This window comes from Gouania willdenowi, chromosome 8 (genome assembly GCF_900634775.1).
Source record: "Gouania willdenowi chromosome 8, fGouWil2.1, whole genome shotgun sequence".
Classification (NCBI taxonomy): domain Eukaryota; kingdom Metazoa; phylum Chordata; class Actinopteri; order Blenniiformes; family Gobiesocidae; genus Gouania; species Gouania willdenowi.
In genome coordinates this window covers 5,472,452-5,616,630 of record NC_041051.1, presented here as the reverse complement: position 1 = coordinate 5,616,630, position 144,179 = coordinate 5,472,452, and the positions used below count along the sequence as shown (strand labels likewise).

The 144,179-nt window shown below is 38.2% G+C and overlaps 8 protein-coding genes across 13 annotated transcripts in view; 5 read left to right on the top strand and 3 right to left on the bottom strand.

The window, feature by feature from the left end:
• LOC114467963 (septin-9-like) overlaps positions 1–1,537 on the top strand; it is a 156,527-nt gene extending 154,990 nt beyond the window's left edge. For all 6 annotated transcript variants that reach the window (XM_028454522.1, XM_028454518.1, XM_028454521.1 and 3 more), the window contains one exon: positions 376–1,537. In XM_028454522.1, the coding sequence (XP_028310323.1) occupies positions 376–517 (142 nt within the window). In that variant the 3' untranslated portion in view covers positions 518–1,537. The remainder of the gene's footprint in view (positions 1–375) is intronic.
• Positions 1,538–7,625: 6,088 nt separating this feature from the next.
• LOC114468510 (putative neutrophil cytosol factor 1C) lies at positions 7,626–25,829 on the top strand. Its single transcript, XM_028455463.1, has 10 exons — positions 7,626–8,039; positions 8,733–8,792; positions 19,313–19,486; positions 19,584–19,664; positions 21,082–21,154; positions 21,234–21,417; positions 22,317–22,507; positions 22,584–22,694; positions 22,776–22,893; positions 24,844–25,829. Exons 1-10 carry the CDS (start codon positions 7,815–7,817, stop codon positions 25,601–25,603), a joined length of 1,977 nt encoding a protein of 658 aa, XP_028311264.1. The 5' UTR covers positions 7,626–7,814; the 3' UTR covers positions 25,604–25,829.
• Positions 25,830–30,937: 5,108 nt separating this feature from the next.
• tbl3 (transducin beta like 3) lies at positions 30,938–68,539 on the bottom strand. Its single transcript, XM_028454307.1, has 23 exons — positions 68,381–68,539; positions 68,206–68,257; positions 65,712–65,807; positions 65,535–65,582; positions 64,102–64,243; positions 62,167–62,251; positions 61,585–61,755; positions 60,859–60,934; positions 60,673–60,769; positions 52,709–52,932; positions 51,637–51,778; positions 50,394–50,452; positions 49,592–49,698; positions 49,384–49,519; positions 47,396–47,635; positions 45,488–45,558; positions 44,743–44,899; positions 43,383–43,441; positions 42,318–42,421; positions 40,984–41,055; positions 37,920–38,078; positions 37,706–37,799; positions 30,938–31,613 (listed from the first exon to the last, which is right to left on the bottom strand). Exons 1-23 carry the CDS (start codon positions 68,410–68,412, stop codon positions 31,244–31,246), a joined length of 2,793 nt encoding a protein of 930 aa, XP_028310108.1. The 5' UTR covers positions 68,413–68,539; the 3' UTR covers positions 30,938–31,243.
• Positions 68,540–71,198: 2,659 nt separating this feature from the next.
• LOC114467850 (RING finger protein 151) lies at positions 71,199–77,503 on the top strand. The gene is made up of 4 exons (XM_028454325.1): positions 71,199–71,252; positions 73,537–73,706; positions 73,800–73,896; positions 76,790–77,503. The coding sequence occupies exons 1-4, from the start codon at positions 71,250–71,252 to the stop codon at positions 77,255–77,257; spliced, it is 738 nt and encodes a 245-aa protein (XP_028310126.1). The 5' UTR covers positions 71,199–71,249; the 3' UTR covers positions 77,258–77,503.
• Positions 77,504–80,151: 2,648 nt separating this feature from the next.
• rps2 (ribosomal protein S2) lies at positions 80,152–84,041 on the top strand. The gene is made up of 7 exons (XM_028454324.1): positions 80,152–80,197; positions 80,465–80,602; positions 80,691–80,780; positions 81,711–81,818; positions 82,358–82,691; positions 82,937–83,028; positions 83,917–84,041. Exons 2-7 carry the CDS (start codon positions 80,468–80,470, stop codon positions 83,995–83,997), a joined length of 840 nt encoding a protein of 279 aa, XP_028310125.1. The 5' UTR covers positions 80,152–80,197; positions 80,465–80,467; the 3' UTR covers positions 83,998–84,041.
• Positions 84,042–86,002: 1,961 nt separating this feature from the next.
• ndufb10 (NADH:ubiquinone oxidoreductase subunit B10) lies at positions 86,003–90,316 on the bottom strand. Its single transcript, XM_028454327.1, has 4 exons — positions 90,068–90,316; positions 88,863–89,001; positions 86,847–86,986; positions 86,003–86,146 (listed from the first exon to the last, which is right to left on the bottom strand). Exons 1-4 carry the CDS (start codon positions 90,219–90,221, stop codon positions 86,058–86,060), a joined length of 522 nt encoding a protein of 173 aa, XP_028310128.1. The 5' UTR covers positions 90,222–90,316; the 3' UTR covers positions 86,003–86,057.
• Positions 90,317–93,423: 3,107 nt separating this feature from the next.
• LOC114467845 (60S ribosomal protein L3-like) lies at positions 93,424–105,281 on the top strand. The gene is made up of 10 exons (XM_028454316.1): positions 93,424–93,565; positions 96,151–96,343; positions 96,491–96,659; positions 96,732–96,867; positions 98,171–98,357; positions 102,074–102,234; positions 102,947–103,048; positions 104,767–104,862; positions 104,934–105,053; positions 105,135–105,281. Exons 1-10 carry the CDS (start codon positions 93,563–93,565, stop codon positions 105,192–105,194), a joined length of 1,227 nt encoding a protein of 408 aa, XP_028310117.1. The 5' UTR covers positions 93,424–93,562; the 3' UTR covers positions 105,195–105,281.
• A 1,611-nt stretch (positions 105,282–106,892) lies between these two features.
• Positions 106,893–141,782, bottom strand: LOC114467837 (testis-expressed protein 2-like). Its single transcript, XM_028454305.1, has 12 exons — positions 141,748–141,782; positions 134,328–135,570; positions 131,221–131,424; positions 124,193–124,457; positions 123,913–124,097; positions 122,768–122,944; positions 116,322–116,421; positions 113,272–113,404; positions 111,856–111,993; positions 109,623–109,832; positions 107,950–108,070; positions 106,893–107,867 (listed from the first exon to the last, which is right to left on the bottom strand). Exons 2-12 carry the CDS (start codon positions 135,459–135,461, stop codon positions 107,721–107,723), a joined length of 2,814 nt encoding a protein of 937 aa, XP_028310106.1. The 5' UTR covers positions 135,462–135,570; positions 141,748–141,782; the 3' UTR covers positions 106,893–107,720.
• Between the last annotated feature and the right edge of the window lie 2,397 nt (positions 141,783–144,179).

Below are 144,179 nucleotides of genomic sequence, written 5' to 3'. Positions count from 1 at the left end.
TCGCTGAAGTCGCGTTTCAGTGTGAACACGCCTTTGCACTTTAAAAACGAATGTTTTTTACTACTAGAGTAAAATGAAAATTCTTATTTTGCACAGATATTTATTAGTTGAAAACATTCAGTGAGGTTATTACATGGAGATATGGCATGTGACCTAAAATTAAGTTGTGAGGATGGGGTCTATGTATAGATAAGTTCATATCAGAAATTGGAAATTTAGTATCGGACCATATCGTATATCTTCAAAAAGCAAATTTTGAACATCCCTAATGTAAATACAACAGAATCTTTGCGTAATAATTTCAGCAAGATTATTTTTGTCTTCTTTTCTTGAAACCATAACATATTAAAGGATCTTTGTGTGTGTGTGTTTTAGGACCCACATGCAGAACATTAAGGACATCACCAGCAGCATCCACTATGAAATGTATCGCGTCCGACGCCTCAACGAGAACAACACCATGGTAGCTCATACCAACGGTCTCCCAGAGCATCACCTCACTGTGCACGAGATGTAGACGCACCACCACAGGCTCTCAGACTGTATTCTCCCCCCAGTCCTCCCACTGCTCCCACTGCTCCAGCTCTCAGAGGTCTGAGAACCACCTGGGGGTCCTCCTGAGGGACCACCAGAACACAATCTAACCTTTAACTAAAGTAACGAGAAGCTGGTGACTTCAATAAGCGCTGCAGCTTTAATTTCCACTTAGCGTTTAGTCGTTTGGTGCCAAACATTCAGTAATGATCCCTCTGTGTGTTCATTTAATGACATTGTTACTGTCCTCCACCTTTACTTCCTTCAATCTCATTTCCATTTGTGAATGACTAAGGCACATGCACATTTTAAAGCCCCACACGTGTGAGGGAGGTGTGTGTGTTAGGGTAGAGGGAGGGTCAACACTAACACGGGACACACTCAAACGCATTCAGCTTTAAAACCAAAATAAAATAGCACAACTTTTTTTTTTTTTTTTTAATGTGGTCTCTGTTCTGTCTTTGTTTGGCTTTAACTCTTCAGTGTCGGTGCCTTTTTTCACACTTTATTACTACAAGTGTCCTTGTGTATTAATAGAAATATCTTAAGCGTGATTTAAGATGAATTTGTATTTATGCACGATATAATATGCAGATGTTTGTCACTGGTTGTGGTGCAGTTATATGCAGACAGACCCACCCACACACACTCACATTGTTGGGCCCTCCATTGTGCCTTATTTATTGGAGAATGCTTTGCTGTTGTTTATTGGCTGAAACTGGAAAGGAAGCAGGTGTGTTAGTACCAGGTTGACATTAATAAAATATTTTTAAAGTCGCTTTTTAAAAAAATCTTTTATCCCAAATAAATCTTTCCCCCTGACCAGACCTGTTTATTGCTGTGTTTTCCATAATGTGCTGAGGAACCATATATAATTGCCTAAAACTGTCACCGTCTTACTCTGTTTTGTATATCCGTCTGTGATCTGGTCCATTTTTGTACTTATTGATAACAAATGTGCATTTTATCATATTTTAAAAGAAATAAAATTTGAAGTTTTAAATGTGTCTTTTGTTTTTGTCACAAAGGCCAATGTTTCCTTCCTCTCGTCTCTACCTATGAGCTGAACCCTTATCACATTTAATCACAGGTGGAAATTCACTTACTGGAGCTTTTTAATTGGCGTGTAATGAAATACTTCCTTAATTAGCAGTGCTTGGTTGATTTGAGCTAATTGCTAATGCATGAGTGAATCCTTTGTCTCTGAGACAGAAACACATCCTCAGCTCCACAGTTACAGGTAATCCCCAGTTATCAGTGTTATGTTTGAAAACTGTTGATTTTGAGGAGAAAAGTTGTTTAAACTTTTTTTTAATTATATAATATATAATTATATAAACATAATTATAGTCAAAGTAGAAATTTGTCCCTGTAAAGAATTTGTGGTGTGTAATGTTTTGGTTATTTATGCTTCAACATTGTGGGTGTGTTAAGCTCAAACCTGTCTGTTTGTTCTTTAAAAAATAGTTTTAAAAAAAGTCTGTTCCTGATATCATTTTTACGTTGACAATCAAAAAACAAACATAAAACAAAAACCAAAATAAAACAGAATTCACTCAAAACATACATTTCCAATAAATTGGGAAATCTTGGATTAGATTACATAGACTTTATTTATCTGTTGGAAGGGCCACATCAGGGAAATTACAATTCCATCATCATTACAGAAAAAAAGAAAAAAGCAGGAAACGAGGATGAAATATTAAATAAATATATAAATATACAAGAATAAATCAGAATGTACAGAAATAGATAATAAACAAGGTTGGTGCTACAGCTACCGCTTCTCCCCCTGACCCAGGAGTTGTACAGATTGATGGGCTGAAGGACAAATGAGTGTTTCAGTCTGTTAGTCCTACACTTTGGAAGGAGCGTCTGTGGCTGAACAGACTCCTCTGGTTCATGATGACAGTGTGCAGAGGGTGGATGGTATCGTACACAATGTCCAGCACTTTGTCCAGTGTTGTTCTCTCTACCACCATCACAGGAGTTTACTGCAGATGTCAAAAGATCTTGGCAGCAGGTTTGGAATGCATAAACCAGGGCCGGCCTTCCTGATAGGCAACACAGGCGGCAGCCAAATTGCACCCCCCATTTTTTTAATATTTTTTAATATTAATTAAAAAAGGTATAATAAACGTGAAACACAACCTATACAATCACTCTACATGTTTTCTCTTAATTGAATAGTAATATTAAAAATCATCTGTAACTATACCTGCTAATCTTCTGCCCATATTTATATTTCATGTATTTGAATTCTTGTTCTATATAATTCTAATGTGTTGTTTGCATATTATCTATTTCCACGACTCTGCTAGGAATCTTGGGATTGTTTTGGACAGTTCATTTAAGTTTGACAGACAAATAAGTTCAGTCGTCAAAAATAGCTTTTGTCAGCTGCGTTTGCTCAGCAAAATCAAATCCTATTTGCCTCACACCGACCTGGAGCGTGTCATTGATGCTTTTATTACGTGTCGCTTAGATTATTGTAACTCTCTGTACTGTGGGCTCGATCAAACTTCCATCCGGCGTCTGCAGTTGGTTCAAAACGCAGCGGCGCGTTTGCTCACGGGAAGGAGGAAACGTTGGCCTCTCTGCACTGGCTTCCAGTCACTTTTAGGATTCAGTTCAAGATACTGTTGATGGTTTTTAAATGTCTGAATGGGTTGGCTCCATCCTACCTTTCGGAGCTTTTGTTGATCCGTGATCCAGGTCGAACACTGAGATCCTCCGATCAAATGACTCTGGTGGTGCCAATAGCTAAGCGCAAAACCAGAGGAGCCCGGGCTTTTGCCGTAGCGGCTCCGAGTCTCTGGAACAGCCTTCCGCTGAATGTCAAAATGGCCCAGTCCATTCATGTGTTTAAGGGTGTACTCACACTGGCAACTGGGGCCGTTCCAAGCTCACAGCAGGAATCCCCCCCTCCATGTCCCTTTTCTGACACGGTAGAACGGACGTGATCACCAGCTCAACTCGGTTCCCACAGAGAAACACATCATCACGTTAATTTATGACACACGTATGGCGTTACGTCACCATTAAGCGACTCTGGGTTTGTTGTTGACAGTACATTCTGTTAATTTCATATTTTCTGTTGCGTAGGGTAACTATAAACCAAGATTTACCCAGACACGTGCTCTTTTCACGGACTGGGTTTCCCAGGGCCCCTGAACGCATCACGTTAATTTAAATGACCGTAACTCTGCTCATATTTGCTCTATCGGAGAAATTCCACCAGTTTATGAAAGATAATAAGTTGCTCTTTACAGCCAATGTTGGTACATTGCGGTAATTTTACTCACACGTAACGGAAACATTAAAGATGCTGCTTTGTTTTGAAGAAATCGACACAAGTAACAGAAAGAACCAAGTGAGTGAGAAAGAAAGAGATTAAAACAGACCAAATAACAGTGGATTTATTAAAAATGAAAGACTCTCTCTGACGATAAAAACCACCATGAATGGAGGTTCAAATGGATTTGAAAACAAAGGAGGAAACTGAGCCTATAAAGGTAAGATCAGTTTAATTTCTGGATCAATAAATGTTCTGATTTTGTGGAGCTAGTCTTTGTGTACATTAATATAAGTGTAAATAGATGCTTTTAATGTGTGAGACAATTTAGGACAGAGTATTTGTGTGTTTGTTTAAACTTTGTGTGTCTGTGTCCATCTGAGCATATTTATCTCCATCACTTTCAGTTTTCCTTTTGATGAACATGACATTATCTAACTCTTCTTTTATTTCTTCTTCTTTAAGTCCATACAGAGTGGACACGCCCCTCCCTGGACATTAAAACCATGAGCTGATCCTAGTTTCCATCATCTGGTTTAGACCCATCACTTCTACAGACAACAGACAGAATAAAGCTCAGAGTCAACATGGGATGCACTTATTTATTGAAATGTATATTAAATGATTATTTAATTTTCTGTAATTTTATTTTTTAGGAGATGTTTTTAATTGTTTCAATAATTTAGAGACTTAAGGAACAGATTGTTATAATGCATAATAAAGGTGATTTACTTGAGTCAGCACTAATTTCAGATTGTTTTTAAGTCTTTGTATAAAAATACTTTAACAGGACAACAATGATGTGCAGAGCTGCAGTAATGTTGACTTCATACAATAATAATAATAATAACAACCACTGCACACGCCACCAGAGAAGCTTGATGGTGACATTGAGATCTCAATGTCACCATCAGTGAATTTTTTTTTTTTTTGTAAATTATTCACTGGAAGCTTAGATATTGTGTGACAAAGATATCAAAGTTTGTTGTTTTGAGAAGAATCATATTTATGATTAAAAGTTACGATTGTATTATATTCTAAAGTTTAGAATTATCTGGCTTGTCTTCCTTTCTTTCTGTTCACAGCATAACCTTATATTTAGTTCTACAAAATGTGTTTACAGCTAATTTTACTGATTATTGTTACACATCATCCTGCATGTGCATTATATACAGTATAGATGTGTAGATTTAACCAACTGTTGGAGAAACCATTTTATTAAATACAAAGCAAACGATATGCAAACAGAAAAACAAAGGTAGAAATAGTGTATTTTAATTATGAAATTAGTGAGTTGTTAAAGTGCTGAGGTGCAGTGGAGGGTCTTCTTCTGCAGAGACGTGATGATGAGGGGTCCGAGTAAAACCCAAAATTCCATGGTAATTTTGAGGATATAAACATGCATATAAACACATTACTGGTATATTAACCCATATAAACCAAAAAATATAGAAATGGGACATTTTACGGCTGCAAATGTGTAACATATCACTGGTATTTTGAGAACAGGACACATATAGATTTCTGAGCAATTCATTATAGTTGTGCAGGACTAACAGGAACTCCACATACTGATAATTGGTATTGCCACATGTGCACTAACACGACATGACCTAAGAAGAGAACTAAAATAAGATTAAAAATAAATAAATAGTTGCAACAATTTGCAGTCTTGTTCCAGGTTCTGCTGTCATAATATTCCTATCCTTGCACTTCCAATGTTTAAATGTTTTGTTTTTAACGTTCATGTTACATTTTGCAAAAGGTTGAACTTTATTTCTGGCTTATTGATTTTTGTTTGGAAAATTATTACCCTTTCTTTCAGACATTTCATTTATTTGGGCTTGTATTTGCGATGTTCTGTTTTTGGTTTCATTTAGATGAATAAATTAACACACTACACTTTGCTCCTTAAGACACTGTGTTTGTTTTCATTCTACAGAGTTTGTGAGTATGTGTTCCAGAACACTGAAACACCATATATATATATATATTTATATTATTTATACATTAGCAGCAGTACAATGTCCAATTTCCATTTTTTTCTGGGTTATATAATAGCCAACCACATGTGTCCTGTCCACAAAATACCAGTAATATGTTACACATTTGCAGCAGTAAAATGTCCCATTTCCATATTTTCTGGTTTATATGGGTTAATATACCAGTAATATGTGTTTATATGTATATTTATACCCTCGGAAATACCCGGACCTGATGATGAGCTGCTACACTCAGTTACTGTCCCGCTGTCGGCTGATCAAAGAGAAGTCCTGACGGTCATGTTGTCCTCTTCCTCCATGAGTTCTCTGTGGTGTTGTTCATATATATCAGGTAACGCCAACTATGAACTTTTCATCAGCTAACGAGCACTTCTGACACCGCTATTATTGCGGAATGCGGATGTTTATGTGCCGTAAAGCGTCGCGCGGTACCAACGTCATCACATTTTGCGCGCGGGTCGAGTCGAGTTGTGCGTGCGCATGCGCGGCCAACCGTGCCAGTCTGGCACGGTGTTTGGACCACCTCTTCTAGCAGGACCATCGGGCCGTGGTGCAGTTCACACCTACGCAGGCCAGACAATGGCCCCCCCATGGTTTCACACATGCACAGAGCTGGTTAGGAACGGCCCTGGTTGCCAGTGTGAGTACACCCTTAGTGTCACTGTTGAAAACCCATCTTTTTGCTTTGGCTTTCAACACAAGTTGAGCAGATCCCATGTATTTTATTATTATTGTTTTATGTTGTATATTTTGTTTTTACATTGTATTTTATAATGTTTGCTGTACAGCACTTTGGGCAGTTGTAGCTGTTTTGAAATGTGCTATATAAATAAACCTGACATTGACATTGACATGTTCTTTGGTTTTAAGATTTGTGTTGCTGACTAGTAAAATGAAACAGGAAAGTAGAAATGTCTTTGTACTAAAACCTTTATATCTTATTTGGGATGTCCCGATACATTTTTTTCACTTCCGATGAGATACCAATTTTGCAGCCTTGAGTATTGGCCGATACCGATATCAATCCGATACGATATCAGCACAAATCATACATACTTGTATTACTTATTCTGTAGTGTGAAATGTTAGAAAAGGCTTGATCAAGTGATTTTACTCAAACAGAGAACAATAATCAACAAATCAAGTTCACTTCAGTTATTTTTTACTGTCAGTATAAGGTGGGAATAACTGAGGGCGGGGTAAAAACAACAAAAACATATCGGAGATTTTAGATGCAGTCCGATAAAATCCGATATTCATTTTCTGGCTGATATCGGACCGATATCCGACATCAATATCGGATCGGGACACCCCTATATCTTTTTTTAAACTTTTGATTGCACTGTTTTGCATTGCTTTGGGATTTTGCACCATTGTTGTTATCGTTCCCTCGAGACATTGCATTGACATTGTTGTATTGTATTATAGTGTACTATTCAAAATTTTTAAATATGTTTTATTTTTTTCAATGGTTTGTTGTGTCGCAGAATTGCAGTTTTGTCTTGATATTTAAAATAAATAATGCGTCCACACTGTGTATAGACTTAAAATTAAATAAATAATAAATAATTTAGCCTTGGGCACCAAAAAGCCTGGCACAAACTCATTCGTTTTAAATAGCAGGGTTTCAACCTTTTAAACAGGACGCAAACTGCCTTAAAATAGGCCTGGAAGGATCGGAAAGGATCAGGTACAAGGAAGGATCGGGCACTGACACCCAACTCAACTGACAGCTGTAGTTCAATGCAAACTACAACTCCCACAATGCATTTCGGGACTCTAGCCAATAAAACGCCGTTCCGATTTTTTCCTCCAATCACATTCAGGGAAGCTGGAGCCACTGATGAGGCCAAGCAGTTGTTACAGTCCCTTAGCCATGCACAGCTAACAGATCTTAGCAAAGTTTACGGACTCCCTGTTGACAGACGTTATTCCTGTCAGTTCTTCGTCTCTACCTGCGGTGTCTTCGGTCTTTAAATTTGATGACGGTCGCTGACGGGGACACTTTAGCGCTCATCATGCCTGTTAGAGCGGAGAGTCTCGGAACATCCTTTATGGCCTGCTCGACACCGGTGTCTCTTGTCCCCCCTGCCCCAATCAACACCCACCAGCCCGGGGTTGCCTCGTCGCTGCTGTACAGCGGAGCTCAATTTCGTGGGTACCAGAAAAGTAAGGGCAGCGCCTACGACGTGGAGGTGGTCTTACAGGTAAATAAATACTTTCTCTGGTTTTATCACAACTTTACCTGTTACAGTGTGTAGACCAAACTATCTCATCTGCTTTAGCTTTAGCCGCCTGTCTAACTGCTGCTAACGCACTGACCTAATTCTAATTTTGAATTGGTCTAAGTGACTGACAGAAGCTGGTATTATAAATTTAGAAAAAAATATTAGAATAACCTATAAAATGTGATATTTTAGTGTATATTTTGTGTTTACAAAACAATACCTAATCAAACAGAACTTATATCTTGAATACAATTTTAAGATTGTATTGTTTTCCCTCTGAACCTGTAAATTGTTGCTACAGATCATTTAAAATGTACTGTATGTTTAGGCCAAAAATACAGTATCAAAATGTGTTACACAGAAGGAAACATGCCTCAACAATTATACTTTTGACTCATTCTAAAAGATGATAAAACTTTGTTTTCAAGTTTATTTTTTATTTTTTAATTATTGTTTTTTTTTATTTTCATGGGTTGCACAATGGTTTTTTCAATGTACTTTCAATAATCGATAACTTGAGCTGCATTGGTAGATGTGTCAGTCCAATAAAATGGAACGTCTACTTTCACATTCGAAGAAATGTTCTTCAAAGCAGCTTGTTCTTTGCACTTTGGGCTAACAACAACAACAACAATAATAATAATAACCAAATGTCCTCTTTGTTTTGGACAGCATGTAACTATGGAAGACTCGTACGTGTGTGGATACCTAAAAATCAAAGGCCTGACTGAGGTAAGTTCCAATCTAGGTCAAGTGTAGTAATGGTGACCTTTAATCCGACTGGTTCCAGTTTGATTAATAAGTGACAGACAAAGTGTAGTTAAGGACAAGTATGTGACCTGACTGCCATCACACATGTGTAAGTGTGTCAACTGTATAGCCATTACATTATGTAACCAGAGGAGGGAAATGTCAGCAGAATCCTGATGTACATTTGTGGCTGTTGCAGCACAGAGTGAAAGATGAGAAGTAAGACTGTGTCAGTGTGCACCAGGGTCAGTGTGCACCAGAGTCGGTCTGAGTTTGCACCAGGGTCGGTGTGAATGGTAGTTGCATTCAAAACAGGAGTACAGCATAATTATACAGGCTAATGATGAATGGTAGCCAAACAAAGTGCATCCAAAACTGATTTAAATAGTTCTGATGTTAAAATTAAGTGTGGTAAAATTACCACCAAAAAAAAAAAATATATATATATATATATATATATATATATATATATATATATATATATATATACCCGTATATAACTAGGGTTGGGCGTCGTTTGAATTAAAACGATTCCGGTCCCGATTTCGATTCCTCGTTAACCTAAGAAAAGCTTATTTAAGGTGAAATCATTTTACAGTCTGGATGTGGAGTGATGGTTGTCACTCTGCTCTGAGCAACAGGCAGCCAAGATCACAGCCCCCTCTGTGTGTGCTTGTGGCAGGGACGAGCTGACGACAGCAGCTGCCGCTGCTCAGAGCAGTAAGTACAGTGATACGTGCAGTCATGTCAGAGTCTCTAAAACACCAGAAAAATCACCACTAACACAAGATAAAGTCCATACATTTGTCACTATGAAGAAAAAAGTTGTTAAGAGCTTCACAAAATATGCCGGTAAGGAAGGATAGGTTTCAGTTTCAAAATGGAGCGAAGAGAGGATTCTACATACTGCAGCTTTAAAGGGCCACGCTTCCCCACACACACACACACACACACTCTCTCTGACACACGACATTACTAAGTGTGACTTAGTAAAAAAAGACAAAAACACTGTTTAATATTTTGTTCATTACATTTTTGAAAATTATCTTAATTATATAAAGTAAAGTAATTAAAATACTTTTGAAAATAGGTAATCAGTACGTAGGAGTAATCACTAACTTTGTCACTGTCTTCGTTGGTGTTCGGCGGACTGGTTATCGAAAGTAAGAATTGAAATTAAAAAATGTGAATGATTCCAGGAGAATTGGAAAGTTGGTCCCGGGACCAATCGATGCTCGATGCCCTCCCCTATATATAACATTTACAGATGCAGTTACCACACGTTTGGACTCCTTTTAAATGTGTGTTTTTTTACGTCAGGAGTACCCCACACTCACAACTTTCTTCGCTGGGGAAATTATAAGCCAAAAGAGGCCTTTTTTAACCCGTAAGTGGGATGCAGATGAGAACGTGGACCGGAAGCATTGGGTAAGTTTAACTAAAAATTTTAAAAAGTGGTTTTGGTTTTCTTTTTTAAAAAGTTTTAAGGACAAGTATGTATGACATTATAACTAGTGGAGGGACCAATTTATCGCTTAACAATATTTGACAAGAGAAGCAACATTTTTCCAATGTAAATTAATTTAGGTATATGGCTGAATCAATGAAAGCAATAAATTATCTTAAATAACAAATTGGTGTTTAGTGTTTTCATCGAGTGCTAACATAGTGTGTAATATGAATAAATAATATTATGATTGTGTTGTTTACAAAGCACAATCTTGAGTTTAACTAAGCTACTGTATATTTATGCTTTTCTGGATTTTTTGTAAACATTCTAAAACAAATGTGTTTTTGTATTAAAATAAAAAAACAGGACTTTGTAAAATTAAAATCATGTTCTGTTTGGATATTTGGATATTTATGGGTAAATTAGAGCGAGAGCTTAAGCACATCACATTCTGTCTCTCCAAATAGTATCCAAATAACCTGGTGGCTGAGGCTGGTGTGAGGAACAATAGATGATAGAACTTCTACCATTTGACACTTTTGCAAAAACAATTAGTAAGTAAGTAAGCTGATCACAAGAAACGAGGAGCACCACCTTATTTAATCACATATCCTCTGCATGCTTTTTGTAACATCTGTTTTTTGTTTTAATTTAGTTATGTAATAATGACATTTCAATTCACCAGTTCATCACTAATGTGACTTATACCTTGCTCCTTTTTTATGTCCAGGAGTAAAAGTCCGCCCCCCTGTGTGTCCCCTCTGTGCGGTGAGCTTAAAACATGAAGCTCCCATAGTTTCCCTTAAATATCCAAATATCACATAAACTGTTTTTTTTTTTTTTTTTTTCCAGTTTGTTTGTTTCACTCTAACACAAAATTTTCAAACATTAATCACAATTTAAAAATATATATCAAGACTGAAACAGACAGAAGCAAAAATGCTTATATGCCCAACATAAATAACATTAAGTTACTTTTTCCAATAATACATACAAAAGCAATGCAAGCATTCAACAATTATATTTGAGTTGCCTTTTTCAAGTAATGCAAAACTACATATATACTGTATATATACACACACACGTACTTTCTTTTATATGCAACATTTAACAAAAAACCCAAACATATTTCTATTGCTTCAAATACATAACTTTAGAACAAATTGTGACATTTTCTTTTTGAAATTAAATGTCAAGTCATTCCTCATATAAACCCCTAGAACAGACAGACCTCTTTTGTTTTCTTTCTAATCTTTCTTGTGGTAAAATGAACATAAATTGATCTCTTGGACTGTATTGGCTGGTCTTGCAAGATTTAAAAACAGAAAGGTTTTTTATTTTTCTGTTTAGGTTTTAAGTCAGTAAAACAAAATATCCACGCTGTTTATTTGTTATTTTGATTTGGTTTGTAAACGGAATAACCAAAGAACGAAGGGTACACGGATTTCTTAGCTTCATGAACACTTTATTTCAGTGTTTACAAACGTGTGTGTGTATTTTTGAAAACTATCTCTTAAACAACAAATGAACCCTTGGCTGTTATTTTACAACATATTTTCCTCTCATTCTGGTTGCAGGGGAAGTTCCCGGCCTTTTACAAATATGCCAAAGCCTTTAACTCTGACGACTTTGACTATGACGCGTTACAAAGCAGCGATTATATCTTCATGCGGTGGAAGGTTCGTACGTCACTGAAGAGAGGAAGTGTCTTTGATTGTTCAGCTCTAACTTTGGCTCTTTGTTGATTCCCAGGAACAGTTTCTAGTTCCTGACCACACGATAAAAGACATCAGCGGAGCCTCCTTTGCAGGTTTCTACTACATATGCTTCCAGAAGTCTACGGCGTCTATTGAGGGCTACTATTACCATCGCAGCTCTGAGTGGTAACCAACACACAATAGAGCAGGGTTTGGCTCAGTTACAAGTACGGATGTCCCGATACAACTTTTTCATTTCCTGTACGATACCAATATTGCAGCCTTGCATATTGATCGTTACGATATCAGCACAAATCATACATACTTTTATTACTTATTTTGTAGTGTGGAATGTTGATCAAGTGATGTTAGTCAAACAGAGAACAATAGTCAGCAACAATAGGGATGAGAAAAACTGACCCATTAATTATTAACAAATTGATTACATAAATTTTAAACTTCAACATAATATTTACAGTATTTTACAATTGAATAAATATATCATATATATCTGAGATTTTAGATGCAGTCCGATGAAATCCGATATTAGTTTTCTGGCTGATATCGGACCACCCCTAGTTTCAATTACATTTTCAATTACACATTTCATTTTCAATTCAATTACGATTACAGTAACCAGCATTTTTACCAGGTACAATTAAATTACAATTATTTTTTATTCTCAGAAAGTCAATTACAATTACGTTCTCAATTATTGAATTACAGTTAATCGCAATTACTGAACCTAAAATAAATAACCTAATAAAAGTTAACCTTCCTCGGTAACACTTTATAAAATCCTTTATGAGGAATGAATAGATCATTAATGAACTGTTAGTTAATGATTTAAAATATTTGCTAACAGTTTGTTAAGGGTTTATAACTGTGCCTTATGGATACAAGCTGTCAACTAATAATTTATAAATTACATAAATTAACTGTATGTTGGTGATTTGTAAGTATCAAATCAAACTTTATTCATATAGCACATTTCATGCACGAGGCAACACAATGTGCTTCATTCAAAAACAATTAATCTCAACAATGATTTAAAAATTAAAAATACAATATACAAATTCAGAATAAAAGCTCATGTACATAAAAATGATTCACATAAAGGAGATCACACAACACATGCACACAATGAAAGCAGGCATCAACATCTAGCCATAAAATGTTCCAAAAAGTAGAGTTTTCTATTTGCTTTTAAAAGTGTTTAATGTGGGAACTCTCAGATCTGCAGTCAGGGCGTTCCATTAGATAGGGGCGTGAAAACAGAAAGCAGCCTCTCCTGACTTATCAGTTTTATATATATATATATAGATATGTTATTCTAAAGTAGCATCTATTCCTCATTTATTAACGTACATAAAGTTAAATAATTTGGTCTAGATCTACAGGAATCGTCTGACATGTAATTGTTAACAAAGGTTTCTGTACTAAATATAAAGTACCATATTTTCTATTGTATACCTGTCATAATTACTTTATGCAATAAGATGAAAATTAATTATTTGAAAATCATACAATGTGTTTGTGTAGAATTCTTTTAAATGTTTTGTCTCTCACAGTTGAAGTGTACCTACCTCTCCAGTCTTTGGAAGTGGGAAAACTGTAGTTATAAATCATTAACATACAGTTTACATATAGTTTATAAATTAAGTGACAGCTTGTAATTTATCTATTGGCTAAGACACTTGTAAAAACTGTTCACAATCAATGTATAACTCATTAACTAAGAGTTTATTAATAATCTATTAACTACTTATAATGGATAGTTATTATAAAGTGTTAACCCTTCCCCTTGTGTTAGCTTTTTGTTAGCATCTCTTATGCTAACGGGTCCTAAATCATCTGTAAAATACATTAAAAACATATATCTATCATCCCATATATTTCCTATCTATTGGTTACCTTGTTAGGCTTCCTAATCAATGAAAATATAGGTTTTAATATTTTTGGTGTCTGAGCCTTCATTTTGTTAAAATGGTAAAAGCGTGTGTGTGAAAGCTTGATAATGAAACATATCTTAATAATAATTAACTACATATGTGTACAACTGTACATAGATCTGTAACATGGTTCCCCAGTTTTGTATTTAATTGTAATTGACAATTTGTGTCAAATTTTTATTGCATTCTCTTAAGGAAATGAAAATATTCTAGTTAACTTTGTAATTGCAAGTGAGGATGCAGGTGGTGGCCCACGTTGCACTGCATTAGCTTAGCATTAGCCTCCATTAGCATACATTTGCTAATGGATGCTAATGTGAAGAACTAATGTGACCATTAGTTCATGCTAATGGTCACATTACCATTAGCATGAAGTTGCATTAGCATATCATTAGCTTTGATATGCGCATTGCATTAACATTGTATTAGTCTAGCGTAAGCATTAGCCTAGCAATAGCTGAACATTAGCAATAAGGATGAAAATGGTTGAAAAAGTTCAAAATAATACAAATGTATTTTAGGTAGTAGCTGAACATGTTAAAGTTTGAGTAGTTTGAATCAGTTGAAGAATGGTTGGGGATGAAGGGGTTAAAAGTTAAGAAATCTGAAATTTCTATTAGAAAAGAATGTATGAATGTGTAGGGAACCAAACCACATCAAGCCCAAAGACCCTCTTCCTAACAGGAATTAACCAAGGAGCCTGTTTCTTTATCACAAACTGTTTACAAAATAACTGCCCCAGCAACTTTGAGGTGCATAGCTAACCCCACTATGCTTCCTTTGAACCAATAACGGAGCCGAAAAGACTGGCCCAACACTTTGAAGTGTTCAGTACGAACTCTTTTTACGACTTCACACGGGGGAAGAACATCCGTCTTCTCCCTCCTTTACAAACAGATACCTTTGGGATTATGTAAGATCACAGAACTGTCCCCCTGACCCCTGTGGTGAGCTGTCACACAATGACACTTCCCAGGCTTTCTCTGAGATGTGTCCAAGTGAAGAAGTGAGAACAAAGAAACTGTGTTATGTTTGAAAAGTTACAAATGAAAACATTATTGGAATGGTTTCTGCAGAAATTGAAATTACAAATATTGTTTGTCCTATTCCACTCTTTTCAGATAATTTTATACCCGCAGAATGCTATTTTAAATGTTTCATTATTTAAAAAGTGCTTAAAATACCAGAAAACATCACAAAAGTTAGTTTAAGGTATCTACTGCAACCATATAGTAAAGAAGAGGCATAACATGATTTTTGACATTTATGTTTGAGTAATTACATGTAAAATTCATTAACCGGTTCCTAAAGTAATACTTTGCTATTTTCCAGTCGTGTTTGGTATCAAACTCTTTCATAATACATGATGTTTCAAGGTATGACGTAGAAGAGAATATGCTGAACTCATTATTATGGTTTATGTGTAAATCTAGGAATCATCCCTCCTGTTTGTCATTGTCTCACATAAACACATACCCCAGACACACCTCCAGGCAGCCAGCTGAGATGCTGGCAACTTTAAACCAATCAACGAAGCTTCCTTCTTGGGAGGCGAGTCTCAAAGATAATCTTTTAAAAGGAAGAAAACCGCCCAAAATTTCAGTTTTGGGACGCTGGCGTTTCATGCTCAACGCATTTCCCTTCCCCACCTTTTCATTTACTTAATTTTATTTGTAGTCGAAACAGTTACATTTTTGGAAACAACAGCTTGCTTGGTTCGGACCAGCATCTAGTGACGTGCGTAACAGCCGAAAGAGGCCAGGCTCGCAACCCACTGTGGTAAGCCACGAGCCATTCTCTAAACCAGCTGTGAAGGCCAGAACTGCCTGTATTGGCTGTAGGGGCTATACTCTGTTGAAATGCCTCAGAACTCAACGGTGGCACGTCTCTCTGCATTTCTACAAACAGCACCTCCAGGTCCAACCCTGACATCATCTTCAAGGTACCTGACAAACTTTGATCAGCAAACTTGATCCACAATAGGTCACACACATACTTCCATAACTGCACACTTACATACACTTACACCATGTTCCACACACTTCATCTCATTCATGTTTGTTCGTCTCCCCTGTCTGTCTTCCTCTCTTTGTTATGAGCTCTCTTTATGATTTTATTCCTTGATTTTATTATCTTATTATTCGAATATGTATCCTGCATTTTTATTCAATATTTAGTAGACTAGCATTCTCCTAGAATAGTGATTTCACCTTATTACATATAATCCTCACTTTTATTAGCCTAGAAATGCATTTTATCATGATTTAATTATCCCATTTCAATTGATATTTTGACTGTGTTAATTGTTGAATTTTGAATAAAAGGTTAAACGTAATCTTTGATTCCTCTGATTCATTAAAGCTGTGATGATGGTGTAGATGTTGCTCTTCGCATTCACTTTTCCCTGGTTTCAAATTCTTGGGTTTAATCTACAAACTTAGACATATTTCTCCTGTTAACAGGAGTGGCAGTTGAAGTTGAAGTAATATTTATAATCATAATTAATATTCTTATTTATATAACCCATTATTAATAACTCCTCCTCCTACAAATGGGAAATAAAACATGTCATAATTTTAAAATTAAAAGCATAAATCTCGGGAACTTTCTGAATTTTTTTGATAGCTTAATTGTCATAATAGGATAAATGTGTAGGAGGAGTTAATGACGACAGAAGAAAAAACTGATAACAATAGTGAGGCCTCCTGCATCATCAGTAATTATCTAAATTCAATTACAATTTAATTACGATTACGACAGCAACAGATTAAAAAAATTACAATTAGAATTACATCCTAATTATCAATTAAGCGATATAATAATTGACCAAACCCTGGAATAGTGATAAAATCTTTTTAATTTTTTGGTAATTGTGTAATTAATAATGTTTTTCCTCTCCACAGGTACCAGTCTCTAAGTTTAAACCATATACGTGAACGCAGTGTTCCTATTTATGAGTTCCGGTGACATAAATGCTCAGAAACAGTGAGAGACCTTCAAGCTGCCCATGCTTTAATAATGGGACGGCACCCACAAGGAGAACCTGTAAATGCCACAGATGATAAAGACCTGCTTTCCTCTGCACTGAGGTCAGACTGGAAACGGAGGCACAAAGAGCTGCGTTGGATGGATAGACGCACTGCTGCTGAAGAGCTGATGTTGGATTCATTATTTTTTTAATTTGTATTTGTTGAAGTGTTTGGAGCAGTTTTAATTTAAGTTCTTTCTCTGACTACAGCTGTCTTCATAGAACAGGTTTTTAATAGATGCTGAGTCATGTTTGTTTTCAATGGAGTCATTAAATATGATTGGCTTTTAATAACATTCAGACGAGGCCGGAGTGTCAACGTTATGAGCAGAATGTATTAAGCTTATGCTTTATGGGGTCTTTTTATTTTTATCAAGCTATATTTTATACAATCAAATTTATTTCCCCAGATTGTTGAGTTTTTTTTTTTTTTGAACTTGCATCAGCCATGAGATTAAACCTTATATTTTCTGGAAAGATCTTTAAACGTGTATGTTGTGGTGAAGCTGGATTGTTCAGTTAATGCAGTATGTATGTAACACATGATCTGAGTGTATAAAACAGATTATTTTCACACAATAACCCCCCTCTAAGCTACTATTTAAATTAAAAAAAAAAGAAAAGCTTTGTGATATTTCAGAACAACAATTCTACAATGACCACATGCAGGTCATTTTGTCTATGCAAACTAAGAATTTATCATTTAATGTACTTCTATATTCCATCACATGTTATTGGTACGTTTTAAATTCTGTGATTAACTGAAACATGTAATGTCACTTTACTGCACAATTACATTAAAACCTCATGATTAAAGTTGTCTGATTTTTGTACAACAGCCCAGGGTTCTTTAATGACGTCAATCATTCATGTTTACAGATGTTCTACACAAGCACTTTACTGTGAAATTATAGCTTCAGCTAAAGTATTTGGGTGGAGAGACTTAGAAATATTTTCCATTAATTATAATGAGGGTTATACTTCATTGCAGCCCTCCAACAACATACTGAAGCAAATATAGTGTAGAAACAGTAATGCAATCCTAGTCATCTTTGTTCATTTAAATTATTATTATTTTTTTTTTAATTATTTGTTATATATTCAAATTTTGATTAAAGCCATGACCAAAATGAATAGTTAATTAAATTCACAGCACAACAGTTTAGAGCAGAGAATGACTCGAACACTAGAAAAGAACATTAAGACAATAAGAAAAACTTACAAGTACAGCAAAAAAATTAACAAAACTTCTCTAAAAACAAAAGAACACAAATATACAAAAATGCATGAAATAACAAAATAATTAAAAAAAACAAAAGAACAATACACTAAATTTCTCCAAAAACACATAAAAGAACAATGCAAATACACAAAATGTCAGGAAAACACATTTAAAAAATTAAGAAAACATAAAAGAGCAAAAAGTAAACAAAATTTCTCCAAAATCACATAAAAGAACAACACAAATACACAAAATGACAGAAAAATAGAACAAGAAAAACACAAAACGACGACACAAACATCTAATCTGTCCTTTATTGATGCTCATATTGGTCACTTTTCTAAACACTGACTTGAATGTTGGCTGCTTTAAACTATAGATTATAATCCTTTTCACTAGAGGTCAGTGAAGCATCACAAATAAGTAAACTTCCTTTTTAAAAGTCTTTATAATATGATATATCAAATTGAATTTAAATGTACATTTAAATGGTAATAATATCCTTTTGATGAATGCTGCTTTTGTGTTCTGCTGCTGGAATATCAACTTTTTTGATGGAACATCCCAAATCCAGCAATAGCATTTGTTGACTGAAGACTTAACTAAGACACTGTGTCGACATACTGTTGATAAACTGCAGCCAGAGATCTATCTAAACCTGAGAAAAACTTCAGTCTATTTGGCTCCATGAATCATTATCACTGGTATCATCCCCCCCCCCCCCCCCCCCCACGTGTTTTTGTGCATGTGTGTGACTGTGTTTTTCCTTTGTGCATGTTTGGTGAGGAAAGTTTTTTTCCAAGCTTTACACTGACCTCCACAATAGGGAATTCAGTTTAAAACCAGCCTTTTCCCCCCTCACCTATCCTTCTGTTGTTACCCCTTTTTTCATCTAAATATGGGACACCGCTCCTGTGACGACCCACAGTTCTCCCACTCTCCCCACGTTATGTTATATATGTGATTGTCTTTTCATGTTTTTCTTGGACGGAATGAAAGTGAAATAACTAACGTGTGCAATGACAAATAAAGCTATTCATTCATTCATTCATAACCTCTTTTTTCCGTCAGTGACTATGTTACACACAGGACAGGAGTGGCTGTGGAGAAATGCAGGAATTCCCCACATTTATACAACCATTGTATTGTCCAGAGACTAAACCCCGCCTGCTGTGATGGAGGAGTTATAAAGTCACCTGGAGAGCATTGGTTCTTCATTCTAAACAGGAATAGACTGTGTTCATCATCTCTCTGTGAGGGGATGGAGGCCCCACGCTTTCCCATTAATGTTCGTCTGGTCGGGGTGATGCAGAAAGAGAAGACAAAAGTAAGAAACATTAATGCACTTGTTTATATGTTTGAAAGTTAATTTTTGAGAAAAAAAATGAAAATTTTATTGTTCAATTTTTTTTCTCCTTTCACAGCTGTTCATGACATCTGTGCTTTGGTCAGACCAGAGTGAGGTTGTTGTTTTCAGAAGTTTCAGGGAATTCAAGAGCATGCATGTGAGTAAAGGAAACGTCCATCTTCATGTTTGACAGCTGTCTGAAAACAGCCTTTTACCCATGATAGAACAATAATAATAATAATGCATTGGATTTTATACAGAGCTTTATCATAGACACCCAAAGCGCTTTACAGAATTAAGGCATTATTCTTTCACTCCACACTTAGTGGTGGTAAGCTACTATTGTAGCCACAGCTGCCCTGGGGCAGACTGACGGAAGGCTGTCATAGTGTGCCATCGGCCCCTCTGACCACCACCAACACTCACTCATACTAGGCAATGTGGGTGAAGTGCCTTGCCCAAGGACACAATGACAGATACCATTGGAGCGACTGTCCCCCACTGTGGCACCTGGAATTCTCAGTGGTCTCCCATCCACCTACTGACCAGACCCAGATCTGCTTATCTTCCGAGATCTGACCAGATGACAGACTGCTATGGCCACGATCAATTTTGTCAAAAAATGAGGGGGTAATATTAGTTAGGGGACTATATTCACTCAATAATTGTTTCTTCTTGTCAAATATGTTATTTTATGAGCTTGGGGAATGGACTGAAATTCTTTTAAGACAGTAAATAATACTCTGCCGTGTATATTGACGATGTTATGGACAATTTTGTGAAAAATGATTCCCAAAGTCAAAATATATTGAAAGTGTCTATTTGTACGGTTGCCTTATGGACAACCCATTTTGCTATTGGTATGGTTAAAAAAGTACATGTACGTAGCATCTTAGGGTTAGGTTATAACCCTGTATCACAACCATTTTTAGGGTTAGGTTTAGTTTTAGTCATGTGACATAAACTGACCAAAGGGGCGCTGTACAGATAGAATGTCGGTATATTGAAATTTAGAATGATTTTAAGACCTTAAACAACACTGCTCTGTATTGTGATGATAGTTAATGGACTACATTCACACAATAATTGTTTCTTCTTGCCAAAAGTTATTATTTTATGAGCTTGAGGAATGGACTCGGATGATTTTAAGACCATAAACAATACTCTGCCGTGTATGTTGACGATGTTATGAACAATTTTGCTCAAAATGATTTCCCAAAGTCAAAATATTTTTGACTGTTAACTTGTCACCTTTTGTCATTCAATGGCCAAAATAGATTTAGAAGCAACTCAAATTGTTTTATTTATTGTCGACACTTTGGTACCAAATATGATATAAAACATTTTTTTGAAGTAAATTTAGTTTTTGATAAATCGCAAATATCGTCACCAGGGTACATCACTAAAATCTGCTCAAAAACACCCTGTCACCAATTCCAAGAATAATTTTCTCACTTGTTATATATCATATTTAAAAAGATACACTTGTGTTTTGTTCTACCATGGGGAGGGAGGGGTCACAGACCTATGTGCACATTGTTCCTAGTCTTGACTCGTCTATTTTTCTCTCACAGAAGAAAATGAAGAAATCCTTTCCATCTGCGAGTAAAGTGACCAAATCAAACAGAGACATCCCCAGATTTCGAGGTCCATTATCGTCACATGAATAACAAAGTCTAACTTTAAACTGATGGACAATGACTAAACCTGTGTTATGTGCTTTCAGATAAAAAGCTGAAGCAGAACAGCCACAGGAAGGGCCCCAACAAGTCCCTGGTATGTCTGCAGTTCTTACAGAAATACTGCGAGCAGCTCCTGACGTGTGACGCTAAAGTTACTCAGTCAGCAGACCTCCTTCAGTTCTTCACTCCCACAGACCAGGACCTGCAGCCAGAGTTTACAAAAAACAGGTGAGCATTGGTTTCTCTTTGATACTCACAATCAGCTCAGTTCTTCATCAGGAGTGAAACTAAACATTCTACAAATACATGGAAAACTAGAATACTTGGAGGATGTAGGTGCTTGCCCACGTCGCACTGCATTAGCTTAGCATTGGCTAGCATTAGCATTAACATTAGCCTAACATTAGCATTAGCATTAACCTAGCATTAGCAATAGCTCGCAATTTAATTAGCTTTGCATTAGCAATAGCCTAGCAATAGCAATAGCCTTGCATTAGAACTAACCTAGCATTAGCATTAGCCTAGTATTAACATTAGCATTAGCCTAGCATTAACAATAGCCTAGCAATATCATAGCATTGGCACTAACCAAGCATTAGTCACATCCTAGCATTAGCTGAACATTAGCAATAATGTTAAAAAAGGTTGAAATGGGTTGGAAAAATTTGAAAAAAGTAGAAAAAGTTTGAAAAAGTTGAAATGATTGAATTATTCAGACATTTTTCACGAAAATGTACTTTGATCTCCTGACACGTTTTGAATGTCAACTGTCAGTCTTCTTCAGAGGCATCTGCTGATCGCTTTAATGTGTCCTTCATTTCTGCGTAACTTCAGCAATTTTGTCTTGTCTTCTTTTTGAATGATATGTTAGGGTTTCATTTATTTAGCCAACTTTTTTACTGATATGTTTCGACTGTCAACTGCCAGTCTTCTTCAGAGGTGTCTGCTGAAAAAGTTGTTTGAATAAATGAAACCTTAACTATTATTAAAAAATAATTTGAAATGAACTTGCGGCTGTCATTGTAATGCAAACACGGTGTAATTGTCAGTTTTTGATAAAGATGGAGGAATATCTTTCAGACACTCCAACATCCTTAACATCTGTAGAACGTCTCCTTTCTCCTCAGCATCATGATCATGTCTTCTGAAGATGAAGCCAGGACAGACGGGGTCCAAGGCAGCGGTGGCAACGTGACCACGCCCTTTGTGACAGAGACCTACAAATGTTTAGCCGCATACGAGACCAAAGACACCAAAAACAAACCTTTCAAAGTGGATGCGGACGAGAAGCTGGACGTGCTGATCAAGGACAAAGCTGGTCAGATAGGTTTTTATTAAAGGCAACACATCCATGCACATTCTCCCGGTCGGACACTTGTTTTCTGTTATTTCAGGGTGGTGGCTTGTGGAGAAAGAAAACAAACAGATGGCGTGGTTTCCTGCACCATATCTGGTGAGCCTGGATGAGGAAGAGGATGATGAGCCTGAGGAGGAATTAGATAGAGGTATGTGTGCAGATACAGCTATTCATGTTTACTCTCTGTTAAAAGATAACCAACTAGTTTTTGTCCTTTGTTCATCCACAGGGATGCTTTACACGGTGATCAAAAGCTACAAGGCCAACAAGGTGGATGAGATAACTGTGGAGATAGGTGCAGTGGTGGAGGTCCTGCAGAGGTCTGAGAATGGCTGGTGGCTCGTCAGGTATTTACTAGAGATGGGAAAAAAATATTGATTCAACTATCGATAAAATGAATGAGACCAGCACTATCGCTTGGTGATTTTTAGCCAATAAAATATTCCCAATAAAAATTAATTGAAAATATTAAATATCATTAAAATACAATACATATGGGGCGCCGATTGTATAGTTCTAAAATAAACAGCAGACTTTTTGCAACATTTAGCAACAAACCACGTTTAAAAAACGTGTGATTTATTTATTTTTTTAACTTTTGACAAGATTTAGAGCAATATTTGTGAAATTTGTGATTTTTTTTCTTGTAAAACTATAACGTCAATTTGAAATCTAAATGTTAAAAATAAATATTACATTAAAATATTAAATCTAAATTTAAATGCTAAATGTTGAATCTAAATTTTAAATGGTAAATCTAAATGTTAAATAAAAATGTTAAATGGTAAATAAAAATGTTAAATGGCAAATAAAAATGTTAAATCTAGATGCTAAATGTTAAATCTAAATGTTAAATCTCAATGTCACGGGTGAAACTAAATATTTAGCTAATATGCAAATTCACCAGAAGTAGCAAAATAAAAGCTCAAAGTTTTAGATTTAGTATTTAGATTTAACATTCAGATTTAAAGAAAACATTTAGATTTAATATTTAACATTTTAGAAACTTTTAAATTTAACATTGACATTATATTTTTATGAGAAAAAAATTACAAATTTCACAAATATTGCTGTAAATCTGGTCAGAAGTAATGTAAAAAAAATTCATGTAAATTTTTTAAAGGTGGTTAGTTTCTAAATGTTGCAAAAAGTTGCATTTATTTTAGCATGCACAACTTTTCAAACGGCGCTCTATAAATACATGACAAATTAGAGTTGTTTTCTTTGCCATGCCTAACAAAATTGAAAAAAAACTACAATGGGTGGATTTGAAAAATATTGACCAAAATTACTGAAAAATTAGGAATGTTAGAACAAAAAATTAAGAGTAAAATGTTTTTTTTAAAAGCATGTTTTTTAGTTGTTAAAGGAATACCAGACATGCATAGGTTCATTTGGTTTAATTTTCTGAATGACAAACTGATGCATGGACAGCCGGGTTAGGGTCAATTACATTTTTCACTTACAATTATGTCTTCAATTATACATGTTCAAATACAACTCAATTACGATTACCAGCATTTTTTCCAATTAAAATGATTATTTTCCCTTGAAAGTTGATTACTAAAGTTCAATTCCAATTCATTCCAATTACTGAGCTTTTAATAAATAACCTCCTCTTGTGTTAGCTTCCTGTTGGCATCTGTAATGATAACAGGTCAGTTTTGACCCATGTCTTAAATCAGCTGTAAAATACACTAACAAATATTATCTATCATCTAATTTGGTTTTTTATCTCTTGCTGACCTTGTTAGGCTTCCTAATTAATGAAAATATCGGAATTAATATTTTTGGTGTGGGCGTTTCAGCTTTTTTCAGTTAGTATAGCCCTAAATTAAAAATAAAAATGTTAAGATACCCCCACAACCCTGAAAAACAGGAACAAGCAGGTTTGAAAATGGATGATGGATGAATTTTATGGTAAAATAGTCCTCATATGAAACATATTTTAATAATTGTTAATTGCGTGTGGCCTAAGCCATAAGCCATAGAATTGTTACATAGTTTCCCAGTTTTCCGTTTAATCACATTGTAAATGACAGTTTTTACAGAATGCTCATGCAATTACAATTACAAAGTTAATTATCTGAACTCAATTACAACAGAAACATTCATCCATCCATTTTCTGACCCGCTTGTCCCTGTTTTCAGGGTGACAGGAACAATATATATATTTTGTCAATTGTAATCACAAATATAATTACATAAAAATTGCAATTAATAATCAATTACGCCATTACAATTATAATTGAGCCCAACTCTGATAGACAGTAATGAAATACATTTTTTCCATGCAGGTACAGAGGTAAAGTGGGCTACATTCCCACCATCCACCTGCAGCCATACAACAACCCTCACCTGAACCTGAACCCCCATCAGCAGGACTCCCGACCCTCCTCCAGGCCCTCCTCCCCCCTCATGCTTTCCCCCTCCAGCCTTCACTCCCCATTCAGCCATGGAAACCTGCTCCATCCATCCCCCTCACCCTTCCAGTTCCAACCAGACTCTATCCAGAGGTCCCGTTCTCTTGAGGTTCTGCCCCAACAGTCCCCTCCACCTGCTCCTGCTCCTCCTATGAGACCTGATCCTGCTCCTGCTCCTCCTGTGAGACCTGCTCCTGCTGCTCCTGCTGATGGAGATGCTACCAGCACGGCTCCTCCTCCACCCATCATCACAGTGCAGATGGATGAAGAGCAGGAGGAAGGCAGAGTGACGATGATGACGAGGGCAGACAGTGTGGGGAGCTTCATCAGTGACAGCACAGACTTCAGCTTCAGTGATGACTTCAGCAGCTCCTCCTCCTCCACCACCAGCTCATCCATCTGTCTGAGCTCCAGACCACCTGCTCCGTCCAGTAACCTCCTGAGCCCCACTGAGGGGAGGCTGGTCCCCAGTGTCTCTGATCCAAATCTCTACAAAGTGCCCAAATCCCCCACGGTGCCCCCCAGACCCCGGACACAGGACATCCTCAGCAGGTGCACCACCATCACCCGCAAAAACGCAGCCAAGGGTGGACTGTCTCCTACCCAGACCCCGACCCAGATCATCAGTCATTAAACACGCCGTCAACATTAAATATAACCTACCTGTAGACAGGGTTGGGGTCAATTATGATTATAATTGAGTATTTCACAATTAATTACAATTATTCCCTAAATAATCTTGCAACTGTAATTGAAACATTCTGTAATTGTAATTGAATTGAGTTTAAACATGTCACTTTGTAATTGTAATTGGTGTGAAAATTCTATAAAAACTGTCAATTTATCATGATTTAACTAAACGCAAGGCCATGCATATTTATTTGTATAGCGCATTTCATACACAAAGCAATTAAAAAGTGCCACAGAAAACATTTAACAGCTTAAAAATCAATAAGAAAATTAAATTTGCAGTATAAACATTTAAAATGAGCAGTAAAAACATAAAAAATCTGGGAAACCATGTTACAGTTCCATGGCTTACACATATGTAGTTAACAATTCTCAAATAAGATGATAGATCATTGTTTTTAGTGTCTTTTACAGTTGATTTAAGACACGGGTCAAAACTCATCCATTATGATAGATGCTAACAGGATGCTAACACAAGAGGAAGGGTAAGTTTTAATGGAGTTATTTAGACTCATTATTTGTGATTAATTGTAATTGAACGTTAGTAATTCAAAACGTAATTGACATTCAGTGGATAAAAAATGAATCGTAATTCAATTGTAATTGGGAAACATGTCGGCCACTACAATTGTAATGGAACATGGACAATTGAAAGAATAATTGTAATTTAAAAATGTAATTTGACCCCAATCCTGACTGTAGACCCATGTCTCTTAAATTAAAACCAATTTCAACATATAATTCATGACTGTTAGAATATGTGATCACTATTAGTTATCTATACTTTGATTAATTATATATATTTAATTAAATTATGAGTGATTTATATACCATACTGGAAACCAGTGCCTAAGTATCCACCCCCTGGGATGATTTACCGTTTTAATGCTCTAATAAATAAATCAAGGCTAAAGAAACATGCTTCTACAACGTAATGTGAAATAAACAAAAACTACTGCTCAAGCTCTGTCAGGTCGTGCTGGTATCGGACATGAATAGCCTTTTTCAAGTCCAGACACAAATGTTCTATAGGACTGAGGTCTGAGCTTTGACACGGCCACAGAACATTTACCTGGTTGCCTTTTAGCCATTCCTGTGTAGTTTTTGCAGTATGCTTTAGAGCAGTGTCTTGCTGAAAAATAAAGTGTCTAATCGTACGGTTACCGTACGGGCAACCCCCAATGCTATTGGTACGTTTACCGAAGTAGGTTTAGGGTTAGTCACGTGACCTAAACTGGCCAATGAGGGGTGCTGCGTACAGATAGAATGTTGGTATATAACCGTACGGATAGCCGCTGCCTAAGATAACCTGTCTCCCAACACGTAGTTCTCTAATAGACTGAATAAGATCCCCACCCCCCACGATTGCAGTGTATTTTGCAGCATTCATTTTTCCCTCTATCATTACGAGTCTTCCAGGGCCAGTGGCTGACAAACATCCCCACAGCATGATGCTGCCACCACCATGTTTCACAGTAGGGATGGTGTGTTTTTGGTGATGTGCAGTGCTTGGTTTCTTGCCAAACATAACGTCTTGTCTGATGGCCAAGAAGCTCAATTTTGGTCTCATCAGACCAAAAAAATCTTCCATTTGGCCATGGAGTTTTCCCGCACGCTTTTGGTAAACTCTAGTCGAGATCTAATAGTTTTCTTCCCTTTATCATTGCCACTATCCCATAAAGATGTTCAGTGCCTTAGAATGTTTTTTGTATCCATCCCCCGACTTGTGCGTACTTGGGATGTTCTTCTGTCTTCATGGTGTGAAGTTTGCCAGGAATATTGATCAACCAGTCACTGGGCCCTCCGGACACAGGTGTTTTATACCTCTATCACTTTAGACACACCCACACCACTCAGGTGATCCTCATTTCAATAATTGTGACACTTCATAGTTAGATGTACCACCATTGAATCAGACCATTAAATTTAAAAGGGGGTGGATAATTATGCTAACAATTATTTTTCTTTAGATATTTTTGTTAAATTCACATTATTTGTAGAAGCCTGTTACATTAAACAGTTATTTCCAAGAAATGTTTGTGTGAAAAAAGACTATTTTCTTATACATTGATTTATTTAGTAAACCAATAAAAGGGAAAATCATTCAAGGGTGTGAATACTTATGATAAGCACTGTATATACATTAAGACTTCACGTAGTGAGTCATGTTTTTTCTAAACACTATGGTGGAAAAAAAAGTAAATGTCCAAAATCAAGTGTAACTGTTTGATTTTTTCTACCCATGTGATGATAAAGATAAAGGATCCAGACTTTACATCTCTTTATTCAGATTCCTGGCAGACCTCATTTAACGTTTGGGCATTTTTACCATCAATACTTTAAATAATGTTTTCTACCTTGAGTTTAAAATAGCTCAAACCTGAATGTGGCACCTAAATCTAATTTCTCAGTATTTATAATATTTTAATTTTAGTCTGTATTTTAAATTATTATTCACACGGTCACTTTAACTGCTGTTTAATAAATGCACTCTGGCTGCTGCTTTAGATTATTTCATTGCCAATTTATCAACTAAAATCTTGGTAAAATGACCATCTCAGATAAGCGAGTGTGAGTATGTGTGTGTGGTGTGTGGGGGGAGATGTGTGTGTGTTTAACTGGATCCTGGAGACATTACTGTTGCATGTTCAGCAAAATGACAATAAAGCTGGATTTGATGCGGATTAAACTCAAAGCAGATCAAAGGATGATGCTTTTATAAATTATTTTAATTTGTTTAGTCCATTCAAAATCTGTGACATCAATGTCCTTGAATAAGTCAAATAGCAAAGCTGAACATAGAAAGACTATGTGTAACCAAAAGTGCACCCCAAGACTTTATTTATTTCAATAAGTGTCGTACTTGCAGGAAAGGTGGTGGAGTTGCTGCCATTTATAAATCAATATTTCAGTGCAAAGAAATAACATTTGGTGATTTTATCTCCTTTGAATATATGTCATTCTTACTGAAGGGTGATTCAAGAGTTCTGTTTTTAGTCGTTTATAGACCCCCAAAATATTCTGGAGAATTCATGGGTGAGTTTGTTGAACTACTGTCAGTTGTATGCACTGAATACAACTTTTTAATAATAACAGGTGACTTAAATATTTATGTAGACAATACTGCCAAAGAACTGTATGCTTTAATGGACATTTTTGGTCTTATACAACATGTGACTGGTCAGACACACACTCAAGGTCACACTTTGGATCTGGTTATCTCTAAAGGTGTTGATATCTCTGCTGTTGATGTAAGAGACTTAGCTCTATCTGATCATTTCTGTGTCTTTTTTTTAACTGAGAGACTGTAACATCTGTTCCCCCTAGTTATGTGTGTTCTGAAATTATTTCTAAAAATGTCAACAACTCTCGTACGTTGTTTTCTGTAATTGAAAAACTCACAACCCCCCCAGATCAGATAGCCCCTGAATTACTGTCAGCTGGAAAATGCAATGAATTTGCTGTATATTTCAATGAAAAAATACAATCAATAAGGTCAAACATCAGAACAAACCAGCAAAATCACAAAAAGCTTGAACAGCTTCAACCACTAAGTGATGTGTCAACTACAATGTTAGAGTTTATTACAGTGAACCCAAAAACAATAGAGGAGACTGTTCAGCAGCTGAATCCATCAACGTGTTGCCTTGACACAATACCCTCAAACTTCTTTAAAACTGTTGTAAAGTCAATTGTCACAGATTTGTGTCAGATAATTAACTGCTCATTCCAATCAGGCACCGTACCAAAATCCCTGAAAGTAGCTGCTGTGAAACCTCTGTTAAAAAACAAAACACTGGATGCCTCTATACTGGCTAACTATAGACCAATCAGCAACCTTCCATTCATGGCCAAGATCATTGAGAAGGTGGTCTTCAACCAACTGAGTCAATTCTTAACATTCAACAAAATATTTGATCAATTTCAATCAGGTTTTTGTTCTCATCATAGCACTGAAACTGCTCTGATCAAAGTGATCAATGACATAAGGTTGAACACTGATTCAGGAAAAGTATCTGTTCTCATTCTATTGGATCTAAGTGCTGCATTTGACACTGTAGATCATACAATTTTGTTGCACAGATTGCAAACATGGGTTGGACTAAATGGAAAAGTAATGCAATGGTTTAAGTTCTACTTGGAGGAGGGAAGCTATTTTGTAAGCATTGGAAACTTTGAATCTGACAGATTACCAATGTCCTGTGGGGTTCCTCAGGGCTCTGTTCTTGTACCTCTTCTGTTTAGCCTTTATATGCTTCCTTTAGGACAAATTTTACAGAACTGTAAGGTTGATTATTAGAGCTACGCAGATGACACACAACTATATCTATCACTGAACCCAGATGACTTTGGTCCCATTGAGGTGTTGTATGACTGTTTAGAAAAAGTAAACTGCTGGATGAGTGAAAACTTCCTTCAACTAAACCATGACAAGATGGAGGTGATCATCTTTGGTAACAAGGAAAAGAGGACTACTGTCAGCAAGTATCTGAGTCTCGATCTTTAAAAGCTAAAGACCAAGTCAAAAACCTTGGTGTTCTGATTGACTCAGATCTTACATTCAGATCAAATCTATCACAAAAACAGCTTCTACCACCTAAAGAACATCTCCAGAGTGAAAGGTTTAATGGCTCAGAAAGATCAGGAGAAACTGGTCCATGCTTTTATCTCCAGCAGACTGGACTATTGTAATGGTCTTCTGACAGGAATCCCCCAAAAGAGATACTGTGTTTAGTTGTTATGCTGCAAAGAAGCAGAACAAACTGCAGCAGAGCTGAAGTCAGCATCCAATGTGAGCATTTTTATATCAAAGTTAAAAGCACTTTTTTCTCTACTGCGTATGATTGAGAGTGAGATTTTTGGTCATGTTGTTGATGATTTTAAATGTTCATATTGATTTTAAGCTGTTGAATGTTTTATCATGTAAAGCACATTGAGTTGCCTTATGTATGAAATGCGCTATACAAATAAATTTGCCTTGCCTGTGCGCGCATGCAATCTCATATGTTAGGCTAACCTAGCATTAGCCTAACATTACAATTAGCCTAGCAATAACATTAAACCTAGCATTAGCTTAAACATTAGCAATAAGTCAAGAAGGTACAAATTATAAAAGTAAAAGCATAAATATTTGGAACTTTCTGATCGTTTTGATAGCTTATTTGTCAAAATTGGACAAACTCTGTAGGAGTTAACGACAGACAGAGAAAAACGAATAATATAGTATAATAATGAGGATGTCTCCTGCGTCCTCAATAATAATACACACACATTAAAATACATTCATGTATTTGTTTTATTTTAAAACAGATATTTCCAAAATCCGTAGTTCTAAAAAGGAAAGTGTGCTGTAATGGTTTAGGGGAGCAAACTGCTGCTGTGGTTTAGCTGGTAAATCAGGAACAGACAATAATACACGTGTGTTGTACAATAACGTCTGTGTCGCAGACCTTTTTTCTACTTTCTTTTCTCTTCCAGCTCTTTATCTTTGAGCATCAGTCGATAAACATCTTTATTTCCTGTTGAAATTCACAGCAAACGATAGAAAACTCATCCATTAGAAATCTAAAGAGTGAGATTATCATCAACAAGTCACAGTGTGACTCTGAGACGCAGCAGAAACCAGCACATATTTCTGCACTCGTTTTTCTTTTCCATTCCTCTCTTCTTCATCTTCCTCGTCTGAACTCTCCTCGTTTTCATATGATCGTTTCCCGTTTATGTTGCAGCTTGTTCCATTTTCTTTGCTCTTATTGGAGGAGGAAGCTTTCTTTGTGACACTGTCTTCATCATCCGCCTCTTCTTCACTCTCTACATTTTCTTCTTCCTCTCCACTGCCATCTTCATCATTTTTCCTATCCTCACTGCCATCATGTTTTCTCTCCTTATCGATTACAAAGAAATGCTGGCTTGGTCCTTGAGGAGATGTATCCATCTCTTCTTCTTGGTCCAGGCTGTGGAGGAAACAAATCAATGCCATGAAATCATTATTATAGATAAATATGAGGAGGATTTACTGTAATAATAGTGAAACCATGACTAATTTTGTCTTCACTACTGAGTCTGTTTTTTCTTTAAGTTCAATAAAAATTCAAATGTTTGAATAATATTTTAAGGTTTAATTTATTCATTTACAAACTGTTTTTCAGGAACATTACTTTGATCTTCTGTACGGTATCAGGAAAACCTCTGTCATAATCTAACCAAACGTCGTCAGATGAAACGGCATCAGGCTTCAAAATAAAAGTCATCAGACTAAATGGCTGTGGTGTCACGTACTGAGTTTACCTCTGTACTGAGATTATAACTCTAACCCTAACATAAACAAATAAAACACGTTTGTTCACTTTGAAAACAAAAATAAACAAATTCATTTTCCGGTAGTGCGCGCATGCGCATATGCAATCTCAGTACGATGTGCACTCAGTACATGACACCGGGCCATAAAACACAACATGACATATTTTGAAGAAATCAGAAATACACATGACGTCATCAATACGTGACGCTCCGGCTACAAGTGTAAATTGAAAACTGTTATTTTCTATTTATTTTTTAAAGTTTAAGAACTTAAGATATATCAGCGTATTGTTTGATTAATAAATACATAATTAAACGAAACATTGATACATCTTACATCCTTTTTTTTAAATAAAGGAAAGAACGGCTTTTTAACTTACTTAATACTTAGCCATGTGTACTTCCGGTTCCTTCAAAATAAAATGCCATGTCATGTTTTATGGCCTGAGGCCGTCGAGTCTGATGACTTTTAATTTGAAACCTGAGAATGTTTCATTTGACAAAGGTTTTGCTGAGTCATGAGTCCATCTGGTCTGATAAATGACAGAGGTTTTTCTGATACCTCACTCTTAGACCTGAGGATGCTTTAAAATGTACACCATATTCCCAACATGTTTTGACTGTCAACTGCCAGTCTTCTTCAGAGGCATCTGCTGATCGAGTAATATCGTAATAATATGTAAAAAAAAAAAAACAAACAAAAAAAACACTTGTCTGAATTAAGGAAACCTTAACATATTATTGAAAATTAATTTGCTGGAATTATTACGTGGAAGTCAAGGACAGATCAAAGCTATCAGCAGACGCCTGTGAAGAAGACTAGCAGTTGACAGTCATAACATGTCAGGAGATCAAAGTAAATTCCCTGAAAAACAGTTAACAGTTTTAATTTGTTGCCTTTGTTTAGAGTAAACAACTTCTTTATTTGGGTCAATGAAAGTCAGAGATGAACCATCTGTGCATGGATGTCTTAGTGTTGGACGTGTTTTCATTATGCTTTAAGGCACCTGTGTCAAACTCAAGGCCCGTGGGCCAAATCTGGCCCTTTAGACCATCCAATTTGGCTCAACAATATTTGGAAAACCACAATTTTGCCATGTGTTTCTCACGACTGCAGTCATTTTAAATCTCTGATTGTTCAAAGGACTCAATTTTCCTTAAATGATTTTTCATAATTTCCTAAAATGAATTACAAATTAAGTAAGTAATTTATTTATAAAGCGCTTTTTGCAGATAAAATCACAAAGTGCTGTACAGAGCTGTGGTGAAAATGCAACATCATAATAGAATAAAAAAAACATAGGTGCATGTACAACATAAGAGCAGCAACATAAATGGATAATAACAATTTAAAATCCAGTAAACTAAAAGCGTTTCTGAAAAGCATCTTCAACAGTTTCTTAAAAGTGTCCACACAGTTGAGCTCCCTGAGAGACTGGTGCAGGTTATTCCAGAGTCTGGGAGCTACAGCCTGGAAGACCAGGTCTCCTCGGGTTTTAAATTTCGTTTTTGGGGTCTTTAGGAGACACTGGTCTCACCCTGATGTGTAGAGGCACAACAAGCCTGTGATATATTGAGGGACCAGGCCATGTAACGCTCGGAAAGTCAGAACAAAGATTATATATTCTATTCAAAACTTAACTGGAAGCCAGTGCAAAGTAGAAAGAATGGGGGTAATGTGGGATGTTCTAGAAGCACCAGTTAAAAGTCTGGCAGCAGCGTTCTGTCTGATCTGGAGTCTGTTTAGGGTCGACTTATTAAAACAAGTAAAAACAGAATTACAATAATCAATGTGTGATTATATAAACGTGTGTATGACCAGTTCCAGATCTGTTTTTGATAATAGATTCCTCCCTTTAGAGATATTTTTGAGGTGGTAAAAACAGTTTTTAGTCAATTGACGACAGTGACCCTCCAGAAACATTAGCAAACAAAGTTCTACATGATCAAGCTCCTGTGTACCTTAAAGATCTGTTAGTGCCCTATCGCCCAGGCAGAACACACAGTTTGCTGGTCTTCTTTAAGTTCCTAAAGTGTCTAGAACAGGAATGGGCAATTGTTTTTTACGTGGGGCCACATGAGAACAAGAAAATATTATGGAAGGCCAGACCAAAACTGAACTAAAATCTGCATAACATTAATTGAGTTTCTTTATATAAAGCAGTAAATAGCATTGTTTTGATAAGCTAGAAAGACTGGTAACATGGGCAGTCACCCATCATGCAAATTAATACAAGGCTTATATAGACCCATTTCGTGTGACGTATGCATACTAAATTAGGTGCATGCGCACAGGCTTGGTGCAAAACAACCGGAGAACTGCTGAGGTAATGGTGCACAGGAGCGGACGGAGCGCTGTCTCAGTCTGGATCCAGTAAAAAGTGACCATAAAAAGCTGTAAATGAACTGATATGCAGACGTGGAACAGTGAGGAGACTTAATGTAGAGATAGAAACTGATCAAAATACACAGAAATACATGAAAACCTTTGTTAACAGAAGTGCAGCAGCCCACCTACCTGCCTGTTCATAACAGTTATAAACATCTAGAGACTTAATGCTCTTAGGTTTTCTTTTTCGTTTATACACTGGGTTTTTCTATCAGATATCTATAAATGTCTGGTCATTGAACATCAGGCCAGGAGCGCACAGTGGATGATTACTTGTTTTCAGGAATGCTGCATGGGTCCCAAACTCTTTCACCTGTACTTAAAGTGAGTTTCCTTAAATAAAGCTTTCTACATACTACGTAATATTAAGAGCCTTAACAGTGGTTCATTCACTGCCATTTTTCAATTTTTGAAGCGTGGTTCAACAACAACATGATTTCTGCACAGAGTATGCGCGCGCACGTCAGCCACGTGTTACGCTCATTCACTAAGTTAAAATTTATTAAAAACCAGTTGAGGAGCACAGTGGGACAGGAGAGACTGAGTGGACTTGTCATGTTGTTCATAGAGAATGAGACAGCAAAGAAAATGGACGAGTTCACGGAGCGCAAGTCTCGTCGTATGCCCTTCAAATAGTGGTGAGTATGCCTATAGTACTTCATATTTAAATAGTGTTTGTGAACATGTGGGCCGCTGTGCCAGTTTTACTAAACTTTATATCTACTGATACAGGCTCTGAGTTGATATAGTTAAAGTGGGTGTCAAAATAAATCAGTCGCTATCCGTGGTGCTGAGATGCTTTCAATTTATGTTAGTGACCATCCTAATGTTTTTGTTGTTCTCTTGTTTTGTTATACTTCATGTCCGTTTGATGGACTTCAAAATGACATAGTCGCTCTCCATGGTGGAGAAGCTTGTAAGCCCCACTGTTGTGCGGGCATGTGTATGTTGTAAAATGATGTTATTATGAGCTTTATTATTTGGGTTGCTGAAGGATTGCCAGAAGAAACATCAACCACAAACTCTTTATTTTACTTATTTTATCTTATAACATTGTTTATACATTGCTTAAGGCCTTCAGTATATAGGACATGAAGAGCCAACTCAAATGAGTGCGCGTACGTGTCAACATTGCACCGAAAGTGCGTGAGGTGTTTTCAGAGCACTTTTGCAATGTTATGAGTCTGCTGTTGCTTGCTCTCTTTCTATGTAAATCAACACCATTGTGGAAAGTCCCTTTGTAAGGTATAGTTAAGGTACTGGTCTGTTGCAGAACAGACTGATTTAGAACTCAACTTGAAAATTATACTTAGGATTTTATTTTATTTATTTTATTTTTTCTTGTCTTCACATGCTGTCAAAGGTCAACACTACAAGGAGTGCAATCTTTTTTAGACAGCAATGCATTTTTTTGTTTGTTATTGCAATTAAATAAATTGCATTATTTTATTGCATAATTGTGACCATCACCAGCCCTCCCTAAGGAAGGGTAAGAAACACTTTATTAAAGGGAGAATATAAAAAGAGAGGGCAGTGTTACACCTAGGTGAGGGGGTGGGGGAGGTGGAGGGGGAAGAGAGCAGGGAGGAGCGATTCAAGGTAGAGAAATGGACGGGTGGGGAGGAGTTGATTACTGTAAAGTGAGAGTGAGATGTGAAGTTGTAGGCATGAGGCTTAACTATAATGGTGGTGGCTGTGGGCAGAGGGAAGGATTGAGTGGTAATACCTGAAACAGGTATTTTGGATCAACGTGTTTAAAGTTAAGCCCACTACAAGTTTTATCTCACAGTCCAAGGCATGCTAGTGCATCATAGACCGACGTATGTGCAAGATACTGCTACTGTAAACCCAAGCTCCGCCCCGGACTCGAGGGCGCAGCCAGAATAGCAGAAAGAGCGGGGGCCAGGGAGGCCAAGCAACCCCTCCCCGGCCGAGCAGCCCCCCAGACGCCCCAAGACACCAAGCCGAGAGGCAGCCACTGCCCCCCACATACACACCCGAGAAAGCACCCAGAAGCCGAGGAGCCAGCGCACTCTGCCACCGCCCCCAACCCCAAGGCCCCCCACCGACATCCACCCCACCACCCCCACTCCCGCATCCAATCCCCCGAGGGGAGGGCCCAGAGAGCCCCCCGCCCGAGACCCCAGCAGAGGGGCCAAGGCCCAGGCCCAGCAGACGGCCAGAGCCGCCACGAACGGGCAGCCGGCGGGCACCCGTCAGTGGGCCCAGAGCCAGCAGGGTCCGGACCCCAGGCCAGAAGGATCCGGAATAGAAGCAGCACCGGGAGCAGCACGTCCGAGGTCAACGACCACACCCCCGGCCGCCTTGGGCAACGAGGGGACGCTGCACCGCCAGCCCCCAGGCGCACCGACCCAGCCCCCCAGAGCACCCCAGGTCACCCTTTTTTGACACCGCCAGCGCGATGCGCCTCAGTTATTGCTAAAGTCCCCCCGCCGCCCCACCCACCCCCAAGGGCCCAGCCAGATCGCCACACCGGCATGCGGCGCGCGCAAACCAGAGGCGGTTCTCTGGGTACCGCCCAAGCAGGGGCCACCCCACGTTGCACCCACTGGTATGCAAGAGCGAGGCCCGCACCACCCACCCCGGAAGACCCCCGCCAGGACCGGCCAAGCCCGTCGGTCCCCAAGAGCACCCCCCCGGGACCGGAAACCCCCAAGGGCAAAGCCCCCCCCTGCAACCCAGCCCACGAACCAGCCACAGTCAAGCAGGACCGCACAGCCCCAGACGACGCAAGGACAGCGGCCCAGGCCCTGCCGCCCACCGGACAGCGCAAGCCACAGGGCAATGCCACCCACCGCCGCGCGAGCGACCGGCGGCCACCACCGCAGGAAGGAGGCACTCCAACGGCACCCACCCAGTGCGGAACAGCAGTCCCCAACTAAGGGCGCCCCGGACCCGCCCACCGATCCGCAGATAGCAGGACAGACCTACCAGGCAGCAGACGGCAACTGCAACCACCGGAACAGCTAGTGCCGCCCCCCAGCAAACAGCACCAAGCTGGTCAACATGCCCAGGTTTCAGTTAAACTTCTTTGTGCAGTTACAATGTCTCCTGCAGTGGAAAATACTTTCCTGCTCAAATAAAGGTAAAAAAAAAGAATAATAATAATAATTAAAAAAAAATCTATACTATAATTTTTTTTCTAAATGAAAAAAAAAAAATCGATATGTATGCATTAAGAATCGATCCAAGAATGGCACGACGTAATATCGCAATATATCGCTGAATCAATTTTTTTCAACACCCCTAATGGACTCTACATTTTTCTTAAGCGCACTGAGATGACTTTGTTGTAATGTGCACTATATAGATAAAATTGAATTGAGTTGATCCTACCTGGAATCTTCTCCAACAACTCTCATTTTCTGCCACATGTAGTTTAAAAACATGGACGCCTGCAGCAGGTTTCCAATCCTCTGCATGTGTCTCTCTGTGGGAAGAAGTTATAGAAGTCTGAATTTCTACAGAATGGCCTTTATGTGATCAGGCTTTAGTATTAAAGTTGTCAAACATTTCATTCAGATTTAGATTCAGTTGCTCTCCTGCTGACCTGTGTATGGGATCAGGCCCTCCAGGTGTGTGCGTGCTCCCTGAAACTGCAGCAGCTCTTCTGGCGGAAGGTGTTTGAGGAGAACCTGGAGGACGCCCTGAGCGTCCAGGCAGTTCCTGGCGTTGGTGTTCCACATGGCGCAATAACGTAGGAGAGACTCTGAGGGTAACAGGAACACAGTCATGACTCAGCAGTGGGTCAAACCCGTTCTTTACACCGTTCAGGAAAAGAACTGGGTTTCATAGTGACTCACTGTGTTCCTAAGAGAACAACATGTTGAAAGGTTTCTATTAGCATCATAATAAAGGCCTCACAATAAGACGTCTTCATCAAAGCATTATGTTTATATCACCTTTAGGCTTGTACATCTCTTTGGGATAGATTTGATACGCAACAAGATACACTGGTTACGATTCCATTCAAAAACGATATAATTGAAAAACAGAACGATTAGATAAAATTCGATGCAGTGTACAAACAATACGATTTGATTCTATTTTTAATATTTGTTGTTGTAGACATTAATCATGCATTTGAATAAATAAGCCAGTTCTATAAAAGGTGACATTCTTACAGTATTTTATTATATAGTATCAAATTTGCAAAAGACCACATATCATATATCCAAGTAAAAAGACAAACAACAACAGAATCACAATTTTAAGACATCCGTTACATGTCAACAGCATCTGTGTTGTCTTGTTGCATGCTGGGTAATATTTGTTGTGCTACCAATGTACTCCAGAGCACTGTACTCTGCACAACCTTCTTGTCTATTTAATACAGGCGATCTGCTCGGATGCTCCTGTCTTTACCTGAGGACCCCTGCAGCCATTTAGCTGCCCTGAGGCTGCCTGTGTGCACCGTCCAATGTAAACAGTGTAGCTTCAACCAGAAGTAGCGGCACATGAAGCTGCTCATCAGTCATGTTTGTAACTCGCAACGGATCATTCTACATGCACGCGCATGGATGTGAATACGTCGAGTTAAAACAAGGCTTAAAGTAACACTGGCTTCATTCTGGCCGTACAGGTTCGGGCCGTGTTCTCTCAGGCCGGGTCTTCTTTTTTCGGCACGATTAAAGCTCTATTGTGTGCGTCATCCCCGTGCGTGTGTTCCATCATTACTGCAGGTCCCACATAATACCTAATTTAAACTTAAAAAGCGCATCTTGGAATCAGTCTTTTTAATAAAATGTTATTACTTATCTATACAGTGTGTGTGAGCATTTATTAGTGGAGGATCTATAAATAGGGCCCTATAAAATCCGCGTTAACGAAATCGCGGACGGAATCACGGAATCGACCAATAAAAACGTTTACACGTGGAAATGGACAAATAAGGCATGAAATGCCGTCACCGTGGTGCAAAGAACGTTTTTTATGGGGAAATGTTTCCGGGGACTGCTTATTACTGCTTATTGCACCACCCTCTCTCCTCCTGTCCTGGCTGCATTAAACTTAAACAACCACAAACACCCTCTAAAACAACGCAAATCATCACTGACTCCTAAATATAGAACCTCTAGTGCCAGTTTAACTTGGCTGTGCCTGTGAAGCTCTGACCGTGTTTCGTGTGCGCAACAGCGCTCCGTGAGAAAGTGATCAGCTTTAATCATCTTTACCTGCTCCGTGTTAGAACTGTTATGCCTGGCTAACTAAGAATAACTCAGTCCGTGCTGTCCTTTAGGTCTTTTTATTCCAGCTTTTTGTTTGTATTTCTTAGGTTCACATTCACAGTAAGCAAGCTACTGTACCTCAAGTGCAACCATTTCAGTGGGAACTTCCGGTTTAAAAAAATAAAAGTCCGTTGGAGCAACGTTATTAGAATGTTACATTGTAACATCTCACAAGAGCTACAGTAAAATGCATGTTGAAATAATGAATTAATAAAAAATTAACTAATGAAACACAATAATAAAAACAATCAAAGTTTATACTTTTTTTTTTTTTTTTTAATTAAGCAATGAAAAATGTAATATTTTTTTCTATTTAGAGAGTACATGGCTTATTAGCCAGAACATTGTTTTGTTTTGTTGTTTTCCTAAAAAAGACGTTTTGTTTTCTTTTGTTTTTTAATGTCAGTATATTGCATGGTGTTACTTTCATCCTGACTATGGGGGACAAAAGTAACAAAGTGTAACATCTAGTCAAAGTCAAATTCCACATTACACAGAAGATAGGATCATTTAAATTAGGTTAATTTAAACTAAGTTGATCAGAACTGAACCTGATCAGATCCAGTAAACCATTGATCCCTGAGAGAAAATCAGGTGACATTAATGCTCTTCTCATAAATCTTTATTTGACATATGGATTATTCTGATTTCTCCTTTTTAATTATTTATGACACTACAACTTATATCTACCTTTTAATTGTGTGTACTTTATTTTTGACATAAATTTTTGTTTAATTAAGAGTTTTTATTTATTTATTATTATTTATTTTGTTTCCTCACAGGAGTTAAAAACTAATATTTTCTTTAAAAAAATGGTAAATATTTCTAAACAAACGGAATTTAAAAAATTGAAGTGGAAAAAACAGAATTTGGAAAAAAATAAAACAGATTTTATAGGGCCCTATATATATATATACAGTATATGCCAAGGATGTGCAACTCTGTAACTACATTCATCAGCACCTATTCAACAAAAGCTGGAACAAAGATAAAAAAAAAAACTATAAAAACCACTACTTTAGCTTTACTTCACTAAATGTGGCACTCAGAGTTATAATTTTAAAATTCTCCACACCACGCTATCCTCCTATGTTTTGAAATGTTCCTGGTGAAAACCCTAATCCGCATGAATCGTTTCATCATCAGCCATGGCTCTCAGGTTGTTTTAGGGACTGATTCGTCAACCGATATCCGGTCCATGTCACTACAACCGGTTCATCTTAGGATTCATGGATGATTCGTATGGATTGAGGAGGCTGCTACCGATGTAGCCGTATCTCTGACTAGTCAAACCAGATACCCGGTCGTACCGGTTCATCATTCACACCCTAATTACCTCCTGTGTGTCTTTAATCACACAGAAGCCAAAATGAATTACTACACCACCTTTTTGATCAGTTCGCAGCTTCAGCACCGTCTTCTCCAACAGCTCACAGGTGTTTTCTCCCTGACGAATCGCTGCAAGAAAACAAAGATCAATCCAAAAAAAGTATTAAACAGAATAATCTTTGTTTATCACAGAGGAAAGGGGCATATATTTGAAGTAATGTTTTAACTAGGGATAAACCGATTAGGAGTGTGACGATATTTCGATACAGCGATATATTGTGATATTTTTTTTGCACGATCGATTATTGATATTGATATACTTTTTCTGCTTTTTCACTAAAATGTGCAGGTACGTCTTCACTGAAATTTTGTCACTGTTTGTTGAAGGAACCAATATATTATTTACTGGAATATTGCACTATAATGGTGTCACTGGTAAAATAGACCCTATTTTTTGTTTACAGAAAGCACTATTGGAGATACTTATTTGTTTACATTGTTATATTGACACTTATTTGAAGAAATGTTGCACTAAAATAGTGTCACTGTTCATAAAACACTTTCAATTTATTGTCTTTCAGGAATATAAAACAAAAATTTAATTTTTTCACTTAATCTTTTTTTTCTTGTTATGTCATAGATTATCGTAGATTGATTTCTGAACAAATTATCGACAATCGCAGCATCGTCATATCGTGAGATAATCGTTATCGTTGGATCGCATATCATATCGTGAAGTACAGAGGTTCTCACTTTTTTCCCATCAGCCTTAGCCCATCACCGATATGGACTACCGATTTTCTTGAGCCGATACTACTTTTGGTTCGAGTCTCAATTTTAAAAAAAGTAAAATGTATTGAAATTAACAAAGTTGAGGTAGAACGACAACAAGTAAAACATTTTTAACAAATATTAAAGAAAGTGTCTATTCGTACGGTTTCCGTGCGGACAACCCCCGGTTTGGTACGTTTACCGAAGTACACGTACATAACGTCTTAGGGTTAAGCTATAACCTTATATCACAACAATTTTTAGGGTTAGGTTTAGTCTTAGTCACCTGACCTAAACTGGCCAATGAGAGGCGATGCGCATGGATAGAATGTCGGTATATTGATACGGCAACTGTACGGATAGTCACTGCCAAAAACAGGTGATGTAGAACAAGAACAAGTACAAAATATTTCTTCTCTCTGTAAATACTGCAATGTGGATCGGCGAACGCAGCAGCACACATCGGCCGATGCTGATACACGTAAAAAATTTAAAAAAAATCAGCCCATAATATCGGTCTATAACTAATCTTAACAAGACATTTCAGAACAGAAAGTACATTCCCTACTGCCAAGGTGTGTGTGTGTGTGTGTGTGTGTGTGTGTGTGTGTGTGTGTTACCTTTGATGACAGTCAGCACGGTTTGAGGCTGGTCTAGAGCGATGGCCAGACCCAAAGCCTTCAGATACTTCTTCTCATGAAGCAGGTTGGACAACTCTTGTTGCCTTTAGGCGGGAAAAAACACACACACAATATTGTTTTAACAAACATGCAATACGCTCAGTTATTGTGTAAATACTAGGGATGGGCGATATAGACTAAAAAAAAAGCTATCCAGATAACTTCTGGAATTTATCATGATAACAATAAAAATTACAATAAATAAAAACAATAAATAAATAAAACAATTCCCAGCTTAAAGTGTAAACAGGTTCCTTACACACAAATAAATCAGAATACATCAACACTAGACATATTAAAAAAAAGTTACAATAGCTGCTGACTCAAAGAGCTCATGGGCTGATATTTTATGGAATATATTAGTGCACGTAGGTCACTATTAGTGTTATGTATTAGTGTTATTGTATAAAATTATTATTTCCTCATTTTTTTTTTTTTAAGCCCATGAAAAGCAAAAATAACTGCTGTGAAATTGTTTGTTTTATATCTGATAATGAGATACATAAAGTTATGATTGATAAATATAACTCTCTGATTTCCTATAATTAAACCAGATCAAGCGGATGATTTAATCATTCAGTATATTTAAGTGTAATAATCTCAATAGTTACATTCGTCTAATGGGACCAGCTTTGTCTGTGAACATGTGAAATATAATTAAAAAATAGTGCGTTTTACAAGTTGGGACGAATGAATAGTGACGTTAGTTTGATGCTAACATTTATGTCACACGAGGTGTGACATGTTCAGCTTCCATACAAGTGTTAAATCTGACCATAAACACTTCTTACTTGGTCTATTCCTTATTATCCAGTCTTTGTGTTAGCTTAGCTTAGTTAGCTTTATTTGAGTTTACAGTTCATAGGTGTTGCTGCAGGTTCTTTTGTCATTGTGTTTCTGGGAACTATGGGTGGATCTGGCAGAGATCATGAACACACCTATGGAACACACGCGTGGTGCCTCCTTCGTGTTTTGTCAGAAAGTGTGTGTGCGTGTGCGTGTTACTTGAGTATTTGATCCTCCTGTTTGGCCTGCTCCTCTGCCAGCTCCACTTCAGTCACATCCTACAATGAACAACAAACATTATCGCTTTGACATCTAATATCAACCTGCCTTTACGTTACAGAGCTAATTGTTTGATCAGAGCCGTATATAGTGAGAAAGTTGCGACAACAAAAGTCCAAAATGCTTGACCGTCACGTGATTCATGCAAAACTGTAATTTGTCCCGGAAGTTATTGGAGGGCAGTTCAAATCCATTGTTTCCTAGTGACGTAACTGTGGGCGACCGTGGCTCAGGTGGTAGTGGGTCGTCTTCTGATCGAGAGGTTGGGGGTTCGATCCCAGTACCTGACTATGTGTCGAAGTGTCCCCCCAGTGGTTGACTAGCGCCTTGCATGGCAGTCCTGTCCCACTGGTGTGTGAATGTGAGAGTGATTGGGTGAATGAGCTGATATGTAAAGCGCTTTGAGACTGCTTCAGTGTGGGGATAAAGCGCTATATAAATCAAGTCCATTTACCATTTACCATTTAACTGGGATTTTCAATAACTGCATGGATTGACCATATTAATGCAGTACATCATAATATGTATGTGTATATACAATATATGCTTATGTAGTTCCATAAATTGCTTTTTTCCCTAACGTAGATTCGTATTAATGATTAGTGTAAAGAGCTAATTTACCTGATTTTTTTGACGCAGTTAAGGCCAACATTAATTTGGTTTAAAAATGTGTTAATACGTATTGTATACAGTATGTATTGTTTTGAATTTACTTGAAAAAAGCGTTATTAAAAAACACCACTCTTTAATGAGTTTAGATACGCTGATAATAATAATATCCAATATGATTATTTAAACGTCTCAAAAGTGCATCCCAAACTCATCTGCTGTAGCTCCAATGATATACCGATCTCTTCCGGGGATTTAATATAGAATATATATTATACTTTATTGTCATACATGTAAGCTACATACACAAAATGTGTTCTCTTCCCGTAGCAGTTCCATTTTTAGTACCAGTTATATCGCCTCGTATTGCTTTTGACATGATCTGATGTGTTTATGACCCAATGCGACGCAGCGGTTGGAAAAAAACAGTGGACTATCACCTTGAATGAACTATTTCTGTAATAGGTAGTGGAGAGGATGATAAGAAAGTAGGGCTAGGCGGTATATCGATTCATACAGAATACCGGTATATATTTTTGTTATATTAATTTTTAATATACCGATGTACCGGTTTATTTGATTACACAACTTTTGGAATACTACGCTGAGAAGTTCCGCACTGGTTGGAGTACAAACAATTTTTTTTAAGTAATTAACTAATGGCAATTAACGCAGTCCAGCTGTTGCGTACCTTCCAAACGGTTATTTTAGAATCTGCTGAGCCCGTCACCATCAGGTCATCTTTGCGGCTGGCGTGGAGACCCCACACTTTGTCCTGGTGTGCATCCAGCGTCTTCACACATTCATTGGTCTTTATGGTCCAGAGCTTCACTAACCCATCTGAGCCACTGGAGAAAGCAAAGACATGCTGACTCAGCATTAATAAAAAGCTCCTTTAATAATCACTTATTAGATAAAATCATTGTGATGGCCTCAGATCAATTAACTGAACATCATTTACTCCAAAAAAAAAGGAAAAAGGTCAAAATAGCAGCTTGAATGTTTGTTTTCATCTTCACTGTAAAAACTATGTTTGTTTACATTTGTTTTAAAAGCTTTTGATTATTCTTTAAATCAATCCAAATGTTTTAACCAATACAATAGCAAGAAAAACAAGATTTTTTACTATAAGGTTTTGTTATGTTTAATGAAAGTCAATAATGATCTTATCTTAAAGTTTGGGCTTCTAGGGTCTTGTTTAGGGACCAATAGTGTCTGCCTCCTCTCACTTATTCAATGGATTTGAACAGAAAATGCATTAATTCAATGATTTTGACTATAAAACTCATACAGAAAACTAATGTATAGAGCGGTCAAGTACGCAGATTAATAAATCATCATTGTTTAACTTGTACATATTATGATGACAGGTTAGGTTCTGCCTCCCCTAACTGTACGTCACTGTTCAGAACCCAATACAGCATTAATGTGATCACCTGGTGAGCAGCTGAGTGCCTCTGCTGACAAAGATGACCTTCAGAACTGATGCATCATGGCCCTCGAATGTCTTAGGAAACACGAAAGGAAACAACACGTCAACAACAAAAGGCCTCAGTCATCACATCTAAATATGGAACAGGCTGGAGTCATGCTGCTTGTATTCTTCTACAATAGCGCTGTTAAAACAGAAAACGTCTAATGCTGCGTTCACACCGAATGTATCTTCTGCGGCACCGGATGCGTCTGCCGCACGAAACGCTCCGCAGGTTTTGCAGGATCAAAAAATGTCCCCATTCGCTTCATATGCGTGTTTGAAGTGAAGCCCCGCCCACCAAGCGACACATCCAACTCGGTGAGTTTCACTGCCTGCTGAAGCGAGGAGCTGTGCTCCTTTTTCTCCTCTCAAACATAAACCACCAGTGAAAAAAGCCGGTGTGATAAGAGGCTAATGCTATGCTAGCTCAGTGCTGACTTTCAAAAATGAAAACTACAGAGAAAACTTTTACCTGCTACCACCACCTCCTCGCTGATTCTCCTCCAAGCAAAATCCTTCCTAGTCCGGTCCTGGTTATAAAGGCCGTGTCATACAGCTCCAGGTGGTCACACACAGCTTCTACTCCATGGTTGAATGGGTGAACAGACCGGTGTCCTTGTTGATGGACTGACGTCACCGTGAACAAAGACTGATTGGCTTTTGTCATGCGAAACAGTAGCAGGAGTTCAATATTTTCAACTCTTGCGTATGTGCGAATATGCTTAAATTGGAAGCGCGCTCACACGGCCAAAGCTCTTGACGCGCGGATCGGACCGCATTGCCGCAAAGGAAAGATTTCGCATCTGGAACGCGTCTATTCGTTGACTTTGTATATAATCTGGATGTACGAACATTTTGTGATGCATCCGGTGTGAACGCAGCATTAAGCTTACAAGGTTTTAATCCAAAGATGAGCAACTTTCATCACAGCAAAAATTTGATTATTCCAATCCGAGGGCCAAATTATCAACATTCATGTCATTGTTTAGAACGAGGACCAATCTGAGCATTATTACAGAAAACAACAAAGGCTTTAAATGTCTTTGATGTTGTTTTGAATATTTTTGCTGTAGTTATGAGTATTTTTTTTCTCATTGTTGTTTTGTGTGCTTTTCTGTCATTTTTTGTGTATGTTTTGTTGTCGTCATTGTTTTGTGTCTTTTTGGAGTCATTTTGCGCAGTTCTGTTGTTGTTTTCTGTCATTTGGTGTGTAATGAGTTATTTTGTATATTTTTGTAGTCATCTGATGTGTTTTTTGTTGTCCTTTTTGCATATTATCCCAGAGTTTTGTATGTGTTTTGGAGTCACTTTGTGGTTTTTTTTTTTTTTTTTGCTGTTTTTGTATTTCTTTTTTGTCATTTTGTGTGTTTTAGGAGTAATCTTGAGTGCCACACAAAGTTAGACGAGGGCCGCATGTGGCTTATGTCTGTTTGAATCTCTTTTCCACCAGATTCCCACAACAGAGACTTTCATTATCTCTAATGTCAAAATTAAAAATTATCAGTTAAACTTTGCTCCATAAGGGAGTCTTAGACTATGTTAACACTGTAAGCCTTAATGCTTAATTCAGATTTTTTGCTCAGACCTGATTTTTTGTTCGGCAGTTCACATTACCATTTAAAATGTGACCAATATCAGAATCCGCGGTGAATCGCATGCACAACGGAACAGTAAAAGTGACGTCAGATGCCGCACGCTGTAAACATAGAGGAAGTTAGCATTTCCATGTTTGTGCAATGGAAACTGGAGAATGAATGAGCAGGTGCAGAGGAGGATGAGGTGAAGAACTTTTTTGTTATTTGGTTCCTACAGTCGGGACGAAACTAAAATGGTTCTGTATTGGGTATGAATGGAACGTCTCGCGTCCCACCTTGAGGCAGCTGAAGTCCTGCAGACCCCACAGCTTGGCGGTGCCGTCTGCAGAGGACGAGGCCAAGACCTGGTCCACGGGGGAGAAGCAGACCATCCAGATGCCGCGGCGGTGGCCCCGAAAAACCCCCAGCAGTTCCAGAGGCCCCTCCGGCCTCAGGGACCACAGCTTGGCAGTGCGGTCCTGGGAGCCTGAGGCCAGTAGCTTGTCATTAGGAGAAACTGCAACGCTGTTAACATCCTGTATGAAAAGAGGATAAGCTATCAACACAATCAAAGCATCATCAGGAAACTAATGAGGACACTGACGCAAAGCTAACAGATTTGTTTTGTTTTCGATTAAACAGCTGGTCTTTGTGCCTCCTGCTGTTTGATTGACACGTCTCATTGTGTTTAAATCAGATAAATTTTCAGAAGAATGTTCTCCAGGAAACCAAATGTCACATCACACAAGCGACTATTGTTGATGGACACACGGAAAAGGCTGCGTGTGCAGCTCGACACAACGTTGCGTAGGTGAAGCAGGAAGTTAAGGACTTTCCAGCGTCTCACTAATAGGAATAACATAAGGTTCAACAAAGCGCAAACAGGCCAAAGTTTACCTGCATTTTCTCACATTACTTAGATGACACCAGAAACGAAGAACTGGAATTTCTAGTTTTGAGCAGACAACCTTGTAACTCTGGAAGAGAGACGTGAATGGAGTTCATTAATACCACCAGCCACAGCTATTCAATATTCTAATTTAAAAAAGTTTTGAGCAATAGACATATTTACCTGGATTTGGTTAGCCGTAGTAGACCAGTGATTTAGACCATCATACAGAACTGTACAATAGGGATGTAAGAATAGGATATAAACTAAATCAGCTAGGGATTAAAATTAATACATGAGTACAATATGTGCTTCAATACTTTGATTAAAGAATAGGGGGTGCTGTCACAACCTGTTTAGACACGCACACCACACCACAACTCACACACAGAGTATTTATTATTTGAAAACCTCTTAAGTGCTGCATTTGACACTGTGGATCATACAATTTTGTTGCACAGATGTAAAACATGGGTTGGACTAAATGGAAAAGTAATGCAATGGTTCAAGTCCTACATGGAGGAGCAAAGTTATTTTGTAAGCATTGGAAACTTTGAATTTGACAGATTACCAATGTCCTCTGGGATTCCTCAGGGCTCTGTTCTTGGACCCCTTCTATTTAGCCTTTATATGCTTCCTTTAGGACAAATTTTACAGAACTGTAAGGTTGATTATCAGAGCTATGCAGATGATGCACAACTATATCTATCACTGAATCCAGATGACTATGGTCCCATTGAGGTGTTGTGTGACTGCTTAGAAAAAGTAAACTGGTGGATGAGTGGAAACTTCCTTCAACTAAACTATGACAAGATGGAGGTGATTGTCTTTGGTAACAAGGAAAAGAGGACTGCTGTCAGCAAGTATCTTGGTACCTTAATAATAAATATTAACAAAAAAACAGTCATCAACACCCCCACATTGTGGCGGGGGATAAAAATGGATTGGATTTTATATAGCGCTTTTCATAGACACTCAAAGTGCTTTACATTGATGTGCATTACTCTTTCACTTCACACACGGTGGTGGTAAGCTACTATTGTAGCCACAGCTGGCCTGAGGCAGACTGACAGAAACGAGACTGCTATAGTGAACCATCAGTCCCTCTGACCAACACTCACTCACACACCACATTCATACTAGACAATGTGCCTTGCCCAAGGACACAACGACAATGACCTGGCTCGAGCAGGATTCAAACCCCAAAACCTTCGGTCATTGGACGACCCACTCTACCACTGATTCCATTGATTTGAGTTTAAAAAAAATTAAATTAAGTTGGGATTTGAATGGAATTGTTGGTTTTGTACCCTTACACCCCAAATGACTACCTCTCTAAGGGCTCACACATGCCCATAGGGGGGTACAGATGGTTTTGATGATTTCCTCTCCAACCTTATCGTGGGCCTTCTCTGTGATGCGAGCAGTCAGCTGATGAACTTCCTCCCCTTCAACAGGAAGCTCTGCAGGCAGGTCCCACACCTTCACTGTGCAGTCCTGACTACCAGTCACAATGAAAGACGCCTTCAGCCTGGAGATGAGAACCAAATGTGAGGAATCATCTCACAGTAAGTGGACATTACAAGTGTTCAAGCAGCGTTACCTGGAGCAGCAGATGGAGCCCACAGCGTTGGTGTGACTGGAACCATGAGCCACGCAGGTCACATGACCACTGTCACTGTCCATGTGCCACACACGCACTGACCTGTCCTGAACACACACACATGAATAAATAATTAAAATATTATTCAAGTATGTTCCCTTTTGTAAACAAATGCAGCACCCTGCAACTGAACCGCTACGGACACTTGCTAATGCTAACTGAAGCATTCAAATAACAAAAAAATAATTTCAAGGGAAGAGCAAATTATGAATTCAAGGATGTTCACTGTCGTATGAAACACTGCAAAATGTGTTCTTTGAACACTTAAGAATAAATAATGTTAATTTTTGTAAACAAATGCAATACTGCATTAGAAGTGCATTAGCTAGAATTTGACTTGTCTTGCTTGTTTACCAAGCGTTTCTCATGCCATGTTTCAACACTGCTAGCGAAACTTTCCTCATGCTAGCCTGCAGACTAGCTTTAGCTTTGAGAGGGGCGGGGCTAAGGAGCTTGCATGGGCGTGCATTAAACAACTCAAAGTGTAGTATTATTAATAGTTTTTTTTCTCGTGTGCGCCAAGCTTTATTCTTTTTAGATATCCTAAATCATGGAAGTTTGTTTTAAATATATATATATATATATATACATATATACAGTATGTATATATATATTCTTTTTTAAATAATTTATTTTTCTCAATTATTTTTGTAATTGTTGTGTAATAATCAAAATGGTAATCGAATTTAAATTAATTTCACAGCCTTAGCTTATTACTTCTCACTTAGTGATATTTACTTACTTTTGCACAACTTGCAAACATAGAAGCATTTCTGAACACATCCAGAGTAAGGACCGTGTCTGTGGGAAATAAGTCAGAAAATACATTCAAACAACAACAACAACAACAACCTGTTTGGACAAAATTATTCACCATCTTTTTCCTGTAAATACTTTTATATTTATTTTTAGTTTAGTGTCTTTTTGTGAAATCAGTTTGTTTTAATGTGTAACAAATATTTATCAACAAATGCGTGATCTAACTATTGTATGATCTTTTTTTCTTTTTAATATTTTCCTCTCTTCTCTCATATTTATTATAATATCTATTATAATATATCTAATATATATTAGTGGTGCAACGGATCAAAAAAATTCATTTTCAGATCAGCAGAAAAAAAAGGAAAAAACAAGACAAATAAGAATAACTTTGCTCTCCATTTATTTTGTAGAACACTTAGTGCAACATATTTCTGCTCGTTAAATACAAACAACATTTAACTTGAAGTGTCACTCCAATGCTTAAATTAAATGTTGAATCATATAAAAACAAATTAAAGGCAATATAAGGCATGATACCTTCATCCTTTAAACAGGTATGTGTATGGAAATCCGCGGACCACGCGTGTACGGAACCGTGGAGAGAGATCCGTGCGGATCACGGATCAATAATGATCCATTGCACCACTAGTATATAGTGGATCACATACACTTACTGTATTATAATGTGTTGTAAATACTATCTATGGTAACCTGTCAGATTTTTTTCTTTTCTGTAATTGTCTCTTAATCACAATCTTTTTCCTGTAAATACTTCTTATTTTAGTTTAATTTCAGTCTTTTTGTGAAGTCAAATATTTATCAACAAATACTTGATCTAACAATCGTATTTAGAATACAACCATTTATTTCTTTTCCATTTTTTCCTCTCAAATTTATCATAATATCTATTGTGTTAATGGTTACTTTCCCCTACATATTTGTCTATTATTAACTTGTTATTGTCTCCTCCCCTCACCCACTAACAGCACAATACCATTATTCTAATTATAATAATATCACACACACTTACTATATTATGTGTAGGAGTTATAAATACTATCTATTGTAACCTGCCTTTTCTATATCCATCTCTGTCTTTGTGTTGCATGTGGCAAAATATATATAAATAATACAACCACGTTAAAACGTGTTATTCCTGCTATCTCACACACTTCCTGTGAGGCTCTTTCACATTAAAACGCTGCCCCCTCCTGGTGACTGACCGGTGTGTCCGTAGAGGATCTGGCAGCTGTTGGTGAGCAACTCAAACACCTTCAACTGGCAACTGTTGGTGGCCACGACCAGGTGGGAGTCGCTTTTCCCCAGAAACTTCACGTCCAGCACTTCATCGCTGTAGCCGGAAAACTGCAACGAGGAGGAAAGATGCGGAATAAATCAGATGGAGGAGTTCATGTAGAACTGCTATGATGATCCATCAATAAATAAGGTCCTATTGTTACTAGTGGTGGGACTAGATTTAAAAAAAAAAATAAAAATTTTATTAATTAGGGACCTTGTAATTAATTAATCCTGATTATTCTCATAATATTTAATATGTTTTTTAAATTTTTTTATTTAAATGTATTCTAGTATATGACATGAGATAAAACAACTAAATAGTGTTTATTATTTTCATCACTGAGTGCAAACATAATGTGTAATATGATTAAATAATATGATTGCATTGTTCACAAAGCACAAACTTAGATTTAAGTAAGATATATTCATGCTTTTCAGGATTTTTTGTAAACGTTCTAAAACAAATGTGTTTTTTTTGTGTTAAAATATATTTAAAAAAAACTCAATATTTTATTTATCTACCTTACTCATTTACATCTTGTAGCTCACTCATAGGTTCACTGTATATTGTTAAACTAATTAAGTTGTATGTTATAAAATATATGAATTGGTTTTATTTCTTAGTTGCTGTAAAAGGGGAATTTCTACATTGTGGGATTAATTAAGTAAAATATAATCTAAATAAAACCATATTTTGTCATGTGCACATTGTTGTGTTTTTTATGCTGTTGTTGCTGATTTGTTTTACATTTATTTTGATCTTTTTCTAATTTATGTCGTATATATGTGCACTATTATCCTGTGTTGGTATTTATTTTTGTTCTTACTGTCTACTATTCTATTGTGTTGCTGCAACGTGTGAATTTCCCCAACGGGGATCAATAAAGGTCTATTCTGTTATTTTTCTTTAGTGTGTTATTTTTCTGTCAATAATGCATCAGAATGAACACGTTAAAGTCCTAACACTAATTGTTCCACAGACTAAAGTGCACATGCCTGCTGCAGGGTGGAGAGTGAAGGCAGCTGATAGAACACGATGTTGTGTTCTGCAGTCACTGTGACCAGCCTGGAGGAGACGGGCAGGTGAAAAAGGAAGGTCAGACTACGAGGGTTGTCCTCGTCTTTCTCCTGTTCCTCACCAGAGGCAGGGGTCAGGGTGGAGGAGAGGGTCCGAGTGTGCACGCAGCGTGCTGAGCTGGCCTCCCACACCCTCAACACACCTGTCGGGAAGCAGGAAACACATCAGACCCAGAGAGGTTAACACATCTGCTCACAAAGTGAACTCTAGGGCAGTGGTTCTCAAACTTTTTGTGCCCAAGGCAATTGTGCAAAATAGCCTTTCTAACACGTGTTATCATTCATATCATGAACAATATCTGTAAATGTGCATAACTATTTACCAATTCCAAATAAAATGTGACTAAAGCCTATTTGCACAGGATTAGTTTTACCTATAGGGACCACATGCGATTTGTAATATTTGCAGTGAACGTCTGTGATGTTAATCCCGTATGAATCGACCATGTCAGTAATTTGTAAAGTAATTATATATACTATATTTTGCTGAACTCAAAGGTCCAGTGTTAATACTAATCCAATGTGAATAGGCCTCTCTATGATTTGGACAAAAATGAGCGGGATCTGATGCGTGACTACGCAATGTTTTGTTTCCAGTGTTACGTTCTGAGTTCACCTGAGATCGATTAGATGCATATATACACACGCATGCAAACATAACCTTAACCCGAACCTAATCCAATAAACTAATAAAACACATGTCCGTTCACTTTGAAAACAAAAATAAACAAAACTGAATTATTTATTTTTTTTTAGCAAAAACTCATTTTACGGTAGCGCGCATGTGCATATATGCTCATAGTCAATCTCAGTACGAGGTAAACACAAACCGTGACACCAGGACGTATGTTTATTTACTTTTGGTAAAGAATTGAGGCTGCATCGGAGTGTTTAGAAAACCTTTTGGGTCCCGGGGCAGCAAAACCTTATCAGCCCGTAATGTATGGCAACAAAAAGAGAAGAGCACTATAAGACGCAAATGGTGGATCACGTCCTGCTTTGCACTGTGTGGTAAGACTCTTTTTTTTCTTTTTTCGTTTGTAGCCTTCTATTTAATACAGCTGACTAGCGCTAGCAGTGACACAGCACCAACAACTACATAATTAAATGACCTTATCTCAGAAAATAACTTTGATTTATTCTGTTTAACTGAAACATGGCTGTATCAAAATGAATATGTTAGTTTAAATGAAGCCACTCCTCCCAGTCATTTAAATACTCATATGCCACGAGACATAGGCCGTGGAGGTGGTGTAGCAGCTATTTATCATTCCTCTCTCCTAATCTATCCTAAACCAAAGGCCAACTACACTTCCTTTGAAAGCCTGGTTCTAAATTTATCTCATATCGAATCAAAAACCTGCCAGCCAGTCTTATTTGCGATAATTTACCGTCCTCCAGGCCCTTATTCTGAATTTCTATCAGAATTCTCTGAGTCTATATCAAACTTAGTCCTCAGTTCTGATAAAATACTGATAGTAGGAGATTTTAATATCCATGTGGACAAAGATAGTGATAGCCTGAGCTCAGCCTTTATGTCCCTAATAGACTCAGTTGGCTTTTTTCAAACTATTAATGAAGCTACTCATCGTTTAAATCATACTCTTGATCTTGTTCTAACATAGGGCCTTGATATTAATGAACTAAAAGTCTACCCTGAAAATCCTCTGCTATCAGATCACTTTTTAATATCTTTTAACATTATCCTAGAGGATCTCGCACTGTGCAATAAAATAGTTACGAGTAGAAATCTGTCCAACAGTGCTGTGGATAAATTTAAAGAGGCCATTCCTGCTGCCTTAAACTCAGTGCACCATCCAATAAATAACTATGATATTAATTATAACCCCTCTCAACTGGATCTGCTTGTAGATAGCTCTGCTAGTCTACTAAAATCCACCTTGGACTCAATTGCCCCATTGAGGGAAAAAACTATTAAACGTCAGAGGAAAGCTCCGTGGTTTAGCTCTGAAACTCACACACTCAAACAAACAACCCGTAAATTAGAGAGAATGTGGCGCTCCAATAAAACAGAGGAGTCACGAATACTTTGGCAAGAAAGCCATAGTAAATACATGACAGCCTTACGACATAGTCGATCTACATACTATTCCTCACTAATTGAAGAAAATAAAAATAATCCGAGGTACCTTTTCAGCACTGTAGCCAGGCTAACACAAAGTCAGAGCTCTATTGAGCCCATGATTCCTCTAGCCCTCAGCTGTGAGGACTTTATGACATTTTTTAACGATAAAATTCATAAGATTAGAGATAAAATTAGCCACTCCCTGCCTTCACCTGGGCCTGCTGTACCATTAAATGTAAATAGGCCTAACCTAAACTGTTTCACACATATAGGACTTCAGGAACTTAACTCTATTATTTCATCCTCCAAACCATCGACCTGCCTTTCAGATCCGATCCCAACTAAGCTGTTTAAAGAAGTTGTTCCCCTGGTCTGCCCATCTTTGTTGGAGACAATAAATATATCCCTATCAATAGGCTACGTGCCACAGTCCTTTAAAGTAGCTGTAATCAAACCCCTTCTCAAAAAACCTACTCTTGATTCCAGCACTTTAGCAAACTACAGGCCTATATCTAATCTTCCTTTTATTTCAAAGATTCTTGAGAAAGTTGTGGCAGCTCAGCTCTGTGAATTTCTTCAAAACAACAGCCTGTTCGAGGACTTCCAGTCAGGCTTTAGAGCTCAACACAGCACAGAGACTGCTTTAGTTAAAGTAACTAATGATCTACTCTGGGCTTCAGATGAAGGACGACTCTCAGTGCTGGTTTTATTAGATCTTAGTGCAGCTTTTGACACTATAGATCACTATATGCTACTAGAGAGATTAGAGAAATTACTTGGAATCACAGGGACTGCCCTAAACTGGTTTAAGTCCTATCTATCTGATAGGTACCAGTTTGTACACGTGAATAATAAGTCTTCTGTGTACACTAAAGTAAGCTACGGGGTTCCTCAGGGCTCTGTGCTAGGTCCAATCCTCTTCTGTATCTATATGATCCCCCTTGGTAATGTTATGAGAAAATACTCTGTTAACTTTCACTGCTATGCTGATGATACCCAACTGTATGTATCAATGAAGCCAGGTGAGACAAATCAGCTATCTAAACTTGAGGCCTGTCTAAAGGACATTAGGGCCTGGATGGACCAAAATTTTCTTCTTCTCAACTCAGACAAGACTGAGGTCATTGTACTGGGCCCGCGACACCTTAGAGAAACCTATGCTAGCCTAACTGCCCTAGATGGCATTACTCTGGCACAAAGCACAACTGTTAGAAACCTTGGGGTTCTATTTGATCAGGATTTATCCTTCAACTCTCACATAAAACAAACTTCAAGAACTGCCTTCTTTCATCTCCGTAACATTGCTAAAATCAGATCTATCCTGTCTCAGGGCGACGCCGAAAAACTAGTCCATGCTTTTGTTACCTCTCGACTGGATTATTGTAATTCTCTTTTAGCAGGCTGCCCGAGCAAGTCGCTTAAGACACTTCAGCTGGTTCAAAATGCTGCAGCACGTGTACTGACTAAAACTAGGAGAAGAGATCACATTACTCCTGTATTAGCCTCTATGCATTGGCTTCCCATAAAATATAGAATAGAATTCAAGACTCTTCTTCTCACTTATAAAGCCCTAAATGGACAGGCACCAGTCTATCTCAAGGAGCTTGTAGTGCCATACAATCCCCCAAGAACACTACGCTCTCAAAATGCTGGACTACTCGTTGTTCCATTTGTCTCTAAAAGTAGTATAGGAGGAAGAGCTTTCAGTTATCAGGCCCCACTTCTCTGGAACCATCTACCAACCACGGTTCGGGGGGCAGACACCCTCTCTACCTTTAAGGTTAGGCTCAAAACATTCCTCTTTGATAAAGCTTTTAGTTAGGAACCAGCTCATAGCTCATAATTAAGATGCAATAGGCATAGACTGCCGGGGGGGGGGGGGGTCTGGCATGCTCGGTTGGAGAGAGGTTGGAGAGGGCGTTAAGAGAGAGGTCATTTAGGTTAGAGAGGGACCGGAGAGGGTCCCATTCCTCTTTCAAACACTCCCTCTATGTCTGCTTCTTCCCTTGTGTGTTTGCTCCTGTACTCCTTCTGGCTTTTGTCTTGCAGGTCCGTGGGATCCTCAGTGTGGAGTTACAGAGTCTCAACAACTCTGTCTCCACCCTTTCCTCTGCACACACCCAACACAGCATAACGTGGATGGCTGTTCATCATAGGAATGGGATCCACACAAGGTTCCTGCTGCTTAACAGAAGGTTTTCCTTGCCGCCATGATGAATTCATGTTGGGTGTGGGATACATATGTATGTGTATATACGTATATATGCATATGTGTGTATCCATAAAATGAAGAGTCCGTCCCTAAGACTGCTCTACTGTAAAGTGCCTTGAGATACCATTGGTTATGATTTGGCGCTATACAAATAAAGATTGATTGATTGATTGATAATTCATAAATTATTTATTAATGAAATATTACAAAAATATTACAAAAAACAAATTAGGTATAGAGTTTCCCTATGTATTATGAAATGAGTGCATACAAAGTAGTAGACATATGTATGGTTGTTACAAGATCCCACGGCACACCGTTTGAGAACCTCTGTTCTAGAGCAGTGGTTCACAAGCTTTTTGTGGCTCTTATTCCTGAACCCAAGTTCTCCCTTTGTCTGACGACCACATTTTGCTCAGAATTCTGTGAAAAAACAACTATAGATCATAATGATGGAATGAACGAGCAATAACACATTTTAAAGAATATCATTTTGTAAATAAGTGGAATGAAACAGTATTTAGTGGTTCGTGAATAGATTTATTTCTGTAGTTTATATCATTTCTGGTCATCTCACACCTGGTGTTGGACCAAGACTGACCTTTGTATTTTCAGTTCACGTCTATCATCATAGTGTGTGTTTTCTCATGTCATTTTGTTGATGTTTGTCTGTTCTTTTTATTATTCAGTATATTTTTCTCTTATTTTGTGTGTTTTAGTGCATTGTTGGTAATATTTAAATTATTCTCTCTCAGTGTTTCGGTGTCGTTTGGTTGTTTCTGATGTCATTTTGTATGTTTCTCTGTTATATTTGTGTATGTTGTGGTGAGTTTGTGTATTTGTCTCTCATTTAATGTGTCTTTGATGATCATTTTTAAACAAAAAACAAACATTATGAATCCCATAGTTTTAATGCTTTCATTTGTAATTTTCCACATTCTCTAAAGTACCCCGTCGTGCATCTGTTACCAAAACTGGAGTCAATCTCTGCACATTTAGGGGTGAAACTAGAGTTTAGATTCTTGGCCTGAGCCCAACCCGAGCCCAGGCCTCATTTTCCCGCTCAGGTGTCGAACTGGGCTCAAGCTTCATTTTTCACTTTTTTTTTTTTAATCTCTATTACATTATTATTATTTTTTAATAAACACAAAAACACTTCTATATTGTTGTGGTATCTTTTCTAAAGTGATTTCTGCTAGTAGTGGGACGGGATATTGACAGCGTTGTGTTGCGTTTAATGATCAGCGTTCACATTCCCTGAATATTATTTGCTGATTTTGCTCATTCCTCACTTGCTGCTAAAGCGCAGGGAACAAATATGATTGGTGCTTCAGTCAGGTCTGCGCTCCACGCACGGGCCTCCCGGTCTGGTCTGCATACTGTAACGGACTGGGTTCTATGTTCTGGATATGTTCCACTTGTGTGCATTCAGTGGTTAACTGATGCTGAGATTTCCCATGGCGATGAAGGCATCATGTTTACGTGCAGCTTTCTCTGCCAATGTGTGTCTTTGTTTACATGTGTTCTGAGTGTTGATTGGCTGGGAGGCTGGGGAATGGGCGAGTGTAAGCGGTTCTTTGTGTGTTTTTTTGTTTATATTTGGCATGTTATTAAGACCTCCATTAAAGCCTGTAAAACTGTGATAATGGCTCAAGTCACGTCATTACAGAACTTTGCGTGTGCGCCCCTCCTCTCTCCCCCGCACATGGCTACATGTGAGGCATCGCGCTACTAATCTACCGGCTGCAATACGTTCAATAAAATAATGATTTACGTTAGGTTTGCTTCGGGCTAGTGCCTACAACTTAAGCGAACGTGTCGGGCTCGGGTCAGGTTGGGCTTTATGCTCATGGGCCCGTGTTGGGTTGTGACTGGCTGGATTTTTTGGGCACGATTTAACCTGTGCTGTTTTAATGTTCTCACTCCTTTAATATAAATACAGGGATAAACTATTAATGACCATCAGGGTTGGGGTAAATTACATTTAGCAGTTACAATTATTCGTGTTTAATTACATTTACAGAAACCTGCATTTGTTGCAATTACAATTATAATTTTTTAACTTTATCAATTACAATTAATCCCAATTAATTATTATTATTACAATAAATAACCTAATAAAATTTAACCTTGCTCTTGTGTTAGCATCTCTTATGCTGACAGGTAGAGATGTAACGATTAATCGTAAGGCAGTTAAAAATCGATTCATAGGTATCACGATTCACATCGATACTGTGAAAATTGAATCGCAGTACTTTTTTTAACCAGCAGAAGGCGCTATCCAGAAGTGTTGGCGGCGGGCGGAATCTGCCAATACTTTCTTTCTGGCCGCCTTCTACATGTTCATAAATGATTCCTTACCCCTTTAGCACCAAAAATATCTGTAATATTACGTGAATATCTGTAAAAGTCACGTTTTTCTATTAGCTCTGTCTGCTAGCACATAGCATCTCTTCTTCACTGCAAGATATCTGCATGGCAACCGACCACTGGGTTACCAGCGCCCTCTGCTGGTCCAAACAAATATCTGACCTAAATACAGTAAAATGACTGTTTTTTTTTTTTTAAGTCCAGTTGTTAAGGCACAAAATACATTTTCAGTTGCACTTTTAAAAAGAACCAGAATTTAAATTAATAGGCTTCTTCTTTATTTGTATTATTCCTTCATTCAAGATTTATTTTTAGTTAAATTGCATTGTTTTGAATAGTTTATCAAAGGATTATTTTGACAATGAAAAATAAAAGGAAAATAATACAATAATCATTTGACTACAGTCCCATTTTGTAAAATAAATCCTGAAAGAATCGTATCGTGAACCCAGTATCGTAAATCGTATCGGGAGTTGAGTGAATCATTACATCCCTACTAACAGGTTATAAATCAGCTGCAAAATACACTAAACACATATATCTATCATCTAATTTATTTCCTATCTATTGATTACCTTGTTAGGCTTCCTAATCAGTGAAAATATAGGTTTAATATTTTTGGTGTGGGCGTTTGAACCTTTTTTGTGTCAGTGTACTTGGTAAATGAGGTAAAGCTTGATATGAAATATATTTCAATAACTACAGTATGTGTAGAACTGTACACAGAACTGTAACATGGTTCCCCAGTTTTGCGTTAAATTATAATTGACAATTTTTATAGAATTTTCATGGCAATTACAATTGCAAGAAAGTCTATTATCTGAACTCAATTACAATTTAATTACGATTACAGCAGAAACAGATTTAAATTACAATTACAATTATAATTATGCCATATTTGTAATTAATGATCAATTACATTATTACAATTATAATTGACCCCAACCCTGACGACTTATACTGAGCTTTATGTTATTCAAGTTTCTGATATCTGTCAACAATAGGAATTCTAAATCATATTGGCTCAATTTTTGGTGTAGATGTTTAAAATATCAGAATAATATGGGAACAAGGCAAAATGTGATCTGTATATATATATATATATATATATATATATATATATATATATATATATATATATATATATATATCATTATAATTTGAACCACCTAGTCATGCCTTGCACAATGAAACAGGATAATTTAGGTTTCCAACCTCTGCTGCCTGCTGTGATGAAATGCAATTCTTTATTTTTCACTCCGATCTGTGAAAAGTCTGAATCCTCAGGCAGAACGGCCACACTCGCCACAGCCTGCAGACACCACAGCACACACATTAAGCACTTTGCATTGGAAAAATCTGACATTCCAACAGATCAAAGTATTTATTCTGCACGTTTACCTCATAGACTGGAACTGTTCTGGTAGCTTTGAAACTGTGCACGTCCCACACGGTGCAGATTTTGTCTCTACCTGAGCTACAATCCACAGCAGAAAGAAAAGAACAGAAAGCGACAGATTCATTTATGATGCACAATGTGATATATTTAGTTAATCTAAAACAGGGGTTCACAATCTTGGCGTCAGGACCCCATTTGGGGTAGCGGGACACTGGGAAGGGGTCATCAGATGCTTTAAAGAAACTGAAAATATATATTTTCTGGTTATTTTTACCCTTTTTCTGCAACTACACCAAACTTGCCATATTTTAACCTGTTTTCATCACTTTTTCGTGCCATATTTTTGCTCCTTTTATTGCATTTTTGCTACATTACTCCCATTTCTGACACTTCTCAATCACATTTCAACACCTTTTCTGCACATTTTTTCCATTTTCAGCACTTATAACCCCTTTCCACCACTTTCCCACCTAATGTTACATATGTTGACCCATTATTGTCAATTTTGACCTCTTTTACACCATATTTCAAGCTTAAAAAATATCTCTCCTTTATAGATGGCCCTGTCTCCACATGACTGTTCTTCATTGTTCATGTTTGTGTTCAACCACCTTCAGGTACAGTGGGGGTCTCAGGTCTCTGGAACCTTTATTTTGGGGGTCGGGGGCTGAAAAGGTTGAGAAGCTCTGGTGTAAAGCATCAGTCCCTGTGTGGGCGGGGCACTCTACCTGACCATCGTGTCTCCATTCTGGCTGAAGCTGAGGGAGGTGACGGCGCTGTAGTGGTTCTGTAATACGTGCACACACTTGCTGGTCTGCAGGTCCCAAACCCGAACGTTGCAATCCAACGAGGAGGAGAAGAGCTGCAGCCGACTGATGTCTGGGTGGAACTGAACCAAGCTGTGCACATGGACAGGAACATCGTTTCTTTATTCACATCACATCATGAAAAACACACTATAATAAATGATCAACTTTGGTTTATTAAACCTCAGTGACCACTAAAACATTTTTTTGTTCTTTCTGTCATAAAAACAAAATTTCTTTCAATGACAAAAATGTAAATTATGCATTTTTTTTCAAAAAAAAAAAAAAGGGTACAAAGTGAAATACTTGGTAAAAAGTTATTACTGCCTTGACTAGGGCCCTTCATAAAATTGTCATAATAATGTCATATATTAATATTTTTCCCACTTTTTTTTTATTTTTTAGAAAAATGTGTGTTTTTACAAGTCACAGGTTCTATCACATCAAAAACCTAATAAAACAGGAGCTTGAAGCCGACTCAGTCACAGAAACTTTAAGACTTACTGCACAACTCCAGATGAGCCTTTGAGGTTGTGGGTGCAATACTGTTTGACCACGTCCCAGAGTTTTATAGTGCCATCACAACCACCTGCAAGAAAACAGCACAAAAAACTGTGTCCACATGGTGAAAGACATTACACAGCACCACAGATTCATTTATAGTGTTCTGCATCTTTGTCTGGAATCATATTTTGGGTATTCAAAAACTTTATTGTTCAGTATACAGTGTATCCTGTGTATGTTATTCCATATATCGGCCAAATAATCAGTTATCTGCTTTTTAAACCCTGTAATATCAGCCCCAAACTTCCCATATCAGGGTTCTCTCCAGTGCTGTTGAGTGTAGGGGCCCCTGACGTTGTAATTTCTCTCCCCTACGGAGTGATGGCGCCCACTACGTTCAGTTTTCAGCAACGTAGGGGCAATTTTTTCTTGTTTCTTTCTTTTTTAATTGATACCGTAGTAATAACTGTTGCACAATTGGACACAAAAGGCACGGGTTTAAACTCTCTAATTAATCTCCATAACTGAAAAACCGTAACCGTAATGACCATTTAATATAAACAGTGCTTCAACCAGGACGTAACGTGTAGCGGCACACGAAGCTGCTCGTCATGTTTATAACTCACAGCGGATCATGTGTATATATATATGTGTATATATATATGGTACAAATGGTACAAGTTTCAATTTTTAAAAAAAGAACATTTATTGAAATTAACAGAGTTGAGGTAGAAAGACAACAAGTAAAAAATATTTAACAAATATTAAAGAAAGTGTCTATTTGTACGGTTGCCGTACGGACAACCCCTGGTGCTATTGGTACGGTTACTGAAGTACACATACGTAGTATCTTAGGCAGTGTCAAAAAGTAACTGCGTTAGTAACTGATAAACTCTATAATAAAATTAACTCGTTACCAAGGAAAGTAACTATTTGCATTACTGTTGAAAAAAAAAGTTGCTATATGTCAAAAAATTCAGATTTTTTAGATGCGTGTGTCGTGAGGTGCTTCATTAAATTCCAGTTGCTTACATCAGATGTGGACAAAGTCTTCACTCCTGGATATAATGAACACTTCACATGCACGTTTTTGCCTTTGACCACAATTAATTTAAAGTAGTGTTTGTATCGTCACCTTAAAAATGGCAACTTTTCATCAGACTGCTCCACGCTCACCATCTCTGCTGCTTCATCCAATCTGCAGTGTGTGTGTGTGTGTGTGTGTGTGTGTGTCGCGTGTGCTGGCACGTCGCCTTAGCCAATCATAATCGCTCACCTTGTTTTTAACCCACCTCCTCACAACAGCTGAGTCAGAAGCCGGGGAAGCTTTCAGATAACAGTTAAAAAAAACGCTGTTACCTAACGCCGTTATTTTAAACGCTGTTATTCCAAACACTGATCTTAGGGTTAGGTTACAACCCTATATCACAACAATTTTTAGCGTTAGTCTTAGTCACGTGACCTAAACTGGCCAATGAGGGGCGCTGCGTACGGATAGAATGGCGGTATATCGATACGTCAAACGTACGGATAGCCACTGCCAATATTAAAAACAGCTAATGTAGAACAAGAACAAGTAAAAAATATTTCTGCTCTCTGTAAATAATGCGGATTGGCGAACACAGCAGCATGAATCGGCCAATGCACGTAAAAAACGCAAAAATCCACCGGCCGATGTATCGTCTATCACTAATACCAAGCATGAGTAACTAACTACATTCATCATCACCTTCAGCAATTCAACAAATAACTTTTAGCTTTAAAGTAAGGCTGGAACAAAAATAAAAAACAACAACAAAACTTAACTAAATTTGGCGCTCAGACAGTTACACATTTTAAAAGTGTTCTCGCCATGCGATCCCCCATGTTGTGAAAAATGTCTGGTGAGAACCCTGCATATCAGTCAGGCACTAGCACAAAGCTGTGTCAGCTGACCTGTGGCGAGGAGTGTGGAGGTGGGGTCAAAGGTCATGCTGGCGACAGGAACGGTGTGAATGGCCCTCCAGGAGCGAGTGCATGTGGCTCGTTTCCAGTCCCACTGCTTCAGCAGCAGAGCCCTGCTGGCCGTCACCAGAAGCTGTGGGGGACACACAGACACAGACACACACACGAGTCCAAACCTGCATGATTTAGATGTATCTCTAATCCAACCTACTGGAATGAACAAGTACCTGGAACCTAAACCTTTTCAGGGTTCTTGCCAGAGCTGTTGAGCAAAGGACAATGTTTTGATTTTGATCATCTCCGCTGTGATGTCACCCCCTAAACTGTCAGCGTAAGGGGCTTCTTTGTTTTTTTCTCTTTTTTTAATTGGTACCTTCACAATAACTGTTGCCCACTTGGACCCCAAATTCACTTCTAGGCATTAATGGTTGTTTGAACTCTCTTTTTAATCTGCATAACCACTAATACATACATCAGCTGCACCATCTATTTAATACAGGTGATCTGCTCGGATACTCCCGGCTTTACCTGACTCTTGCAGCTACTTAGCTGCCGCGATGCTGCCTGTGTTTAAGGGTGTACGATCTGACGATATTAGATCGTGAAGGATTAAAAGTTACCATGATGACAAGCTGCCAAATACAGAGATCGTAGAACCATCTGTAGTGCACATTTTATCCCTTGCGGTGCCGTGTCTGTGCCATATGTCTGTGTCCACACACGGCACATTCAAAGTTTTCTCTCTCTGCCAAATCGCACCATTTGCTAAGTCAGGCTCATGTCAGCACTGCAGACAATAATTAATCAGAGCTCAAAGCGCAGAAAGCACACTCCCCTCCCCCTCCCTCCCAGTGCACGGACACGCTGCTGTGCTGCTTCCTCTGTGTTAAGCGGCTGCCTGTCGGAGGCTCAGTGCAGATGTTGTGAGTGTAGAAGCACTGAGAGACGTTTGAGTTAACAGAGCATGTAGTTCTCTACTGTAACTAACAGTCGCTGCGCTGCACTCACAGAGCTGTTTACACATCTCTCACGTGAACCCTCCAGCTGATTTTCTTAAAGGAACCACGTCCTGAATGTCATTTAAAAACTAGTGGTTTAAAAACTACTTTCACCAACTCAGAGCTGCCCTTAAAGAAGCAACACTACAACATGTAATCACACATTTCAGCCTTAATGAAAGTCAAAAGTGCCGCAAAATATTGATATTGTGCTGCAAGTGATTAACAAAAGGGTCTTTATGGCATTTTCCTACATCCATCCATAATAACTTAAATAACATAAATAAACTTGAAAAAAGTCTAAATGATCTGAATGAAAAAATTGCGATAAAATGAAGATCATGATTTTAAATTGAAAAAATGGTTATATGAATTTTTTCCCATATCGCCCACCCCTAATCTGAGGTGATTGGAGTGTTTGTTTACCTCGTCGTCAGGGCTGAGCACAAACGATGTGATGTCTTCCTGATCGTCCTACAGGGCCAAAACCAAATGTATTCATTCGTTACATCGACTCCAGTTTAAAAAAATAAATAAATTAATAAAATCAAAAAAAAAATAGTTTTCTGTTGTATGTTTTAAATGCAGCTGGTCTGAACTTACATGTTCAACAGAGTGAACGATCTTCCCGGTGCTGATCTCTAGAACGTTAACACGTGATCCACATGTGCAGAAGATAAACTGCTCATCTCTGCTGATCTACAGAGAAAAGACAAGCCAAAGGACATAACAGGACGTTTTCACAGCACTAAACATGCAATGTAGGCTGGGGGACATAAAGTCCTACTCGGAACCAAATTTAGAGTTTGGTCAAATGGAGCGTGTTTTCAGTGTGTATGATGTTTGTACGACCAAAAACACACGAGGGTTCTATTTAAGTGATTAAGTGTTTAGACTAGATCAATAAATGCAATATTACCCATTACTCACTGTAAAACCCCACTTACCACTTATTTATATATTTTCTGTGCCGTTATCCTGGCCAATATATATCTATTATTTATTTAAAGTTTCCCTTAATTTTCATTTTTGTGTTTAGTTTTCTTGCTTGTTTTGCTCTTTGTGTCTGTGGCTGCTGAAAAATGTTAATTTCCCCACTTTGGGATAAAATAAAGTATAATCTATTTAATCTATCTATATAAATAAAATTTAAAGCATTGTGATATCAAGCATAAAACAAACAATGATTGAATTATTGTATAGTAACAAAGCAAAATTAGGAAAAAAAATATTCTCAACAATACAGTGGGGCAAAAAAGTATTTAGTCAGCCACCATTTGTGCAAGTACTCCCACCTAAAAAGATGAGAGAGGCTTGTAATTTTCATCATAAGTATACCTCAACTATGAGAGACAATAAGAAAAAAAAATCCAGAAAATCACATTGTAGGATTTTTAATGAATTCATTGGTAAATCTCTCTGTAAAATAAGTATTTTGTCACCTACAAACAAGCAAGATTTCTGTCTCTCATAGATCTGTAACTTCTTCTTTAAGAGGCTCCTCTGTTCTCCACTCATTACCTGTATTAATAACACCTGTTTGAACTGGTTACCAGTATAAAACACACCTGTCCACAATCTCAAACAGTTACACTCCAAACTCCACTATGGCCAAAACCAAAGAGTTGACAAAGGACACCAGAAACTAAATTGTAGACCTGCACCAGGCTGGGAAGACTGAATCTGCAATGGGTAAGCAGCTTGGTGTGAAGAAATCAACTGTGGGAGCAATTATTAGAAAATGGAAAACATACAAAACCACTGATAATCTCCCTTAATCTGGGGCTCCACGCAAGATCTCACCCCATGGGGTCAAAATGATCACAAGAACAGTGAGCAAAAATCCCAGAACCACACAGGGGGACCTAGTGAATGACCTGCAGACCAAAGTAACAAAGGCTACCATCAGTAACACACTACGCCGCCAGGGACTCAAATCCTGCAGTGCCAGACGTGTCCCCCTGCTTAAGCCAGTACATGTCCAGGCCCGTCTGAAGTTTGTTAGAGAGCATTTGGATGATCCAGAAGAGGATTGGGTGAATGTCATATGGTCAGATAAATCCAAAATAGAACTTTTTGGTAAAAACTCAACTCGTCATGTTTGGAGAAGAAAAAATGCTGAGTTGCATTAAAAGAACACCATACCTACTCTAAAGCATGGGGGTGGTAACATCATGCTTTGGAGCTGTTTCTCTGCAAAGTGACCAGGACGACTGATCCATGTACAGAAAAGAATGAATGGGGCCATGTATTGTGATATTTTGAGTGAAAACCTCCTTCCATCAGCAAGGACATTGAAGATAAAACGTGGCTGGGTCTTTCAGCACGACAATGATCCCAAACACATCGCCCGGGCAACGAAAGAGTGGCTGCGTAAGAAGCATTTCAAGGTCCTGGAGTGGCCAAGCCAGTCTCCAGATCTCAACCCCATAGAAAATCTTTGGAGGGAGATGAAAGTTCGTGTTGCCCAGCGACAGACCCAAAACATCACTGCTCTAGAGATCTGCATGGAGAAATGGGCCAAAATACCAGCAACAGTGTGTGAAGACTTACAGAAAACCTCTGTCATTGCCAACAAAGGGTACATTACAAAGTATTGAGATTAACTTTTGTTATTGACCAAATACTTATTTACCACCATAATTTGCAAATACATTAAAAATCCTACAATGTGATATTCTGGATTTTCCCCTCATTTTGTCTCTCATAGTTGAGGTATACCTATGATGGAAAATGGAAAGTAAAGGTCTCTCATCTTTTTAAGTGGGAGAACTTGCACAATTGGTGGCTGACTAAATGCTTTTTGTTGCCCCAGTGTAAATATTATATATTCATGCATGTACCCAAATATGCTAAACAATTATCTTTATTGGCATCAGTGTAAGTATACAATACATTGAATACATCCAGACTTGTCATTGGTTACATTTAGTGCAGAATAGAATGTGCTAAGTGCAGGTAATTATATGACATTAAATAATAATTGTGATCAATATTTGCAGCATAAATACTCAATCTGTAAAGTTATTTATCGTTGAATTCATACAAATGCACGTCTGAATTATTTGTTCATAAAAGGCTTAAGGTGAAGACTCACCTGCACTTTCCCTCCTTTGTAGAACGGTTCGATCTTACTGGAGACATCGTAACTGTTGGGAGTGAGACGTTCAATGCTTTCACATATAAACACTTTAAATGACACTTTAGCCGAACATGCTTTAGCTAATGAGCTATATCAACAAACTGCACGTAGCTACGAGCAGTAAACTTACTTCGTCTTAAATCGAAGGTTGGGATTTGCCATTTTGTTCGCGAAAATATTCCAAACGTGTCTCTTGAAGCATTTACGGACTTTATAAATCACAAAACACTACTAACACACATGTTGGCAAAAGGAAACACACACGCCACATGATGTTGGCTGCGTCGCATCTATTCTACGTCATTGTAGCGCACTGATCTGTGATTGGTCACTGCTGGGGGACCTGACCACGTGAAAAAATATCTTTTGAAATACGAGATTTTGTATTTAATAAAAAACAGTTTTACAAAAAATTATTTATCAATGTGGAAACATTTGTATCAGATTGACTAACCGGTTTTAAATTCCTGGAATGGTAAAAACATATTTGAATTTTTAATGGACTTTATATCATTTATAAAGTCCATTAAAAATTAAAATATGTTTTAAAATTACGTATAGCAGTGTTTTTCAAATTTGGGGTCGCCTGGATTTTCAATGGGGTCACCTGAAATGTCTAGTAATTGATATATTTAGTATTAGTAATTTCTGCTTGAAAATGTTTTCTTTTAATATTTTTTTAAATTATTATTCTTTTTCGAATTAAAATAACAAACAATCCAAAACCAATGTCTATCTAGTTCAAATAAAATGCAATATAAAGAAAAGGAAGACAATAAAATAAATAAAGTAAAATATAGTATGAAAATATCTTGTCACTTTGTACACTAATCCGAGCTACTCTGTATCTGTTACATAGTATAACAAACATTATCAAAAATTAATTCAAGAAAAACTCTTTGAGGTCAGCAGAAATTTGTGATATCAAAATGGGGTCACGATGAAAAAGAGCCGGGGAATATGCTAGGAAAAAGAGTTAATATATTTTCATTAAACACAGAGGGGTGTAATAAAGTGTATTATAAGTATAGTATAAACAGCAAAAAGTGGTGTATTAAAAAAAACAACACCATTTAATGATAATTATACACATGCAGAAATGAGGAACAAGACTACACAAAGAAAATGTGCAAATAAAATGACATGCCCATCTTGAGCACTGCCTTCAAATTTGTAAATGTAAATAATATAATAGCTTAATAGAAAAAATAACCATAAGGACCTGGTTAATGAATGGTGTACCTCATAAATATACTTTTTCAAAGTGAGAACTCATCCTGTAATACCTGCCTGGTCCACATTGTCATATAATGGCAAGTTTATATACAGTACATGTCTGTGATATGGATCAATTGTTAGTCATGAACACATCAAGATTAGACAGAGTCAAGAAATAGGCGATATAGTATATTCTGTTCTTCTCTGTGTATTTTCACCCTCTACAGTACCACTATCATTAATATATGTTTAGTTATAATTTATAATATTAAACAATATAATATATAATTTATGTTTATCAATTTTAATCACACATTCAGATAACCACAGCTTGTGCCAGGAACAATTTTTTTTTAAAATTTGCGACTCCTCGTCCATTACAAATAAAAGCCTAACTACTCATTGAAACGTGTTCGTTGAAAGCCGGTTTAAGTGAGTGATTGCAGTCTGAATGTTGCACTTGCAATATATTGGAATGTCAGATAGATTAGGCTGACCTTTATCGTACAAAAAGGCCGCTGAAAATCTTAGCGCATAGCACAAACAGCGTCCTGTTTACATTTATATCACTCTTGACCTATGTCCGCCACCGGTTGCGCATGCGCACTTCCAGAGTGTGAAAAGGCTTATTTACTAACACTGCGCCCGAATAGTCCCTCCTATCTCCTTTCCTATCCACTGTTCCTTCACCCCCGAAAGTGTTTAAGTGGTGGCCATGATAAAGAGCGTCCTAGTTCTCTTTAAGCTCAGGAAAAAAAGGCTCAGTGCTTCCTTTTTTACCTCCTTTAGCCTAGGAAACACTGATGCATCCTTTACTAAAGGAGACCACATAATGCTGACCCACAATTCCTGGCGGCGACAACATTTAAAGGGACACGCACACCAAGCGCTGACAATTAACGGAGATCATGTAAGTTAAAAATGCAATAATATGCCTTGAACAACTTCAAATAATCTAAAACCCATATATTATGATATGGAAGACATATTATGAGATTATAACTGACATAAAACAGACACTCTGTGGTTCAAGAATAATATATCAGAGACATGTTTTGCTACATTATGTTTACTTCATCATAATTCATATTAGTGAGTAGAAGGTGAGTTTAGCAACCATTATTTATGTGACGTTCTTTTAGTTTCACTTTTGTTTCTCGTAGCCTAATAACCTTTTTTCCTTAGATTTACATTCAAACCGTGTGAATATTTTAGATTATATCAGCAGAATGTGTTATAAATGTGTTTTTAGTCCATTTTCAGAAATGTGTAGTTTTTCCACCACGGCAGAACGTCACGAACCTTCACGACCATCTGATTATTACGTCACCTAGTGGAAGTGCATCTGATTGTCAAAACAAACATGATGGCCTTTTCTAACTCCTCTCCTAACACCTTTCCTTAATCCTGTGACGTCATGCACGGGGTTAAGGGGTTAAAGTGGGTAGAAAAGGAGATAGGAGGGAATATTCGGACGCAGCCAAAGTGTTTTTCTGTGACACGCACGCGTACTTGGGCCACGCGCTACACATGAACACACGCGCGGTGCCTCCTTCATGTTTTGTCAGGAAGGTTCGTGTGTGTGTGTGTGTGTGTGTGTGTGTGTGTGTGTGTGCGTGCGTGTGTGTGTGCGTGTGTGCGTGTGTGTGTGTGTGTGTGTGTGTGTGTGTGTGTGTGTGCGCGTGCGTGTGCGTGTGTGCGTGTGTGTGTGTGTGTGTGTGTGTGCGCAGGGGATCGATAGTAAAGCAGCAGTATGATGGAGACGCGGTGAGGAAGCTGTCATGGTGAGTGAACTCCATGTGTTGTTTGTAAATGTCTAACTCACCATATTAACATCATCAATGAGCTTCTGTTTGGACACGTTTGTTTTTCAAAATGTCTTAACCTTCATTTTGTTGCACCATGAACATCGTTAGTTTTTTAATCTGAGTGATAAATTAATACATGGTCAGATTTGTGTCATATATATGTGTGTAATCATCCAATGGCAATTTACTTTTAAAACATTATTTGGGAAAAAAAAGGCTTTTATCATGTGATGATGTCATGTGACTTTCCAGAACAATTCTCTATTGTTATGTGTCCCCTTTATGGTGAACACAATGTGGAGCTGCAGTGTGATGGGAACTTTACTATGAAGAGTTCACTGTTTGGCACCAGAACCTCCATCTTTCAGATGGAAAATCTGATCAACCCTCAACATATTATCTCCATATAATTTCTGAAATATATTTGGATAACACTGTACTTGAAGTTTCATACATAAAGACTGACATTATGCTGTCATTATTATGACATGACACCTGTCATTAGCATGAATAAGGTGTCTTAAGGCCTTGTCCACGCGTAAATGGGTATTTTAATAAACTTATCCTGTATCCACCTTCCTCTGTTTCAAAAAACAAAACAAATGGACATCACTTTGTGTTGTTTGCAACTTTATGGAGTCTTAAGTGCAACGGTATGGCTTTCCACACCTGCTTTACAATGTTTGAGACCCGGTCCATGTAGGAGGCCTGTGTGGTGTGAGCCTGGCGTGTCCATACAGCGGGCCACCAGAGAGGGTAGATGGTGCAGATGGTACGCGACACTGCGGGCCCCAGAGACGCGGCAAGCAGCACGCCAGACTGTTATTGAATATTTTTTCATGTTTTTGTTTTTGATACTGTATGTTTTACACCGGTCAATTTTTAAAACCCCAAAGGCCGAATGACTTGAAAAGTGAGTTCATCCCTGGGTGGGTTTGAACCGCCGAACACGCTAACCGATCCGGAAAACAGGCGTACCCAAGCACCCTCAACCGGGCACCACTACCCCACACCAATGCCTCCAGCACAGTCCCTGTGACTTTTGGAAACTTAAAACTCCAGTTATGAGTGTCCACACTCAAACGCAAAACTGGAGTTTTCCCAAATCTTCACTTTGGTCGGAGTTTTCCAAAAATACCTTAGCATTGCGTCTTTGTGTGAATGACAAGCCAAACTGTTGAAAAATATATTTGTTTTGGTAGATACCTGGCTACGTGTGGCCGAGGTCTAAGTGTCGTTCCCTAAATTATGACACATTTTGCTAAATTATGACACCTTTGGAGCTGCTGTATGTTGGCATTTTTTGGGTTAGGTGGAGGGATCTAGTTGTGTTAGGTAGGTTAGGGTCAGGTTTGTGGTCAATTACATTTTTAAATTACAAATATGTCTTCAATTATGCCTTTCTAATTACCTTACGGGGATGATTAACATTTTTTTCTGATTCTGATTATCGAAGTTCAATTACAACTCAATTACGATTACTTTGACCAGCATTTTTTCCAATTATAATTAAAGTTACAATGATTATTTTCCCCCTGAAAGTCAATTACAATTATATTCTCAATTACTAAAGTTCAATTACAATTCATCGCAATTACTGAGCTTTTAATAAATAAGCCCATAAAACTTAATACTCACTCAGTTTTGACTCATGTCTTAAATCAGCTGTAAAATACACAAAACAAAATATGATCTATCATAGGATTTTTTTCTCCTCTCTTGGTTACCTTGATAGACGTCTTTATCCCTTAAAATATTGGTATTACATTATTGTTTTTGGTGTGGGAGTCAAGGCCTTTTCTCTGTCCGTTTCTGTCAGTTAACTGATATGAAACATATTTTAGTCATTATTAACTACGTAGGCCTATGTGTAAGCCATAGAGCTTGGTTCCCTAGGTTTACGTTTAATGAAACTGTAAATGACAGTTTTTAGAGAATTTCCGTATCAATTACAGTTACAAAGTTAATTACAATTCAATTATGATTACAACAGCAAGATATTTTTTTCAATTACAATTAAGATTATAATTATATCATAATTGTAATTAATGATCAATTACGCAATTACAATTATTATTTAGAGTTTGGGTTAGGGTTACAAACAACACTTAATTACACATTATTCATACTAATGACAGTGTCATGTCATAATAATGACAGCGTAATGTCAGCCTTTATGTATAAAAGTAAAGTGTTAGCTGTATTTTTAACTCCAACCAGAATGTCTCAATGAGTCTGTGTTTGCTTTGCTCACATCCAGGCAGACCCAGAGGTGTCCTCACAGGGTGGAGGCTATGATGTGGAGCTGTTTGTCGACACTCCAGACTACGATCTGATCTGCACTATTTGTCAAGGGGTGCTGAAGTGCCCCGTACGAGCCGCCTGCCACCACATTTTCTGCAAGAAATGCATCTTGCAGTGGCTGAAACGGTATTTCAAGGCATCTGCTCTAAACTAGAACATTAACTAAAACATAAAATGTTGTTTAGATTTTAAGCCATTTGACTGATTCCTCCTCTACAGAAAGGAGACCTGCCCCTGCTGCAGGATGCCAGTTAACCAGAGCTTGATCTTTATCATGTTCAAACTGAGCAAAAGCATTGGACGAATGAAGATCAAGGTGGGTGACGGAACTAAAAATGTAACACACAACAATTTGTGTATCATTCGTTCATTCGTTTTTCATTATGTAACAAAAACATGAAAAACGAAAAAAACACTCATTATTTGATATTTGTTTCCAAAACCAAAATTAAAAAACGGAAAACGCCTTGTTTTTCAAATTCAAGCTATTTTGCTTCGGTACAGAAAACGGAAAAAAAACACCTTTATTTGTTTTCTCCATTTGCCAAAGTACGTGACCCAGAAGTGTACTCTCATCCGACGCTAACGACTATGCTAACAGCAGTTCGGCACGACAAGATCGCTGCTTCCAACTGTGCATCCGAAACGTGTCCTTTTCACTTTAGCTGGTGTTGGACACAGAACCTCCTCACGGACATTTGGGAGGATTTAGAGACTCCTAAATGTTGCAAAGCTAAAGATATCTTGGAATGTGTAACACTTCACTTCCGGGTCACATTTGGCTAATCCTGAATGGAGAAAACGAATAAATGTGTTCGTTTTCCGTTTTTCATTTTCTGTACCGAAACAAAAGAGCTTGAATTTGAAAAACAAGGCGTTTTCCGTTTTTTCATTTTTGTTTTTCATGTTTTTGTTACATAATAAAAAACTAATGAACGAATGATACACGGATTCACAACACATAGACTAGACTCAATTCTCAAAAAGATTTCTGGAACTAGCGGCTTGCAGAATATTGAGGTAAAAGCAGGGAACATGTTGGTTTCAGACAATTTTGATATGCTGATCCTGCATGAATATCCATCCCAAACTAAATTTCAAGTCCTTCATAACAATACCTGACAAAGAGGAGATTTGGTCGCTTGGCTGAGGTTTGTGCTCTCTGAGTGTTCTAGTTTTACTGGTATAAACTGTATTTGCACTGAAAGGATATTGAGGTTACGCTCAAAGTACGCGTGACACAATTAAAAACAGTGCTCGCAGATCCAAATCTTGAATTCTGTAATGCATTCTTCCATCTTCAGAGTTAGAAGGAGATTGTTTCCTGTGTTTGAGGCTTTATAAGAAAATCCAGCTTTGCTAAGGTCAGCACAAGCATGAAGAACCTTAAAGGTCCAGTATTATGCTAGTTTTCTCTCATCTCCATTTGTTCTAAGAACACCAAAAACATAGTATTTGAGGTTTATTTTCCCAAACTCAGCTGTTTTCCAGAGTTTTAGCTCTCTGAAAAGTCACTTTCATGACGCTTCTAAAAAGGCTGTTTTGGGGCCTTCATGCATAAGTATGATTGGGCGTGTGTGTAGACGCACGGTGATCACCATAGCGATTGTCTTTTGCTATCCAAACACTCTTGCTATTGTTTTCAGCCAAAAAACTGCACATTACAGTAAAACATGGATATTTAAGCGGCTATTGTGCTTGTGAGACTGACAAATGCTGTTTCACGGTGTGTGTTTATCACTTGAACAGCAGAGTCTGTAAGCTGTTTCAAAAACTCAGCAGAGCTGCTATGTCACTTTCTTGTCATCCTCACCTATTGAAACCACAGACATAGTCCATTTAAGATGATAGTTCACTGTCTTGTCCAACCGCTGCGTCGCATTGGGTCACAAACACGTCACAAACACGTCAGATCATGTCAAAGGCAATACGAGGCGATGTAACGGCTACTAAAAGTGGAACTGATTGTGAGTGCTCACACTGCGCTTCGGATTATATACATACTGGATTATCTATACTAGTGCAGTGCCTGTCGGAAGTATTTATATTTTTAGCACTGTAATATAGGCTAGCATACATCTGCAGCCTGCTGAGAGAGAGAGAGAGAGAGAGAGAGAGAGAACTACAAATGAACTTTCTTCTGTTGATTCTTGTGTTTTTTTCACTATTCAACCGATCTTTATTTGTATAGCGTCAATTTATAACACGTGTTATCGCAAGACACTTCACAGAAAGTCAACATTGAGCTATTCTTACTTATCCTGACTTACCATGACTACCTGTCAACGTTGAGTTGTTCTAACTTATCCTGAGTTAACATGACTACCTGTCAACATAATTTCTTAAAAGTGACCATGAAACTTTAGTTCTTAAAATTGTCCGCTCCCGTGGGGCATGGGGGTGGGGTGTCCAAACAATTCCAACGTTGCACACCATTGAACCAAGCAGCAGCCATGTTGAAAGTCTCAGCTCTGTCTGTCCCTGAGCTGCAGAGATATTTGAGCCACAGACAGACAGAGATTCCTTGTTTTATAGAAAGATACTGAACGTAAATATATTATTCGTGTATAAAGGGACTAGTGGTTAAGGGAGCAGGCTTGTAATGGTAGGCTCACTGGTTCTAATCTTCCTGGTCCATCACTGTGGGATGTTGATCAGTCCCTTAAATTAACCCTAACTGCCCTGGGTGCTACACCATGGCTGTCCGCTACTTCTCAGGGAGGGGTTAAATACAGAGAACACATTTATTGTATGTAGCTTTACATATATAACAATAAAGTGTAATGTATATTCTATATTAAACCGCAGTGTTTGTTTTACCTGTGAGGTAGTTCTTATATGGTAGGAGGAGCTAGGATTGTCAGGAGGAGGAGTTTCCGCGTTGTGATGTCACAACACCAGAAAAATCCAACTCGCCCGTTTAAAGCTGACTTTTTACAAAATATGGATTAACAAGGGAGGGAGGAAACAGAGCTTTTTCAACTTTGTCCCTCTGAGTGAGGCTAAAGAAATGTTTATCCCTGTAACAAAACCATGATAAAATAATTGTTTCATAATAACGCCTCTTTAAAAAAAAAAGCTGGTGATGGTGAATAAGTGTTGTAGGGTTTATCATTCCACATCAATTGACTGCAAATTAAAGGTTGTAATTTTCTGAGAGTTGTGAAATATAAAAACCAATGTGGGTTCACTGTGTCTCTCTGTTTCAGTGTAAGAATGAGATCCGTGGTTGTCGGGAGAAGTTCCCCCTCTCAGACCAGTACTGCCACAGCATGAGCTGTGTGTTTGAGCTCATTCCCTGCCCCTACCAGGGCTGCAGGGCGCAGCTTCTCCGCAGGGACCTGGAGACCCACACACGCCACTGTGAGCACTGGCGCCAGCCCTGCTACATGGGCTGTGGAACCATCCTCTCACACCGCACTCAGGCCCAGCACAACTGCTACCAGCAGCTGAGACAAGAGTACGAGGCCAGGCAGAGGAACCACAGGGCCATCGCCGCCGCCCTGCAGAGGAAGATGAGAAGGATGCAGAGCACCATGGCCCACATAAAGAGACAGATTGGTCTCATCTGTGAAAGCCTGGAGGTGATGGACGACCTGCACGAGGTGGAGGAGGAGGACTTTGGAGAGAGCAGCGCTGGTTCCAGTGGGACCCCAAGCAGCCACGGCAGCTGTTGATGTGCCAGTGTCAGAGTCAGCCTGTTACTGGGGCCACTGGGTTACATGTGTTTACATTAGGGCTGGGCAATATGGACCAAAACTCATATCTTGATATTTTTTCTCAAAATGGTGATATCGATAGATAGATTTATTGATCTCGCAGTGGGTAAATGTACTGTCATGGCAGCTCATATCAGATAAAGTACAGTAAAAAAGACAACAGAAAGCAACACACTGAAAAACCCAAAAGACACCAGAAAAATAGTGCAATAAAGATAAATAAGCAATATAATAACATAAGCTATACATCAATATAGAAATAAAAAACATAATGTAAAAAGGATAAAGGATACAGATATACACATATTCACAGGTGGGGGGAAGGAGATATATTTACATATTTAGAGACAGTACAATACCCTAGACTGTTTTATTGTACACTCGTACAGCGGTGGGGATGAATGACCTGTGGTAGCACTCAGTCCTACACTGTGGGTGTTTCAGCTAGACATACGATATAAATACCAATCATTTTCTTTCAAATGAAGTCCCACCAGAAAGACAATTCTGGGTTAAATTGGCTGATACAAAATGTCACAGTCACATATATTTAACAAACAGCTGCACAATACAGTATGTGTCACTTTTGGCTTTTTCAGCTCACGTGAGTGAGTTCTGTTGTGTGGCTTGTTTTAGACGAAGGTCTGGGTTAGGAAAACCATCTAACTGTGCTGTTAATGCTGTTCTGAGAAGTAAAAGCAGCGACTGCTAAAACAAGAATTTTGATACAAAATAAACTGTCAAATATATATAAATGCAATATTGTTATTTTCTATATCGCCAAAATAGAAATGTTGATATATCTTGAGTCTCGATATATCTCCCAGCCCTAGTTTACATGTACTGTTGAAACTTGAAAGTGTGTGTTTGAAATATTTAGCTATAATCAAATATGGAGTGAAATTGGATTAATTTAAGCTAAAAATTGTATATATTTTGTTAATAAAATGAGCAGTTTTTATTGATAGACCTGGTCTTTATTTAGGTGAGTTTTAATTACATTAATCACCAAATCCTGGTCAAATTAATTGAAAAGATTTCTGATGATCTCTGCTGGGCCAGCTTTAGGTCATTCAGTGCCTTAGTTTTACTAGTCAGGAACACAAATCTTAAAACCAAAGAACACAGTGTACAATCAAACACAATAGAATTATTTAGAACACAAATTAAAATAAAAATTAAATATAGATATGGGCAGAAGATTAGCAGGTGTAGTTACAGATTTTTAATATTAATATTCAATTAAGAAAAAACATGTACAGTGATTGTAAAGGGTATGTTTCACATTTATAATACCTTTAAAAAAAAAATTAAAAAATGGGGGGTGCAATTTGGCGCCCCTCTAGCAGATGGTGACCTAGACGTGCAGTGTGTTGCCTGTCAGATAGGCCGGCCCTGGATCTCTGAGACAATCTTTATTAAAGTTAATGCTGCATAAACAACAACACGGTTCAGCCAACATGACCTTCACCAGGGCAGGTATTCTGAAACTTGACAGTTGCAGCTTATAATGAATCAGGAAGTCATGTGATCAAACATGTCACATGGTCACTTAGTCAGTTTTAAAAACAATTTCAGAGAAAGAGAAGAACAACATAAGTTGAACAAAATAAAGTAACGAATAATTTCACACAAGTACATGTCACAAATATACCAACTTGGAGAAAGAAAAAAAATATAAAAAGTATAAATAGCCAAAATAAATTAAAATTAATTGTATCATTCATACTCATATTTTTAAATCATGTTGATAAAAGGTTTTTGGGAAGTAAAACAGAAGCAGGTAAATTAAAACTTCACTTTTAAAGATGTATAATATTATTTAAACTTTAAGAGTCAACAGAAAATCAGTAAAGCTGAAAATCTCAGCTTCATTAGGATGAAAGACATTGAATAAATGTTTAGAACTTTGTACACAATTACTTTATTGTTGATTATTTAAGAATAAAACTCAATAAAAATATCAACAAAGCAGTTTTCTCCAGAATATTTAACAGTACTGTTTAATTAAAACTACAGCCCCTGACAAACTATAATAAACAGAAGATAGTTTGTAGTTCATTATTGTTATTGGAAAGAGGTGTCCAAACTAGGCCTACTTTTACCACTTTTTGATTTGGAGAATTTGATATGCAAAATTAAAACATGTGAAAAACGTTCCAACTTAACACAACTAGTGAATGCAGAGTGTGTACTTACTTCACTATGACTTTTATTTCATAATCATGACTGATGGTAATTTCTTTTATTTATCGTATGCTGGAAATGGGCTTTCACTACTCCACCGTGGCATTTAAATATATTGCATCCCTGTGAAAAACACTCCTGTAACATAGATAAAGTCATTCAGGTCATTTTAAAAACTACAGAATTTGGTTAAAAGTTGTAAACTAGAGAGGACAAAAACGGACAGAAAAAGTGGTAAAAGGGTTTAAAGTGTCAGTATTGTAGGGAAATGTGGGGAGGGGGTTAAATTTGCAAAAATAAGCATGAAATATGATGAAGAGAGGTTAAAAGGGACAATAATGGCTCAACATGTAACATTAGGCAGAAAAAGTGGTGTAAAGGGTTTATAAGTGCCGAAAATGTCTTGAAGGTCGAAAAAATGTGCAGAAAATGCATCGAAATTAGATGGAGAAGTGGCAGAAATGGGAGTAATATAGCAAAAATATGGCAAGAAAAGGTGATGAATATTGGTTGAAATATGGCACATTTGGTGTAGTTGCAGAAAAATAGTAAAAATAAGTAAAATACAACATTGTATCTGCAGTAATAGCCACTTTATCCAGCAGGGGGCAGTAATGAAAAACCTATAGCTCAACGAATTCTCGCGATATTTCAAGAGAATATAATGGCCTCTTGCCATTGGCCAGGCCTTCTTCCTGTTGTAACTATCACGTAAGTGCATCATAGCAGAGAAGCTCCTTTGTTAAATCCATCATTATCGGACCCATCGTTTATTTAAATTCATTGATCAGGGTCTTAAACTTCATATATAACATGTTACTTAAATTTCAGATTTGTATTTATAAGAATACTTTATAAAAACGAGTTTTGATGTGAAATGTCACTCGCTAGCATGGCCCACACACACATCTACACAGGCTTTGTATCTTTATTTTTTTATGTTATATTGAAGTATCTGCATTATTTGTTCTTTTACAGCAAATGGCGGACGACGCCGGTGCTAGAGGAGGTTTTCGCGGAGGTTTTGGAGCGGGTGGCCGCGGTAGGGGCCGTGGACGCGGTCGTGGCCGAGGCAGGGGTCGCGGGGCCCGGGGAGGAAAGTCCGAGGACAAGGAGGTAGGAGCGGTTCACTGTGGTTCAAATAAAAAGACAGCATTGTGTAGTATAAAGTCTAGTTTTAATGGGAATGTTCTTTACTCTGTAGTGGGTGCCAGTGACTAAGCTGGGGCGCCTTGTAAAGGACATGAAGATCAAGACTCTAGAGGAGATCTACCTGTACTCCCTGCCCATCAAGGTACACACACACACTTCATGTTACATTTATCAGTGGGGTTATTTATACTTAAACTTTGTGCTTTAGTTTAAGATAAATTAGAAACTTCATGTTCACTGCTATAGAGGGTTTTCACTGACGTCATGTTCTGGGCAGTAACCCGGATGCGCGGCCATGTTGGAGGTAATCGGATGTTGACACTACATGTTGGAGGCCCACAGAGTGTACTGTGATGGATAAATCACATAAAAGCTCCTCAAAATGCATTATAGATGCAAAGGCACACAGAGAAGGACTTAGTCGACAGGAAAGAATACGATTGCCACACGAGTCGCCCTGTAAAATCCATTTTTTCCAACTTCTGTTTCTCACGTTAATTTAAAGAAATAATTTTTTTTTTCAGAAAATGTTAGTTTTTAACTCCTGTGAGGAGATGAAATCAATACTATTAAAAAAGAAAACCAGATGAAGCTAAATTTACCTTAACTTCTTTAATCAAAACAAAGTGATGTTTTTAATGATTCCTTCACATATGAATAAAATGACCGTACTGACATTTATTGGCTGTAAAGAGAAACTCATTAGCTTTCAGAAACTGGTGGAATTTATTAAATGAAGCAAATATTAGCAGTGACTTAGTGTTCCCTGAGATGCATTCAGGGTCCCTGGTAAAACCTGGAAATTTTGATGTTTACAAACTCCGTCTACACAAGACGTGAAGAGATCATGTTTGATTAAATCAAGACATATGCTCACCCTAGTCTAGCTTATTTTACTTGTTTCTAATATTTGCTGGTCCAGCATCTTAATGTGCATAAATAAACTCATGCTACTCATTATTAAAATATTTGAATTAAGACTGCAAAGATAGTTGTGTATTCACATTGATCCATGTTTACTGATTACTCTTGTTTTTATTAAAAGCTCAATCTATGACGTCTTTATTTGCAGGAGTCTGAGATCATCGACTTCTTCCTGGGCTCTGGTCTTAAAGATGAGGTCCTGAAGATCATGCCTGTCCAGAAGCAGACCAGGGCTGGTCAGCGCACCAGGTTCAAGGTACGCTGTCATTTCTCATGATTATTTCTAAAATAGAACATTTATTGTGCTTATGAATTATCATGACGGGAGGGCTGAGTGAGATCAACCAAAATCTTTCCTAATTTTCAAAATGGTGATTTACACTATAAATCATGATAATTTTAACTGAAAGTATTTGCAGGAAAACAATTATGTTTTTCATTAATTATTAAACAGCTTCACAATATGTTCCACTTTATGCTTTTTCTCCTCTAAGGGACAGCACGTGTGAGTGAGCTCTGTAGTGTGGCTTGTTTAAGGGAAGGTCCGAGTTAAGATGCACTCAGTGATCCATCTAACTCATGTTTTTTGGTTAAGTAACGAAAGCAGCAATTACTAAAACAAGTATTTTAATACAAATTAAGCTATAAATACATATATCGATTTGATTGTTTTCCATACCGCCAAAATTTAAAAACTTGATATACTGTATCTTCAGTCTCGCTATATCGCCCAGCTCTGTCCTGAAATTCATATTTAAATAAATCAGTCTCCTAATGTGTGATGTGTGTTTTCAGGCCTTTGTTGCCATTGGCGACTACAATGGTCATGTGGGTCTGGGGGTGAAATGCTCCAAAGAGGTGGCCACGGCCATCAGAGGGGCCATCATCCTGGCTAAACTGTCCATCGTCCCAGTGAGGAGGGGTTACTGGGGTAACAAGATCGGAAAGCCCCACACCGTGCCCTGCAAGGTGACTGGTCGCTGTGGTTCTGTACTGGTGCGGCTCATCCCAGCGCCCCGTGGTACTGGTATCGTGTCTGCGCCTGTGCCGAAGAAGCTGCTGATGATGGCCGGTATCGATGATTGCTACACCTCTGCCAGGGGCTGCACTGCCACCCTGGGCAACTTTGGTAAGCGCTGTGCTTTGTTAGCATGTTGCTGATGTTTCTCCTTGCTCTGCTCAGCTTCACCTCTGAAGTGGTGGAGTTGTCGTTATCAGGAGAGAAAGTAACGAGCACTGCACGGCAGAGGGACTTGATCATAGTCCTCTCTGTTCCCCTGTTTCTGTGCTCAACACTATCAGTAGATTAAACACATGCTGTGTGTAGCACATGTGCTGTGTTCTAATGTTGAGCATCTTCATTCTTCTCCTCAGCTAAAGCCACCTTTGATGCCATCTCCAAGACCTACAGCTACCTGACCCCTGATCTGTGGAAGGAGACAGTCTTCACCAAGTCTCCTTATCAGGTAACTATTGTCTTCACGAGGGCTGCACAATAAATCACATTTTGATCGTGATCATGATTTTGGATGGAGGTACATTTGTCTTTATTATTCAATCAAAAATTAATATTCAAAAAATATTTGAGACCCGAATAATTGCATTTGATTATGATCACATTAATTTCTCATAATAAAGAATCTGTTTTCTTGCTCTACTTTTAAACAAACAATATGTTTACAGTTTACAGTGCAAAATTAAGCTTTAAAATGGAATTGTAATTAAACAATTCACCCTAGAATTTAAAATGCACCAAAAGTTAACTGAAAAAATAATACACTATTACAGAATGCAGAGCCCGTTATATTAAATGTAAATATTGCTGATTTTCAGGTTCATTTAATTGTGGTAACAAAAATTATGGAGGTTTTGACTCATTAAAAAACATTTCTTTAACCCAAAATCTTTTTCAATAGTAAAAAATATATTATTCTTTTTTTTTTTTTTCATTTATTGAAGTAAACTTTTTTGTATTGGTACATTTGTGTCTTTATTATTCAATCAAAAAGTGTTCAAATGCAATTAAGTTTTTGGGTTTTTGTTTTTTTTTTTGGTTGAAGTGATTTTTATTTAATGAATAATAGACAAATCTACTTTTATAATTTTTGTTACCACAATTAAATGAACCTGAACATCAGCAATATTCACATTTAAAATAACGGGCTCTGCATTAACCTTTGGTACATTTTAAAAATATGTATAATTCCAGTTCACAACTTGATTTTTTTTTTTTTTTTTTTTTTTTTTTCCCTAATGATAAATGATTACAATATTGATCATCCATAATCATGCAGCCCTAGTCTTAAATGAGGATATGATATGTACAGGATGTCTGACTTTTCTTCCTGTTTCAGGAGTTCACTGACCATCTGGCAAAGACTCACACCAGAGTGTCTGTGCAGAGAGGACAAGCTGTTCAGGCCGCCGCCTCCTAAACATTTTCTACTGAGAATCGTTGAATAAAATGATCTGAATACAACTTTGGAACGTGTTTCTCTTAATACACATTATTGTGGTGATTATTAGTGTTAAAAAGCAAACTGACCACCAGGTTAAGAAGTAACTAAAATATTCATGCACCCACGGCTAACTCTTTGCACTTTATAAAAGCTTAGGTACCAAAACGTTAACCTCATGTCATAATGGCCATAAATATGTTGTATAGAATCCCCCCACATTTTATTCAATGAGAAAAATACAAAATATGCATTATTTTTTTTCTAAAATGGGGTGCAAAGTGGAACATTTGATATGAAGTTATAACACTTATAGGAATAGGAACATTAATTTTGTTGAGGCATTATTACTTTAAAGCTATGAACATTTTTTGAAAAAACCTACACTCTAAGCTTAAATACCAAAACAGTACCTGTATATAAATACTTTTTCACATTAGAACTAACAATAAATCTGTTTAATTAAATTTTTTTATATATTTATGTTTTAATGCCCTTTTTGTCATAAACCCCTGATGAACCGAAGTTCATTTTGCATTTTATTTAACATTGACACGCACACTATATATTCTCAACCACATTCACACCACACTGTGTATCCCAACATGTCAAGACCTTTTGTATGGTTTTCAGCTTTTTTATTGCCAAGCACTTTGCAGGGTAAGAATACTTGTCCTCCATTTAAACTAAACGCTGACCCTGGTGGAGACTTTTTCCTTGTATTTTGAAGATAGAGGCTAAGAATCATTAGGTATTTTGGGGAAAACAACTTGTCAGGATAACAGTAAATCCAAAATATGTGGTTATAATGGGACCAAAAAGGTCCAGAAATCTTACATTGTATATCTCCTGTTCTATACATGTTGCAATAAGTGATGATGGAATTATAAACATGATAAAAGAAAACTGTCTAAAGTTTATACAATTAGTCTTTAAACTGAATGAGGATAGAGTTTAAAACACTGAAATAAGCAGAAAGAACACATTTGGTACCTGAGGGTTAAAGAAGAAGCACTCGAATAAAAAGTAAATGATAAATTTGGAACACCACTTTGGTGTGTTTACAGAGAAATTGAAGTAACTTTATTTAAAAAGAAAAGTTCAGTTTGTATAATCCAGTGCATTTTTGAGGTTTCACATGCAGAATGCCAAACATTTTAAGTGATAGTGTAAATTATTTAATCATATTGCATGCTTTGTGTTACGCTGAATATAAATACCATATATTTTCACTTGGTTTTACATGTGATCTGTATCAAAGGCAATATTTTTAAGACTTGAATAAAGCAGTTTATTAGGTTGGAAAAAAAATTAAAAATTAGGTGATAATTTGTAATATTTCACCACATGATCATTGTATTGACCCAAAAATGTCCAAATCAATTATTTTTATTTACGTTTTTTTAATGAAAAGACATTGAATTGTGCCAACTTATGCATAGCACATAAACACCTGGTCACTAGGTGTCAGTGAACGCACCAACAGCCCTTGTTGCCCTACCTGAGTCACTCAATGTGTTTTAGCTGGAAGTTAATTAGTTACACTTTATTCTCATAAAACATACTGGGTACTTTTATAGATGTGTTACTTTAAAAAAAATAAAAGAACTTAAAATCGGTTTTGAAAGATGTGATTTGACAGTTTACCGTACTACTTGTTTCTGATATTTGTTCTTTTACACTTAGCATTTACCTGTCCTCACAAGTTCAAAAAATGTTAAATGAATTGTATTTCATTCCATTTTGTACTTGTAAAGGTGAAATATGTAATTAACACCACAATGAATATGGTATTTAGTATCAGGATATATCACATCATGACACACAAATTGTTAATTGTATCGTATGGTCAGATTCATGACACTGTACACCCCAACTAATGTAAAACTGGACTTGTGTCTTAAAATGTAAATGTTTATGTGCAAAATTTGAATGTCACCCCTCCAAAAAAGCCTTAGTTGTTATTACAGAGTAAATGAGTCTGCACAGTTACAACAATCTTTTATTTTACACTGTATACATATGGATGAGATCAGGTGTTAGACCGTATGTGGCTGTGCTGACATCATACGCGCCTTCTGCTTCATTAGACATTTCCTCCCATTGCCAAGTGCACCCAGATCTCCATCTATAAAACAAGTCAACACATTTGGTAAATTACTGGGACAATACACCATTTGTTCACATAGATCTTAAAATAATGAAAATAAAATGCTATGATTGGCCAAAATAATACAATTATATATTTTCTGGGATTGTTTTTTTTAAATATTTGTGTGGGGGTTATTACATGATCACGTAAAACCTATAATATTAGTCTAGGTCAGACATAGGCAACTGGCGGCCACATGTGGCCCTAGGTCTAATTTTGTGCGGCCCCCCAAAACCAATCCCCAAAAATGGTATTTCAAGAAGTTGCAAGGAATATAAAGCCCCACATAATACACAACAATACTTTTAAAACACAAAATGACAACACAAAACGCACCAAAACAACAACACATTACAGGACAGCTACAAAGACACACAAAATGTCAACACTGAATGACAGGAAAATAAAGAAAGTGACCGCAAAAACACAAATCGACAACATAAATGCAAAAAGTCAAAGAGAAATACACAAAATTACAACAAAAACACACAAAATGACTAAAAACGGACAAAACAATAAAACCACAAAGACAAAAAATAAAAAAAGACAAAAGCTTTTTCCCCCGTGTTAATGCTCAGATCTAAATGCTGACATACATGTTGATAACGTGGTCTAGGTACTGAAAAGACAAAGAACGTACAATTTTCTATGTCCTCCAAACCATGAAAGTACTCACAACGCAGCTGATAATTCTTGGACACCTCGTTGAACTGCTGGATTTCCTTGGCACAGTTCTGCACGTAGCTCTGGCCCTCCCTCTGAGAACAGGCCCCCATACGCTCCTTCATCACCTTCACTATCTCCTGATCAACTTTACTGTGAAAGCAGAGACACAGAGTGAGACTCAACTCATCTCTAAAGAGGAGATACAATACCAGGATTTAAACAGTTCAGGCACAAAAAACACCCTTTTCCCTTTTTTTTTTACTCCAAATAGGTCACTGTTGGGGTAACGAGAATTGAACCAACAACCCCGGCCCTTATGGCTCAAAAACTACACTAAAATCTAACCATGTTTAGTAGGTAGAGCTGGGTGATATATTGAAATTCAAGATATATCGAGTTTTCTTTTTTGGTGATATAGAAAATTACAATATTGCCTATAACAATATGTTTTTATTTTATAGCTTATTTTGTATTCAAATACTTGTTTTAGGATTGAATGCTTTCATTACTTTCAGAACAGCATAAAAAGCAGTTAAAAGGATTTCAGAGTGTCCTAACCCAGACATTCCCCTAAACAAGACACACTACAGAACTCACTCACACGTGCTGTCTGTTTCAAAATGGCGATATACGATACGCAATCTTCTTTTTTTTTTTTAAAATACAGTGATGAAAATATTTTTTTCAGGAAATTTTTAAAGGTTGTTTGAATAAAAAAAAACCTTAACATACGATATGTTTTTTTCTTCTTCTTGCTCTCAAGGAAGGCGGTGACTTTCTCTCTACTCCATTCCTGCCCTTATTTGTTCTTGCTGCTGCTTGTTTTGTCTTGTGAATCTAATAGGAGCCTCTCTCTTCATCTCTATCCAAAAACCAATATTACGGAATTGATCAGCTGGTCTCTCGATGCAATCAACGACATTTTTTCTACAAAAAAACGGGCAGAGGTGAGCCCACCTGTCCTAGCGGAACGTTTGCTGCCAGATATACGATGGACTCCAGGGATAAGTGCAGGGTCGCGTGTCTGTCCATCCTTTCTGTTGAGGACGTGGAAGACATCTACATGATTGGAATTATGATAGCAAATATGCTGCTGATTGGAGCTGGCAGCTTTATAACCTATAAAGTCAGGATTACGGTGGCAACTGTTTTGGGAAGGCTGCCAGTCATATCTGAGGAATGTGGCGGGGCTCTCAACACTCAGACTCGTGATAAATTAACTCAAAAGTAAATAGGAAGCTACTTTGGATCATTTATTTTTTCTGAATCAGATCTATCCAAGTCGTCACACGTCATCTGCGACGGGGACTGAACAGAATGAAGCGAACGAATCATGTTTCAACGCCCTCTCTGGCCCTCCGTACCCCCGCAGGAGGGGCGAGTGAGGCGCCTACAGGAGACTGCACGCACACACCTCCCAGCGGCTGGCTGCAATCCTTTTCTCCGCCCCAATGATCAATATTTTTGACTTGGTATAATCTTAATAGAAAGACAGTTCTGAGTTAAATTTGCTGATACAAAATGCCGTGCAGGGACATTTATTAACAAATAATTGCACAATATGTGCCATTTTTAGCTTGTTGTCCTATAAGGGACAGTACGTGTGAGTGAGTTCTGTAGTGTGGCTTGTTTAGATGAAGGTCTGGGTTAGGACGCACTCAAAAATCCATCTAACTGAGCTTTTCATGCTGTTCTGAGAAAAAGCAAAAGCAGCAACTCCCAAAACAAGTGTTTTAATACAAAATAAGCTATAAAATAAAAATATATTGTTAAAGGCAATATTAGGTCTGTTCAATTAATCGAAATTAGATTAAGATTTCGATTGTTACAAAAAAAAAAGACGTGCAAGAAGTGTTTTGTTTTGTGCAAAAGTGAACATACTTGATTTTAGTGTTTGTAAGATTTTATTTATGTTTAAAGAATAATATTTAGTTTTTTTGTACAAAAAATAAATAACATTTTGGTTGACAAAACTCAATATATTTCCCAGTTATTGGTAAATTGAAGGTAAAGTGATTTTACTCACAAGTCTCTCTTCCACTGCATCTCTGCTTCGTAGTAGCAGAGGTAGTCTCCTTCCAGGCACTCAGTCAGGTCAGGAACACGCCGGAACTTCTGGTGGTAGTACACCAGCTTGTTTTTGGACCGGAAGCTGTCGATAACATCTGTGTTTGGGAAAATACATTTCATTCATAATCATAACACATATGATACAGATGTCACACTCAAAGCCTGTGGACCAAATCCTGTCTGAGATTCTAATCTGACCTTCAGAAGGATTTTATATGACATTATACAACAGTTAGTTATGACCAAGAGATTTGATTGGATGACAGACATTCCAAGAGTTCTGATATAAAGCAACAACAGCATAGATCATATCACTACATTGTACAGCTGATCTAAATACCGTTACATGTTGGGCTACCCTGTGTGGTCTCCACTTGTGGAACTATTTTTATTGATTAAATAAACAAACTAATCATAATCTCTTGTCACTTATAACTGATATTACTACATTATTAACAAAATGCGCATGTAGAACTGCTGTATAAAAGTCATTATTTACGACCAAATCAATGCTGTTGTGCTGATATTTTAGCAGAACAGCACTTCCTCTTATGTGATATTGTTTAATAAAGTAATACACTTCATTATTGGCTTCCAGGTGTTTGAGAAAGTTAAATAGAAAGTTTTGCATAACTTTTTAAATAGAAAATCAAAACGTGTAGGATTTTTGCAATCTGGCTTCTTTGAGAATAAATAAATCATGACTAGGGCTGGCAATTTAGTTTTCTATTCTGAAAATACAGGAAATGACAATATCATATATATATATATTGTTTTTATTTATACAATCACACAGTACATATATATATACACAAGTATTTAATATCATTTACACAATACATTCAAACAGTGCCCTTCTTTACAATGTTTCCATATCTCTGACATACGTATTTTATAGCTTATTTTGTATTAAAATACTCGTTTTAGGAAAATCCAAACATGTTTGATAAATTGTTAGTAATCTGGCTCACTTGAGAATAAATAAACCATGACCTCCATTAAGATGAACGGTCACCAACATCACACACGGTGTACAGCAACACATTTATTGTTGTTTATTATACAATGATCATAATATGACGAACATTCCAGTTTGATCAGTTTATGTCCTGGTTTGTTGTCGTGTTCTCTGTTAGCCATGTTAGCATGTAGCTGTGTTACCTCTGAATGCAGTGACGGGCACATCCACGGTGTAGTAGAAAACCTTAGACAGAATAACGGCTGGGTTAGGCAGGGCGGATTGTTTTACTACAACTGGAGTCTGCCTCGGAGGCTCCGGGTACGCTTCTTTTTTGTAGTCTGACTCTACAGGCATCTTTATGTCTTGTTTTGACCAGGATTGTAGAAACGACCTCGACAGGTCTCCTTTAGCAGCTGCGCATGCGCAGAAACAACTCTCCTTCACTTGGTTTCTGCTTCTCAGCCTGCGTAAAGGCTCATTACCGCCCCCACTAGGCCGGAGTGTGCAGAACTGGAAATATAACAACGAGTACTAAATAAACTACTGCACAAACTAGTACATCTAACATCTACTAAATATAAATAAATAAAAAAACTACGAATAAAATGCAACTTTTTATATTATTGCGGCTGCAAATAATGACTGAAACTACTAAATTGAATAAAAACTGCAACTATAATTCTACCAGAGGTGTAAAAGTACTGATTTAAGTAATAAGTACAAGTAAAAAGTAGCTCAATTAAATAGTACTCAGAGTACAAGTACAGAACACTATGCTTGCATCTGCTATCTCAATGCCATTGCCTACTTTAACTATTGATCAAGTTAATCTTGTTGATAAAAAGTGCAACAACAAAATTGTTACCCAAGCTTTCAATAAACAAATGTTTTGTAATTTTAATACAAATATTAGACATGACCTAGTAAACTCATTTAAACACAAACCTTTTTTTTAAAATTATACCTAATATATACCTAATTGCCCCAAAAGTCAAAGAAACACTAAGATTATTTCTGGCATATAACTTTTTTGTACATAAAACATTCCATTTTGACCCTGAACCATGCACTTTTTATTCATCCTCCAAAGAAACTATTGAACATTTATTTTTTAGTTGTGTAAGGACAAATGTTTTTGGACTGACATTCACAGCTGGGTGTCTCTAAAATTGGTGAACAATTGCTGTGGTTTTGGCTGTACCAATCGGTCAAACAATGAGACACATTTGGAATTTTATAGATTGCCAAAAATCATAACAAATCAGGGAGTACAATCTTACAAGTTATCAGAGGAAAGAAGGCCTTTGCGGCTAGCAAAGTTAAACCAGGATCGACGAGGCAAAAATCTGGACTATCTGCTTCTTCCCTTGTGTGTTTGCTCCTGTACTCCTTCTGGCTTTTGTCTTGCAGGTCCGTGGGATCCTTAGTGTGGAGTTACAGAGTCTCAACAACTCTGTCTCCATCCTTTCCTCTGCACACACCCAACACAGCATAACGTGGATGGCTGTTCATCATAGGAATGGGATCCACACAAGGTTCCTGCTGCTTAACAGAAGGTTTTCCTTGCCGCCATGATGAATTCATGTTGGGTGTGGGATACATATGTATGTGTATATACGTATATATGCATATGTGTGTATCCATAAAATGAAGAGTCCGTCCTTAAGACTGCTCTACTGTAAAGTGCCTTGAGATACCATTGGTTATGATTTGGCGCTATACAAATAAAAGATTGATTGATTGATTGATTGATTGATTGATTGACTATTATGTATCCTGATGTCGTCATCTACTTGGATTTCACTAAGCCCATACACAACAGAATACCTTAAATCTTATAGAAGTTTGGAGCTCAGCTGCAACTGCAGAGGCTCGCGTTAGCAACGGATTTGGCAGATAACTCAGTCAGTTCTAATAATTTCACAATGAACAGTTACTCTAAAATAGTATACGACCGCCAGGCAATCCTAGATTAAGGTAAATCCAACAGTTATAGCCCATTAGATGCGACTACTCTGGACCTTGAGCCTCGGATTGCTACGCCGGCTACATCCAGCGGCCTGTGACGCAGTGGAGTTTTGTACCAGCGGTGTCCGCCAGCAGAGGAGACGTAAGCGCTGTGATCAGAATCAGGAGCGGGGATGCCGAGCGGGGCTAGCAACCAAGCTAAAAGCTAATCCTCAGAAAACTCCTTCCCTCCTGCGTTCTAATGTCCGCTCCCTGGAGAACAAACTGGACTACCTGAAGCTGGATTTAAATACAAGACGGGAGATGAGGGCGGCGGTGTTTGCATATACATCAATAACCACTGGTGCAACAACAGTGAGCTAGTCTCATGTCACTGCTGTCCTTATGTGGAACTACTGACTATAAAACACATTGTTCTTCCCTGATCTGTTATAACTTTTGGCAGTCTGTAAAACTCCACGTTTTTCACGTTCTGACCAATTATCACAGCCAAAAACACGGCAATAGTTCAGCATTTCCTCTCAAAATTCGTGATTTTCTCATTTGTGTGCTGTTTGTAAACCGGCTCCTTATCTCCAAAATGGCGACTTCCGGGTTGATGACGCGGTTGATGACGCACCGCGAAAACCCTCTATAATCCATATGTTCTTTTCCGATCAACACCCAGTCACTTTCATGAGTTCATAAATGTAGCTGTATTTATAGAGCCTGATAATTTTTTATATTTTAATTGTAATTCATTGGTGTTATTTTATTTTATTTAAAAAAAAAGAGAATTGTACATTTTGACAAACCTTTTATTTTATACAGATGCCCCTATTGTGCAAGATTTGGTCTCTTCCTTTTAAAGTTTATACATGAGATGTTTACTGTATGTGGCAGGATTTCTCACCAAAAATAAACGTGAGGGGTGAAAGTAACTAGTAACTTTTACTTTGATTACTTTTTAATTGAGACACTTTTTACTTGTACTTGAGTATTTTATGTATAACTTACTTGTACTAGTACTTCAGTACAATTTCAATCAAGCAACTACTTCTACTTGCGGAGGATACATATCAGTATTCTTTACTTCTCTGGAAACTAGTACATCTACATCAAAAATGCCAAAACTACCAATAAACCTTTTGTAGTTGCAATAAAAACTACAATTCTACATTTTAATTTAGCAGACGCTAATAACTTAACTACTCCAGGAGCCCTGCCCACAATCAAGGCATTTTTTGAATTTCGCTCCTAGTGGCATGTCAGAAGAAAGCAGGTGTTTAGTTACTCTTTAAGTACATATTATACTGTAGTTGGTTTTTGAAGTAGTTCACCAGAATAACAAATGCTAAATGATGTAGTTGCTCTTCATTTGGTGTCTGTATGCAACACTATGAGCCTGGAAACCCTAATGGAGCGCTAAGACAGAGGTTAGCGATGGCTTTTCCTGGACAAATCATGGACACATAATAAAAAGCCAACTTATATTTCCTCTCTCCTTTCTTGGTGAAATACTTCCTGTTTGCTGATCCTACTACACCTCTGTCTTCTGTCTTCCCCCTCTTCCCTCCTCCTTTGGCCTTCTGGGAGATTTGGCAGAGACAGCCTTGCGTGAAAGCGAGAACGTTTCATAGACTGGGCCAAACACTAAATTAGAGCCTCTGTGTATCAACTTATGTATAAGCCTAGCACCAGCTTTGGTTCCTTTTTCTCTCCACACTTCTTGGGAACACACTGCAAACATGGTCAGTCCTGTTATGGGTTGTCTTCTGCTTTTTCTGAGATACCAATGTAAAATGTTTCATCTGTTGTTGTGTCTTTAACTAAATGACTTAGATATCTGTCTATGTTAAGCTTTACATGTTATAACTTTCTTGAGCATAGAATAAAAATAGCTGCAATTGATGAGGCCACTTGGGTTATAGTGACTACCACCTTTAATTTCTAAAAACTAAAGCTCCAAAATCTTTGAGTTTGACATTGTGATTTTCCATTAGTGCTTGTTCCAGGGTTAGGGTCATGTTTTGTCTTTATCATCACAGCAAAGAGTCTGAACCTATAAAGAGAGGGAAGATATACAGACCCTTTCCAAAAAAATTTGAATATCATGTAAAAGTTGTTTAATTTTCATGAATCCATTCAAAAAGGTAAACTTTCATAGATTATAGATTCAGGGCCCACAATTTAAACAATTTCAAGTATTTATTTGTTTATTTTTACATAATTTGGGCTTCCAGCTCATAAAACCCATGAAAACAGGAATTAAAAAAATAGGGGGTGGTGTTTAGCTCAGTGGGTTGCGCGCCCGCCCCATAAATGGAGGCTGTAGTTCCTCACCTGCAGCCGGTCCCAGGTTCGATTCCCAGCTTGGGACCCTTTGCTGCGTGTCATTCCCTGCTCTCCCCTTCCTGTCAAGCAACTGTCATATAAAGGCCACTAGAGCCCAAAAAATCCTTTAAAAAAAAAAAAAAAATAGAATACTGTGAATAAATCACCATTTACTTTTCAGTTTTAGCAGAAAAAAAGAGAAGAAGGACTGGACTGTTGGCCAGTGGTCCATGGTCCTCTTTTCAGATGAAAGTAAAGTGTGTCTTTCATTCTGGAATCAAGGTCCAAGGGTTTGGAGGAACAGAACAGAACATTGCACCCCAAATCATGACTGACTGTGGATATTTTACACTGGACCTCAAGCAGCTTGGGTTCTATTCCTCACCCGAAAAGTAAATGGTGATTTCTTCACAGCATTCTAATTTTTTGAAATCCTGTTTTCATGGATTTTATGAGCTGGAAGCCCAAAGTATGTAAAAATAAACAAATAAATAAAATGTCATTGATTAAATTTGTGTTGTAAATATTAAAGTATGTTATCAATATTATGTGCATGTCAAGTACATGCTTGTGTATGTGTGTATGTATGTATGTATGTATGTATGTATGTATGTATGTATGTACTGTATGTATGTATGTATGTATGTATGTATGTATGTATGTATGTATGTACTGTATGTATGTATGTATGTACTGTATGTATGTATGTATGTATGTACTGTATGTACTGTATGTATGTATGTATGTATGTATGTATGTTTGATGTGCATGTATAAACTGCTGTATATGTAAAACTTTGTGTAGAATATATATTGAATGTGTGTTGTAAAAATGGTAATATTAGTTATTATTTGTTTGTGATATTATCTGTATCTGTATACGCTTTTGCTTCAACCTACACCCTTTTGGCTAATTAGTTAAAGGGACAGTATTGTGAAAAATTCACTTTATAATGGTTCTGCTACAGTGATATACATTCCTTTAGCCTCCTTCAGAAGTCCAAAGTTGAAAAGTTCTGTTTCCTCCCTCCCTTGTTATTCCATATTTTGTAAAAAGTCAGCTCCAAACAGGCCAGTTGTATTTTTAACCCCTTAGTCATAAGGCGAAAATTCCTCCTACTGACAATCCTGGCTCCTCCTACCCTATATAAAAATATGAGCTCCTTGCTCAACATCCCACAGTGATGTCCCATGGAGATTCAAACCAGTGACCCTTCGATTACACGCCCGCTCCCTTAACCACTAGGCCACCACTGCCCTTTATCCACAGATATTATATTTATGTTCAGTATGTACATTATCCAGTACATAAATAATCCAGTACAAAGATAATCCAGTATATTGATAATTCGAAGCGCAGTGTGAGCGCTCAAAATCAGTTCCATTTTTAGTATCTGTTATACCGTCTCGTATCGCCTTTGACGTGATCTGAAGTGTTTGTGACCCAATGCGACGCAGCGGTTGGACAAAACAAACGATTATCACTTTAAATGGACTATTTCTGTAGGTAAGGACACACACCCTGAAGCAGTGTTTGTCAGACTCACAATCATAATAGCTGCTTAAATAGCCATGTGTTCCACTGTAATGTGCAGGTTGTGATAGCAAAAGAAAATCGCCATGTGTGGAGTCAGCATCTACATACCCGCCCACTCATGTATATGCATGAAGGTCTCAAAACAGCCTGTCTTTAGAAGCGGTCTGAAAGTGACTTTTTAGATACTAAAACTGTGGAAAAGAGGCGAGTTTGGAAAAATAAACCTATACTATGTTGTTGGGGTTCTTAGAACAAATGGAGATGGGTGAAAAAATAGCATAATACTGGACCTTTAAGGAATTGAGTGTTTGTTTTGTTTTCTGTTTTATCTGAAGACTGCCAAAATAAAATTAAAAAATGAAATGGGCTTTTTGGATGTTGTTCTTTTGTGTCTGCCGGTAACTGACTGAATATTTAGTCATCCTGTAATCTACTGCTGTGGATTCATGGTCCATGTCTTTTAAAGTCTCATCGCAAGTTTCACGCACCTCGCCACGGGCACATGGGCTTCCTGCCCCGAAAACGCAGTAAGAAGCACAGAGGGAAGGTCCGCACCTGGCCCAAAGATGACCCCAGCCTGCCCGTCCACCTCACGGGTTTCCTGGGATACAAGGCTGGCATGACTCACATCCTGAGGGAGATGCACCGCACAGGACTCAGTATGTAGCTTTATATAACAGGACGTACCTTTTTGTTCAGGATGAAATCTATATTATTCAATAAAACAGATCAGTATTGACAATAAAACCTTACATTTTCTAATAGCATTCACTTGTTTAATAATGTTTATATATTCCATCCCTCAGAGCAATCAAAGCGAGAAGAAGTAGAACCGGTTACTGTCATTGAAACTCCTCCAGTCATTGTAGTTGGGATTGTGGGATACATTAAAACCAGTCGCGGATTACGATCCCTCAAAACGATCTTTGCTGAGCATCTAAGCGATGAGTGCAAACGCAGATTTTACAAAAACTGGTGTGTTTCTCAAATTGATAATGTAAGTAACTACACAACAGAGACTATAACGAGTATTTTCATGTGGTTCAGGTACAAGAGCAAGAAGAAGGCCTTCACCAAATACAGCAAGAGATGGCAAAACGAGACAGGAAAAAAACAGCTGGACAAGGATTTCCAAATAATGAAGAAATACTGTTCAGCCATCAGGGTGATTGTGCACTCCCAGGTAGGCTACCTACCGGTACTTGTTTCTCCCCCGTACAAACCTCTAGCCTTCAATAACTCTGAGATGTGGAGTTCACACTTCTGGGTCACTGCAGGAGAGTTTCAGATTACTGTTTAAAAATAATTCTCAGGTCAGAGCCTGGCTCAACCAGGTCTTTGCTTAACATTAGCCAAGAGGAAACCTTTTCACTGGCCAGGGTATTTAGCTTAATAACTGCTGCGGTATTTTTGGTGCAGTGGAAAAGATCCTAACAGAGTTTTGGCTTTAATGAGCTGTTCAAAGGAAGAATAAAATTCAACATACACTGTACATATGGAAACGATGAAAATAGTACAGTAAAAGTAACTGCTCTTTCTAATTTGTCCGCTGGGACTTGGACTGTTTTAAACAGAGTGACAACCATTGGCCAAAAACCAAGACCGAGAACTGAACGACAGATGGCAGCAAAATATAAAACATTGTTCCACATAATACATTTGACAACTTTACACCTTGGGCTCAGCTGACAAACACAATGGATAGTAGGTGTCAGTGTCCAATCCTTTCACGGGCCTGATCCTTTCAACGCATGCGCGAAACGCGTCTACATCTGGTCAGCCTACGGCAGTTTGTATAGTGTTTAAAAGGTTAAAACCCTGCTATTTAAAAATATTTAGAAATGTATGTTTGGGGTGAATTCCAATTTATTTTGGTTTTTATTTTATTTTCTGTTTGGTTTTTAACTGTCAATGTGTTTTTTTTTTTAGACATATTGGACTCTAAAACAGCAATTTTCAACTGATGGGTCAGAACCCAAAAGGGGGTCATGGACCTGTACTGAGTGGGTCGTGGACAGCTGGCCAAAAATAATAAATACTTAATGTCTCTCATGTTGGAATGTCTTTTATTTTGAAAGAAACTTTTCTTTTGACAGGCATGCTGTGAAATGGATATTTCACAGGAAAATATATAAATTTAAGTTTTAGAAAAAGATTATATATGAGTGTGTTTTCAGCAGCTATTTTAAAAAAAAACGAAATTTGGTTGGTTGAATTCTAAAAAAAAATAGGTCGCGAATTAATGACCATGGCAGAATGTAAGTCCCAGGGTGAGACCAGTTGAGAACCACTCCTCTAAAAGATTGGGCCAGGCCAGGGGTCCCAGTCCAGGCCCTCCCAGGTGAAATAAAATAAGTCTCCCCTTGGGCTGAGCACTATAGGAAGGAAGTGCACGGGCCTCCAAGGAGGTCAAGAACGGTTCCACCATACTCCAATTTGACAACTTTACACCTTTGCATTACATTGACATTGAATTGTGTTTCCAGATGTGTCTCCTGCCTATAAAGCAGAAGAAGGCTCATGTTGTAGAGGTGCAGCTAAATGGTGGCAGCATCTCAGACAAGGTGGACTGGGCCAAAGAGCATCTGGAGCAGGCCGTGCCTGTATCTGCTGTCTTCTTCCAGGATGAGATGGTTGATGTCATTGGTGTCACCAAAGGTCATGGTTTCAAAGGTAGACGACTCGGCTAAAGGGAAAAAGTGGATCATCAAAAAAGATAATAGATTAAAGTTGCAGTTTGTAGAATCGTGAGATGCTCTCCCATTCTGAGCAAACATCACCGGCCTTTTTCTGAACTCTTGCGTGCTCGTGTGAACTGTAAAGCTCTTTGCGACTGTTTTCTCCATAGAGACTAGTAACAAATGTAGGGACTTTATTTTGTATTATTAGACACAGAGAGAGACATGAAAACATGTATAACTCTCTGTTGTGAGGACAGTAAGAGGCTCACAGCCACAGCTGCTCCTCACACACAAGCAGCTGCAGCCGAGCCCAGCTGATCTGGGCAGACACACTCCACATCCACACTGCAAAAAGATGTGTTTCCATGATCCTTGGAAATGCTCAAAATCTAAATAGCGCAATAAAAGACGGTAATGGAAACACCTAAATTTGAAAAAAACACTCAAATATCTCTGAAAAGTTTTTACGCTTTCATGAGGAGGAATTTCAAACGTTTCAATATTGAAATGTGTCGCAAAAGCGCTATGGAAACACTTTTACTGCAAATACACATCACAGGATGTGGTCACGTGACCATTTCTCCCCAAGTACACATGACATGGTACATGTGAACACAAGAGGAAACCGGGACATTTTTAAGCATTATACTTAAATTATTACTGCCACATTAGACGTGAAACAACAAAGGTATGCAGAGTGTTATAAGAAGGTTTGGAGTGTCTGTTTTCCTACGGCGAAGTGGAAGTGGAAACAAGTTCAAAGCACAATTGTCGGCATTTAGAAAAATCACATTTATTTTGCAAAAATCTGTAATGGAAACACAGGTTCCACCTTAGATAATGTTTCTCTTAGATTTACAAGCTATTTATCCCATCTGTTCTCTCTCTCTTGGACTCGGTATATAAGGCAGACTGCACACGGACTAAAAGTTGATCACGCATAGCCCGCGTGTGCCTTTATTCTGTTACTTCTCAACCATGGTCTTCCTTTTTCCTCTTGCTTTACATTGCTCTGCTATCACAGGGCTCTACTCAAACTTTTCCAGTGGTGGCACTGGTCAGCACAGAATTTGGTTGCATCTTTTTTTTTTTTTGTGGGGGTGGCTTACATGCATGCTGGTGAACAGTTGACTTAGCCTGGTGTACCGTAGTTTTGTATGAAGTAAAGATTGACAGTGACTCGAGATGTATTTGCAAATTGTTTTAATGTCTTAGTGACAATATTAAGTTTTTCTGCAACAAGCAGTGGCTGAAATAACAGGTAATTTATTTTATATAATTTTAAAAGAAGATGTAACAAATTTTTTTTAAATAACAGCAAAGCATAACAACACGTTACATGTATTCTGTTTTTTTATTTCGCAGAAAGGCTGTACTTGAATTAACTTAACAGTAACATAACCAACTTAGCATCTGCATTGCTTCACCACATGGAATTAAATTCAGAGGGTCCAGCTGTAATAATGGGGTCTCCTAACCCTCTTCCCCTGGAAGAACCACAGCTGAATCATACCTGTCAAGTATCCCGTTTTGGCCGAGAAACTCCCGTATTTTACCCCTCTTTCCCGCCATCTTCCTGTATTAGTATTTTCCCGTAAATTTCCCATATTTTAATGTAATAATAATTAAAAGATGCCTTACTGAACTGAACGCTGTCACTAGCCTCGCGAGAACTTCCACCTGAAATGGCCTGAGTGACAGTTCTCGCGAGATTAGTGCTGACATCAGCAACAAACCCAGAAACAACTCAGAACAGAGATGATGAAGACGTTTTGGTGAAAAAAAACAAAGAACTGGTGTAAATACGTTGTAAAATGTGACGTAGAGTTTATCTTCATAAAGAGCAGCAGGATGTGACACAGTTACACGTTATGTTATATTAATAACTAATATTTTAACATCTACCACAGCAGAAGGAACCACGTAAGTCACCATGAAAAATCAGCCAATCACAAGCCCCACAAATATACACTTTAAAAAGTGTTAAAGAATCTGTAATAAATGTGTCTAATAAGTCATTAGTGAATACCAGAGAACCACATGAGTGAGCATGAGAAATTAAATATGTAATGAAAATATAATGTAAATGTCTAACTTAAAGACAAACAATGTTAAATTAACAGTAAATATACAATGTGTTGACTTGTATATGAACTGTAATTATATTAAATAAACATGTGCTTCATATACACATGTTTTATTATTTAGGAATTAGGGCTGGGTGATATATCGAGATTCAAGATGTATCGAGTTTTCTATTTTGGCAATATAGAAAACTTTAATAATTCATATATATACACATATATATTATAGCTAGTTATGTATCAAAATACTAGTTTTAGGAGTCGCTGCTTTTACTTCTCAGAACAACATGTAAAGCTCAGTTAAATGATTAATGAGTGACACATATTGATCAGCTGTTTGTTAATAAATGTACCTGTGTAGCATTTTGCATCAGCAAATTTAACCCAGAATTGTCTTTCTGGTCAGACTTTATTTAATAAAATTATCTAGATTTATATCATATATCACCATTTTGAGAAAATATATTGAGATATGAGTTTTGGTTCATATTGCCCAGCCCTAGTAGGAATGTACACAGCATTTTAATGTTAATAAAGGTCGACCTACCAGATTCTAATCACATAATTGTATTTAGTAAATGGTTGACAAGTGGGTATTTCAGATTTATTGTACACCTGTCTTAAAATATAAAGGATACTGGAGCTGGGTTGGGAGGGTGGGACGGCTGGTAATGGGCCTTATTCCCTTATTTTCAAATCCAAAACTTGACAGGAATGCTGAACATCTGGTCTGGCATGTTAAAGTGCGATGTCTGTCACTGCATAAACGGTCTTGAACGCATGTGCTATTGTCTTCCGGGTTTTCTGTACTGGTTCCCAGGGTGTGAATGTAATAAAACAGTGTGCGACACGCAGCTGAGTTGAGAGCAACTTTTCTCCTGTGGTTCTTCATCTAACGGACAAAGTGGGTTTACTACAAGGTGTAGAAGGATGTCTACACGGGCAGACATGACGGGAGAGAGCTCCCGATCGACGGTGGAATCTGCTGCTGCTGAGTCAACATGGCATCATAGTCCATCAGTTCTGGACCCTCGATGCTGTGCGTGTACGCTCTATTACGCTGCTCGGCGCGCTCTGCGAGTTCTTACCCGCCCCCCACCCCACGTCCTTTAAGCGCGCCCCCCATGTGCTCTGTTGCTACGCATGTCTGGTCGCCTTAGTGTGTAACTCTCCATTTTCCTTCTTTTGGATTTTCAAAATAAGGTCACCCTGTGCACTCGCACAGATGCGACCAGATTACATTTTCACTCGCACACAGTGAAAAAAAACTCGCATATGCAACCACTTTGGTTGGAGTCTCGAGCCCTGTATCACACTGTCCCTATTTCCTGATCATGAACAAGCATAGACTTTTGACGAGTAGCTCAATCAGCCAATATTAACGCTTTAAACAGCTCATGAGATTGTGCTATTGGTAGAAAGATCTCTGATTGGTTAAAGTCCAGCGTCACGCTCCTGGATTTATAAACTTCATTTACAGGCCCAGGAAAAGGAGAAGATTTTCACTGTCCACACTTTGGATTACAATATGCTCAAAGATGATTATGGATTTTTGACCAAATGACACACAAAAAAATGTACATACTGCAGCTTTAAACAGGGTTTCTTTCCCTTTGGTGTGTAGGTGTGACAAGCCGCTGGCACACAAAGAAACTTCCCAGGAAGACTCACAAAGGTCTAAGGAAGGTGGCGTGTATTGGAGCGTGGCATCCTTCCAGAGTGTCTTACACTATAGCTCGGGCGGGTCAGAAGGGCTACTGTCACCGCACTGAGATCAACAAGAAGGTTTGGCTTTGCTTGTTTATAAACACTGAACAAAAATACTTTTATTTTTTCTCCCATTTTTCATGAGCTGAACTCAAAGATCTAAAACATTTTCTATAAACACAAAAGACCTATTTCTCTCAAATATTGTTCACAAATGTGTCTAGATGTGTGTTAGCGAACACTTCTCCTTTGTAGAGATAATTCATCCCACCTCACAGGTGTGGCATATCAAGATGCTGATTAGACAACATGATTATTGCACAGGTGTGCCTCAGGGTGGCCACAATAAAAGGCCACTCTGAAACGTGACTTCATAGGGTCATTTGTTTTTTTGTAACCATCAAGTTACACCTCTGATTACTTTAAAATCTGTTTAATTTATTTTCAGATCAATATATTTTGATGGTAGTTATTAAAAAAAAGCTTTTTGAAAGACACATTTTGGTGCTAAGAACATTTTACTCTCTGGCACCTGTTCTGTTTTTATCTTTCCAGTAATTTTTCATGTTGCCCAATTGCAATATTCTGTACAATTTTATTAACTTAATTTGAGAACTTTAAATTTCCCATTAATAATGGCAGATGGAGGGTTTTGAAACTAGACCAGAAGTTAAAGCCTCTTCTAACTCTAGTCCTGAAGGCTTATACAAGACATACACAAAATGATTCAGATTCAGCAAAGTGCCAGTATACTGTAGATGTTCAATTATGTTTCTCCTTGTTTCCTAAGATCTATCGTATTGGTAAAGGTATTCACATCCAGGATGGAAAAGTGATCCGTAACAACGCCTCAACAAACTACGATACCACCCAAAAATCCATCACCCCCTTGGTAATATTTACACTATAACACTCACACAGGCTGGTAAATTTGTATTTGTAAAATTATGAATACAGCTTGTGTTTACATTTGATCAGAAAATATGAAAAGCACATTGTTTGTATGGTTAACAAGATCCATCCATCTATGGGGCACCGATTCTAAAGTTGCACCTGCTAAACTAAACATTTAGCTGCAAACCATGTTTCAAAAACGTATGTTAATTTTTTTTTTTGTTACTTTTGTTTAGATTTAGCATTTAAAATTTAGATTTAACATTTACATTTAACATTTATATTTTGATTTAACATTTATGATTAAATGTAACATTTAGATGTATCATTTAGATGAAACATTTAGATTTAAAATTTACATTTAACATTTACATTTAACATTTATGACTAAATGTAACATTTAGATTTAGATTGAACATTTATATTCAGATTTAACATTTATATTCAGATTTAACATTTAACATCTAGATTTAGATTCAACATTGACATGATATTTTACAAAAAAAATCGCAAATTTCACAAATATTGCTGTATATCTGGTAAAAGGTAGCATAAAAAAATCCACATACATTTTTTAAAAGCGGTGTCTTGCTAAAGTTGCCGTTTATTTTTGTTATTTATCCATCCATCCATTTTCTGACCTGCTTGTTCCTGTTTTCGGGGGTCTGCTGGTGCCAATCTCCAGCTCCCAATGGGCGTTAGGTTAACAATGTAAAAAAACAAAAATAAATTGCTAATACATTGAAGTTAATATCGATTTTATGACTCCTGTTCTTTAAGTTCGAGCCTCCCCTTTTTAATACAAGATCCTACACAAAATTAGATTTATTTTTTTAAATTTTTAACAAAAGGCTACTATTCTGAATGATAATTAGATAGCACATGATGAACATGTTAGGTGATCTGCAGCTCAATACTTCTCTTTTCTTTTTAAACCTACCTAATTACTTGGCCTCAAAATCAGAAATAAAGAAAATAATTTTCCATACCCTCACTCAAAATATATAGTAACCAACACCTCTTAAACATTTGTATCATTGTTAAGCACATTTCATAAATAATTATGGTAACCAACCACAATAATTTAACTTCAAACTGATGTGGGACATTGGTATCAGGCAGAGGTGTAAAGAGTACTGATATATTTTACTCAAGTACAAGTAAGTCATATATAAAATACTCAAGTACAAGTAAAAAGTAGCTCAATTACTGTAAATAGCACTCAAAGTAAAAGTTACTAGTTACTTTCACCCCTCACGTTTATTTTTGGTAATAAATCGTTGCCACGGTTCCTTTGCATACAGTAAACATGTCATGTAGAAACTTAAAAAGGAAGAAACAAAGATATGTGCTGGGGGACATGACATAGAAAATGTTTTGAAATATATTTATTTGACAATGACGGTATGTTTTCGATAAATTGTTTAATTATCACCTGGGTATATCACTAAAAAGTGCTCATAAACAACCCTACCATCAATTCCAGAGAGATCACATGAATCATTTTCTCACTTCTTATTCATCATAAAAAAAAAATATACAGTTGTGTCTTGTTCTACCACAGTGAGGGAGGGGTATCTGACTGTTTTCTGGTGCTAACCACAGACCTATCACCAAACCATTGAAACACAATATTTTGGTTTACTAGTCATTTGAACCCATGCAGGTAAAGCCTGGTACACTGTGATTGACTTCTATCTGGTTTGATGTTTGCAGGGAGGCTTCCCTCACTACGGTGAGGTCAATAATGACTTTGTTATGCTGAAAGGATGTGTTGTTGGAGCCAAGAAGAGAGTCCTCACTCTAAGAAAGGTAAAACTATTTGTTATAATGACTTATTTTTATTATCTAAAACTGAGTCCATACTTCTTCTTCATATGTAGTCTTTAATCACGCACACATCACGCAAGTCAAAGGAGACCATTGAGCTTAAGTTCATCGACACCACTTCTAAGTTTGGCCACGGACACTTCCAAACTGCCCAGGAGAAGAAAGCCTTCATGGTGAGAGAGAGAGAGAGAGAGAACCATTGTACAATTTATTTATTTATTTACTGCAATCTTGGATTTGTGGTTCATTTGCAGGGACCACAGAAGAAAGACTGTCACAAAGCCCAGCCTGAGCCCATGTCAGAGGAGGCCTGAGATGATGAATCATATTCATACACAATCAAATTAACGAAATAAACAAACTCATTGAAAACTGAAATAAAATCAAGGATTCAATATTAAGTTTAGATGTAGATGTATTTTCCATACCTACTGACTGGAATGAGTGATGCACAGTATATATATATATATATATATATATATATATATATATATATTATCTTATAACTATAACTATAACTATATTATAACTATTCAAATTGTCATGGAAGGATTAGGATAGGAAATATTGGTAAAACTTCACTTGAAGTTTAATACATAGGGCTGACATTTCACTGTCATTATAGGAGCAGTATTATGAAAAATGTACTCTATAACGGTTTTGCTACAGTGATATACATTCCTTTAGCCTCATTCAGAGGGACAAAACTGAAAAAGTTTTGTTTCCTCTCTCCCTTGTTATTCCATATTTTGTAACAATTCAGCACCAAACGGGCGAGTTGAGTTTTTCTCGCGTTGTGACGTCACAACATGGAAACTCCTCCTCCTGACAATCCTGGCTCCTCCTACCCTATAAGAATGTGAACTCCTCCCTCTCAAACTACCTCACAGCTAAAACAATCACTGTGGTTTAATATAGAATATATATTATAAGATATTGTCATATATGTAAAGCTTCAGTACACAAAATGTGTTCTCTGCATTTAACCCCTCCCTGAGGAGCAGTGGGCAGCCACAGTGTAGAACCCTGGGAGCAGTTCCACTTTCAGTATCCGTTAAATCACCTCGTATCGCCTTTGATTTGATCTGACGTGTTTGTGACCCAATGCGACGCAGCAGTTGGACAAAACAAGTGATTATCACCTTAAATGCACCATTCCTGTAGTTAATAGAGATGAGGAGGAGAAGAAAGGGACTTAGCAGCTTAACACTCTGGTAAGTGTTTGAAACAGCTGACTGACTGTTGCTGTGATAAACACACCTTGACGCAGCGTTTGTCTGACTCACAATAGCCTCTTAAATATCCATGTGTTTAACTGTAATGTGCCATTTTTGGCTGAAAATAAATCGCTATGGTGATAAAGCTGTGGGGAGGAGTCTACAGACACGCCCACTCATGCATATGCATGAAGGCCCCAAAACAGCCTGTCTCTAGAAGAGTCGTGAAAGTGACTTTTCAGAGGCTAAAATTCTGGAAAACAGGCAAGTTTGGGAAAATAAACCTCAAATACTTTAAGTGTTGTTTGCTAAAATTATGACACCTTTGGAGCTATGTTGGTATTTTTTGGGTTAGGTGGAGGGATGTAGTGGGGATAGGTAGGGTTATGGTTAAGATTAGGGGTTAGGGCAGGGGCCACCAACATGAGGCCCACGGGCACCAGTTAGCCCTCATGGACCATGTGAGGGACCCTCAGGAGCTCTGGTCACCAATGAGCTCCATCTAAACTCAAACTCAAAAAGATAAATACAGATGTCGTCAGTACTTAGTAAAGTTAAATACTGCTGCCTTTGATAAAGTTTTAGTATTAAATTAAATGTTTATTTTCACTGAAACAACGTGACAAATGTGTTTAAGTGCTTCATAGTCAGTGTATGGTCAGTAGCATGTTATATATAGTATGATATTTTCAAAATATCAAAATATATTAATTTAATTAATTAAATGGATTTTCATTAGAAAAAATGACATAATTGTTACATTTTACAAATGTTACATGTTATACGATTACCGGTAGTTAAAAGTTGTTAATGGCTAGTAAATTAGGAAGATGATGAATGAATGTAATGAAAATTAAACTGCATAATTTAATTCATGTTGAAATTGCTAGTTTTCCTTTATGATCTTAGCCTCTAAAGTGAAACTGTGAACATTTTTTATTTAAGAAGTGCTTTTAACACTGGTAGCCCTTTGGATGATTCAGTGTATGAAGTAGCTCACAGTTTGAGAAAGGTTGGTGTGCCCTGGGTTAGGGTAACTAAGGGTTACGATTTAGGGTAACTAACAAAAGACCTTAATGACAGCCTTCATGACACTTTATTCATGCTAATGACAGGTGTCATGTCATAATAATGACAGTGTAATGTAATCCTTATGTATAAACTTCAAGTAGTGTTAACAAAATATTTAATAATGTTCAAACTTAAAGTCTGTTATCATCTAGACAGACAACTGTAATAGGCGATGATATGCTATTATTTAATGTGCAATATGACACGCTTCGGAAAAAATTCAGTGGAAATGTTGATGTGTGGGAGATTGAATGGAAATGACAAGACAAACCCATAAATATTGTTCAAAAAGTCAATGGCACTTAAGTTTGTATTACCTCTTGGCCACAAGACTGGCAATAAAATACAATATTAAATAATTCATAGTTTGATTTAAAAAAAACAACAACCGTAAAATGTCTGAAGATTCAGTCGTTCATGTTATTATATAATAAAGGGAATCATCAGCTCTCAGAACAAGAAAACTGACTTGTAAATAAAATCATCCTTTAAAAGTTGATTTCCTTTTCCATACAGCTGTATATCAGCTCACTAATAGCATCCAATGTGGAGTTATTCAGACGGACAGTCCTGAGACTCCATGGAGGATTGCTGGGACGATGAGTGCAACGAGGACCTGTGGGATGGAGCTGGGACGTCTAGCGCCGATGTCATTAGTGGCAGATAAAGGTCATCCATGTTGGGCATAACAAGTAGTTTCTGAGCACATAGAGGAAAGGTTACAATAGTAAAGCTGTTTAAAAATGACACTGAGTAATAAAGTAGACAGGGACAGACTCACCTGAAACTCATGCTGCAGCTTCTTTTCAATCCACTCTGTGACATGAGTGAAAGTGACCTCTCTCTCCCCTAACATGGGGCGCACATGGAGGTCTAACCTTGGAGGGACACGGAAACTGTACCTGAGACAAGTAGGTTTGGATTAAGACACGTACACCAAGCAGCATTTCTGACTGGAAATTAGGTTTAATTAAACTTTTAGGACAGGTGTCAAACTCAAGCCCTACAATTCTGTTCTTAATGACTAAAGTTCAATTACAATTAATCACAATTACTGAGCCTGACATCAATTACCTAATAAAAGTTATCCTTCCTCTTGTGTTAGCCTACTATTAGCATCTCTTATAATAATCAGCTGTAAAATAAAGAAGTCTGGCTGTGATTCTGTGCAAAAAATAGGAGCTGCTGGTTTTACAGCAACGCGCACACACTTTTCTGACTCAAAATCACAATAGCCTCTTAAATATCCATGTGTTTTACTGTAATGTGCAGCTTTTTGGCTGAAAACCAAGAGTGTGTGGATAGCAAACGATAATCGCTAGTGATCTGTTGTGTGTGGAGTCAGAGTCTATAGACACGCCTATTCATGAATATGCATAAGTAGGCCGCAAATCAGCCCGTTTTGAGAGTTGCTCTGGGGGCTAAAACTCCAAAAACATCTCAAATACTATGTTGTTGGAGTTCTTAAATGGAGATGGGTGGAAAAAAAGCATAATACCGGACCTTTAATATTTTTGGTGTGGGCGTCTGAGCATTTTTGTGTCAGTATAAACCTCGATTTTTTTAAAGAAATAAAATGTGGGAAAGCTTGATATGAAACATATTTTAATAATTGTTAACTACATATGTGTAAAACTGTACATAGAACTGTAACATGGTTCCCCAGTTTAGCGCTAAATTATAATTGACATCTTTTTACAGAATTTTCATGGCAAATACAATTACAAAGTCAATTATATGAACTAAATTACAATTTAATTACAATTATGACAACAACAAATTTAGGAAATTACAATTATAAGTACGCCATAAGTGTAATTAATTATCAGTTACGCAATTACAATTAAAATCAACCCCAACCTTGCCAAGTACTCCTTTTGTCCAGCTACAACATTTTGCTCATAATACTATAAAAAAACAACAATAACTATAGAGCATAATGATGGAATAAATGAGGGTTAACACACATTTTAATGAATCTAACTTTGTAAATAAGTAGAAACAAACAGTATTTAGTGCCTCATGAATAGATTTTGATCATGTCCTGACATCTCCAACCTGGAAACTGACGTTTGCATTTTCAAATACAAAAATAAATTAAAATCCACAATATTTACAGAGCTATAGTTTTCCAGTTCTTATATCACATGATGGCAGTTATTTTTAATCTGAAATTGTTGATAGAACTCTACATTTTTCCAAAATCTGGCAAATAGGCCTCAAACTATTACAATAAAGATCATGCAGGAACTGATATACTCACATAGTTTATGATTTTGATATTATTTATATGACATTTATACATGGATGTGCAAACTAGGGCACATTAATGGTGAATTTGGTCTTTTTCCCACCTAAAATCTGTGGCCCACTTAAGCTCAAACTGCTCCGTATTTGGCCCCTGAACTAAAATGTTTGTAACCCCTGAGGTAGAAAGTAAAGAAATACTTGTACCAAATCCTGTCTGTAGGGGGAGGAGGGATGTTGATGACCAGACATCCAGAGAGCTCCAACACTTCAACGCAGAGCAGCAGAGGCATGTTGGACACCTCAGCGATCTTCTTCCTGATGTACTCATTCTCTGTGGCCTTCTGGAAATATTTAGACTTTGCAATCTTGTCCACAAATCTGAGGAACTTCTTGCTTGCGCTGCCCCCTGTGTGTCTGCAGAGGATTAAAGGAGACAACTCCTGTATTACACACACTGTTAATAAACAGTTACATACAGAAAGATCGATGTTTTTCTACTGTCTCATGGTAAACTGTCTGATCGCCATGTTTGATGAGACACTATGTCGTGTGGAAAAACAAAACTCTTCCTTTCTTCGTGCCAACATCAGCAAAACATCAACAAAACCTTGCAGGACAGATATCTGTTACGTTCCAATTACCCTTGGAAATGCACACAATCTAAATAGCGCAATTAAAATTGGCAATGGAAACACATGAATTTCAAAAAAGTACTCAAATATCGCGAAAAAGTTTTTACACTCTCATGAAGAGGAATTCCAGACGTTTCGATATTGAAATGAATTGCAAAAGTGCCATGGAAACACTCTTTCCGCAAATACACGTCACAGAACGTGACGTACCTGGTCACATGACCACTTCTCTCTAAGAAAACGAGGGGGGGGGGGTGTTGTTGCACAAAAGTTGGATAAATACATCCAGGATAAAAGAGAATGCATGGTTAGACAAAGTCTGGTTGGTGCTATCTTAGATAAATTGCTGAGTCATGATAAAGAGTCAAGATCTGTGGCCCGAAAAAATTTGACCTCTATGGCTTCTTAGCGGTAAAGAAGAAGAGTGCTATGTCGAATGCGTAAACCTCTTCATAGCTATTAAGGAGCTATTTACTCCCCCTTAAACATGACGCTCCAGTTGGTGAAGTAAATGCAGACTAGAGAAGAATTACAAACGTGTTTAAGGGGGAGTAAATGTCCACCGAGAAGCCGCAGGGGTTGGAACTGTCACCACCTGCGGTCACAGATTTTTTCGGGTCACAGATTTTGGCACAACATCTGCACTCGGCTCAGCTTCGGCTCTTGGTGACGTCGTCGACTAGTCTACGTCAACTCAACTAGTATGCACATAAAGTCGACCTTTAAAATTATGAAGTCGTTTAACCCCTAGTTCACACTGCAGGTCTTAATGCACAATTCAGATTTGTTTTTTAATCCGATTTTTTGTGTGTGTGATCATTCATATTACATATTAAATGCGTCTTCAATCAGTTTGGAGTATGAATGGAATGCGACACTGAAGTGATGCACATGCGCCGAAGAGGTCCTCAGGTGACCCATGACCCCACGGTGTTTACGGAAGTAAATATGGAGGCGCCCATTGGCCATGGTTACATGATGTTTTATAATTTGTTATAGAGTATTCCAAATCAAAGTATTTGTAATTAAAGTATTCTGCTTCGTGTTTACAATAAATGTTCATTTCGAATTGAGGTTTAAATGAAAAACAGGTTTTTTGCCTTTATTCATTTCCGCTTTTGGTCTGGAGGTGGGAAGGGTTCTGATTGGACAGGGGGAAAACGTGATGTATCATGTCTATTTGGAAAAAACACATGTTTGCTGATGTCTGTGTGCGTGTAATAAGTCTGTGTGAATTTCCAGTCACTCTTTTCATTATATCCATGTCTTCCAAGGCTCTTATTAAATAAATAGTCTCTTCTCCTGTCCAATGCTTGCTTTGGGTGGCCATCTTGGATTGTGTCGTCACCAGCGCGTCATCGCGACAAGACGAGCATGCGCAGAACAACCGTAATTAACCTAAAGTGGAATTAGGCAATTACAAGATTGAGGAATTATTTAATTAATAATTAGAATAAAAATGAACAAGACATCTAATTCGGATTTACATTTAATTCGGAATTAGGTGTTTACAAGTTTAAAGAAGATTTCACTTTTATTCTGAATTAAAGCTCTCATGTAAACGTGGCCTCGTGCCTACGACCGAATCACTCCAGTGCTGATATTGCTTAATTAATGCAAACATGAACTTCAAGCAATGTTCTACTGAGAGGTAGAGTGTTCAACTAAGCTAAAGAGAACTGTTAATTGTATATTATATTAATAACAGGAAATGCAAAGACAGTTAAATACAGCCCTACATGTCAATGTCAAGAAGTTTGATGATCAACAATCTCAAGAGAATAACTTTTCAATGGTTAATGTACCCGTCAGCTCCAATAACAACGCCTTTGTCTCCTACAGGCCCCTGCAGCTCAGAGGGAGGAACCTCCTCTTCATCAGAGGACCCTGCGCTGGATGACTCTTCATCACTGTCAGCCAGTATACAGAGCCTGGGCTTGGAGCTGAAAAACACAGCACATGTGTGTTTCACTGCAGAGTACTGACAACAAAGGGCAAAATAAGTCTGGTAAAAGCAGGGTTGGGGTCAATTATAATCGTAATTGCACAAATGGTAAAAAATTACAATTATGATGTAATTATGCTATAAAAACTGCCAATGACAATGTAATTAAATGCAAAACAAGGGAATATGTTACAGTTCTATGGCTTACACATATGTATTTAACAAATATTAAAATGTGTTTCATATCAAGTTTACCTGCCAATTTTCTTGAGGATCATTTTAATATATAAAACAAAGAAATCTAGGGGTATACAGACATAAAAAACGCTCAGACACACACAAAAAAATACAGAAGTATTAATGGATAAGGAAGTATGACAAGGTAACAAAAAGATGAGAAACAAATTGGACAATAGAAAATATTTCCTCGTGTATTTCACAGCTGATGCTAACAGAAAGCTAACATAAGAGGAAGATTAAGTTTTACGGGCTTATTTATTGAATGCTCAGTAATTGTTATTAATTGTATTTGACTTTCAGGGGAAAAATAATAATTGTAATTTTAATTGTAAATGGAAAAAATGCTGATCACCGTAATCATAATCGATGTAAATGAACATTGATAATTGAAGACAAAATTGTAATTTAAAAATGTAATTGACCCCAACCCTGATTAAAGGTGCAGTCTGTAACTCTTATAAAAGTGACCTTTTGTCATATTTGCTAAAGCTGTCACTATGTACGGACAGCTTTACATCAAACTAGTAGTTTGTGTAAAAAACAGACTCATTGAGTCCCCCTGCTGCTCAAGCAGCGTTTGGCAGATTGCCAGAATGCAAAAAAAAAAAAAAAACATTCAGAGCCAGGATTGTGTTTGATGGACTGTCTGACAGCTGTTGCTCACAGTCCCCGCCCCTTTCCCGGAGCTTGTTACGCTCGAATTCTGTAGTGCATGTGTTGTTTGTGTGTGCGCAGAAGCCTTCGTGTGGGCTGCTAAGTGACACTGTGTTGTTGTTGCTGCTGCTGCTGATGTGTGTGCACATAGAGAGTGAGAAGTGCTGCAGTAATATGCTTTTAACAATGCATGTTATATTACTGTGATGTTGCTCTCGGACTAACGTTAGCTTGTTAGCTCCTCTGAAGGAGGGACTTTGGAAAGTTTGGAGGCAGTTCAAGAGAGCAGCAGGTAGGGAGGGATCTGAGAGTTGCGGAATGCACCTTTAAAAGTTAAACGTTTGTATTATATCACACATTCCTTTAAAAACCAAAGGCTCACCCTGATTGCAGAGCCTCTGGAGGCCCGTGCACCTCATCCTCTACATCTTTACCCAGTTTACACAAGTTCATCTTAGTTTCTAGAGTCATCTGCAGGCAGCTGGTGTACTCCAACTCTAACTCCAACCACAGGCCTAAAGAGCAAAAGGATGTAAAAAAAAAGAATATCACAACTTCTGCATGAACTTGTGCATAGATAAGGTTTGGAGTTAACATCTGATCTGTTCTGCTTAGCCACAGCATTGTCATAGATCGGACATTGCACTGCAAAGGGGATAACTCTGGCATGTCATTGTTGCAACAACGTAATCCTAGCTAAGAGGATTCTAATCCTCCCATAAGAAGACAATGAAAAGCTTTAAGGATGCGGCACAGCAAACTCTCCATAGAAACAAACAAGATCACATCTCGATCCTGCAGCAGAAAAGGAACAAATCCAAAGCACTACCATTGTTGCAAATTTTGATTTAGTTTTAGTCATTGTCTTTTGGCTAAAATACTATGGGGTGCCAAATGTAAAAAACTGCATTTAGCAAACTTTCATCACATTAGGAAATCATGTAAAATTGCACGTTTTATATCATTGTTAAAAAGGGTCACCCATGAAAAATAAATCTAAATTTAAATGTTAAATCTAAATGTTAAATCTATATCTAAATCTAAATGTTAAATCTAAATATAATTATAGATGTTAAATTGGTCACCAAGTGTAAAGCTAAATGTTTAGAAGTTTGGAGAGATCCCACAATGTCTTGCTTTTCCCCTCTCCTCACTCGCTCAGTGAGCCAGTCACTGTTGTGGGCGGGGCCTCATGATTGACAGGCACTGACCTGCCCACTGTGTATAATTTCCGATTTAACATTTAGATTGAAAATTTCGATTTAACATTTCAATTTAACTTTTACATTTTGATTTAACTTTTACATTTCGATTTAACTTTTACATTTCGATTTAACTTTTACATTTCGATTTAACATTTATGTTCACACATTTTTAACGATGATATGGAACATATTGTTTTACATTAATTTGTCCCAGATAAAAAGAAAGTGAGCTAAATTTTAAAAACATGTCGGCAATGAAACAGTGACCGAGTTTTTACATTCGGCAAATACATGTAATTTTAGTCAAACTTTAGACTTTGGGACTATTTACGTTGTAGCCTAGTTGGTCAACTAAATGACATTAGGTTTTTTAGTCGACTAAATCGTTACAGTTATAGTCGAATACAATATACAAGATAAGAGTTAATGCATTTAAAAAAGAAAAAAATCCAATTACCATCACTGTTACCGTTTGTAAATACTCTACACACAGACAGATTTAATGTGATCAATGCGTAAGAACATACCATGACTTCTGATTGGATTTCGTCCCAATATAGTTTTACGAAATATAATGAAAATATAAATATATTTTGATTTAGTTTTTGTTAACATGTATTTTATTTTTGAATTATGTAGACATAATATAATGCAGACAGCAAAAAAATTTTGTCAATAAAATTAACAGTGAGTGCTACAAAGTTAGTAGTACCGTATTTTTCAGGACTATAAGGTGCACCGGATTATAAAGGGCACTATCAATGAATGGGTCTGACCGGGTCTATTTTCATACATAAGGCGCACCAGTTTGTTATTATTATTATTATTATTATTATTATTGTTATTATTAAGGCTCATTAAGCAAAACAAAATAGTCAGACTTTATTCAACTCATTAACAATAACTCTCAACATTGTTCAGGTTTAACACAAAATATAGAACATTACACTCACTTTTTCAGTTCAGTATGTTGAAGCACAGTACTGGTACATATCCCTCCATGGGGCGCCGGACTACAGTAGCCCCGAAGCGCCAAAAATCCATGAAGCGGTGCAGCTTCATAGTTTACCAAAGTTGTACTCAAACATTTAGACATATTAATTTCATACATAAGGCACACCTGAATATAAGGCGCACTGTCGATTTTTGAGAAAATTAAAGAATTTTAAGTGCGCCTTATAGTCCGAAAAATACGGTATTTTTGTCAATAAGTGTTTGTTTGTTAAAGGGACAGTATTATGAAAAAAAAATAATTTTATAATGGTTTTGCTACAGTGATATACATTCCTTTGGCCTCATTTAGAGGGACAAAGTTGAAAAACTTCTGTTTCCTCCCTCCCTTGTAATTTCACGTTCTATAAAAAGTCAGCTCCAAACAGGCGAGTTGGATTTTTCTCGCCAGGTGACATCCTCCTCCTGACAATCCTGGCTCCTCCTACCCTATAAGAATGTGAGCTCCTCCTTCTCAAACCACCTCACAGATAAAACAAACACTGAAATTTAATTTAGAATATATATTATATTTTATTGTCATATAGCAAAATACAGCAAAGAAAATTGCTTTGGTGAAAACTGGTCTCCCTCTCAGAGCGAGGCATGAAGTCTGTGTCTACAGACACGCCCACTCATGCATATGCATGAAGGCCCCAAAGCAGCCTGTTTTTGGAAGCGTCATGAAAGTGACTTTTCAGAGGCTAAAACTCTGGAAAACAGGTGAGTTTGGGAAAATAAACCTCAAATACTATGTTGTTGGGGACGAGTGAAAAAATAGCATAATACTGGACCTTTAAGTGTCGTTAAGCGTTCACTAAATTATGACACCTTTGGAGCTATGTTGACATTTGTTGGGTTAGGTGGAGGGATTTAGTGGGGTTAGGGTAACAAAGGGTTCAGGGTTAGGGCAGATATATAGCACCCAACATAATACACAAAATGACCCAAAAAATGCACAACATAAGTGCAATAAAATACAAAAAATACCAGTCATTATTCTAAATGCAGACACGAATGTTAATAATGTGGCCCTCGGATCAGATACAATCACATTTTTGTGGGCCCCGCTGTAATAGAGCTGCCCATCCCTGGGTTAGGGTAACCAACGACACTTAATGACAGCCTATATGACACCTTATTAATGCTAATGACAGGTGTCATGTCATACATCAGCCTTATGTACCCCTTCATACCATAGTAGATGACTAGAGCACATGAACTAGTATTTTTTTACCCCTGCGGTCCAAGGTGGGTTTGGACGTGCTGAGAACTCGTGGAAGACACGCCCCCATGTCCAGATCAGTCAGAGTCAGCTCATTCATGAAGTATGGCAACTGTAAAAAATCAAAGCAGATCAGTCGACCCACTGCATTTATTTTCATCATTTATAGACCTCTACATTAGCTCAGTGTCCACTACAGCCTAAATTCCCAAAGTGGGGTACGCAAATGGTTATAGGGGGTACTAGTAATAATGCTAGGCTAATGCTAAACTAATGCTAGCTAATGATAATATTAGGCTAATACCAATGTTAGGCTAATACTATATTGATGCTAATGCTAGGCTAATGCTATGTTAATGTTAACGCTAGCTAATGCTAATATTAATGCTAGGCTAAAATGAATGCTAGCTAATGCTAATGTTATGTTGATGCTAATGCTAGGTTAATGTTAATTAATGCTAGCTAATGCTAATATTAGGCTAATGCTATGTTGATGCAAATGCTATATGATTGCTAATGCTAGCTGATGGTAATGTTAATGCTAGGCTAAAATTGATGCTAGCAAATGTTAATGTTAATGATAATGCTAGGCTAAGGTTAATGTTTATTAATGCTAACTAATGTTAATATTAAGCCAATGCTAGGCTATTGCCATATTGATGCTACTGCTAGGCTAATGCCATGTTAATTCTAATGCTAGCTAATGCATATGCTAGTGAATGCTAAAGCTAGAAAATGACAATGTTAATGCTAGGCTAATGCTAATGTTAACTAATGCTAGCTAATGATAGGCTAATGCCATGTTAATTTTAATGCTAGCTCATGCGTATGCTAGTTAATGCTAAAGCTAGAAAATGACAATGTTAATGCTAAGCTAATGCTAATGTTAACTAATGCTAGCTAATGATAGGCTAATGCTAATGCAGTGTTCAATGACACGGGCCAGCACCTGCATCCTCACTTGTATTTTCCTAAGGAAATATAATTATTCAAGTTATATATTATTCGTCAACAGGGTAAATAAAATTCAGAGACACTTTTCACTGTAGGGCTACGTTGTATCAGACATTAAATTATTTTGTATTTTAAGTGTGCAGGAGAAGGGGGTACATGGCTTCAGGTTAAATGTCTGAAGGAGTACTGGACTGTGAAACGTTTGGGAACCACTGCACGACAGTAATGTGTGTGTATGTGAGAGTGTGCATGTGTGCGATGTAGAGTAAAGAAGAGCTTGTGCGTATCAACAACTACTCATGTGATGCAGTGGAAACAAAACCTCTGTCCAACCTGGGAAACAGTGGGAGCAAAACAGCACAATCAGCAAAGAGGGACTCAGCACATGCACACGCGCACACACAGAATCCAAGAACCCCTTTATCCAGCTACGTTTTACTCAGAAAACAATGAATAAACAGCTATAGAACATACAGTAATGATGTAATGAATGAAGAATCTCATTTTGCAAGGGGAATGCAACAGTATTTAGTGTTTTCTGAATATATTTATTTCTATAGTTTTTATCATTTATGGTCATGGTTGGGGTCAATTACATTTTTCAGTTACAATTACATCTTCAATTACCCGTGTTCAATTACTATTAATTTAAAAATTCAGTGACCAGCCTTTTTTCCAATTACAATTAAATTACAACTATCTTTATATCCTCAGAATGTCAATTACAATTACTGAGCCTGACACAAATAACCTAATAAAAGTTAACCTTCCTCTTGTGTTAGCTTTCTGTTAGCATCTCTTATGCTAACAGGTCCTAAATCAGCTGTAAAATACACTATAAACAAATGTCTATCATCTATTTTAATTCCTATCTATTGGTTACCTTGTTAGGCTTCCTAATCAATGAAAATATTGGTATTAATATTCTTGTTGTGGGAGTCTGAGCTAGATTTAGAAAAAAAAAAAATTAAATGGTAAAATGTGGAAAAGCTTATAATGACACATTATTAATTACATAGGTGTAGTACATAGAACTGTAACATAGTTCCCCAGTTTTGCATTAAATTATAATTAACATTTATTATCGAATGTTCATGGCAATTACAATTACAGAGTCAATTATCTAAACTCTATTACAATTTCACTACAATTGCGACAGCAAAAGATATTTAAAATTAAAATTACCGGTACTCACCATCATATTGATTACAACATTTTTAACTAAATATGAAACCACATATTTTTAATGCTTTCATGTGTTGGCTTTCCACTCTCTCCCTTTCTTAAGTACCCCCTGTAGTGCCATTGCGTACCCCTAGGGGTACACATACCCCCATTTGAGAAACACTGTCTTCCCGTTCACCTCGTCCTCCAGCAGTGCCTGATAAGCTACTGTGCGCGTTCCTTTTTACAACAGCTACAGGTGTTGTAACCATTGATAAGCAGTTTTGCGCAATTTTCATGCGATTTTTTTTTTTTTTTTTTCACCTTGTTTGCACATGCTGTTGAAGGTTAACACTACAAGAAGTGCAATCTTTTAACAGCAATGCATATTTTATTATTGCAATTAAATAAATGAATTTATTTCATTGCATAATTGTGACCATCACCAGCCCTCCCTAGGGAAGGGTAAATACTTTATTAAAGGAAGGATGTAAAAGAGAGAGGGCAGTGTCACACCAGGGTGAGGGGGGTGGGGGGGGGGAGTTAACAGGGAGGAGGGATACAAGATAGGAAAACGAATGGGTGGGGAATAATCAATAAGTTTCAAGTGATGTGATGTGAAATTGTGGTTGTGTATATTGTGCTTATTGTTGTGTTATCAAGCCAGTCTGGTGACCAGTGTGCGGCTTAGGAATAATGGTGGTGGCTGTGAGCAGAGGAGGAAGTGAGTGGAAGTTACATAAAACAGGTATTTGGGAACAACGTGTCTATGGTTGAGCCCAGTATGAGTGTTATCCCACAGCCCGAGGCCAGTGCGTCCATGACAAATGTGATTCCAAGAGCCGCTACTGCAAAACCCATAAGCCGCCCCCGGGCCCGAAGAAGCAGTCGGGCCAGCAGAAAGAGCGAGAGATCTAGGGGCCCCCGGCGACCACCCCACGGCCAAGCAGCCCCCCGAACGCCCCCAAGGTCCCAAGCCGAGAGGCTGCCATTGCCCCCCCATACACACCCGAAAAGCCCCCAAGGAGCCAAGGACCCAGCGCACCACGCCACCGACTCCAACCCCCAAACCCCAGGCCCCCCAGCCCCCCACCCCCCCACCACCACCCACACCCCCGCGCCCAGCCCCCCGAGGGGAGGGCCCAGAGAGCCCCCCGCCCGAGACCCCAGCGGAGGAGCCAAAGCCCACGCCCAGCAGACGACCAGAGCCACGCCGAACGGGCAGCCGGCGGGCCCCCGCCGGTGAGCCCAGAGCCAGCAAGGACCCGACCCCAGGCCAGGAGGACCCGGAATGGATGCAGCACCAGGAGCAGCCCGCCCAGGGCGAACGACCACACCCCAAGCCGCATAAGGCACCAGGGGGCCGCTGGGAGTCCCCCCGCCGGTCCCCAGGCACCCCAACCTAGCCCCCCCGGGCGCCCCAGATGCTGATGCCGCCCGCGCCACGAGCTTCAGTTCTTTAAAGCCAGGGCCCCCTCCAGAGGCCAAGCCAGACCACCCCGCCGGGATGTGGCCCCCTAATCTAACCCCGACATTCTGCCTCACGGGGGACTGCCCAAGCAGGGACCGCACCAGAAGGTATGCAAGGGCGCGGCACGCGCCACCCGCCACAGAAGACCCCCGCCAGGACCGGCCCGGCCAGCCGGCCAAGCACCCCGGGCCCCAGGAGCACCCCCAGGGACCAGGACCCCCCAAGGGCAAGCCCCCGGGCCAAGCCCCCCGGGACGCGCCCCCCACCCCAGCCCAGGTCCCGGCCACAGCCCAGCAGGACCGCACAGCCCCAGACGGCACAAGGCCAGCAGCCCAGGGCCCGCCGCCCCCCGGACAGCGCAAGCCACGGGGCAGCGCCCCCCGCCGGCCCGCGAGCAACCGGCGACCCCCACCGCGGGGACGGAGGCACCCCAACGGCACACATCCAGCGCGGGACAGCAGCCCCCAGCCAAAGATGCCCCGGACCCACCCACCAGTCCGCAGATGGCAGGACATACCCACCAGGCGGCCGAAAGCAACCTCAACCATCGGAACAGCTAACGCCGCCCCCCCAGTAAACAGCATCATCCCGAGGCGCCAAACAACCCTGCCCCAACCCCGGTGAGGACACCAGCACCCCCCCAGCACACCCACCCCCCAAACCGGCGAGGCAGGCCGCCCCGGGCCCGCACACCGCGGGGCCCGCCCCCAAGGCCACCAGGAGACAAAGCAAGCACCAAGCCACACCCAAGGGGCAGAGGCACCCCCGCGCCCCACCCGGCCGACACAGCCCGGAAAGACCCCGCAAGGAGAGACCCCGGCAAAGCCCCCCCGAGACCCACCGCCACGCCCGACCGCACCATCTTGATGTGCTTTTACTCTATGCAGTGGCCCAGCCACCAACAGAGGGGCCAGGCCCCCACCGGAGAGGCCCAAATATGTGTACCAACCCACCACCCTGTTATGGTGCCTCTCCATTCCCCAATGGAGAGGCACTTCCCGATCCCCTGTGTGAATGTGTGTGTTTGGTGAATGTATGGGGTGTAATTAAAAGAAGGGGGATGGAGGGGAGCGGTGCTCCCCCTCCAGCCTCTGTGGATTTATGTGTATGTGGTGTAATAGGCCGGAGGGTGTAAATGATGATACACCCTCCGGGGGGTGACATGTTGAGATGCGATTAAAATTGGAGGGATTAGTAGGGCAACTAGAGGTGGGAGGGCCGCCCCCACGCCACTACATAGTAACACAGGTGGCGGCCCCCTCCACCCCCAGCCCCACCATCCAGCCCCCCAAGGGTTGGGTATTGGTGTGTGGTGCATTTTGTGAGTGAGCCAGACCAGCTGGGAGTGGGGTGAAGTGAACATGTAGGAGGCCTGTCCAGTGTGAGCCGGGCCCGTCCGCGTGGCGGGCCACGCGAGAGGGTAGATGGCGCAGATGGGCAAGTGGCACTGCGGGCCCCGGAACAGCACAGCCGGAGACCCTCCCCCACGGCACCCCCCAGACCGCGCCGGCCCCGCGGAGCACGGCGACACCCCCCACCCCCGGGCACAGCCAGGCACCAACAACATCCCCCGGCGCCCCAGGGGGCGACCCCCGCCGCCCGCCGGCCCGGAGCAACGCCACCCCGCCACCAAGGGGAGCGGCCGAGCAGGGGGGAGGCCCATGCCCACACCAGGGCCAGCACAGGCCCACCCGGCGCCACGATACAACACTCTCCACCGGGAGGCGGCCCCGGCCCCCCCGACGAGAGAGGACGCCATCCACCGCCAAGCAGGGCCATCCCGCCAGCCACGGACCGGCAAGCCAGAGTACCGAAGCACCCCCAGCCCGGAACCGCCCCCCCACACCAACGGCGCCAATAGAGCCCCCCCCCCCCCCCCCCCCCCCCCACGGAGGCAATCCCCGACGACCCACGCACCGGCACGAGACACCCCCCCGACGCCAGCACACCCCGAACAACAGCGAGCCCAAGGCCACCAGCCCCGCCCCGCCCAAGGCTGCGCAGCGCCGCCACGAGCCGCGGCCGGTCCCCGGGCAGATTTTCATGCGATTTTAATTACAATTATTATTATTAATATAAAACTGTATTTGTAGGTGCGCGCACGTCACCCTAGGGCATCAGTATCATTTTTTCCTCCTTCGGCTCATTCCACCTAGAATGTTTTATAGACTTTATATAACATACTGTACACATTTCTTGCTTTCAGAGGTTTTTTATTGGATGCTCTGACACATTGGATGTATTGACACAAGCACTTACTTCATCGAATTGACATTTATTTTATTTTATTTATCCAATTTAGCCACACCATGTCTTGTTCTCTAACACGTTATTTTGAAATGGTGTTCTTTAAATTTCTTTTAATTTTTTATTTCATGGGAAAGATGCATGCTGTTTTGTTTTTGTGCTGCTTTTCAACACTGAGTTTTTCCAGGTGGTAGACTGGACTAAGAGTAGTTAGGACTGACTTTGAATAGATGTAAATTCCTTTCTGCCCAAGTTTGAACCTGCTGAGGGCTCACCATTGCTAGTCCATTGAAGGGTGCGCGCACACGCACAGGACCCGGAGGAGGAGTAAATGTGTCCCTGTATTGCATTCACAGGCTGTAATATCACCAGTTTATAATTTTTCCAGTTGTTAGAGCTACTATCTTTACCAGTGAGCAACTATTTATTCATGGTGATTGTTTTCTGGATTTTTACCAGTGATTAGTTCATATCTCTCTTCTGCTCCACGGTCCAAACTGAAACCACACACACACGCCTCAAATGAACATGGAATCACAAGGACTCAAATATGAGATGTAAAAATACAAACACATCTTACAGTAATCACACCTCAACGGCCTATTGTCTGATCTTTTCTCACCTTGATTTTGCCGAGCTTCTTCTGAATCTTGTGAGCCACTAAATCCGTCCAGTATTTCTCCCTCAGAAAGTCCCAGAAGATTCTTCCCACCAGAGAGTTTAACCAGTTGCAATCCTCTGGTCCATTTCCTCCACCAGAGTCAGGTCCCGCTTCAGAGCCATGCTCTTCACTGTGATTCTGCATATGGATAAGATATGATATTGATGTTAGCTTCAGCAATGGTGGTGACTTAAAGCTGCAGTATGTACGAAGATCTTCTTCTTCTCCTGGCCCTGTAAATGAGCTTTACAAATCCAGGAGCATAACGCTGGATTTCAGCCAATCAGAGATCTTTCTACAAACAGGGCGATCCCATGAGCTGTTTTGGGTGTTACTATTGGTTGCTCCAGCTGCTCATCAATTTGCATTCATGATCTGAGAGTAGGGAAAGTCCCATGGCAGATGTTCCAGCCGAAGTTTCCATTGCGGATTTTGGCACAGCGGCAACATGGCAAAACAAGAAGAAAAAGGAAGAGTGAGGTGGAGAAGCAACAGAATAAATGCACAAACGTGTTCAGGAGGAACAGACTCCATGGTGGTCCCTTTGACTCGGTATGTGCGGCGGACCCCATTCAGTCCGAGTGCAGTTTGCCTCACATACCGAGTCAGAGACGGGATAAATAACTTGTAAACCTAAGAGAAATATTATCTAAGGTGGAGAGAACAGAAGCAAAAAAATTGCAGTGTGGATGAGGAGTGTGTTTGCTCTGATCAGCTGAGCGGCTCTGACTGTGAGCTGTCCTCACAGCAGTGAGTGATACGTGCTTTCCTGTCTCTAAATCATCAGAAAACTCTCCAATAACACAAGATAAAGTCTATACACTTGTTACTAGTCTCTATTCAGAAAAAAGTCCCTAAGTGCTCCACAGTTGTGTGCGTTTGCGAAAGCGTTCACAAGATGACCAGTAAGTTTTGTTCAGGAGGGGAGGGGGGAGTGTGGAATGTTTCACAATTCTACATACTGCAGCTTTAAAAACAACAACAAAGATATGCTGTAAATACATATAATTCACTCACAGCCAGGCAGGTTTTAATATTTTTTTAGCAAAGTAAAGCTTACAGTAAAGGAAGATTAAATCATAGTAAAAAAAGTGAGGTTACTGGACCTTCTTTGAAGTTGCAGGGCTTCCTTCAACACTTTTGCATGGACTGGGAAGGGGACTGTAGTTTGAGTCTGAGCCAATCAGCTGATTCATGTAGATACTGTAGTCCAATAGCGTTGTTTTCATTCCTCCTGGTAAATCAGGAAGGTCATCCAGGTTCCGAAAAATCTCTCCCTCACCTGAAGTTTCTGAGCAATCAAAAAAACAAATGAACCACAAAAAACAGTAAGAACAGCAGTTGTACACTTCTAAAAATCCTAAGCAAACCCAACCAGATTCTCACCAACGTTATCCTCCTCCTTTCTGTGGGTTTCAGTTCGGGAAGCAGACAGGAAATGTTGGTACCACTCCTCCTTCTCTCTTCCTGTGCGTCCAAACAGGTAGAGGATGACCGGACTCTGGTCACAGACTGAATGCTTCACTTCCTTATATTCCTCCTCCAGCCTCCCGACCTCCTCCCCAACCTCTCCTTCTGCTAGAGCGATGCATATGGGGTACTTCTTGTTCCAAACCCTCTTACGAGCCAAACCAGAAGGAACTAAAGACACCTTGGAAAAAGCAGTGGAGTGAATGTGAAATGGGTAGAAATAATGTCATATTTGTTTCCATTGTTGGTAGTACTTTGATTCAATTAATAGCAAAAATAAAAATGTGCTTGCGTAAACATGCAAACACATATTGCATTTGATCTACTAATCTCAAACAGTATTTTGTTTATATAACGTGCAAGATAGCATAAGAGCTATTTGAATATGCAATCAGGGAAAATCAGCGATAACGCACAAAATATTGGGAGGAGGAGATGCAAATACATCAATTTAGCACAAGCAATGTTATTTTAGATCTTTTGTGCTCTATCAACTTTTTTGAATGTTAATTCCAGCAATATCATTCTGTCTTCTTTTTGAAATTAATATGGTTAGGTTATATTTATTCAGACAACTTTTTTCCAGGAAATGTACTTAAAGTTCGTGTAAAGCAGAAATAAATTTGTGTTATGAGTCACACCACAGAAACATGTGTCATCGACCACTGAGCCAAATTTGAAAGATAAAAAAAATAGTTAAGTATATAAAATTAGGTCTCAAAATCATGGCAAAACAAGCACTTCTCTCTGCTCTGAAATGCTGGGGGGCGTGTCAGTTAGAGGCTGGAAACACACTAGAGGCAAAAACACAACTGCGGTACAAAAAAGTGCTTTATTTCCCCTGAGTCTGAATATGTGGTTTGTTTTTTTTGGTAGAGGTCGAATTTTCCCCCGCTGGAGGCCGCGGAAGTTTGGGTCGGGTTTATGCTAATGATGGCTCCGTTACGTAACGTGGCTATGATTTCTGGCCCGCCCATTTAATCCTGAACACTAAGTCTGTAAAGCCTAGCTCTACAACAAAATTATAAATGGTTGAATGGCTTTTTACATGTTTTAATGAATACATTTATGACCTACAGTATTTAATGTGTTGAGATTGTGTTTAAATGGCTGAATTTGCTTTACACGGTCATTAAATCTCCTGACATGTTTCGATTGTCAGCTGTCTTCCTCAGAGGCGTCTGCCAGTGTTGTGTTCAAGACCACACTATCCAAGACCAAGACTTGCCCGAGACCAAGACAAGACCAAGACTTCCGGGAGCCAAGACCAAGACCATAAACAATTTTTTCAAATTTAAAAAAATATATAAATAAATAAAATTATGACAAGGTTTGACAGTTAAAAAAGGTTTCAGCAAAAAATTAACTAAAATAATAAAACTAATACTGCTACTGATAAATTCACAATTATTCTACACATTTGAAAACAAGATTTTTATGTTAGCTGAATGTACAGCAAGTGTTTAAAAGTATTTCTGCCAAGAAATAACATGGCTTGTCACCTACACAAAGCAGAGTGTTTCCTCTTTGCTAGTGTTGGGCATTGTTTGGATTTTAACGATTCTCAATTTCGATTCCTGTTCTAAACAATTCTCGATTCCGATTCTTTGAGTTGTGCAGGTCAACAGGTCACAGATTTCACAAGATAATTTTTTTAATTTGAAAAAGCCTTTACACAGGCCATTTTTATTAATTTACTTAGTTGATATAGTTTAATTTGGTTACTGTACTGTAACTCGGATATTCAATTACAAAGGTCCCAACTGTAACTGTAAAAGTGAAACTTGCTGAAATAAAACTACAAACCAGTTGTCAGAAGTTAAAAAACAAAGAGCTACAGGTAGATGTGAAACTAAATAAAACAAACTCAAACCCTGGAACAGTCATGTGACAAATCAATCAATAGTTCTTGTTGAGAAAGATTATTATTATTCTGGATACAGTGGAAACAGAAACTATAAAAATAATTATATTGTGAACCTGTTTATATTGTAGGGAACATATTATATACATAAATGTAATTGGAGTCTAAAGCCACAAAAAACACCACTTTAAAAGGATAATAGACTAATATAAGACCTCTTTACAGTTATTTGAGTCATTCTGCGCTTGTGCAACTCTGCGGCGATGACGCACTGGTGACGACATAAACCAAGATGGCAGCGGCCCGGGCTACAGCCGACACTATGTAATAAAAGCCTTAAAAGAGATGGATATAATGAAAAGAGTGGATGGACAGAGGCATAAACATGCAGACTTTCACACTGACACACATGGACTTATTAAACACACACGGACCTCGGTAAACGGAACACGCTTCACCAGACGGCAGGCACTAGGACCCAGAGGCAGAGTAAATGCGTCCCCTGTACTGCATTCACAAGCTGTAATATCATCAATTTATAATTTTACCAGTTGTTAGAGCTACTGTCTTTACCAGGGAGTTAATATTTATTCCTGGTGATTGTTTTCTGGAGTTTTACTGGGATTTTTACCAGTGATTAGTTCATATCTCCTTTCTGCTCCGCGGTCCAAACTGACACCGTAGTTTCTCACTCACACACACACACACACACTTTAAGGAAGGTTGTGGTCATTATACGGGGTGGATTAAAGAATGAATTAAGGATTGTTTTATCCCGTTCTTCTCCTTATTATCACATTATAAAAAAGTTTAAAAATAGCAGGAATTAGTGCTGGTCTCGAACGGTCTTGAGGGAAAATCCCGAGTCCGGGCAGCCCAAATCAAAATGTTTCCGAGTCCGAGACCTTTAAAATTTGGTCTCGAGACCAAGACCGGTCTCACCTACTACAACACTAGCGTCTGCTGCAGAGACAATGCAACAATAATTGTGACAGAAGGAAACTAACACAATTGCTGGATCAAAGATGCCATTGAGATCAGGAAGTGGAGCTTCAACATCAACAGGGATGAGGGAACATTATAACCTTCCAAAACCTGGGACTCTTTTTTCTAAAGACCATCGGGCGACAGGGGGCATGGCCAGCCTGACAAAACTGTCAAGTTGGCCACGCCCAGAAAAAACTCTTAAGGATACATCAAAGCGATTAGTAGATGCCTCTAAAAAGACAGTCAAATTATGTCAGATCTAAGTACATTTTTACTTTGTTCTTCTCTTTTTTCCTTATCTACTGTTCTTCTTGTTTTCCCTACAGCATTGACTTTCTCACAGATTGTATTACAGTTTTTTTAGATTGCTTACACAATTAGCACAACCACACACCCAATTAGCAAAACACTACAGATCCTTTGCATAATTAAACACTCTTGTAAAAACTATACACTTCTTTTTAAAAACCACACACATTTCACATTACTGTACTCTGTTTGCACGAGTTACACTCTGCTGTGATACACCTAAAACACTTTTAGCACTTCTACTTCACAATGATTAGAGTAGGCTACTATCACCAAAGTTGAAATATAATGTAAATTCAAACACTACACAAGACCAATGTTGCAGACTGAAGAAACTCATTTATTTCTCAACACGCCCAAAATGTTCACATGGAGATTGATAATACTGAAACAAAATGTGACAAAAAAAAAAAAAAACAGAAAACAAAAACTTTCATCTACATAACAGGCAATGTCGTCATTAGCAAGACACCTTGGAAAGAAACATCTTGAATGACGAATCCACCCTTGCATTGCTGCTACCTCCAGCTGGTCACAGGCCTCCTCCATGGATTGGATGAGGCGAACCTCAGCCTGGAAACAGAGGTCATATACCTTCCACCACCATGCCAAGAAAAACTCTTCTATAGGGTTGAGGAATGGAGAGTATGGTGGAAGATATAAGACGGTGAAATGTCTTATATCATTTCACCGTGAAATGTGGATGTTGCTGAAACCAGTTCTGAACCAGAGCAGAGCGGTGGAAAGACACATTGTACCAGACAACAATGTATTGCATATGATCGATTTGATGCTGTTATGTTGTGCAATTGGTCCAAGAATGTAAGTATGAGTGCTGTGTTGTACGGGCCCATATGGGCATGGTGGTGGAGGACCCCATTCTGTGTAATGGCTGCACGTTGCCCTGGGACATTGACTATAGCCCTGTGGCCAATGATGTTTCTGTTCCTCCTTCGTGTTCTCATCAGGTTGAACCCAGCCTCATCTACATACATAGACTCATGCTGGATCTCCTCTCCATCCATTTGTAGAACTCTCTGAAGAACAGTATCAGGCAAAATTGTGTAGATCTAGTATACATATTACAGTACAGTAAAAGATTATGAGACAGTATGCATGATCACACTGCTAAAGTGAATACATACCTCTGCATAATCATGTCAGTCGTTTCACCCTTTCGGAATTGCGCTTGAAAGGCACTCGATAAACTTGCTTCATTTGAATATGGTTCTTTTTTAGGATGCATGCCAGTGTTGATGTCGAGACCTGATGGACATTGTTGAATATGGCGTGGTTATTGACAATGTTAGCTTGGAGCTGATGGAGTGTTATTGCATTGTTGGCCAAAACCATGTTTACTATCTCCCTCTCTTGCTGCTCTGTGAACATGGGAGGCCTTCCCCTTTGTCGTTCTCGACCCTCAATCCTATGTAGAAGAAAAAGAAAAGTATACAATACAAGTAATTTCACAGGAAAAGGTAACATAAGTGCTGATAGTGCATAGATTACAGTACTGTAAGCAGTTACTGAAACTGTGCAGATGTTTTTGATATGATATTTTTACAATACCTATTTTCCAGTCGAAATGGTCTTATCACACTTGCCACTGTATATCGGCTTAGATTTGGCTGTACGCACAGTCCAGCCTCCCTCAGAGTCAGGCCGTGGTTGAGAACGTGGTCAACCAGTGTTGCGCGGATCGCATTTGTCAGATACGGTCCTCTTTGAGAACCTTCTTGTCTTCCTCCAGCATGGCCTTCTTCTTCTTCTTCTTCTTCTTCTTCTTCTTCTTCTTCTTCTTCTTCTTCTTCTTCTTCTTCTTCTTCTTCTTCTTCTTCTTCTTCTTCTTCTTCTTCTTCTTCTTCTTCTTCTTCTTCTTCTTCTTCTTCTTCTTCTTCTTCTTCTTCTTCTTCTTCTTCTTCTTCTTCTTCTTCTTCTTCTTCTTCTTCTTCTTCTTCTTCTTCTTCTTCTTCTTTCCATTGTGCTTGAAGACTAATGAACTCACCTGCTGATTTTTATAGGGCTTACACACCTGATTGGTGTCTACAATTAAGCAAACGAGTGTTTGCACACCTGATGACTGTGATGAACCAATTGGTTGGGCGGTGCGGGAATTTGACAGTCAGTGCTTTGGTATTGCAAGGAAGTGACTTCATGATAGATTTTTGTGGGTAATGTATGTTAAGTGTGTTTAATGTTTTGCAAATCACTGTGTGTAGAGTTTTGCAACAAGTGTGAGGTTGACAATGTGCTTATAGTTGTGCAAATATGAGCTGATGTTTTGCTTCTTGAGTGTAAGGTTTTGCTAATAGTGTACTACTTTTAATTTTAGTGTGGAAGCAATCCAAAAAAACTGTAAACCTTTCTCCAGCTCATACTAAGGCTTGTTTGCTGTATTTCAAGAATTCACTAAAAGTTTAGGGGTATTAAAACCGGTGCAAACGTCACTCCACGCAGTAATAAGGGGTACAAATTCCAGGGAATCAGGACTGTGCGTGTTCTGCGCGTTACAATGCTTTCACAATCCATTTAGTGCGTTTCCCTCTGATGAATATGTGAAGTAGGCGGCTCACAGAAGGAGAGCAAAAAAATGGGAGGAGGAAATGCAAATAAATTAATGCACTGGACGCAATACAATTCATTAAATCTGGAACTGTTTGCGGTGGAAAACAGTACAACCCACAGGCAGGTGCAAACTCACACACAGAGATCATATCTGCAGTAAATTTTGACACATAACACAGCGGAGATGGAAAAAAAGACTCCAGTGAACCTTTCTAGTATAACAAAATAATTTAAATAAAACAAAAGTCAATATTAACAGCCACTGAATGAGAAAATGCAGAGTGAAGTGTGTCTCTCTGTGGTGCGGTGCAGAGAGAATGTGCACGGAGCCATACCGGACTCCAGCTGCTCCATGTTGTCGCTCAGGACGCACCGCAATGAGCTCCTGTTTCTTTGTCTCCATGTTTTGACTGTCAACCTCTCGTGTCGTGTTGATGGCAAGGAGCATCAGGCAAGAATCAGCTGATCAGCTGCGTAATTTATGCAACGATTACACAAGGTTCACATCTGAGTGTGTGGTGACGCAGTGCTACGCACAGACCTGCTGGATGATGTTTTTCATGGACTATTCAGAGCAAAGTTATAGGACCTGACAGAACAGCCACATTAAATTAGGGGGAAAAATAACATTAGGTTTTAAAGTTTATTAAACAGCATTTTTATTTTTTTTAATTTTGTTTTCTACATTATTGAATGTTTGTGCAGCAGACAGAGAAGTTCATCTGCCTCCAATTTACCTTCTTCAAATGTCATTTTGTGCTTCTGTGCCCTCACCTCTCCATGTTAGATGAGCAAAATGTTCATTTAAATAAGGCGATCTCAACCTCGTCTACACATGGACCTATTTGCGTCGCAATGTTAGTGAATTCCCCACAGCAGGTGAGCAAACAGCGCCACCAAAGGATTTAGGGCCGCACCTGGTTTACTGCCCTTTATTTCAGATCTTAGTGAAATCGCCCCCAAGTCACATTCTTCAACTAAATACCTCTAAAGTTTCATGTTGCCCCTGCAGTCACTCTCCTATAGGCCTCGCTGTGTTCCCACATGAGACGTTGCGAGTGCAAAACCCTAGTTTCAGGAGAGCATACCTGTATCCACCATTTTTACATTTGTTAACTACTTTGGCATTCTTACCAACGGGGTCAACGCGTGATGACTAAACAGGGACAGGTCTACTCCAGGAAGCATAAAGGTGTATATTTGATAAAACCACACTGACCTTGGAGTTAGTCAGATTGTAAGTCCGTGAATGCATGAACACGGCCTCGTGAGGGGATTCGTCAAAAGCTGCCCATCGGGGAATGTTGGCACATGGCACATAGTCCAGGCGCAGCTGTGTTCCATCCAGCGTGACGTAGACAGAGTTTGTGATTGAAGGGTGGAAAGTCTCAGCATCATAACACTGCGTCTCATTCATCCATCTCTGGGGGAAAGAAAAATAATAGAAAAAGTCAGTCAAGTTCTCATTAAAAAGAGCAGTGAAAACATCAAATATGGCAACTTTACTTGGTGTCAGAGTTGGGGTCATTGATAATTGATAAATAATTACAATTATGGCATAACTAACTTTTTAAATTGTTGTTGTCGTAATTGTAATTGAATTGTAATTGCGTTTAGATAATCAACTTTTGTAATTGCAATGAAAAATCAAAATTGTCAATTATAATTTAATGCAAAACTGTGGAACCATGTTACAGTTCTATGTTCAGTTCTACAAATGTAGTTAACAATGACTAAAATATGTTTCATATTGAGCTTTCCCACATTTTACCATACAAAAAAAATTCAATCTAGGGGTATAGTGACTCAAAAAAGAGTCAGACTCCCACACCAAAAATATTAAAACAGATATTTTCATTGCTCAGTCATTCGGGAGGGGCTCAAAGTAGAGTCGCTGCTCCTCCGCATCGAGAAGAGCCAGATGAGGTGGCTCGGGCACCTAATTAGGATGCTAATTAGGATGCCCCCTGAACGCCTCCCTAGTGAGGCGTTCGGGGGGCATCCTAATTAGGTGAGGCGTTCAGGGCCCGTCCCTCCGGAAGGAGGCCCCGGGGAAGACCCAGGACACGCTGGAGAGACTATGTCTCTCGGCTGGACTGGGAACGTCTCGGGGTCCCCCCGGAAGAGCTGGAGGAAGTGGCCGGGGAGAGGGAAGTCTGGGCCTCCCTACTGAGGATGCCGCCCCCGTGACCCGGAAAAGGCTAAGAGGGAGAAGATGGATGGATGGATGTTTTCATTGATTAGGAAGCCTAACAAGGTAACCAATAGATAGGAAATAAATCAGATGATAGATATATGTTTTTAGTGTATTTTACAGCTGATTTATGACCCGTTATCATAAAAGATGCTAACAGAAAGCTAAAACAAGAGGAAGGTTAACTTTTATTAGGTTATTTATTGCAGGCTCAGAAATTGTAATTAACTGTAATTGAACTTTAGTAATTGAGAACGTAATTGTAACTGACTTTCTGAGGATAAAAAATTATTGTAATTTAATTGTAATTGAATAAAATGCTGCTCACTGTAATTGTAATTGACTTGTAATTGCACATGGGCAGGTGGAAATGTAATTGTAACTGAAAAATGTAAATGACCTCAACCCTGCTTGGTGTACACAAAGAGTGGCATAAAACGGGCAACACTGCTCATCTGTAGACAAACATAAACCACAGTATGGGCCCCATATACCAGTATTTATGTCCTGCCTTACGTCATTGCATCTGATCTCCGCTAAATCGGCTTTTCTGCAACAGCAAAACTGGTTGCCTCAGCTGAGTGGTGAAGAGGTGCGTAAAAAATATGTTATCAGAACCATCCTTTAATGATATGGATCCTGCTGTGCCTGCAGGCATTTTAAAGTAGTCCATATATCAGAGCTGATCCATTAGGCACAGTTTGTATTTCATTTCCAGCTGCTCCATATCGCTACAGCAGTTTGATAGTTTGATCTTTTGTTCTGGAATTGACTTTTTTCTGCTTAAAAAACTCAAACTGAACATGTGGGACCACACAAATATACTCTTAATTTCAAACTAAAGGCCTACACAGTTACCCCAAAGGTCTTTCTAACACTGACATTTTATCTCTATAGGCAGATAGATGATTCACATGCTGATTTTAGAAATGCCAAAGGCCATTAAAAGACTCAAAGTGAGAACAATTCCTTTTCTTTTTCCATTTAAAACTGTAGCAAGAAGACATGAGAAGATATATCACACCTGGGACACACCTATGATTCATGAATATACAGTATTAGATTTAGTTGACACCAATGAAAATGAAATTGATTATTTCTATGAAAGAAGGTTTGTTTTAAAGGTGGGACAATATTTTTTGTGACAACTTGACAAGATGTATCGTCGAGGGTACCAGTGGCATCATGAGATGGGGGGGGGGGGGGGGTCAGATTAAAGCAATCCACACAATATTTCTTTTGTTTGGTTTTTACGTATATTCTTATATTCCTATTTAGTTAAATGTATCTTGCTCTGTCCAGAGTTAAACTTAAAAAAAAGCATGGATAATTTTATTCATTTAATTTAAGAACTACGCAGATTGGTTAAAAGTTGCACATTAGAGTGGCCAAAAATGGACAGAAAAAGTGAAAGGGTAAAAAGGGTTCAAATAATAGGCATAGCAAATCGTGAATGTGGTTAAATTGGCAATAATAAGCATGAAATATGGTAAAAATAGGTTAAAAGATGCAATAATAGATCAACATATGTGACATTAGGCAGGTAAAGTGGTAGAAAGGGTTTATAAGTGCTGAAAATGACTTGAAAGAAGTAGAAAAAAATTTCAGAAAAGGCATTGCAATTTGATGGAGAAGAGGCAGAAATTGGAGCAAAAATGCATTAAAAGCAAAATATGGCAAGAAAAAGTGATGAAAATAGGTTTAAATATGGAAAATTTTGTGTCGTTGTAGGAAAAGGGTAAAAATAATCAAAAATGGGCTCAAATTGTTCAAAAAAATATTCCTTGTGTCTTGAAGGGATCTAGCGACTCCCTCCCAGTGTCCCACAACCTCAAATGGGGTACTGACTCCATGGTTGAGAACCCCTGGTCTATTGTTTCATATTGTGAACTCAGTGTATCGTGATCGTCCCACCTCTAGTTTCCTCCATATTCTGATGTACTTCTAGTGTTTACACCATTTAACTCTATACCATTAACTGAAGCAGGTTTGATCACAAAAGGAAAGACTTGTAACCAAAAGAAAAGCTGGCTGTCTTATTCAAAGAGCACTTGGAGTATTACAATGTTGAAACACTGTGTGCCTGTCCTAAAACTTGCTGATTCAGTCTCTGGATGATATTCTATATTTACCTCAAGGGTCCCATTTGGTTTGCCGTCTCGTGGATCAGCGTTCATGGGAGTGTATTTGCATGCGTGGAGATCCCGGTAGGTTCTGGTGGATCTGGAATGGCGTGGAGCCAACATAAACACCACCATCATTCCCAATATAAACCCACACGCAACCCCTACAGCCAGACCAGTTACATAAGAAGGTAAGGGCACGACAAAGAAAACATAAGTGAGAAATCCAACCAGGAGCAGCCAATAGGAAGGCACGGATGAGCCCGGTAATGGGACTTGGATCCAAGGGTAAGTTCTTTGATGTTCCTCCCATGAATTGTTTTGCGGTTGCACTCCAAAATTGGAAATATTCTGACATTGATCTTTAATGTAGGAAAGACTCTCTGAGGAGTTTAGAGCTGAATCATTTTGAAGCCTTCTGAGAGGAGTGTCACACACGACTCGTTTTCGACACCAACTGTCTGACTCCTCAGTGCTGCCGTTTTTCTGGGATGCTGGTAAATCTCCTCCACTTGATGTCCTTGCTTGCTTTGAGCTGGACGAACTTTCATCTCCAATGATCTTACTGAACATGCTCAGTGGGTCCTGCATGGCCTCTGAGAACTTCTTCCGTGTGTCCTCAAACTCAGCGATCAGTGCACTGCTTCTGAATGACTCTGTGGGAGACGTGTTGCTTGGTAAAACAGGTGGAACAGGGTCTCCTCGTATCTTAGGCCTGGCCTCCAAAGTTTTTGGGTGTGCTATTTGCCTTCGGTGATGCAAATGTAGCTTCGAATCAGACTTGGAGAGATTGTCCTCTGGCTCCGCCTTCCATGAGATCTCTGTGCTTAAGGACTTGACAAGGCTGAGCAGAGGTTTTCCTCTGACTGAGCTGCTCTCCCTATGTTCCAGTTCTGTGGAGGATGATTTAACCAAACTAGTGGTGCTGAGCAAGTCTGTGGATGATTCTGCTAGATCAGCTAAAGAGCCAGGTGATGAGGAGGGGGAGTGGGGGAGGAAGGGTGCCTGCGAGCCTCGTTTGTAGCTAGAGTCAAGATGTATACTCAAAGCAAGGTCATTAGTTTGTGGTTTGTCTTTGCAAAAAGCCACTAAAGGCCCTTCTTCATGAGCGTCAAGGCTGAGAATGAGCTTACTGTCCTCCATGTTGTCCACAAACCAGGAAACTTTTATCCAATTTTACCAAAGAGGGGATGAAAGCATAGCATGAGCAGCGGGAGTCTTCATCATTTCAAGTGTTAACATATACTGGAGCCTGGAAATAAAACAGAAGAAAAAAATAGTTAAAGTCAAGAAATGCTAACCTTTTAGCTTCCACTGCTCAAATGTTATTATTATGTAATTAGTTTGCCTCAAGCTTTTAAAAAGCTTTGCTGATATATATATATATATATATATTTTAAACTTGAATTTGCAAAATAAAAAATAGTTTTTATCTACAAATTCGATAAATCAATTAATCCATTTTTTGCCCAACCCTAGCTGCACAAACCTGCAGCCATGGAGTGAATCATTAACCCAGACATTTGAAAAATTAGATGAAATCATGTAAAATGAATTCAATGAATTCAATTATAATTAATCACAATTACTGAGCCCTTATTAAATCCCATTAAATGTAACCTTCCTCTTATGTTAGCTCTCTGTTAGCATCTCTAATGATCACGGGTCAGTTTTGATCCATGTCTTATATTAGCTGTAAAATACACTAGAAACATTATCTATCGTCTACTTTGTTTTGCATCTCTTGGTTACATTGTTAGGCTTTATTATCCATGAAAATATAGGTTTTATTATTTTTTGTGTGGGCGTCTGAGCCCTTTTTCTATCAGTTGGTTTAAATTATTTTTAAATGGTAAAATGATTCTCAAGACAACAGAAAGGTAGTGGGAAAAGTTGAAATTAAACATATTTTAATGATTGCCAATTACAATTATAAAGTCAATTATCTGAACATAAAAACTATTCAATTATACAGCAAATATGTTTTCAATTACAATCGTAATTACATCATAGCTGTAATTATCAATTACACAATCACAATTGACCCTAACCCTGATTTTGATAGCCAGCAGAAGGTTTCCCACTCCCAAAAGATTCTAAATTCCTGATGCAATAAAACATTTGGGACAGTTAATCTAAATTTATTCTGCTATTCTGCTTTTTTTAATTGCAACATCACATCCTGCAGAGCTCGATAACTGTGATTGCATCGGTTTAGCTGCAGTAGGGTGTCAGTAAATGTGTTGTCACAGATTGTGACATGTGAAGTAATTTCATGTAAGTAATATACAGAGCTGAAGCTGATGTGTCACAATGTGATTGGAAAAGCAAGCCAGTTCACCCACACCAGTGTCCATTACGCTCTGAAAAGCAGAACAACTTGACACTGGTCAGAAAAAGCATTTTGAGCTTCATCTGCTTGTTAGCAGTCAGTAAGTCACAGCTTTGCATTATAACAGACAGAAAGCACTAAATCACTGACTGTCTGCACAGCTCTCAGAGAAACTGGGCTGAGAAAAGACAGAAAGTGTTTAATAAATCATAGTTTTTACACTTAACGTCACTTCTTTGGTTTATAATTTCACTGAGGGTCAATACAATCTGTCAGATGAGGGAAACAGGACAAAATGATTCTGATGGAAAAGTTTGATTTAAATCAGCAACATACTTGACTTTGTAATTGTAATTGGCATGGAAATTCCATAAAAACTGTCAAATACAGTTTAAATGCAAACCTGTGGAACCTTGTTACAGCTCTATGACTTACGCATACATAGTTAATTACTATTAAAATGTCTCATATCAACTTTTCTTATTACCTGTCAGTTCTCTTGAGGGTCATATTTTGTCAGGTTCTGTTCAGTTGTAGTTGTCTGTAGCCCTTGTGGTCCTCTTTTTCTTCTGTAAGTTTGTTCTGTTTAGTTTCCATTATAGTTCTAGTTTCATTTGCTAACTCTTGTCTTTGTGTTTCCAGGTATTCCTGCTGGTGTCTCCTCCTCTCAGTGATGTCAGTGTGTTTGGGTTGTTAGTGATTATCTGCCTCATGTTTCCATTGTGAATGTCAATGTTACCCTCCTCATGTCCTGAGGTGTATTTGTACCCTGGTTTTTGGTTTCCTCCTGCCTTCTTTGAATTTTGGTTTTTTGATCATTGAAATGGACTCCTTTTATGAACACTACGTCTGCCTGCTGCCTGTTTCTCTCTCTGCGTTTGTGTCCTCATCCACAACCCCTAAGCCAAAGCCAAAGCCCAAACTAAGAACTAATTCATGTTTAAGCAATCAATCTAAAAGGCAACACCTGAGCAACTACAAACACCCATCAGTCACATGTTCTTTTGCTCATTTGAAAAGTGGAACATGCTTAAAAACAAAGGAATTGACCTTGCTGTTCCAATACATTTGGAAGGGACTGTAACAGTTTCTCTTTGACTCTCACAGTTAGGCTTTGAACCAACTTACTGAGCTGTTTTACAGATCTAATTAAGTTAAAGTACTGCTGTGCTAGTGATTGAGCTGCCCAACAAAGTCTTGCTTTATGCTGACACAATTTTACTCAGGAGTAAATTAGTATTCGTTCGTAGTTTGGCAGCTGTGAACACCTTTCTGTAACACAGAAGGTAAAGCTGTCAAGTCCTTATGTTGTAGATATATTCTTCAGATTTTGCTCAAAGTTTGGGTTTCATCCTTAAAGAGTATATAATTCATTATTGGCAGTGGCTGTCAATACATAATATGAATCCATATACCGGCATTTTATCCATAAGCAACGCCCCTCATTGGCCAGTTTAGGTCACGTGATAGGCGCACCACTAACCCTAACCTTAAACTACATTATGGACTAACTAACCCTAACCAACGTTGCAGACTAACCCTAAACCCTAACCTAACCTTAAACTACGTTATGGACTAACTAACCCTAACCCTAACCTACGTTACGGACTAACTCTAACCATAACCCTAACCTTAAACTACGTTACGGACTAACTAACCATAACCCCAACCTACGTTACGGACTAACCCTAACCATAACCCTAACCTTAAACTACGTTACGGACTAACTAACCATAACCCCAACCTACGTTACGGACTAACCCGAACCATAACCCTAACCTTAACCTACGTTACGGACTAACTAACCCTAGCCTTAAACTACGTTACGGACTAACTAACCCTAACACTAACCTACGTTACGGACTAACCCTAACCATAACCCTAACCTTAAACTACGTTACGGACTAACTAACCATAACCCCAACCTATGTTACGGACTAACCCGAACCATAACCCTAACCTTAAACTACGTTACGGACTAACTAACCCTAACCCTAACCTACGTTACGGACTAACCCTAACCATAACCCTAACCATAAACTACGTTACGGACTAACTAACCCTAACCTTAAACTACGTTACGGACTAACAAACCCTAACCCTAACCTACGTTACGGACTAACCCTAACCATAACCCTAACCGTAAACTACGTTACGGATTAACTAACCCTAGCCCTAACCTACGTTACGGACTAACCCTAACCATAACCCTAACCTTAAACTACGTTATGGACTAACTAACCCTAACCCTAACCTACGTTACGGACTAACTAACCCTAACCTAACCTACGTTACGGACTAACCCAAACCATAACCCTAGCCTTAAACTACGTTACGGACTAACTAACCCTAACCGCATGGAATGGTCACGTGACTTCCGGTAACGCCATCTTTCGTACAAATATGCCGGTATATGGATACACATTACGTACTAGGACACTTCCTTCTTTATTTCATATTTTGCAAGCTGACTGTAAAGGTTAGTTTATTGAACTTTTACCATTTGCAAAAGAATCACATCAATTGAAGAAAAATTAAATTTAAAACAAATGACAGAATAATATGGTATTCAAATTGCATCTTAAATAGTCTCCATGTGTTTACAAAGGGATAGTTGCAGAATAGTGTCGAAATGATCAAAACCTGCTCTTTTAATCCCTGAGACAACACATTTTTTTATTAATCCCAAAAATATTACATTTCTTAAGCTGTGACCTCTGCATAACCTTTTAAATCGCAGATTAGGAATCTGAATATTGTTGTTGTTTTTTTTTTCTTTAAGATTAAAATCAGAAGAAAAACAACAACTGTGCTGACAGGCAATGCAAGGCTTTTCTTTTTGTTTTAGTCTGACATCCCACACAGTCTTTATTGTCGAACATTTATTTACATGTCACTCATGGGCTTGAGCTCATATGCAAACTTGAAGTTGTTCCTGATGAATAACAAAATGGCACCAGGCTGCTTTGGTTGGCCAACCTTTGGTTAGGTTTAAGATAAGTCATTAGAATTGAAAATGCCTAAATACATTTTATAAAATCAAGCTAAAATATAATCTTTTTTCTACAGCTTATGTCTGAGGGGGAGATTTTTAATTTTATTGTTGACTTTCGTTTGTTATGTTTGTTATGTTATGTGTTGTTTAATCATGTAATGTATGGGGTGTCAATGCAAAAACTCGGTCACTTTTTCATAGCTGTCATATTTTGGACATTTAGCTCACTTTCCTCACATTTAGCTATTTTTTTTATATTTGAGACAGAAATTTATGTAATACAGCATGTTCTGTATCATTGTTGAAAATGTGTATACATGAAAAATAAATTTAAATGTAAATGGTAAATGTAAATGGTAAATGTAAATGGTAAATGGTAAATGTAAATGGTAAATGTAAATGGTAAATGTAAATGGTAAATGTAAATGGTAAATGGTAAATGTAAATGGTAAATGTAAATGGTAAATGTAAATGTAAATGGTAAATGTAAATGGTAAATGTAAATGGTAAATCTAAATGTTTAATCTGTCTCTAAATGTTAATTCTATGTCAAAATCTAAATGCTAAATCTAAATGCTAAATCTAAATGCAAAAATCTAAATGCTAAATCTAAATGCTAAATCTAAATGTTAAATCTAAATGTTAAATCGCTCGCCAAGTGTAAAGCTATATTTTCACAAGATATTAATTTTATTTATCAATATAAAATGGTGTATATATTTGTGGATGTGTGTAGGTATAGGAATATTTGATATGTATTAAATGTCACATGCCTGAAAAAATAAAATAAAATAATAAAATAAATAATAATAATAAATGTTTAGAAACTGATTGATAGGCGCTAACATGTCCACTTTATATCATTTCTAAACATTTAGCTTTACACTTGGCGACCTATTTACCATTTACATTTAGATTTATTTTTCATGTATACACATTTTTAACAATAATATATAACATGCTGTTTTACATGGAAATTTCTGAAATAAAAAAAATGTTGAAAATATGACGGTTATGAAACCATGACCAAGTTTTTACATTCGGCACCGCATAGTAAAACACATTACATTGCTTTGTGTGTGAAACGCACTACAAATAAATTTTCCTTGCCACCGAACAAACAAAAAACCAAAAACAAACAAACGTTATGAACTTTCTATGCAATCAGGTAGAAATTAACTCAATGTCAGAAATCCAACAGAGATTAATGTGGGTGCTTGTTTGTTTGTTAGCAGGTGAAAGTAATGGATTACAATACATATGTGTGTATATACGTATTAATGCATATGTGTGTATCTATAAAATGAAGAGTCCGTCCTTAAGACTGCTCTACTGTAAAGTGTCTTGAGGTACCATTGGTTATGATTTGGCGCTATACAAATAAAAGATTGATTGATTGATTGATTGATTGACAAGTACTCAGGTTGATGTAATTGAGTTGCTTTTATGGGTACATGTACTTTTTAGAGTACATTTCTAAATCAGTACTTTTACTTGTACTAAAGTACGTTTTAAAATAAGTAAAGTAATTCATTACATTTCTAGTGAGTATTTGATAGCATTTGATGGTCTCCTAATAAACTGCTGAACGTAATCCACATGTTTTTAGTCGTGCCATATCTGATCAAAGCCCAGCCAGTTCCTTTGATTCAAGTTGTGGTTTCTACCTATTATGATATTACCCACATGGCACATTTCGCATGGAAGTATAGTTCATAAATATAGCTATACTTAGAACATTTTGACAAACCTTTTATTTTATACAGATGCCTTTGTAGAAAATAAATTAAATTAAAATTGTGCAAAATTTGGTCTCTCTCTCTCTCTCTTTTTTTTTTTTTTTTTTTTTTTTTAAAGTTTATACATAAGATGTTTACTGTTTATTCCAAAAAATAAATGTGGGGGGTGAAAGTAACTATTAACTTTTATTTTGAGTACTATTTAATTGAGCTGCTTTTTACTTGTACTTGAGTACAATTTCAATCAAGTAACAGTACTTCTACTTTAGTAGATATATCAGTACTCTTTACATCTCTGGTTAGCAACTATCAAGTGACAACTTTGGATTTATATTTAATGTAATAAAAAATAGCATTTCTTACCTGGATATGAACTGTGTCCCATAAGAAAGAGTTTACAGTGAAGGATGCTGCAGACATACACATACACGCCATTCAGCAAATAATGAAACAAATCCTCATTATATTCCACATTAAAGATACTCCTATAATGCATCAATCACAAACTCACCCAGAATAAAAATAAAATAATAGCATCTGCATTGAAGAGTCGTTCAGTCCTCACACACACAGTCTGCAGTGTGTGTGTGTGTGTGTGTGTGTGTGTGTGTGTCTTCCTCCACTGCTTCAGTAATAGCGTCGCTTCACTCAGAATAATGTGATTATAGAAGTCCTGGTTGCAGACTGGATGAGACTGTAATCCAGATTAGATCACAAAGGTGAACAGTGGGACTCCAGCATGCTGATCTGAACACACTGAGCTCAACTCTCCAGCACTGCAGTCCCCACTCTACTCTACTCTACTCTATTCTATCTGGCTCTATACGCAGACTTATGTAAGGACTGAACCTGCAAACACAAGCAAGCAGATCAAAGCAACACAAAACACAAATAATTTTCCCCACCAAAAACGTGTTTTCTTATCTCTGGTGTTATGGAAATCTTCAAGCATACACTATATGTCTGATGAAATAAAGTCAGATTAGACCAAAATATATTTTGTGGATTTTATTCCAGAGCTCTGGCATGGAAAAAATGGTAGAGATTATGAAGTCTTGTGAGGAGGAAAAGTGGCAACTACACAGTAACAGCACAGGTTTATTATAGGCTGGAAAAAACAAGATGATCAGAAAGGCTGGTATTGGCTAATCACACTGAAGAGGGGAAGGGAATACGTATTTCCCAGTTCAGGACACACTTTGTTATGAGAGTATGTGTGTGCTGACACTAAGAGGGAATCTCTGTGGGAACAAGACATGTTTTGTGAACTTGTTTGAGAGAGAGACATGACAATAAAGGAGGGAGAAATATACATAATTAAGTATCTTTATTAACATCTTATAAGTTCAGAATTGTAATGTGCATATAATTCTACCATTGCACTGGGTTGGGGTTTCATATGTTTGAAGTTTGCATTTTCATGTATTTATTTAGCACACGATTAAAAAAAACAACAAAAAAAACATTAAAGGTGCAGTCCGCAACTCTCAGATCCCTCTTTCCCCCTCCTCACTGCTCTCTTGCCCTGCCAAACTTTCCAAAGTCCCTCCCTTAGAGGAGCTAACAAGCTGACGTTAGCCCAACAGCAACATCATAGTAATATAACATGCTCTGTTAAAAGCATAATACTGCAGCGCTTCTCTCTCTCAATGTGCACACACCTCAGCAGCAGCAGCAACAACACAGTGTCACTTACAGCAGCCACACGGAGGCTGCTGCGCACACGCAAACAACACATGCGCCACAGAGTTCTAGTGTAACAATTACAAATCAAACATAATGTAACTCAAGCAGCAGTAATTACCTTTCAAGCAGAAAAGTCACCAATTCCATGTTCTATTCCTCCAGACAATACACTCTAAAAAAGGTGGCGCTGCAGCCCGGGAAAGGGGCGGGGCCTGTAAGTAACAGCTGTCAGATAGTCCATCAAACACAATCCTGGCTCTGATTGGTTCTTTTTGCACGGTTGGTGCATTCTGGTAATCTGCCAAAGGCTGCAGGAGCAGTGGGGGAGCCTGTTTTTTTCACACAAACTACTAGTTTGATGTAAAGCTGTCCTTACATAGTGACAGCTTTAGTTAATATGACAAAAAGTAATTTTTATTAGAGTTGCAGACTGTACCTTTAAAGGTACAAGACGAAAGGGCTTGCATAGTTCCACCCCTTCAATAAACACAAACAATTTAGAAAAAGGGCTGATGAATAAACACTTATGAAATCTGGAGACAATTAAATTTACAATTAAACTTTGATATATGAGAAAAAAATTATATATAAACAAAGTACACAAAAATCAATATCAAAAGACAATGAAAATATTGAACAAAATAGTAATTGAAAATCAAAAAAATACAAAATTAAAGCAAAAATACATACTGTATACATACATAAATACAAATACACCAATATACACATGCAAATACAAATTAAATACATAATGGTGAAAGTGCATAGAAAAGTAAAAGATGTAAATAATTAGATGTAATGTAGCTGGATTTATAAATGGATAATATGTTTAAATTCCTTCATTCCTTCTTAACCATGTAATTATGGTGGCAGCATTGGTCAATATTGCACAAAATGGGCAGAAGCTAAGAAAAAAAAAAAAAAAAAAAAAAAAAAAATGAATTTGATATAATGCATCATGCTGTGTAAAGTTAAAGTATAATTTTAAGAATTTGCTGCCACCTGCTGGATGAAAAACTAGGAACATTTGTTAAAAAAACAAAACAAAACAAAAAAACTTTACATTTTTCATTACAGAATAATTGTCTCAAGAATACGAATCACATGTT

Excerpts from the sequence above, each read along its gene's own strand:
- LOC114468510 (XM_028455463.1), top strand. The coding sequence starts at position 7,815 with ATGACGGTCGCTGACGGGGACACTTTAGCGCTCATCATGCCTGTTAGA. Across the intron at positions 21,155-21,233 it reads AGACATCCCCAGATTTCGAG|ATAAAAAGCTGAAGCAGAAC; the intron begins GTCCATTATCGT and ends ATGTGCTTTCAG. Across the intron at positions 22,508-22,583 it reads GCTGATCAAGGACAAAGCTG|GGTGGTGGCTTGTGGAGAAA; the intron begins GTCAGATAGGTT and ends CTGTTATTTCAG.
- tbl3 (XM_028454307.1), bottom strand. The coding sequence starts at position 68,412 with ATGGCAAATCCCAACCTTCGATTTAAGACGAA. Across the intron at positions 64,244-65,534 it reads TGCTCAGCCCTGACGACGAG|CTTCTGGTGACGGCCAGCAG; the intron begins GTAAACAAACAC and ends TGTCCCCCACAG. Across the intron at positions 31,614-37,705 it reads GTTGTTGGAGAAGATTCCAG|CCTGGACCAAGAAGAAGAGA; the intron begins GTAGGATCAACT and ends TTTCCTCCACAG.
- LOC114467850 (XM_028454325.1), top strand. Across the intron at positions 73,707-73,799 it reads ATCTTGCAGTGGCTGAAACG|AAAGGAGACCTGCCCCTGCT; the intron begins GTATTTCAAGGC and ends CCTCCTCTACAG. Across the intron at positions 73,897-76,789 it reads TTGGACGAATGAAGATCAAG|TGTAAGAATGAGATCCGTGG; the intron begins GTGGGTGACGGA and ends TCTCTGTTTCAG.
- rps2 (XM_028454324.1), top strand. The coding sequence starts at position 80,468 with ATGGCGGACGACGCCGGTGCTAGAGGAGGTTTTCGCGGAGGTTTTGGA. Across the intron at positions 80,781-81,710 it reads TGTACTCCCTGCCCATCAAG|GAGTCTGAGATCATCGACTT; the intron begins GTACACACACAC and ends CTTTATTTGCAG. Across the intron at positions 83,029-83,916 it reads TCACCAAGTCTCCTTATCAG|GAGTTCACTGACCATCTGGC; the intron begins GTAACTATTGTC and ends TTCCTGTTTCAG.
- ndufb10 (XM_028454327.1), bottom strand. The coding sequence starts at position 90,221 with ATGCCTGTAGAGTCAGACTACAAAAAAGAAGCGTACCCGGAGCCTCCG. Across the intron at positions 86,987-88,862 it reads ATGCAGTGGAAGAGAGACTT|TAAAGTTGATCAGGAGATAG; the intron begins GTGAGTAAAATC and ends CTGCTTTCACAG. Across the intron at positions 86,147-86,846 it reads CAAGAATTATCAGCTGCGTT|ATGGAGATCTGGGTGCACTT; the intron begins GTGAGTACTTTC and ends CTTGTTTTATAG.
- LOC114467845 (XM_028454316.1), top strand. Across the intron at positions 103,049-104,766 it reads AAAAATCCATCACCCCCTTG|GGAGGCTTCCCTCACTACGG; the intron begins GTAATATTTACA and ends TGATGTTTGCAG. Across the intron at positions 104,863-104,933 it reads GAGTCCTCACTCTAAGAAAG|TCTTTAATCACGCACACATC; the intron begins GTAAAACTATTT and ends CTTCATATGTAG.
- LOC114467837 (XM_028454305.1), bottom strand. The coding sequence starts at position 135,461 with ATGGAGGACAGTAAGCTCATTCTCAGCCTTGACGCTCATGAAGAAGGG. Across the intron at positions 113,405-116,321 it reads ACCCACCTTGGACCGCAGGG|GCCTGTGGTTGGAGTTAGAG; the intron begins GTAAAAAAATAC and ends TTTGCTCTTTAG. Across the intron at positions 111,994-113,271 it reads CCAGAGGCTCTGCAATCAGG|CTCCAAGCCCAGGCTCTGTA; the intron begins GTGAGCCTTTGG and ends TGTGTTTTTCAG.